General features: G+C 38.3%; 3 protein-coding genes and 3 long non-coding RNA genes across 22 annotated transcripts; 2 read left to right on the top strand and 4 right to left on the bottom strand.

Annotated features, from left to right (window-relative positions):
• The first annotated feature begins 4,579 nt into the window (after positions 1 to 4,579).
• Positions 4,580 to 17,051, top strand: LOC141363927 (uncharacterized). The gene is made up of 4 exons (XR_012369615.1): positions 4,580 to 4,924; positions 5,013 to 5,052; positions 5,154 to 5,218; positions 15,958 to 17,051. It is a non-coding gene; the product is annotated as an uncharacterized lncRNA (long non-coding RNA).
• Positions 17,052 to 41,636: 24,585 nt separating this feature from the next.
• LOC129413486 (uncharacterized) lies at positions 41,637 to 46,339 on the bottom strand. The gene is made up of 2 exons (XM_073867597.1): positions 43,561 to 46,339; positions 41,637 to 42,338 (listed from the first exon to the last, which is right to left on the bottom strand). The coding sequence occupies exons 1-2, from the start codon at positions 46,049 to 46,051 to the stop codon at positions 41,992 to 41,994; spliced, it is 2,838 nt and encodes a 945-aa protein (XP_073723698.1). The 5' UTR covers positions 46,052 to 46,339; the 3' UTR covers positions 41,637 to 41,991.
• Positions 46,340 to 54,167: 7,828 nt separating this feature from the next.
• LOC129445951 (uncharacterized) lies at positions 54,168 to 67,080 on the bottom strand. The gene is made up of 11 exons (XM_073867596.1): positions 66,744 to 67,080; positions 65,106 to 65,140; positions 61,866 to 62,052; positions 61,516 to 61,621; positions 61,164 to 61,294; positions 60,648 to 60,743; positions 60,415 to 60,513; positions 60,186 to 60,266; positions 59,844 to 60,064; positions 58,896 to 59,055; positions 54,168 to 54,385 (listed from the first exon to the last, which is right to left on the bottom strand). Exons 1-11 carry the CDS (start codon positions 66,760 to 66,762, stop codon positions 54,237 to 54,239), a joined length of 1,284 nt encoding a protein of 427 aa, XP_073723697.1. The 5' UTR covers positions 66,763 to 67,080; the 3' UTR covers positions 54,168 to 54,236.
• Positions 67,081 to 71,657: 4,577 nt separating this feature from the next.
• On the bottom strand, positions 71,658 to 79,758 carry LOC129425584 (uncharacterized). Of its 7 annotated transcripts, none has more exons than XR_012369600.1 (7): positions 79,621 to 79,758; positions 79,284 to 79,366; positions 78,150 to 79,179; positions 77,187 to 77,275; positions 75,407 to 76,505; positions 74,287 to 74,404; positions 71,658 to 72,666 (listed from the first exon to the last, which is right to left on the bottom strand). It is a non-coding gene; the product is annotated as an uncharacterized lncRNA (long non-coding RNA). The 7 variants fall into 7 exon arrangements; XR_012369599.1 differs by having other exon boundaries at positions 75,407 to 76,351; XR_012369598.1 differs by having other exon boundaries at positions 75,407 to 77,275; positions 78,150 to 78,215; positions 79,101 to 79,179.
• LOC129425582 (uncharacterized) lies at positions 73,202 to 80,856 on the top strand. 11 transcript variants are annotated; one of them, XR_012369610.1, is made up of 11 exons: positions 73,202 to 73,713; positions 73,822 to 73,918; positions 76,003 to 76,073; positions 76,199 to 76,364; positions 78,168 to 78,227; positions 78,324 to 78,368; positions 79,119 to 79,196; positions 79,304 to 79,357; positions 79,594 to 79,762; positions 79,873 to 79,974; positions 80,633 to 80,856. It is a non-coding gene; the product is annotated as an uncharacterized lncRNA (long non-coding RNA). The 11 variants fall into 11 exon arrangements; XR_012369611.1 differs by having other exon boundaries at positions 76,003 to 76,096; XR_012369605.1 differs by having other exon boundaries at positions 73,206 to 73,713; positions 76,003 to 76,364.
• Positions 80,857 to 107,507: 26,651 nt separating this feature from the next.
• On the bottom strand, positions 107,508 to 111,093 carry LOC129413485 (uncharacterized). The gene has a single exon (XM_055167181.2). The coding sequence runs from the start codon at positions 111,021 to 111,023 to the stop codon at positions 108,186 to 108,188; it is 2,838 nt and encodes a 945-aa protein (XP_055023156.2). The 5' UTR covers positions 111,024 to 111,093; the 3' UTR covers positions 107,508 to 108,185.
• Between the last annotated feature and the right edge of the window lie 33,086 nt (positions 111,094 to 144,179).

Raw genomic sequence — 144,179 nt, 5'->3', positions numbered from 1 at the left:
GGTATATGTGGGAAACACTACTGCTAACCTTTCATTAAGTGAGTCATTCTACGAAACGGGTGCCATTTCCACTTTGCAATTTTCCAAATTTTCATTAAGAACAAACTTTATTTTTTTTACTTACAACTTTAAATTTTGTTAATCCTCCCAAAAAACATATTTTCCCAGCTCAGGTACAAAATTGTTAATAATATTATCAGTTTTATTCTGGCACAGAAGTCTTTCTTTTACCACCCCGTCACGGACAATATGTATGCCATCTGTGTAGTAAAACAAGAAATATATTTATAAAATCTAATGTTTTCCTAATAGTAAAATGTCCCTTTCTTGGAAACCATCAATAGAAATTCTATAATTTAATTTAAATAATTATTATTCGTTTTTTAATCTTGAAATATGAATTCGACATTTCAATGGCCTCATTGTTTGTACAAAAACATACGAATACACTTAAAAAATACAAATAAACTTACATTTATTTGATTAGTCCACACAACAAGAACATCATTCAACATTAATTTATTTAAAATGTATTTTCTATTACATAAGTTTTTAACAAAATGACCCCGTGACGGGGTGGTAACTGATGTCACAGATAGGTTCACTGTGACAAGGTGGTATGGACAAAGTGTGTATCTATATGTGGTATGCTTGTTTTAATCTTTATAAAACTGGGGTAGGGGAAACATTAACATTGGAAACTTTGGTCATGCTGTGAAAAACTAAAATAAGAGCATCATTACAGTGAGTGAGTGAGTGAGTGAGTGAGTGAGTGACACAGTGAGTGAGTGAGTGACACAGTGAGTGAGTGAGTGACACAGTGAGTGAGTGACTGAGTTGGTGAGTGAGTGAGTGAGTGAGTGACACAGTGAGTGAATGAGTGAGTGAATGAGTGGCACAGTGAGTGAGTGAGTGAGTAAGTGAGTGGCACAGTGAGTGAGTGAGTGAGTGAGTGAGTGAGTGAGTGACACAGTGAGTGAGTGAGTGACACAGTGAGTGAGTGAGTGACACAGTGAGTGAGTGACTGAGTGGGTGAGTGAGTGAGTGAGTGAGTGAGTGAGTGAGTGAGTGAGTGAGTGAGTGACACAGTGAGTGAATGAGTGAGTGAATGAGTGAGTGACACAGTGAGTGAGTGACACAGTGAGTGAGTGACACAGTGAGTGAGTGATTGAGTGAGTGAGTGAGTGACACAGTGAGTGAGTGAGTGAGTGAGTGACTGAGTGAGTGAGTGAGTGAGTGGCACAGTGAGTGAGTGAGTGAGTAAATGCATAGTGATTGAGTGACATAGTGATTGAGTGACATAGTGAGTGAATTAATAAACAAACCATGTTAAGTTAACAGAAACAATTTATTAGTCTATATCAGAACCACCCCGTCACATCCCTTACCACCACGTCACAATAAAACTTGTGACGGGGTGGTATGTGACGGGATGGTAAATATCATCCCAAAATGGCCGCAGATCTCCCATGTGGTCAAGTTCCTCACCTAGCATACATGCATTCTATCTGAAATATAATTTTATTTGCATTAATAATGTAAAAAAATATATCGAAATTAGTTTTCCCTCTCTATCTTGCGTGACGGGGTGGTTGCTTTGAGCTTGACGGAGCCTGTCTAACACAAAAAATCAACAAATAAAGAATGTAGAGGAATGTCAGTACTTGCCACCAAGAACAAAAACAGGCAACAAGGCTCCAATGATGTCACTTCTGCTTTGTGATGTCATTTAAAGCAACAGTACATTATTTATAGATAAAACAAGTTAGTGTGACGGGGTGGTAAGTCAAATTGAGGGACGCACACAAATCATCAAATATTTACAAAAAATAATGTTTATTTTGAATAAAATGTATCTTATGTGAAAAGGGACACAAATATAATCATGAAAACAATATATTTTTTTTAAAAATACCTAACTTATTTGGTGATATTTTGGATGCAAATGTCATGTTGGTCAACACGGACATGTGAAAATGGCTATGTACTAATGCAAAATGATTAAAAATAGTATGTTATTCTTTAAGAATAGTGTTTTTATCATATATCATGTTAACAAGAACCCTTGAATGAATAACTTTAAGCTTTGTAAGAACATTTTGGGACATTTTTGTGCCTTATGCATCTCATCAAATGTTGCGGACCCAAATGGCACCCGTTTCATAGAATGACTCAAGTCATGACTTATGATGAATATGATCAGCCATCTTCTCTGTTATAACATCCGTGACTGTTGATGTTAACCCGAAAAAGAAATTACACGCAGGAACGTGGAGTTAAAATACTTTTTAATGTTATGTGAGAGAGGCGTGCTGGCGCTGCACGTAAAACAGAGAGGGGAGGGGCGCGCGCTGTTGAGGCGCTGACCGCAACGAGAGATAGAGAGAGAGAGAGAGGAGGCATGATGAGCGCTCGCTGCAATGAATTAAGATGTTTTAAATGGTAAAAAAAGTGTAAATGGGAATCATGAAAAATCTACGTGGCGGCCAGTGTTGATTCTGTCACTGATAAATATATGGGAAAGATATGGGAAACACTGCAACCATGACAGTTTCATCGAAATTGCGAGTGCATCGCGAGGGCCGGATTGAAGCACTATGCTGGCCGGATCCAGCCCCCGGGCCATATATTGCCCATGTATGTTCTAAGTCATGCATAAAAGCGAAACCAAAATGAATTGAGAACCATTTTTGTATTAGATTAGGCATAAGGAGGACGGTAACGTTACACATCTCAGACGTAAAATAAAGATCATTTCAGATGTCCAACTAGCAGAGCATTGTATTTGCTAGACGATTTGCTTAATGTTCTTATTTCTATGAAAACCTTTTACTCATTTAGACAGGTTCACATTTGCCTGCGTCTCTGTTCATTCAACTATGGGCTGGACCAAGGGTCAAACAAAAATTGTGTGTTGCGTTAATAAAATTAGTGGTGTTAAAATTAATTTGCATTAAATTTGACAGCCCTAATATATATGTATATATATATATATACTCCCTGACAAAAGTCTTGTCGCTTGTGTACAAACCCAGATAGCAAGGTGACATTGATTAAATGTTGAAATTCCATCAGAATCATCATTATGGTCAAGGTTGAAATTTCAATGTTAAATAATATTGAATCAATGTTGCTAATGTATTGCTTTCTCAATGTTGAAAATCCAAACATTGAATCAATGTTTATAATACATTTATTTTTCAATGTTGAAAAGCCAAACATAGACTCAATGTTGATTTTTGGTCAGCTTCATCTGCACACTTTAACACAAATCAAATTGGGTGAATTTCTGTATAATTAAGTGAAAATATTTACGATCCTATAAAGTCCTGTTCATTTTATGACCTAAAGACCTTTCCCCCCCAGGACCACCATCAGACAAGTTTTTTGCTTTTATACAGCAAGTAAAAATAATCTGGTCAGATCATCTCTAAATATGTGAGTGTTCAAGAAGATTTCAAATGTATGATCATTTTGGGGAATCAACAGCTATTTTAAATACGTTTAACAAAAATGACCTAAATGCCTTAGACAGAAATGCCTTAGTTTACCATCGTCAGAAAACTGCCAACTAAGTGTATATTAACAAACAACAACATATTATTAATAATCACAAATCAATGACATTATAATTTTTATTTTATTTTATTATTTAATTTTATTTTTGCAGGAATTGGTAAAGTTATGAAATAAATAACCTAACATTAGTTTTGTTGCTCTTATATCTCTTATAGTGTTTGTCTAGCAAATTTGCATATAATTATGTAAAGTGTTATAGAAAAAAAGCGTGTGAAATTTAAATTAACTTTAATTTTCATTTATTGCTCAGTTAATATTTAATAGCCCAAAGAACACAGTATATAATAAAAAAATCCCCCCACTGACTATTAAATGCGCTACACCCAGTCCAGTAGGTGGCAGTAATGACCCTTCAGTTGCCAACCGCCACTCAGTTTAGAAGCGCAGAAGATTAGAACGTTAAGTTTGGGCGCGAAAGGACAACGACAGTGCCAGCGGGGTTTTAGAGGTAAGTTTAAAATATTTATTAAGTTTTGCATAAGTTTCTTGCTGTCTTGTTTGTTACAGCTTAGTTAGTAATTACTGTTAGGGGAGGTTTGCAAGTTTATGTCGTAGTAATGGTGTGGTAGCAGGACCTTGCGGTTTACAATGGTTTGTTAAAGAGTAACTAAACCCTTAACCAACTTTTTTTAGTTAATGATCTGTAAGAATGATGCTTTATTAGTGCTGTGGATTGATTTTAGCCAGTTTTTTGACATTTGGATATTAAGTGTTTCAATACTACAATATATGGTGTAAACGTCTGAGTGCTGCCCTCTTCAGGTTGAACGGTGGCTACTGCAGTTGAATTTTCCTATTGGATGTTGGGTCCAAAAAGTAACTCTTGACGTAAGCAGGTTCAAGCTCCCCACGCCCTTGTTACGATCTCACCACACACTTGGTACGAGCTTAGTTCGTCCCCTCTATCTCCGTTGGGATCTGCCCACTTTTCTTGCATTTTTCAAATATTGCCAGTGGGTGGAGTCAGGCTCTGACCAGGGGTTTAGTTACGCTTTAATGCTTAATTTTTCGTGGGTGTTTTTGTAAATATGTCTTAATTTAATGTAATTGCACAGAACTGTTCAGTTTATTTATATTATTATGGCTAACCTTATAAAGCCTGTTGTTGTTTTAGGAACAGTAATAATACGAATTGTTTATTTAGCCTACTTAAAGAAGAGTATATATTTTAAAAGTTCTAATGTATTTTGACATTCCTTATAGCTTGACGTGGCTGAAGTCAATACTTCACCAAAATTACAACCAATGTTTGGCTCAAAACTTGCCTAATGGGAGTGTTTTTCCCTTTCATTATTTCTCATTTTGTAGACCCATTAGAGTGATTTCCTGCGTTCTCTCCCACATGGTAAGAGTGCCTTTCTGCCAGTTGATACATGATGTGACAGGTGTTGTTAATTATTACTTAGTTTATCTTTGTAATTTTTTTATTAAAGGTCAGCGAATGGATTATCCAGTCACAGTACATAATGAAAGGTAAATGGCAATTAATTAAGTAATGTACAAAATGTATAAACTAAAGTGTATTCGCTAGCTACTAATCTCTATCATATTACCTCTATCACTCTTTCTAAAAGACTTGCCGAAGTTAGAAGAAGCTGAGTGAATCTTCAGAGTGATTCTTCAGAGAGAAGATGTTATGGTAATGTAAATCTTAAGTTTTTATGTTGTGTATATATATATATATATATATATATATATATATATATATATATATTATATAACTAGCCCCCCCCCCACCCATTCGGAACGCGTTTTAACTCATACGATGGCCCGGCCGTGTCATGCCAAGGTTAACATGGCTTCCAGTAGCTACAAAGCAAAAGCAATGAAACAAAATGAACAATTTGCACTGTCCTTTGCCTGTGATCCATCAAAGCACACAGATTTATGTTTAACATGGAAAAAGTCTGATTCCGCTTAAAATCACATACAAAAAGCAACCATATACGTAGCTTAGACACTCCTTTTTCATCGACGTGAGGAAAAATATCCCAGGGGCTGTTAAACTTGGTATTAAGATGTGTTCTCGTCGATCAGATCACAAGTGGACGAGAGAGACACATTACGTTTACACTTGGTGTTTAAATCTGTTTCTCTTTGTCCATTTTCGACTGCTTTAATTTTTTATTTGTATTTAGCCTTCATACAAAATTAAATGTAAACTCACTGTCAAATAATCAGACTTTAGGGCTCACCTTTAATATTAATAAGGTTCAGTCAGTGATAAATGCTGTAATGCAGGGCTCTAAAACTAATGGATCATTTTAATAACAAATTCTTCAATCACAGTATTAACTTTCATAGTGCCATAATTTTTATCAATTCACTATTATAGTAAAATCTGAAAAAGTGTAAGTGACCTGAAAACTTTTGAATGGTAGTAGGCTATTTAATGATACATAAGATAGTTGGACAGAAACATTTATATCAAAGCTCTATTTGTGATTGCATAGCAAGCTACATAATATATTGGACACTAGCATACTACTTCATATAGACTGTTTCAGCAGTAACAACATAAACAAGCGGCTGTCGCGATCCGCACGTAACTTCCGGTAAACTCTGCTAAGAATAAATAACAACAAAGTTCTTTAAACGTAGTTTATTTATATAACAAGCACAAAAAACAACACATAGATTACCTAAGAAACAAAAACATTTGTTATTTTCGACGAGGCATTTGTTCAAGAGATCAGTTTAGCAACAAGTCAGACCATCAAAAAAAGGAAACCGGAAGTAAGGTTCGGATCCAGACGTGTATCACGTGCGTCCGATGAAACCGTCTATACATATACTCATAACGAGAAGAATAGCTGCCTACATACTTTTATCTATTGCACGTTTCTTTCCCCCTTTTTAACACGTGAACCTGATTTTTCTCATTCGTAGTTCAGTTTTTGTTGCATTACATCTCCTGTTCTCCCTCCCTGGTGTCACCATTGGAAGCTGTGACTTGACACGAACTAAAGCCGCACCTCCTTCTCATATTCTGAGTGATAGCTCTTCTCTGGGCGAACAGCAGATTCATTGATCTCATAATAACAATGATATGATTTTACGCAAGGCACAGATGAGAGTTCAAATTCTATCAGGCATTGTTTTCCGGAATGCACGGCTCATGGTTGCTTAGCTGCAAAAGACGCCACATGCTCTAAAGAAAGAAGCGCATTGACCGGCATTTAATAAGTGTTTTTACACCCCATTAAGACAGCCAGCGACCAGCAGTAAATCTCATTCATTTCAATGGAAATCTGACGACTTCCGCCGACACGAGCGAAAGTAACCGTTGGCGACTGTTTGGGCGTGTCCAGCGTAGTGAGAAAGTTAAGAAAATTTAAACTTTATGCAAATGTTGAGAGAATTTTGGGAGCGACTACCAATGAGAATGAAGCAGCGAAGTTCACATCATCCTTCTTTTGTCAGTTACTGGAGTGGATAGTACTCATTTGTTTATGACTACCAGATTTAAACATGCCTCATTGAAAGAGACGAGCGACACGCAGCGATAACGTCGCTGGCTGTCTGAACGTGGGAAGTGACATGGGAACGGCAACGGGATGCAGTAATGTATATCGAAATATCGGAAATGTGTTTAGAAGCCATATCATTGAAAAAAATTATACAGCGACATATATCGATATTTAATTACAGTGTTTCCTCTAGGATTTTTTTCAGCTGTGGCGGCAGGGGGCGCCCATGATGATTATAAATGTACATTTTTTTTTTTAAAGTAGAATATAGGCTACAGTAAACTAACATGTATTTTTTATCTTTTTCATGCTTTAATTTACTTTTCCTTATATTTATAGCATATTGCTTTTATATTTTTGATCTAAAATGTATTTTCTTAAAAAACGTTACATAGCTACGTACTTAGTTCGGTTATTTCATTGTAGTTTTAATGTAGTGTGCATTGCAAGTTGTGCTCGTGTTTAGCGTAACAGATCTGTTGCAAACTCACGCACAGTCCTGTTTGATAATCCGCACCGCTGTGATTGACCGAACATCCATCAGCAGCAATTTTATTTCACACCCGGACCATTTGACATAAAGACCCCGAGCAGGTCACACCGCAAATCGCGCAGTTGAATAGAAACCTTTAACGGTCTTCAGACAGATCTTAAACACAAAGCACGGGGCCATTTAAAAATGAGTCAAATTTTGGTCTTGGATGTTAGACCCGCATTTACTCTTGTCTATTGAGTCCCGACCTGCATCTACAACGCAAATGACGCGCGAAAAGCCTATTATTACCCGTTACATCCAATATTATGCGGTTCACCCGCGGGTACCCCGACCTTTCGTCTGAAAACAGATATCACCGTCTGCCTCAAGTTTCTATTACCAACGCTCTTTTCTTCCACGGGAATAATGTAAGTTTCCTTACAAACAGATTCGACTATTAATGTCTTGCAGTCGCATATAAGTAGTATTTAGTATTTAGCCTTTTGTTTTTGGACAAATATCTTATCATTTAATGTGAAACTTTGTGAGTGTGGATCTAAAGCACAGAAGATTGATTGACAGCTGAGCGGTCAGCAGCGCGTTACTGCGCTTATAGTCTATATTCTCAATAACCAATGGCCAGATAAGTTGATAATATGAGTACAGTGATTCCAAATGAATGTCCAAAAAACTCGTAATATGTTAAATCAAAAGTTTAATAATGTCTTTTCTCGCAGCCCTGCACTGCGTCCGTGTATATGCGCCGGTGAACATCAAATGCGTGATGACCTTGCACCTTAAATTACCCTAAATTTATAGTCATAAAGATAAAAGTAAAACAATATTCGAAACTTCAAATTATGTATTTTTATTTGTGTAAACTCACAATAAGGAGAAAACTTTGTGCTTATTTAAAATCATTAAAAACATGACGTGCTTTCTGCTGCTTTGGTCAGCGCGTCACAAAAAAAACAGAAACTCAAATACTTTTTTATTCGTTTTGTCAATTTAATTATTATTTAAGTGTAACATATTTCGTATAGGCTTATTTATTTTATTATTATTATTTCTCAAAACAGAGACGCAGCCTAATCATCATCTGTTGATTTAAATCTATTTGTTCATTAAACTAAACCCATGGAAGAAATTATGATACTTTAGGAGATTTATTTATAAATGAGTGAACAACGCGAATCCAGAAAGGAATTTATTTCTAAGACAGCCAGTCTGGCAGGGCGGACATTTCTGTAGCTTTTTTGCGAGCTGCGGCCGTGGGTTTTGTCTAGAAGGGATACAGCAAATGCCGAAAAGTTAAGGATTAGATTGAGGTAGGATTATTAGGATGAAAACAGCGGCTCTGGCTAAATGAGATACAAATACATCCTACAATCGTGTGAAATTTTGTGTTTAGAGTTTGGTTTGGTTGAAGGATTAGGATAAAACAGTGGCCATCCAGCGAGATTTCGTTTGCTGTATCCCTTCTATCCACAACTGCAGGCGTGGCGGGGATGTTTTAGGCATGGCGGGCCGCCACGGTAGAATGTATATAGCGGAAACACTGAATTACCCTTCATTCAGACAGCCAGCGACGTTATCGCTGTGTGTCGCCCGTCTCTTTCAATGAGGCGTGTTTAAATCTGGTCGTCATAAACAAATGAGTAGCATCCACTCAAGTAACTGACGAGAGAAGGATGACGTGAACTCCACTGCTTCGTTCTCATTGGTAGCCTCTCTCGAAATTCACTCAACATTTGCATAAAGTTAAACTTTTATTAACTTTCTCGCATCGCTGAACATGCCGATACGGTCGCCAACGGTCGCTTTCGCTCGTGCCGCCGGAAGTCGCCAGGTTTCCATTGAAATGAATGAGATTGCGTCGCTCTGCTACTGCTGGTTGCTGGCTGTCTGAATGGGGCGTTATTGTCCAGCCCTATATCACTACCTCTATCTCGCATAATAGTTTTTGTACAAACACCCGTGGCAGTCGACACACTCTGCTGAGCCTGATTTAAGTTGCAGAAATGCCGTGAATGCGGACGGTATGACAAAATCCATCCCACACAATTTGTCATTTTATTTCATGGTAGCGGTATATATGTTTAAGATTTATGTTTACATTGTTTTTGGAATATACAAATTTGCCCCTCACTAATTAGCTTTAAATTAAATGCCCATCACAGTTTTTCAAATGTATTAAGTTCAAGGTAGTGTTAACGTAAAATGCACTAAAGATAACAAAAAATTAAGGGTTGATAGACAGAATCTTGTTTTAAAATCAGTTATTTATTTTCTAGGCTATTGAAGATATAGTATGCATTGTATTTTATATTTATGCATACATAACATTAGAAATAGGCATACAAACAAGTATGAATATGCACAAACCTGACAGGAAAATACATGTAGGCTATATGAGATCTTTAAATATGGAGATTATAAATATGACAGGTGCTATGAGGTAATGATCATGGAGTCTGTTTCAAAGTGGTCTTGTCGCTTTTTACTTTCTTTGTTCAGTCTCTTTTTTTGTCATTCTGATAAAAGTTGTTGTCCTGTTAGCAAATGGATCATCAAACTACATCGCTCAAGCGGCGTTCGCTGCTCAACATACAGTACAATGTTTCCTAAGTTAAATGTTATTTACCATTGTGCAGAATAGTAGATGGTTAGTGCTTCCTGCTCTGCTCCTGTTCGGACGCTCTGCTCTGCTCCTGTTCGGACGCTTTTGCTTACTGCTCTGCGCTTTGCTCTATCGCTTTTTATATTTTATCTTATAATTTTAACTTCAGCAAATCAGCATAGTGCTCAAACAACAAAGCTTGACATCAACGATAATTTACAAACTTTCGGGACTGGAGGATTACAAAAAAGTGGAATTTTTCATCCGTCTAGCCTCCCACCGCCATCAGCTTACATTCCAGAAGGAAAAACACAGCTGCCTTCATTCAAAAGGATAAGAAAAAGAAATGCCTCATCAACAATCTACTTGCTGCACAAACTGCCACAGACTTTTACAAAGGATTGCTATTCTTGAAACAAAGTTACTTACAGGACTACCAAACCAGACGGAACACACAGAGCTTCGTCATCATGGACGCCCTCAGCATACAGCCGGTGAGTCCCATAAATCTAATGATCAACACACTAATCAATGGTACAAACAGGGAGCAAGACCCAAAATCACTCGAGAAATCAGACTGTCACGAGCATCACATTTTGCCGCAATTGCTTTCTCCACCCCAGATACAGCTAGGACAAGGATTGCAAACACTGACTTTCTACCACCACCTATACATCTTGAGAACAGATTTGAAGTATTAATGAATATGAGTGAGGAATCCCCAAATGTGATAAATGAGACTGAACACCGATCAAATCAGCCAGCAGCTAACACTGATGCTAACTGCCGCTCAAGATCAAGCAGACAGCGGCACTCAGCGCAGAGCGCATCCGAGCCCAGAACTCTGATACTGGGGGACTCAATTATCAGAAACTTGATCAATAGGGACTCAACTACGTGCTGCCTTCCACAAGCAACCGTTTCTGATGTAAACAGGGAACTTCAGAACATTCTGATGAAACATAAGACTGTAAATCGAGTTGTCATTCATGTGGGGAAGAATGATATTCACAAAGAGCAATCTGAACTCCTTAAGAGGGATTTCAACAAACTTTTTGAAACACTCAGAACAGTGAAAGTTCAGCCGTTCATCAGTGGACCACTTCCAGCAAGAGGAACAAATAGGTTTTCACGTTTGCTTGGACTTAATACATGGCTACAAAAAAACTGCAACATAAAAGGACTGAACTTTATAAACAACTTCAATCTTTTCTGGAGTCAGAGACAACTATTTAAACAGGATGGCATCCACCCAAACAGACTGGGTGCAAGAGTGCTAAAGGACAATATCTACTTCTCCCTTCATCATCCTTCAGCAGTGTGTGCCAATCCACTCAACCTGAATGGCACACACACACCTGGACAGAGTATGAATGACCACAGGACTTCTCTCCAGCACCTGAATGGACATGATGTTGACATATCCCACAAGAACAGAGATAACACCACGCAGCCACAACAACCACTGCTCATGGACACAATCTCAGCTGAGCCCTGCCCACAGAGCTCACCACAGTCAGACTGTGTCAGATTAGAACGGCTCCAAGATTCAGCACCCAAGGACGACTTTCTGGAAAACAGCCAGGGAAACCAGGACAACATATCACAGCCTCCGGTCACATCAGAACAACAGGACTCCTCACTAGATATGTCATTCCTCTCTCCAGCATCCCCGCTTTTGACCTTCTCTGGAAAAATGGAGGAACTGGTTTATGCTGGAACTAAACTATCCCACTCTATTGCTGCAAGCCCCCAGATTTCAACCAGAAAACAGCAAGCCCCAAAGCCAGTGGGCCCAGTTCCCCCTCCTCGTCCTGTGAGAGCTCTTCGGTCTCTGACACAACGCCAAGGCACACACCCTCCTCCATCTACTGTAGGTGAACCAAAAACAACTGATAACGGCTCTCAGTGATGTGTGTCGGGTTCCTGCTAAGAAAATACTAATACTTTTATCAAATGTTTACAAAAGCAGGAACTCAGTGTGCCTATATCTTTCTCTATTTCTGTTTAAGTACATGATAGAAAGTGTAAGGCTAGATCAAATCGTGTGGCAAATCAATCTAATCTGCTGCCTGTGACTTGTCAAACTAAGATCTCTGTTAGGGAAAAAATTGTACTGTTAAGTTAGCACTTTTAAATATCTGTTCACTTAGAAACAAATCACTTCTAGTCAGCGACTTAATAGCCACGAACAACCTGGATTTTATGTTTCTAAATGAAACATGGCTAGAAGAAAGCTACAGTGCAACAGTCCTTAATGAAACAGCCCTTCCTAACTTTACTTATATGAGTTTTTGCAGAACTGATAGGAGAGGGGGAGGTCTAGCTGCTCTTTTTAAAGATGTCTATCAATGTAAGCAAGTGTCATTTGGGAATTACCCGTCTTTTGAACATCTAGGTATTGTGTTGAAAGGTACCCCACGCATTCTACTGATCATTATTTACAGGCCCCCAAAATACTCTCCAGCATTTGTTGAGGACTTTACAGAACTGTTATCAATGATTTCCTCAGAGTTTGACTGTTTTGCTATTGCTGGAGATTTTAACATTCACATAGATAAGCCAGAAAGCATTATGACAAAAGATGTCACAGCTGTTTTAAATACTTTTGATCTGACTCAACATGTACATGGACCCACACACAATCGTGGACACACTCTAGATTTAATTATCAGTAAGGGTGTAAACATTTCATCAATTGTTATTAAGGATGTAGCACTGTCTGATCATTTCTGTATTTTCTTTGATATAATAATCTCTCCTACTATTGAAACTAAATCTGTGTCTGTCAAAAAGAGATGCTTAAATGAGAACACCAGTGTGCTATTTATGAAGGCTATATCTTTAACACCAAGCATATCTGCAGTCTCTGTTGATTTTCTCCTTGATTCCTTTAATTTGAAAGTTAAGAGTGCAATCGATGATATTGCTCCTGTAAAAGTCAGGAAGAAGAATGGCAGGCAAAAATCACCTTGGAGAAACTCAACAGAGGTGCAGAATATGAAGAGACAATGCAGAAAAGCTGAGCGCATGTGGCGGAAGACAAAACTTGTAGTACATTATAAAATCTATAAAGACAGCCTTCGTGCTTTCAGTGTGGAACTAGGCAAAGCTAGACAGACTTTCTTTTCAAATATTATAAACAAAAACATAAATAACACACGCACTCTTTTTGCTACTATAGAGAGACTAACAACCCCCCCAAGTCACATTCCAAGTGAAATGCTCTCAGACAGCAAATGTAGTGAGTTTGCTAACTTCTTCTCTGAGAAAATCAATAATATAAGAAAGGTGATCAGCACATCCTTGAGCTGCGCCGGGGTTAGACAAATCAGACCACAACATCAGAAAGTAGTTACGATGTCTGATTTCGAAGCAGTTGATGGTAACATTTTGGAAGAAATAGTACAGCATCTTAAAACATCAACCTGCGCCCTTGACACACTCCCAACATCTTTTTTTAAAAGTGTCTTTAACTGTTTAAAAGCAGATCTCCTAAAAGTGGTAAATTCATCACTTAACTCTGGCACTTTTCCAAAGTCCCTTAAAACTGCAGTTGTTAAGCCCCTCCTGAAAAAGAGCAACCTAGATAACACTGTATTGAGCAACTACAGACCTCTCTCAAATCTTCCTTTCATAGGCAAGATCATTGGAAAAGTTGTTTTCAATCAGCTGAACAAATTCTTAATTTCTAATGGTTACTTTGACATTTTTCAATCTGGTTTCAGACCACACCACAGTACAGAGACAGCGCTCATAAAGATAATAAATGATATTCGCCTCAATACAGACACAGGCAAACTATCAGTGCTGGTGCTACTCGACCTCAGTGCTGCTTTTGACACTGTCGATCACAACATACTTCTTGACAGGCTGGAAAACTGGGTCGGGCTTTCTGGGGTGGTCCTGAAATGGTTCAAGTCATACTTAGAAGGGAGAGGTTATTATGTAAGTATAGGTGGCCATAAATCTGAGTGGACATCCATGACATGCGGAGTCCCGCAAGGCTCAATTCTTGCGCCACTCCTGTTCAACCTGTATATGCTCCCACTAAGCCAAATAATGAGAGATAACAAAATTGCCTATCACAGTTATGCAGACGACACCCAGATATACTTAGCTCTATCCCCTAATGACTATAGCCCCATTGACTCCCTGTGCAAATGCATTGATGAAGTTAAAAGTTGGATGTGCCAAAACTTTCTTCAGTTAAACAAAGAGAAAACTGAAGTCATTGCGTTTGGAAACAAAGATGAAGTTCTCAAGGTGAATGCATACCTTGACGCTAGGGGTCAAACAACTAAAAATCAAGTCAGGAATCTTGGTGTGATTCTGGAGTCTGACCTCAGTTTCAGTAGTCATGTCAAAGCAATAACTAAATCAGCATACTATCATCTCAAAAATATTGCAAGAATTAGATGCTTCGTTTCCAGACAAGACTTAGAGAAACTTGTGCATGCTTTCATCACGAGCAGGGTGGATTATTGTAATGGCCTCCTCACTGGCCTTCCCAAAAAGACCATAAGACAGCTCCAGCTCATTCAGAATGCTGCTGCCAGGATTCTGAGCAGAACCAGAAAATATGAACACATCACACCAGTCCTCAGGTCGCTACACTGGCTACCAGTTACATTTAGGATTGATTTTAAAGTATTATTAATGGTATATAAATCACTCAGTGGACTAGGACCTCAATACATTGCTAATATGCTCATTGAATACAAACCTATCAGATCACTTAGATCATTAGGATCACATCAGCTGGAAATACCAAGGGTTTACTCAAAGCAAGGAGAGTCAGCTTTTAGCTATTATGCCAGTCGCAGCTGGAACCAGCTTCCAGAAGAGATCAGATGTGCTCCAACAGTAGCCACATTCAAATCCAGACTCAAAACACATCTGTTTAGCTATGCATTTACTGAATGAGCACTATGCTGCGTCCGAACTGATTGCACTCACTATTTTAATTATGTTCTATTTCTCTTGTTTTTATTCATATTTTTAATTGTTTTATACTTTTATTCCTGTTTTATTCTTTTTCACACATTTAAACAGTTTTTATTTAAATCACATTTATTTTTTATTTTAATTGATGTTTTAAATTCATGTATATTTGATTTTTGTTTTCTCATTTCTATGTAAAGCACTTTGAATGACCTTTGTGTATGAAATGTGCTATACAAATAAACTTGCCTTGCCTTGCCTAGATCGGATTAACTCTTTAACATTAACTCATTTATGTGACCAAATGAATCTGATCAGAGAACTGACCAGGTGTAAAAAGGACATTTAATGACTGCTGTAATGTAAAAAAATGTTTTAAATAATGTAAACTAAATATAGTAAAAAGGACATTTTGAAAATTTTAATTGTGCAATCATGTTGAGAAAATTGGCAAAATAATTAGAAAAATATGTTTTTTTAAATTGTCAGCTTTGGACAAGAATTTTACTTTTGGTGCATCTCCAATGCTTAGTATATCTTTAATAGCCTACAAAAAATAACTGATTAAAAAACAAGATTCTGTCTATTAAGACTTATCTTATATTTATTTTTTGCATTTTCCCTTTAACACTAACTTTAACTTATATTTTTAAAACTGTGGTGAGCATTTAGTTTAAATCTAATTAGTAAGTGGCAAATTTGTATATTCCAAAAACAATATAAACATAAAGCTGAAACACTCATATACTGTGATATATCTCATTTTGAACCACACTCTTCCATACACAATACTATGTTGTCTAGGAAATATTTTCCCCATGTAGCCACAGTATGCAGTTCTAACTTCCTGCTTGTTTTTAATTCTTTAGATGTCTCACAAGAACCAATGAAATTTGGGAGACCTCAGAGTATGTCCTTGCTGTGACTGTGCAAAAACAGCTATGTTATGCCCGTGAATGGATTGGTGTATAAAAGGGCCTGCAGTGTTCAACAGTGTCTCTGTTTAATGTGAAGTAAATCCATCACATTTGCATCAGAGGAGGAGCTTCAGTTACTGAATAGTCCTAAACAATGAACTGTGGTAATGTTTCAATTTCTAAATGTTTCAAGAAGTACAGTTGTGTCTTTGAGTTTTGTATGGTACCTGTATCTGGTCATTAAAAATTGAATTGAATTGAAATTGAATTGCTTTTCCAAATTCATTTTGCTGATGTATGTTTATGATGTTGTCTTAATTTTCCAGAGTCCTCTAGTGGCAATAATATTTATAATTTTAATTTGTACTTTTGTATTTTATGGCAAAAAAATTTGAATCATACAATTGTATTTTACGATATATATATATACGTTTATTTGCTCGTTGTATTTAATTTCTTGAGTGTGATGTATCCTGTGTAAACTGTGTGGGTGTATTGCAAGTTAGTGACTTTTTGGTTTAAAGTATGTTAATTGTAGCCCTACATGGTCTCTGATTTAAAAACTAGTCAAAACAGACTTGATTTAGTAACATTGAACCTGCAGTAGATAAAGCTTGTTTTTTTATATTGCTTCAATGTTGCTATATTGTAAATTAAACTATTGAAATTATGTTCAATAAACATTGATTTTATATCCATCTTGATTGATTTTCCATCATTGAAATAACATTATTCTAGGCTGCAAACCTGATGAAAAATCAATGAAAAATGTCAACGTTGTTTTAATGATAATTTGGTTAATGGCATCAACATCAATTCTATGTTGATTCACTGTTGGTCTGCTACCTTAAGTGATTGAATTTATGTTGAATTAAGATTGGTTTTGTAACCATTTAGATTGATTTTGCATCATTGAAATAACATTATTCCAGGGTGCAAACCTGATGAAAAATCAATGTAAAATTTCAATGTTGATTCAATGATAATTTGGTTGATGGATTAACATCATTTCAATGTTGATTCACTGTTTGTCTGCTATCTGGGAATTGACCTGAAGTGCCGCAAAAATATATGTTTAATCAAGATTTGTTTTTAAGAAATGGCTCATTTTAATCCCAACAGCTTTTGTAATAATGTTTCAGTGCAAAACGAAACTGTCAAAAAGTATTATAATATTCACAGCTTGGTAAATCCCATTGAGTCAATTTTTGCAAAGGCATAAGTCTTGTCGCCTTGTCATATGAGCTTCATCTGTGACTAATAATGGATCAATTAGGTCTCATGTGTGTATAAAAAGAATCCCAGTAGAACAAGGAACCACCATTTTTGTTGTGCCCAAAAATGTTAATACTCTTGCAAATTGGTAAGTGTTGCCTATAAATATAATGATGCAATAATTAGGTATGTAGTTATTACAATAAGAGGTCAACAATACTGTTGTACAAATATATGCATAGTGCCAAAATGTCACGTTATTTACAATTCGTTTTTTAATCAAACATTTATTTTTGTAAATGAACTGCAGTTTGCAATAACAATCAGAGACATGACAGTAAAATCAGAAGTCAGAAAGAAAAGTCACAATGACTGCAGTGCAACTGAATGGTTGTGCAAATCAATATTTAGAAATTAGACATTTTCAAATGTATTTCTTAAATGTATAAACACTTTAAATACATAAGTAAAATGGTATTGTCATGATTTCGGTCTTACCAGTTTGCTGTGTGTCTTTTTTCCTTTGTTGTCTTGTATGTTTGTCTCACAGATCCACGTGCGCGTCTTTCACAGGTGTTCCCGTTTGCTGTGATTTCCTCACTGACATCGTCATCATCACCTTAAGCTTGTTTGATCCCCAATCGGCAGTAGTATATAACTGTCTCATTCCCCTCAGTCTTTGCGAGTCCGTCATTGAATGTACTAGAGGTGCTTCTGATGCATTTCGCTGTCCTGTCCTGTCCTGTCCTGTCCTGTCCTGTCCTGTCCTGTCCGTTCCCAGTTTAGTTCACAGATATTAGTCTGTGTTATCTGCTGTCTCGTCCTTGCAGAGTTCCAGCCGTCATACTGCTTCAGTCTTCTCAGTCCTGCAAACGGTCTGCTCATGAACTAAAGATTGTCTTCGCTGTGGAAAGATTGGAATACTACGAGTCTCAAGTCAGTTCATCATCTGGTGCACACAGCTGAGTTGACTCTTGTTTACTGGATTACTACCACTGTAACCAGAGCCTTATCATTGCTCACCACTAACTGTGTTTCCCCTCTCTATCACAGCTCTGGACTGTTGCTGTGGGCGAGCTGTCCCTTTTGGGTTGTGCCGTGGTTCGGTTCGCCATGTAATTCCACGGAGGTTTAATTAGCGTTGCCACCCGTCCTGGTTTTCCCGGGATTGTTCTCTTTTTTTGAGTCACAGTCCCGGAAAATGTATATTCTTTCCCGGGACACGAATTGTCCCGGTTTTTTGTGAAAATGAACTTTTAAAGCAGAATTTCCTGGTTTCAAATTAAAGTGTTTCTTTCCGCTGTTTCTGTGTTCATCCAATCCTTTGTCCGTAACCGGGAAAAATAGAACAGGTAACACAGTGGATTGGCCAGGCGTTTACTTTTATTTGATTGGAGGCTCAGCTTATCGCCTAGCAACTACCTATGCTGTCGGTTGGTCGCATGCGTCGCATCCACAGATTCCACACACACATCCTGGATGAAATTGTTTGAGTTAAGTTGCTAGTCAGCTTTTAAAACGATCAGTGGGGTTGGTCAAAGCTAAACTTCAAGTAAGATTAAACTTTAAATGATCATGCTTGGAGTTTAAAGCATTCTTTGAGGGACAGCCGAGACTTCTGCAGGCAGCAAAAAGGGATGAGGAATACACATGGAAAAAGAGGTGAGAAATGTCCGTTTTAGGTTGCCCAAATTTACTAAGTTAACAAAAACAAAAAGTTGTCTATAATCTATTATAATACATGTAATCATGTTTTAATTGCTAAAGAATATATCCTATATTTCTACAAATAATTATATTTTATAATAGAATATAATTATGCAGTATATGTTTACACAATGTTTATACGAAAGTATATTTAATGTATGTATTTAATGTAGAAAGGAGTGCATCTACATCAGGGAGTACATCTACCTTAGGGAAAGCATCTATGTCAGGACAAATATAGGTAAGAGACCCAGACAGCAGACGACTCTGGGCCGGATCCGCACCGGATCAGCGCCAGAGCTGTTGACTTCGGCACAGATCCGGCCCAGAGTCGTCTGCTGTCTGGGGAGGGAATAGAGTCCTACAACTGTTAACATAGTATATTTGCAAATATTATTGATCCCCCCTCCAAAAAAAACAAAACAAATAAATTTAATCTGAGTGTCCCGGTTTTTGACAAATCAAAGGTGGCAACCCTAGGTTTAATCCCCCCCCCCCCTTTGGTGACAGAGACTTTTTGTGTGAGCTTAATAAACATCACTCTGCTCTGGAATCCTGTGTCTGTGTTCCTTACAGGTATATAATAAACATTAATTTGTGTGAACAACAACTGGCAGAGCTGTAGAGCAAATAAGTCACAATGATAGAAGTCTAAGTGAACTGTAGTGCAAATAAACATATCCATGAAATGTACATGTTCAACTGTATTTCTTAAATGTATAAACATTTAAAAAATAACTAAATAAAATGGTATATAATAAACATCTATAGGTGTGACCAAAAACTGGCAGAGCACACCTTGTGCTCCTCCTTCTCTCTTCTGTGCTTCGCTTTCAATGTTTTTCCTTTAGCATCTTTTCATAAGAGGTACTTCTCCAGAGGTATGCTCGGACTGTTTTCTTTTGTTTAGATTGGACCTTGTGATGGCTGGTGCTGGAGGATCCTGAAGACATGCTTGCTGGGGCCTCCTCACTTTTGCTTACATCATCTTTGGCAGAAATATTGCTGTGAATACTGTAAAGATAAATTTAGTTTTCATCAGAAACAATCTTTCACACTGAGGGCCATGCCACGATATCCATGAGGTCAATATTTAATAACCAAATATTTTTCTTTGAACATGAAGCAGTGTAATTGTCCACGTTTGTGTACAACAGGTTCCAGTTACACACAATAAAGTGCTATGGTGCAAACAACAAAACATGTGATATCAGACGGTGTACAGGGAACATGCCATGGTATGAAGTTAATCACTGTTCAATGTCAGTGCATTACATATCATAATGTAATGCACCCATAATCATTTTTTATTACTTATATATATATATATATATATTAGGGGTGTAATGGTACGTGTATTCGAACCGGACCGTTTCGGTTCATATTAAGTGGCGGAAGTCTCCTCGTTCAGCGCAAGTCTTCTGTCAAACATATAACATAATTCGGCCCGCAGAAAGATTTTTATTTACTTAGTTGTATATCCGTTTGATTATTGATGTAAACGTTTACGTGTCGTATCTAAAAGCGCTTGTTAAACGTGTGTCAACGCGCTGCTTTGTTCTTTCAAAAGTGCGTGAGAGGTTGCGCGCCTTTCGTTGCTACGCATTCATGAGACGCGCTTTCTGTGACAGGAGAATAAGGAATGCGTGATCCGACTTTTCATCTGCACCTCACATCAATCATATCATTGTCACAATGCGATCAGCTGGTCGGGACACGGAAGAGCTGTAACCCGGGCTTACTCAGCTGTTACTCAGCTGCGGAGGGGTTCGTTAGTAAAGTCACAGGCAGCTTACATTGACAACACAAGCAAAGAATAGGAGGAACGTGCAAAAGATCAAAGATGGCTATGTATGCAACTCACTAATCTCAAAATGAGTGTATAATAAGTATATCATCATGTTGCTTGCTATGCAGTTACACATAGAGCAGTAATATTATTTTTATACAGAGATGGTACATAGCCAATTCAATACTGTGAGTTAAACAATCCAAAATAAATCAAAACAGAACATTTTTGGTGGCAAAAATGTAGGCTAATTGTTGATAAATGTATTCAGGAATTGAATTTGTTAGTTCAAGGTTTTAGTAGAAAAAGTTTAAGAGAAGGTTAAGAAAAGAGTTACCTGCTGTTATAAAATAATGTAAAAAAGAACTTTGCAGTAGTATTTTATTTATTATTTTTTCATTTTATATATATTTTATATGTTATATTTTAATAAAAGTGTTTAAAAAAGTGTAAACAAATTGTAAAAAAAAGTTTATAGTAATAAACAACCTGTAGTTTAATGTTTGCATTTTCTGTACCGAAAATGAACCGAACCGTGGCTTCAAAACCGGGGTTTGCACCGAACCGTGATTTTTGCGTACCATTACACCCCTAATATATATATATATATATATATATATATATATATATATATATATATATATATATATATATATAATATATATTGCACAGTTATAATGTAGATTTGCACTACTGGTTCGTTCAATACACTACTAGGCTGTCTATTTCATACTCCCTGTTCATTTGCACTGCTGGACTACTTGCATCGTTTGCACCCCTGTACTATGTACTGAATATTAGAATAACTATTCACTGCACAATAACTTAAGCCATTGCACTTTTAACTGACTAGTTAGAATCCAAATTCATTCATGCACTGCTTAAATATTAATTTCACTACTGTTCTGTATACTATATTATGTACATATCCATTTGTAAATTTCTGTATATTATGTTCATAGCACCCATAAGTTTTTACATCGTATTACATAATCCTGCACCTATGCAAATACTGATATCCTGCACTTTTTATACTGCTTTTGCACTTCCGGTTAGACCTAAACTGCACTTCGTTGCCTTGTACTTGTGTAATGACAAATAAAGTTTAATCTAATCTAATCTTGTAGCCCACGCTATGTATTGTAATGTTCTAATATAACTTATATCACGTTACCTTCGAAATTCAGTCTATGTTGTGAGAAACTCCGACACCTTCATAAACCTCCACAGCCTCGATGCATCTTCTTTGTGTGTTTACCTGTTCAATGGCTCCGCAAGACCATTTTGTGCTTGAGCGCCACCAAGTCGTGTTTTACTGGAACTTCAGCAGCGCCAGGCACGTGAACAAAAGCGCCAATCTCATTGGTCGGGCAACTTTTAACGCGCCGCGTCAAACCAAAAAAACGTGTGAAAATGACGCTTTTGCACCTCGCGCTTTACGTGTGGGTGTGCGCACTCACATTGGCGCTCGTTCTTGAGTCACGAGACGTTAAACGTCGACGATAAACGCGCACGAAAAACGTCGCGGAGTGTCTTTAGTTGCATTTCAGTTTTATCACAACCAACCCGATTCACGACTGCATAAAAATACTTTCTTGGCATATTGCATTACAAAATTAGTGTGTAACCGACCGCATTTCTAGTTTATGTTAATTAGCTTATACAGGCTACGTTAATTAAAACAGCTTATAAGGGCTGACTTTGCGTTAGAATCATAACAAACAGGGAACGTAAATCCCCTTGTGTTTTTTTAAACTGGGGTGAACAGTGGAAAGAAAACTGCATTGGATTGCTCCAGCGTCAGATTGTGTAAACTGCATTTATAGTAAGGAAGTGCACATATGCAGATATCATAGCAAATAGCAGTTAATACACACACCTTGTTCTCTTCTGAAGTTCACGCGCACTGTGAGACCGTGGATTGAAGACGGCGCTAAAACGCAGAGTAAAGACAGGGCGGAGCTAAGAGGGCTCAGCTTAAGGAGGTTGCGTGTGCGGCACAGTCCTTGGCTGGGACCCTGAAAAGTTCATGGGCCCTTAGAATCGTCCTAACTTCCCCCCCTTACGGCGCCCCTGACCATACTTCACTGTTGGGATGATGTTTCGATGATGGTAACACACCCGTCGCTATGGGCGGGCCTTAGGGGGCCGGGCCCGCCCTCAAGGACGCTTGTGCCCCCCCCAGTATTTAAAAAAATACTGTCATTTTAAATTATTAATGTTGGTAATTTTGTGTTGCATTAATGTTGTATTCTTTATAATTAAAACATTAAAAATATAAAAAACAATGGTGTGATTTTGTTTGATTGATGGGAATCTAGCTACACTGCAACAGCCTATCACGAGGCTACACACGACACGTACGTGACGTAGCCTACGTCAGTGTAGCCGCTCAACAGTTACCGCACTTTTTTTTAAACTGGATGAGTTTTTGCTTAGCTATACTGCTTTAAGATGGATATTATCCGCAAATGGTTAAAAGCCCAACAACAGTCTCCAAAAGACGCGCAGCAGTCAGACAGAAAGAAACTCCGGTGGCCTTGCCACCGGAGTCGGACCTCGGGTTTTCGGATCTAAGTGGACCCGTGAAGAACTCTACCGTGGAGCCCGACCCCGGGCCTAACATACTACTACATTCAGAAGATATGGACTTGATCACTGCAGTGATTCAGCTTGCTTCTGAAAAGGACCTCACTCACAAGTTTAATTCCGAGTGGACACTTTATTAATGAGGAGCTTCTGCTCGGAGAAACGCCGCCTGCCGCTGTACTGACAGGAGGGAAGGGAGAGACGACAGCGCTGCCTCCATAGTACCGTAGGTTCAAAGTCTGCGTGCGTGCGTGTGTGTGAATGTGTGTGTGTGTGTGTGTGTGTGTGTGCACGTGTCTCATGGCAATGCATATCCCTCTGTTGACTGCTTTAAAATGCAATGTTTGAGAGATGTCTCTGGTGTTACATGTAATATGTTGTATAGATTTATGGATATTCATAAAATTGTTTCTATATGTATGTGGTGTGTAGGCTATAGGCTATCTGGTCATATTGCTGATGGTTGTTTAACGTGGTGATTACGTGCTGCGCGAATAGAGTATATATTATTATAAGTATACGTACTGTAGGCTAATAATAAGTGTGCCCTCCCATGCATTTCATATGCCCCCCTTAAGACTGAGGTCTGGCGACGGGTCTGGATGGTAAGCTGTGCCCTTTTTGAGCCATAGTATTTTTCCCTAAAAATTCAACTTTTGTTTCATCAGTCCATAAAATATTTTCCCAGTAGCTCTGGGGTTTGCCAAGGTGCTCTTTTGCAAACTTCAGGCTCACAGCAATGTTTTTCGGGAGAGCAGCGGCATCCTCTGTGGTTTTCTGCCATAGACATCATGCCTGTATGGTAGACTCATGAACACAGTGCCGGTCCTAGATGCTGGGGGGCCCTAAGCAAAGCTTTGTGAGTGGCCCTCTGTCAGTGCATTCAGACCCTGATAGCACACAAACATCTCTAAGACGTCTATTTGATGTCTGCATTTACATCTCCAAGATGTCTTATTTAGATTGTTTTCTCATCTGCAATACGTCTGTGAGACGTCTCCTAAAAGATGTCATATAGACATATTGAAGATGTCTGCAAGACGTTTTTGATTTAGAATGTATGTAAAGCAGCTCTTTACCTTTATAAGATGTTTTTACACACCAGATGTATTCCAGATCTCCAGATCTTTACCAGACATCTCACAGACGTACCTGTGCTATCTGGGTAAAACCCAATCAATCTTGCTGTTAGTTAGTTGTTAACTAACCACATAGTGTATTATCTTAAAGCTGTATATTATTCCCATATGCACATTACTTTGACTGATAAACTTGCTGATTATAACATGAAACATGTATTTGCTGTAAAGTTGTTTTGATTTAAAATGTGTTGTGAGAAGCACTAAAAAATTAACCTGATCTAAATGAATGTAATGAATCAAATTAAATTAAATATAAATACATACTGTTAATACACAGGGGTTAAATTGGGATTTGTTATGTGGGGGGGGCTCTATGGGGGGGTACTTCGAAGGGTAACATGTTTAATACTGATGACAGAAAAGCCACTGGTGTGTTTCAATGACATTTTGGACCTCTGATAGGATTTGATAAGTTTCAGCTTTAAAGCTGTGTCAGAGGTTGACCCCAAATATTTTAAAAAGAGTGTCTGATTTTAAATATTGCAAATCTATGAGTTTGACACCCTATATCCATTTGTTACACATGTCATTATGCACAATTGATCAAACTTTAAAGGAAGTTAAAAGAATCAACCTCCTTAAATAATTCTAGACATAAGATGCCCAAAAAGTCTCAATTAACAAGAAAAAGTACAACACACAGTACCGTATCAGCAACATGTCTTATAAATTAGCCATAGAGATTCCCTATGCTGGTCAGCAGCTACAATCATATAGTTAGGTTTGATTTTGTAATCAAAATACATTATTTTATTATCTATACAATGAGTTATATCCAGTGTTATCCAGTTAACATACTGTAATTAAGCAAGTGACATATACTTTAATCCTTTACAAATTTCAAGTCTTCTAATAAGTTTTCTCGACGTGCGCACCATTCTTACCTCTCTCTCATGTCAAATTATCATGTCTCATGTCTCTCTCTCTCTCTCTCTCTCTCTCGCTTATGTCAAATTATCCTGCGCAAGAGCGCGTTCTTGAAGTTCAAAGGGAAAAGCGCGTGTTTTCGCGGCAAAGGCTAGGACACGTGTGGATGTGTCTTTGCATTGACTTTGTATGTAATCTGCTCGCGCAAATCCTTTATCTTGTTCCCTTGCTTCACGTTTTTTCCCCTTTATTCTGCCCCAGACGGATATCTTTGTTTTAAATCAATGGTGGGCATATAATATTCGCATTGTTACCAAATCACTCCTCTGCATCATGCACGCGGCCGTTTCTAAATTTGAAGGCTGCAACCTCCGGATGTCGCATATGCGCGCTGCATACGTCATCAAGCCTGATTTATTTAAGTTAAATAAGCATTTCATTTGCAAGTCATAAGCATAATATAACAATTAACCATTAACTAAGAATAATAGTCAACATTATAATTGTTAATATTCTGAAATACGTTTTTATGACGCATATGCAGCCTACAAATGTGACCTCTGAAGGCTGCAGCCTTTGGATTGAGAAACTGCCTGCATGTTGTCCGAGTACATATCAGTGATTTAAGAAATCATTAAGTATCTTTAAAAACCCGCATAAATTCGGAAGTTTGCAAATTATTAAAATTATAGCGTCTTGTTTTCATTAAACATAATAAAAAAATTTCTTTGGTATAATGGTTTTAAATAATTCTGAGATCAAGGGGGCCCCCTAGTGGTGCGGGGCCCTATGCAAATTGCGTAATTTGCGTATAGGAAAGACCGGCACTGCATGAACAGAAATGTGTGCCATTTCGAATAATGTCTTCAAGCCTTTAGCTGTTACTCGTGGGTTCTTTTCTTTACTTTATTGAGTATTCTGCATGGTGTCTTAGGAGTTATCTTGACTGTGCGCCCACTTCTAGGGTTCTAAGGGTAGCTACAGTATTTAACTGTCTCCATTTATAGACAATTTGTCTAAGTGTAGTAGACTGATGAAGGTCTTAACATTTTGAGATTGTTTTGTATCCCTTTTCAGCCTCATGGAGTGCAACATCTCTTGATCAGACATCTTTATAAGAGCATGATTCAGAAGAGCTGATGCTTCTTAAGGACAGCAATCTTAAAATGTGTGAGTGTCTTAATATCAATCAAAGTTGCACTAAACCACACATTTAAACTCATTTTAAACTCATTTTACTAATTGGACTCCAGTTTGCCAGCTTCTGACAATAAAAGCTTTTAATAAAGTAATTAGTCCATGGGCTTACTTACATTTTCCTCAAGCACTATGAATGTTTAATGGGTGTTTCCAAAAAAGACACAAGAAACTGGAATTATGCACAAAAAGCTTATGCACATCGTCTTTGTTTATTTGTTGTGACCTAGATGAGGATCAGATAACATTTTATGGCAAATCACAGTAGAAAACCAGTTCATTCCTAGGGGTTCACATACTTTTTCTTGCCACTGTATATATATATATATATATATATATATATATATATATATATATATATATATATATATATATATATATATATATATATATATATATACTAGGGCCGGGACTTTAACGCGTTAATTAAGATTAATTAATTACACCAAAAATAACATTTTAATCACACTTATTTTTGCACGGCGGAACATTTCTCATTGGATGAGTTTCGGCGGACCGATTATACTGGAGCACCAACTAGCGTTCATGACTTCAGACAACAACAAACCACAGTGAACATGAACGAAGAAGCTGATGAGATCGCTTTGGTTGGCCCTGTGGATGGAATTTTTTTTTTATAAAAAACGAACAGATGGAAGCGTCGATAAGAGCATGGTTGTGTGTAAGCTATGCAACAAGGATTTCAGATATCACCGCAGCACCTCGAGCCTCAAGTATCATCTCAATCCAAAACATATAGCAGCTAGCGTGGACGTTAGCCCGACTCTGAGTACAACGACTTGGTTGAACAAAAATAAACAATATTTTGTTGGTTAAGCTTATGTATTCAGTCATTATTCATGGTATACTAAAAATACATGTGAAAAAATAACTTCTCAATGTTCTCACTTCAAATATTTATATGTGATTAAAATGTGATTAATTTCGATGAATTAATTACAAAGCCTCTAATTATATATATATATATATATATATTAGGGCTGTCAAAATTAACGCGTTAATAACGCGTTAACGCAAATTCATTTTAACGCCACTAATTTTATTAACGGAGATTAACGCAACGCGCAATTTCTGTTTGACCCTTGGTCCAGCCCATAGTTGAATGAACAGAGACACAGACAAATGTGACTCTCTCTAAATGAGTAAAAGGTTTTCATAGAAATAAGAACATTAAGCAAATCGTCTACCAAATCCAATGCTCTAAATGCTCGTTGGACATCTGATATGATCTTTATTTATACGTCTGAGAGGTGTAACGTTACCGTCCTCCTAATGCTTAATCTAATACAAAAATGCGTCTCAATTCATTTTGGTTTCGCTTTTATGCATGACTTAGAAAATAGACTGCAGAACTTGCTTGATGTTAAAAGAGTCATTAAGAGAGATAAAGTTCGGTACCTGATTATTGTTAAAGAGTTATTAAGAGCGACAAGACTCAAAAGCGATCCCCTCACGCTGACTGACTGATATCTGAAGCGCGTGCACACAGACGCGCGAGTGCGCGACCCAGATATATAGACATCTACACAAAATTACAGTTTTAAATATCTGTTTTGATAAGAATTCACGCAGGTAGGCTCTATAATCTGTTATGTTTTAAGTAAATGTTTGGTTAACTGTTGGGTAAAACTATCTGATGTGTAACATTATATTAGATCACTTAGATTTTAAGCAGTCTGTCTCAATGTCAATCAAACAAAAGGAAAAAAGTTGAACATACATTGATGATGTTTTTGCTTTGTGTGTGCTAAATCTATTAGTTTTACCAGTGATTTTAAGGTATTGATGTGGTAATATAATGTATGGATGTGGACATTTTTGTGGTAATTTGACTCTTTCAACTTCAAACACGTGTAGTTCTGTCATATTTTGTTATATTTCAACAAATCATGCATTGTTCTATGTTTTAATAGAGAATGTCAAAATATGAACAGCTATTTTTTTTTAAATTTGCTAATTCCGACTCAACTTGCCAGCACAGGTCACAAATGATGCAGCAGCAAACAAAAATGGAGAAAGAAAAATCTTCTGAAAGGAAAATTCATATACAAAACAATGGCTGGTGATTCTGTTAAAATGTAAACAGGCTGTTGTTAACATACATTTGCATAAAGCATCTATATATGTATATATGATTAGAATATTAAAAACCTGAAAAGTGTTAAATTAGGGTAAATTTAGAATGGATAAAAATGTGCGATTAATTTGCGATTAATCGCAGTTAACTCATGAAATCATGCGATTAATCTAGATTAATTTTTTTAATCTATTGACAGCCCTAATATATATATATATATATATATATATATATACATACATACATTTTATAATTCATAACTCAATCTATTTCATTTTACTAAAAAAATAAATACATGGAAATTGTTTTTATTGTGTACTGAAGATTAAAGGTATCAGAGTAGTGTATTCATACAGTCGAGAGACCCCCAGTGTGACGACAAGATATATGAGAGAGGAGGCAAATGCAGGATGAAAGGTTTAACAGTTTATTGAGACAATAAAACAGATGATACGATTGGCAGTCCAGAGACAGAAAAGGCTACGGCGACAATTCCTGGTGCTCGTTGGTGAATCTGAGTGCCGGAGATAACCGGGTACACAAACAGGCAGAAATCCACATGAAGACGAGACTACAGGAACACACAAAGACAGAGCGACTGGTACTGACTCGTAGGAAATCATCTGGCAGTGAGAGGAGAGAATGGATGAGTATATATGCCGGCTGGTTAACTACCGCCAGCTGGAGCGAAGCAATCACGCACACCTGCACTCTCTCAGATCATTAGTGATCAGACACGCACACACTAATGCTGCAGTCACACAGACAAACACAACACAGAAAGTCACGATAGACTTATCCTACCGTGACACCCAGTTAAAGAACCCGTCGCTCCACCCTAAAGTGCTTATATTTGAGACATCTAAGTAGGGCAGGGGGGCGCTAATTATTAGGGATGAGCTAGTAGAGCATTACCTGTATCTGTATCTGTTAACCATATGAATTATCTGTACTCGGAGTGGGTGTGGACTAACCCGGAAGTAGGTGGGGTTTGTCTTGAAATGGGCGGGGCTTTAACCAGTATGTTATTTTAAGCATGCAATTAATATATGGGTTCATCAGAAATTGTTATATTTCTGTATCACTGATCATAAGAGGGAGAGAGAGAGAGAGTTTGTTTGTGTGTGTAGCTTAATTTGTAATATTATTTATTATTTATACCACTACTACCTTTATATTTTATGAAATTCAGCAAAAAGCGTCAGACACTCAGTGCGTAAAGTAAAAAAACTGGTTAGAGCCAGCTGATTGTTAAAACGAAAAAACTCAGATGACTGGCAGAGAGAGGGAGAGTGTGTGTAGCTTAATTAATTTGTAATATTTATAACACTAACTTTAACTTACTACCTTTATTTTTTATTAAATACAGCAAAAAAGTGTCAGACACTCAGTGTGTGAAGTAAAAAAAACTGGTTAAAGCCAGCTGACTTAAAAAAAAACTGAAGAGAGAGAGAGAGAGAGAGAGAGAGAGAGAGAGTGTGTAGCTTAATAATTATTTTGTAATATTTATAACAGTAGCTTAATACCTTTATTTTTGTATGAAATACAGCAAAAACGTGTCTGGTTACTGGTTAGAGACAGCTGAAGGTTTAAAAAAGAAAAAAATTATCCGACAGTCGCATTCACGTCTGAACGAACCCACGTTTACCAGAACTCTGCTGGTTAGTACGTATTAACGTTACAACCCGAAGTAAAAAGCTGAAGAAACCCTAACGTTAATGGAAAAGAACCGTGAACCTGAGTGACTGAGGGAGAGAGACAGAGAGCTTTTCTGTGTGTGAATGAGCAGAGCGGGACACAGCAACACAATAAATCTGTATGTGTGTAGGGGAGGGTCGCTGTTACCACTAGCCTATCACAGAACGCTGACACAATCAGCTACCCAATGATGATTTTCATTTAATCCGAGCACAGATATTGACTCGTATTACTCGTATAATACTCGTACTCGGCAGAAGTGCTTTATCCGTACCGGATTCTCGTTTCAGCCAAGTATCTGGCTCATCTCTACTAATTATGTTACATGAAAAAAAACTAAACAAATGTTTTCTTGTCTACTTCCTGTTGGAAATTTAATGCGGGTCAGGTTAGGTACAAAATTAAATTAGTGTTTCAGTCAGATATCGGGTCAGGAGTGCTGTTAATAAAGGGGGTGCGGGTATATTAGACATGACCCGTGCAGGACTCTGCAATAGATGACAATTAATAAAGCAATAAACCCCAAAAAACTCCGCTTCGCGTCGTGCCTAACAACGCCCCTTAGCTGTTATAAAATGCACTGGTAACCCACTGCTTTGCGGGGTTTATTGCGTTTATAAAACGGTTACATCATATGCATAGCAGGGTTTCACAAAATAAAACACAAATAAGTTGTAATTATATTAGTACAAATATTACTCTTCCGCTAAGTTGCCACCCAGTTTTAGTTTAATGCCTTACAGAAAAATTATCTTCTTTAACCTCTCGACGCGCACTAGTTCGTGCACGGAAAAACGTCAGTTTTTTTAATGCTGCTAACACTATATATATAGCCTACTGTGTACATACAAACAATAATAATAACATTGCTATACATCGTTTAAAAGGTCTAAGGGTTTAGCATCAGTGTATGGTGTCCGTTTTGAGATACAATTGCTCTAGCATCATAAATGTAGTATTTTGTTACAGAAGTCCAGATGACAACATGCATAAAATAAGTTGACTCCTTACCTTTGTGCTGGTATAAGGAACGCGAATCGAATCCAGTCTGTTTCAGATGTGTGAATAACCCATAAAAACTCTCCAACAAACTACATCCAATGACCGTTTTTGTCCACAAATGCGTATAATCCGTGAAATATTGATATATTGTCCATTGTTTACATCAGATTTCACATGCACGTCTTGTAATAGATTATAATATACAATCTGATGACTATTTACATCGTAACACCTGTATATGAGATTACACTTGCGTTCAAAACCAGCGCTCAAACTTGTTTGTACAAGTAGGCGGGAGTATAATACATAATATCCAAACAGCGCTGTCAAATATCGTGACGTCATCTGACTCACGCGTTCCTCCAATGACTTCATGGAAAATATTGATAGACAGAACGTGTAGCCAATTAGATAATGAATACAACGATCTTTGTGTGAAGCTTTATTTCCTGGTGTGGATACGGCATTTTATACGCTTATATAAGGATAAACAATAAAAAGAACGAACGTGTATTCATGTAAACAAAAGACTTTTATTTTGTGGCTGACTGGCACTTAGAAAAGGCACTAGTCTTACAAAAACTCTTGCAAGAACCTCATTTTTGGGTCTATTGACTTCAAACGTGAAACATAACTTCTTTAGACTTGTGGCTTTGGCATCATTGCATTTCTAGGTTTCACACATATATTTATCATTAAGATTTTTAGTGTTAAAAAAGATGTTATGCAAAAAATTTTTTATAACAATGTACTTCAGCCTCTCTAACTTTTTTAATTTTTATCTTAAAAGTATTTTGAAACATGGAAAACGAAGCTCAGTGTCTTCTATCTAATGATACCACAGTTATGCTTATACTCTAAATGGTTTAGTAAAAACAGCCCTTTTAGTGAAAGTAGGTATTTTCATGGTTTGGGGCCAGAATGGGGGTGCTTTTCAAGAGGTTAAATAAACATAAAATATAAAATGAAAGAACAGTCCATCCGCTTTCCAACAACAACAACAAAAAAACGTTTCATCCTACCTTCATTTCTTCTCTTATCAGTTATCACCTCTCAAATTTTCAGCTAAAAGTGGAGATAAATCCATTTTTGTGAAGAACTTTTGTAAGATATCAGATCGCTAAATCCACCACACCGCTGTTGTGTCGAGTGAATGCATCAGTGTTTAAGTTGGGTAAGATTGCCATCTAGTGGATAATAGTGGAAATATCAATAAGACAAAAATATCTATGACATTTATCTGGATATCGCCATAGTTGTGCAAAGGTAGAAAAATTAAAAAATGATTAAAGACTGGTGTTTATTTTCATAAATCAGTACGCAGCAATAGTGGTACAGTGATACTTGTGATGCGGTCTAAACCGTGGGTTTACCGGGGTATTTTAGAACGCGTTTCAACCAATCAGAATGAAGAACCAGAACGAGACGTTTTATAATATAGAACTTTTATGAACAATCTCTAGTGAATGACTAGTGAACATGACTAGTGAAATACAATACAAAATATAAACATGGCACTTGCAACTATCAGGAAAGCTGGATGTCAGGGTGTGGTGGTGGATGGAACCCAAACGCTCGTAACTTAAAAGACGTTTATTAACAACATAAATATTCTTGAGGGGGCAAACAATGACAATAACTCAAATTATGAACATGACATGACAGACAGATCACACGCAATCACCAGCCAGTCCAGCAGCCTATCTATATCTGGCAAGTCACCCCCCAGCTCACTCTCAGCGCGTTGGCATTGCTGGGTCGGTTGAGCTGAGGTTTGCTTCTTTGCCAGCTGTCTCTGGTGTTCTCCAATTCTCCTCCGTCATCCCCAAGACCAAGAGGTCGCCTCGGATCGTCGATTCAGCGGACTTGCCTCAGGTCTCTCCTCCCTCCCTCCTCTTTGTCGGTCCCTTCCCTCTATCAGCTCCACCAGGCTCCCTCACCTCCCTGGCTCCCCCCTGGTCCCTCGTCATCCCGGCCTCTCCTTTGGTCCTCCACCGTCTGTGTATAAATGAGAGAGTGAATGGGTGAATGTAAGGCAAATTGTAAAGTGCTTGGGATGGCCATTGGCCTATGAAAGCGCTATATAAATGCAGTCCATTTACCATTTGGACTCCGTTCACTCTAGTACCATACCTCCCTCTGTCTCGCCAGCTCACTTGGGTTTCTCTAGCCTCTGGACATCGCTTAGGGATCCCCCGATGAAAAAACGTTCATGAATCCTGAGGTGATAGTAAACTCCCGCGACAGGTAGTGTTGCAGTGAGAGGCCGGAGTTCAGCTGTGTGGAGGAGGGAAGGATTTCTGTCTGGGGAAGAAGAACACTGACACCTGGTGGTCGCGCCTGGAACATTCCGACTTCATTTAACTAAATTTTTAAATTGGTGTTCTCTTTACAAACCGACTGCAAATTTTAACATTATACATATACAACCCCAAATCAGAAAAAGTTGGGACACTGTAGAAATTGTGAGTAAAAAAGTAATGGAATAATTTACAAACCTCATAAACTTATATTTTATTCAAAGTAGAATATAGATAACTTATCAAATGTTGAAAGTGAGATATTTTAAAATGTCATGCCAAATATTGGCTCATTTTGGATTTCATGAGAGCTACACATTCCAAAAAAAGTTGGGACAGGTAGCAATAAGAGGCTAGAAAATGTAAATATATAGATATAAGTGTCACACGGTGACGATAACATGGGGCGGAACCAAAAATCTAGAAGATTGGTTCCGCCCGGAGATGGTTTCCACCCGGAGGGATAAGTGAAAACACCGGAACTTCTGGGAAAACGCCACGAGTGAAATGAAGCTGTTCAAACACAGGTGTGGCAAATAAACGCGGCAATCTGGGATTGGAGGATGTGAGGAATCAAAGGAGGATAAAGAGGACATGAAAACGGAAGGTTAGGGTTGTGTAGTTGGGCTATGTATTTCGGTGGTGCTGTTGGTACGTTGAACTCGAGCAGTGAGGTGGATATCGAGCTGTTGTGGCGTGAAAACGGAGAGCGGAATGAAACGGTGGCTGGCAACGAAGGAAGAGGATAATAAACTTTGGGCTGAGTATACTGGAAAATTTTGCTATCTTGAAAGTATTGACATGCATGTTCATAGATGTGTCTGTGTAACAGTCGGATGATAACGATTGGATTACGTGCAGTGTAAAAGGAAACCAGCCAGCGTGGAAACATTGGAAACGAAGGGAAGAAGTGATCATTCACCGTGAGTACAAAGAGTATAAAGCGGGATTTGATTATTAAGAGTGCAATATCTAACGTGTGTGTGAGCCCTCAGTGAACCAAAATAGCAGCCCCATCACAGAGCAGAGTGGGGGGTGAGCCAGGAACATAGCAATACCAGGAGGAAAGATCATCGCAACAGCTGCATTCAACCATTGGTTTTTCACCATTGCAACGCCCCGCAAATTCTCCGGCCGGCTCCATGAAGACCTTGGCCTGACCTTATTGTTCACTTAAAGTGTGTCGTGGGTCTTGACTTTGCTGAGTGAGTGTGTACACTTGATGTATTGCAGTGGAGTGCCGTATATTTGTTGTCAGGAGCCATTATAGGTTGGAGTTGGCCGTGAATGAAGAAGGCGCCGTGCGGCGGGTGAAGTGCCCTTCAATTATATGCTGTTCAGCGACACAGTGGGGAGATAGGTGTGACGTCAAAGGCCCCAGGTTCAGAAATCGTTGTGACTCTGTGGAGACGGTGGTACAGTGTACAAGGAATCCAGACCATACGTGAGTAGGACTCCAAAGTGTTGGTTCATATATGAGGAAGGTTGCATTGTTGTTAAAGCCCAGTGTGGAGTAACTTGCCTGTTGCGGAGCCTCTTCAAAGGTGCGCCCCTGTCCAGATCTCCGAAGCTATACGTATGGGGAGGAGAGGGCAGCGTTCGGCTCGACAGTGACAGCACTGAATTCCCCGGTCGTAACCAAGGCCTTGGAGGGAAGTCCACGCGAAAACATCTTACCACGAAAGGTCTGTGAGTAGTCCCAACCACTGTGTACATGTTAGTCCATCACAAGCCACCACAGCCACGAACCTTCTAAAGGAAGAGACCACGAGTCAGTTACCTGAGAGATACCTACCGTAACCACTGCTATCAGCTACCTGTGTGAGAGAGAGAAAAGTTACAGTTAACAGTGAAGTGTTGATTCTGTGTTACAGCTACCTGAGAAATACCTACCGTAACCACTGCTACCAGCCACCTGTAAGAGAGAGAGAACAGTTAACAGTGAAGTGTTGATTCTGAGTTACAGCCACGAACCTTCTAAAGGAGGAGACCACGAGTCAGTTACCTGAGAAATACCTACCGTATCCACTGCTGCCAGCCACCTGTAAGAGAGAAGGGTTACAGTTAATTATAAAGTGACAATTCTGTGTCGCAGATGTGAACCTGTCAACCGAGGACACTACGAGCCCAGTCACCTGAGGAGTACTGACCGTAGTTGCAGCCTTTCCCCCTTGAACTCTGCCTCCAGGAGAAGCGGAGGGCGCCACGGGTTTAAGAAGGAAACACAAGGAGTCCCGTCCCCTCCCCTCCAAGGAAGCTCCACCTGAAGGCCAAAAGAAACCCTTATTTTAAGATTTCCCTTCCCCGAAATCTATTTTAAATAATTTAATAAAGTCTATTTTAATTTACTTGTACTTTGTGTGTCTGGTCATTGGGGTGGCTTTGGGACCTCCTCGAGATGGAAACTAGGTAGGGGCGTGACTCAATAGCATCTGGGTCCGCTCCGACCTGTGACATAAGGAACAGCTGAAGGACCAATTTGCAACTTCTTAGGTCAATTGGCAACAGGATTGGGTATAAAAAATCCTGTCAGAGTGGCAGTGTCTCTCAGAGATCAAGATGGGCAGAGAATCACCAATTCCCCCAATGCTGCGGCGAAAAATAGTTTTCTGAGTTTCTCAGAGAAAAATTGCAAAGAGTTTGAAGTTAGAATCATCTACAGTGCATAATATCATCCAAAGATTCAGAGAATCTGGAACAATCTCTGTGCGTAAGGGTCAAGGCTGGAAAACCATACTGGATGCCCGTGATCTTCGGGCTCTTAGACGGGACTGCATCACATACAGGAATGCTACTGTAATGGAAATCATAACATGGGCTCTGGAATACTTCCAGAAAACATTGTCAGTGAACACAATCCACCGTGTCATTCGCCGTTGCCAGCTAAAACTCTATAGGTCAAACAAGAAGCCATATCTAAATATGATCCAGAAGCACAGGTGTTTTCCCTGGGCAAGGCTCATTTAAAATGGACTGTGGCAAAGTGAAAAACTGTTCTGTGGTCCAACGAATCAAAATTTGAAGTCCTTTTTGGAAAACTAGGACGCCATTTCATCCGGACTAAAGAGGACAATGACATCCCAAGTTGTTACTAGCGCTCAGTTCAGAAGCCTGCATCTCTGATGGTTTGGGTTGCATGAGTGCGTGTGGCATGGGCAGCTTACACATCTGGAAAGGCACCATCAATGCTGAAAGGTTTATCCAAGTTCTAGATACATATGATCCCATTAAGACGTCGTCTCTTTCAGGGAAGACCTTGCATTTTCCAACATGACAATGCCAGACCACATACTGCATCAACTACAACATCATGGCTGCGTAGAAGAAGGATCTGAGTACTGAAATGGGCAGCCTGCAGTCCAGATCTTTCACCCATAGAAAACATTTGGTGCATCATAAAGAGGAAGATGTGACAAAGAAGACCTAAAACATTTGAGCAACTAGAAGCCTTTTTGTAGACAAGAATGGGACAACATTCCTATTCCTAAACATTGGTCCTCCTCCAGCAGTTCCTTATATGTACATTTAACTTTTCTGGCCTCTTATTGCTACCTGTCCCAACTTTTTTTGAATGTGTAGCTCTCATGAAATCCAAAATGAGCCAATATTTGGCATTATATTTCAAAATGTATCACTTTAAACATTTTATATGTTATTTATATTCTATTGTGAATAAAATATAAGTTTATGAGATTTGTAAATTATTCCATTACTTTTTTACTCACAATTTCTACAGTGTCCCAACTTTCTCTGATTTGGGGTTGTATATTCTCACCTGAACTTATCTTAAAAATACATTTTGTGAACCAAAGAAAGTAATATTGACACAAAATTACCCAATGTAAGGTTTTGTTATGTGTTTTCTTGTGTTCTGGTTGTGTTTTTTACTTTTATTTCGACACCCTGCTCTGTTCTAGCTTTTATTTTGATAATCATCTTGCCATGTCTCACTTCCCACTTCCTGTCTTTTTTGGATTTAACCACTTCCTGTAAACCAGTTCATGGTAGTGATGGGCAGTCCGGCTCTTTCCATAGATTCGGCTCTTTCAGCTCAAGCTCCGGCTCTACATTTTATTGATGGCAGTCCGGCTCTTTTCATAGATTCGGCTCTTCTGGCTCGGCTCCCTTAGAAGAGGCGGCTCTTACGGTCCCACCGTGCCTGCGTCTGAAGATTCGGCTCTGCTCGTTTGCTACAAAGAATCAGCTCTTAGAGCCGGCTCGTTCGCGTACGACCCATCACTAGTTCATGGCTGATTATTACAATTGTATGTCCAGCCTGTTAGTTTATCTGTTTCCTGTTTACCTGTGCCCTGTTTCTGTATCTGTTTCTGTTTTTGACCTGTGCCTGTATTTTGGATTTTGCCTGTTTTGCTGCCTGCCCTGGACATTTGCCTGTATTTGGATTACGATTGTGGATTTGCCCTTATTGGATATGTTTGCTGGCCCTTTTTGGAATTTTACTACAAATAAACCTTTTGCACATGGATTCATTTCTCCTTCGCTTTCTTTAAAGCACACCCGTTACAGAATAATCAGCCTAACCGGAATACAGCGGAGGTTTGTAATTTCCCACCAGCATTATGAATCCTGTGTTTGCTCTGCTTGGACTGCACCAAAACAATCGACCCATCGAGGAATATGTTAAAGACTTCCTGGATTTAAGCTTTCAGGTACATTTTGATGATGACATGCTGAAGAACATTTCTTATAATGCTCTGGATGAACATTTGCTTCTGGTCCCTGGAACGTTATATTGATTTTGCTTTGTTGTTGTGTGGCTCTCCCTTCACTGTTGGTTTTGTGGATAGCACACAAGAGACTATCCCTAAAATGGCCGCCACCATGCCTTTCCCTAAAATGGCCGCCACCATGCCTGTCTCTGCACCTAAAATTCCTGTCATATCACCTACACCAGTTTTTGAGAGGGGTACCACCATTCCTGCACCTGTGATTCAAAGAGCCATCGTCACCACCACACCTGCACTACTGAGGGCTGTTGTTAACCCTGTACCTGGCATTAAGATAGCCTTCATACCTGCACCTGAGCCAAGACACAAGATGGCCGTCACGCCTGAACCGACTGCTACTGAGGTATGTCTCATTAAAACTGTACTTCCTGAATTTGCCATGGCCCTGTGGTGTGTGTGGTCTGCCTTCTGTTCTCTTGTTCCCTGTGTTCCTCAAGACCCTGAATCCCCTGGCTTACCTGAACCGCCTGAATCCCCTGGCTTGCCTGAACCGCCTGAATCCCCTGGCTTGCCTGAACCGCTTGAATCCCCTGGCTTGCCTGAACCGCCTGAATCCCCTGGCTTACCTGAACCGCCTGAATCGTCTAGCTTACCTGAACCACCCGAATCCCCTGGCTTACCTGAACTGCCTGAATCCCCTGGCTTACCTGATTCGCCGGGTTCACATGAGTCGCCTGATTCGCCGGGTTCACCTGATTCGCCGGGTTCACCTGAGTTGCCTGATTCGCCGGGTTCACTTGAGTCGCCTGATTCGCCGGGTTCGCCTGAGTCGCCTGATTCGCCGGGTTCACTTGAGTCGCCGGGTTCACCTGAGTCGCCGGGTTCACCTGAGTCGCCTGATTCGCCAGGTTCACCTGAGTCGCCGGGTTCACCTGAGTCACCTGATTCGCCGGGTTCACCTGAGTCGCCTGATTCGCCGTCAGGTCAGCGGAAGCTTCTTAAAGTTTTTTTTGGGGGGTAGTACCCAGACACAGGAAGAAGGCAGAGGACACCGAGGTGGAGGCCGAGGTGTACTCTGATCCATGCCTGCCTCACGATCCTGGTCTATTTCTGCACCATGACCAAGTTCCACATCTGCCTCATGACCCAGTTCCCTGTTTACCCCTTGATCCTGTTCCACGTCTGGCCCATGATCCTGTTCCACGTCTGACCCATGATCCTGTTCCAAGCCTGCCCCATGACCCAGGTCCAAGCCTGCCCCATGACCCAGGTCCAAGCCTGTCCCACGACCCTGGACCACGCTTGCCCCATGACCCTGGACCACGCTTGCCCCACGACCCTGGACCATCCTGGCCACCCGACCCAGGACCTCCTATGGACCTCCTGTCCAAAGTTTGTATTTAAAATAGGGAGGTAGTATAATAGATAATCCAAAAACAGCACAGTCGAAAACGTAAAGTCCTTTAGGGATATAACCAATCGCTTACTGGTTCCTCCATCAGCCAATGACTTCATGGAAAATATTGATAGACAAAAAATGTAGCCAATTATATAACGAATTCAACGATCTCTGTGTAACTTATGTAGGTTTGGACTCATGATGCGCTGCACGAACTGACAGAGAGATGACGTCAAAGTACTTTGACATCATCCGACTGCGGCGCTGCATAAAGTCAGTGACGTGCCTGACTGTTATTTGTTTCACCCCAGCTTTTTATTTTTCTTTTGTTTTGTGCGCCTGAGCTTTGTTTACAGTCGGGGGAGACGGACGCTATAGTTTTGAAAAAAAACATAGCAAACATGTCCGAGGAACAGGGCAGCTGCGTCACTACAGTCACGTGACTTCACGCTCGAGCCGGAAGAGAAGACAATGCTGAATAAAAACTGTATTTTCGATGCTTCAACACATTCTTACTGACCCACTGATGTCACATGGACTACTTTGATGATGTTTTTATTACCTTTCTGGACATGGAAAGTGTACATAGATTTTCAATGAAGGGGACGGAAATCTCTCGGAATAAATCTAACGTTAAAACATCTTACATGTTGTTGTTGTTGTTGTTGTGTATATATGTTTGTACTAGCTGCGTGTACTGTATGACAGTTTGTGAAAACAATTTCCTGTTTACAGGACAATAAACTATCTATCTATCTTTAAACTGTGTTCCGAAGATGAACGGAGGTCTTCCGAGTTTAGAACGACATAAGGGTAAGTCATTAATTACATTATTTTCAGTTTTGGGCGAACTATCCATATTTAGTAGTCACGCTGTTCCCTTTGGGGGCAGGGACAAAAACACAAGCCGCTTATACAGTATGTAAATATACACAGACAATGACGCCCCCAACTGCACGCTAGAATCTCCGGAAAAACAAGCCGATTTCAACTGCAAAATGTACGCTTTTAAACATACAAAAACTGCTATCTCAACCATGGAGAGGCTTCTTCGTGATCTCAACTATCAGATTCTGCAATAAAACGAAAATCACAAATTTTGAAAAAAATACTTTGTTTCTCATTTTCTCGAAACTTGTGCTGCCGACTTGTGTCACTGGTTTCCGTGACGGGTCACATATATACTCACCTAAAGTATTATTAGGAACACCTGTTCAATTTCTCATTAATCCAATTATCTAATCAACCAATCATATGGCAGTTGCTTCAATGCGTGTGACCCGTCATCATGAAATGAAATTTTCATACCGTCCCATCCCTAATCTCTTGCCATTAGAATATCTTTACTAATGCTGTTTCAGTAAAGATTGTCAATGTATAATGACAGATCAGCTCTAATGCAGTGATCACAGACATCAGATTCATCTGTGCAGAGTAGCAGGGCAAAGCACAATGCACGCACACAACATTACTCTGCAAATAAACAATTTTATATTTTATTCCGAGATGGCGATAGAGAAGTCAGAGTTACAGACTGCAGCTTTAATTGTTGTATTGTTTTTCTATATTTTTGTGTTCATATTGGTATTTGTAAATTTGTTTACAGAATCATATCTGCACACTTAATAAAGAAGTATTTGGATCAAAATTTAGGGAGTGAGACATCATTGGTCTTACCAGCAATCTTTTCTCATTGTGAAAATGAAAACAAAGTAATGTAATGAGGGGCTTCAGAACTTTCATATCAAAATCATGCCCAGTTTTTATCTTTGTAAAAAAACAATAAATGAAGAGCATTGCAAACAAGAAATGAACTAACACATTTTAATGAAAAATTATACAAAGCTCTGTGACTTACAGTGGCTTGTTATTTGCATTACAGTATACTGTTTTTTTTTTCAAACTGTGCAAACCTATAACATACAAACCACCCTATGACATCCATAGCAACACACACAAACATTTTAAATTTGAATCCTTGCAACCAAATTAAAAGCCATTGTTGTACAGGATGCATGAATTATGTTTAAATGGAACACAGGTTAAAATTTGTAGTTTTAATGGGTTTCAACAGGGACATTTTTGTCCTACCGCATCCAATTGTGTTTTGTGTAACTACTTTAAAATAAAAACATTTCTGAAAACAAAAATTCAGATAAATGTACACACCTTGAGCAAGATTTATGCAGTTTGCATTAACACAGCCAAAATAAAAAAATGTAAAAGAACAAAAATGTCCATGTGAGCGTATGAGGTTTAAATGTGTCTATCAATGCGTACAGTGTACAGTAATGTCTAGCTAGTTTTATCAGAGCTCAATTTACACCATAACCTGTCCCAAAATTCCTCGTGCTTCTCAGTGTCCATTGGCCAGTCCAGATAGGTCCTAGTTTTTATCTGCCGGGCCAACCTGTGATGGTAGGATAGCAAGCGAGAGGGGATTTTTTCTAAGAAGACCAGAATAAGAATGTCCCTCTGTTCTACCTGGAGCCGGTAGGTGCCCAGCTGCATCTCCAAAGTACACCAGGTGCTACGGAGGAAGTTACGGCTGACAAGACAAAGAGTTCGTCGGCTTGCATAGATGCTGTCTGTAATGTTTTCCACAATGTCTTGCCCCAACTGAAAGTCCCGACCGTGTAAACCAGTGGTCTCAAACTCCCGGCCCGCGGGCCATTTGCGGCCCGCCCTCTCCCTCTCTGCGGCCCGCGGCACCTTTCAACAATATAACATAATCTGGCCCGCAGAAAGATTTTTATTCACTTCGTTCCAAATTCATTTCATTTTTAATTTAAACGTTCGTTCGCATGTCGCGTCTGACAACGCGTGTTAAAACGAGTCAAGGCGTTTCTTACTTTCTAAAGTGCTCGGGAGCGGAAGTTGTGCTCCGTGGTGTGGCGTCACGCGTTGCTACGCAGCCATGAGCCGCGCGCGCTCCGTGATTGCGAGGATAACGGAATGCGTGATCGGACTTTAATTCCTCTTCTGAACCTCGCGTCAATCATATCATTGTCACCATGCAATCAGTTAATCTGGTCGGGACTTTGTTGTGTTTGTCCAGAGAAGATTTGTTACTTCCGGGTGAATATCAGCTGTTACTCAGAGAAGAGCTGCTCACATCAACAAGTCACAGCTTCCAATGGAGACACCGCATGTATGAGGCAGAGCCATAGATGTAATGCAACACATAAACTACAGGTAAGAAAAATTGCCATCAAAGTGCCCAGATTAAAAGAGGAAAGATGAGGAGAAACATACAGAGGATAAAAGTATGTATACTGCTATATATAATGAAGTATAATAGATTATTATGTAACGTTAGCTTGCTATGCAATTACACCTAGCAGTATTATAATTTTTTTCAGGTTAACTAGCTTATGTAACATTGACTACCCATTCAGAAGTTTTAGGATCACTTTCACTTATTCATGTTTTTCCACATATACCTGTAATAGCAAATTCATTAAAACTGTGGAATAACAAAGATGGAACATAATAAATCAATACTATGACTGTAAACAATCCAAAATAAATCAAAACACAAACACTTACTGATGGTATTTTTTTTATAATAGTTTATAAATGTATACAGAAATTTTGTTTGTTAGTTTAGTGCAATGTTTTAATAGGCCTTAGTTATTAAAGGGAAGGTTAAGAAACGATTTACTTATATAAAATAATGTATACTTAAAAGATAAAAAACATTGTTTTTATTTTTTATTATACATTAAATAATAGAATTTTAACAGTCAATTTACAGAAATATTGTACTTTTTTAACCTTAAAATAGCTCTGCGGCCCTCCGATTAAATGTCAATCTCAGAAATGGCCCCAAGCCAATTTGAGTTTGAGACCCCTGGTGTAAACAGAGACGTAAGAATGGAGGGCCACGCTGCTCCAAGTTTGGAAGAAGTTTTTTCATGACCCAGTGCTCATCCTTACTGCTGTAGGAAATAAAAACATTGTAGCGGTATTGCCGTTTGGTATCCATACGCAACGCCTCTTTGAACCATCCGCTGGCAATGTAATAGAACGGCATTATGTATTTCCCTATTAACTGATATGACAACGCTACAATCATAAACAAATATAAAAAAGCAGAAGTTGAGGCGAAGAGCACAAATTCAATATCAAATGAACAGTTCTCATGTGTGTAATGAACAAAGTTCAGACTGTCAACTCCATTATTAGTTAAACACTGAAGTTCCTCCATGGTGGGCATATCCACAAGAACCTGTACCTGCCTGTTATTCACCCATGAGATCATCCAAGCATTATCACAACTGCAGTGCAATCGCAACCCCACAAGATGGAGATATTTTAAACTAGTAAGACATTCAACAAAGGTTTGAAAAATGTTTACATCATTCCATGGACTAAACACCAGAGATGTCAGCGCCTTTAGGTCCTTTGTCAGACTTTCATCCAAAAAGAAAATTCTGCAGTTTGCCAAGATCAGTGTTCGTAATTTTGTCAAGTTGTGAAACATTATTGGCACATTCGGCTGCTTTGAGAAATCAATGTTTTCCAGCTTTAGGGTTTTTAAATGAACAAGCTGATTTATTACTGCCAAGTCACCAATTCTGTCAGAAAACATTGATGTGAATTCCAGACTAACAACTGATTTAACATATTTCCCAATAAACTCCTTTCCACAGATGACATATTCTGCACTTATTTGAAGTGTGACTACAGATGTCAAGAGTGGACTGTCACAATCCTTAACTGTCACATATTGACCTTTGATTTGCAGATCAAGACTCTGATTCAGTGTAATATTACCAATGATCAACTGCATTGGTCTCAAGCCTGAACTAATAGACACATGACTGAGATTATACGGGACGCTTCCGAATATATCAGATAAATGCAGCTTGACCTGTGACATGTTAGGTGAAAACTTTAAATCTCCCAGAAGAAGTGTATGCAGGTTAATAAGATTTCCAAATGAATTTGATTTAATTTGAAGGATAGGGTTTTCTTGAAGATTTAGGACCATCAGTTCATATAGACCACTGAATGTGTCTTGATAAATGTAAGATAACTTGTTATTAAAGAGGTTTAACTCTTTCAATTTGTCTAATCCACTGAACGCAAAATCTTCTATGCTGGAAATATTACTTGAAGTTAATTCAAAATGCTCAAGATTTGTGAAACACATGAACTGGTGTGAAATTATCTTACTTATGTTATTTGCGTTTAGACACATAATATACAGCTGTTCAACTAACTGTGGATTGGACAAACAAAGACAATTAAAATCATTTGAACTGAGCATATGTTCACTTACATCAAATTTTGAGAGATTGCTGAAAAACTGAAAGATCGAATTTACATGTAAAGGTACAATTTTAAAAGATCTGTCCAGTTTGAGAGTAATGTCTACAATCTCCTTACAGTCTTCAGAGATATTTGTAGACATAACTGGCAAGTTAATAGTCTGGTAAAAAACATATATAGATTTAATAGAATATAACTTTGCTGCGTAACACAACTCATCAATGTTAAGTACATCCACAGAAATATGCAAGCTATTTATTGTATTTACTCCAGTCATAGAAAGATCTCTGAGAAAATTTGATCTGAAACCACATTGCAGTTCAGATAAATTTCCAAAAACCTTCAAAGCCCCTTCATCTATATGCTCTATTGATCCTAATCTCAAATAGATGTATTTAATATTGTGTACAGTAGATATGTAACTGTAAGAGGTGTTGTAAAGGGAACAGTTCAGGAACCAAAGGCTATTTAAATCTTGCTCATGAAGATAAAACACTTTTAGTGATTTTAAACTTCCCAGTCGACACAGAATCTCAGACAGATCTTTTAAACACACATTGACTATGCTTAATATCTCTAACTGAGGAATTGTATCAAAAACATTTGGTGCCATTGATGACATATTATATTGTGTAAGAGACAATGTTTTAATTGAAGGAAGACCACAGAAATCAACAGCTGCTTCACAACAGCCTTCTCCAAATTTAGAAGACAAATGCAATGACTTTAAATTTAACAATCCAGTAAAAGCTTCTGGTGAGATCTTGGAAAAAAATCCATCAATTTGAAGGTATTCCAGAGAAGAGAAGCGTGAAAATGAGCCTGAATCCAAGACACCAACATACTTCAGATTACGATCCATTTCAATGCAGAGGTTCAGTAAATCTGATGGAAGTCTTCGGAGATCCTCTTTAATATCAGTGACCTGAGTGCAGAATGCAGTGTTTGGTTTTCCAGTACATGATCTGTCAACAGGAAATTCTTCCACATCATCGTAAAAGATACATTTCCCAGCAATCCAAGAAAATACACATGAAGTCTTTAGAAACAATAAGAAGAATGTGAACAGATAAATCATCTTCCTGGGTGATTTTAATCCAGCTCAAGTTTAATCTTCTGTGGTGATTCTGTTGACTCGTCTCATCGTCGCTTTTTTATATTTTAATTCACTTTGTTTAAGTAACTTCCTTTATTTGTGACAAGGCAGCATAGATGTTATTTTTCTCAGTTGTCTTATTTGTCTTGAACAAAATGTTAACCCTCTGCGGCCTGACGGGGTGTTGGCCCCTGGAGAATTATTGTCCTGCCCTGCTGTAAAAAAGTTGGCTCAACATAAAAATTTAAGTCTTTTGGTCCCATTGTCCTCAGGAATGAGGACGAGACAGGGAAAGAGAAACAAAATCCTATTAGTGTAGGGGCCGTTCACATGTAATGCAAGTGTCATACAGTAGTGGTTTAACCCTCTGGGGACTAAGGGGTTTTTAGGGCCCGGGGGAAGTTTTGACATTCACTGACATTTGTGCTTTTTTCAGTTGCTTAAAACATATAAATGGCAAAATTCTCATAACACTGCGTTCAGCACAAACAGGGCTACAATATTATATGATCAACATGTATGTACATGTTTGTATTTTTGAGAGAAAAATGTTTATGCATGGTTTTTGAAAAAGCTAAATTTTTAAGTCACTGATGCAAGTCCACAAAACTCATTCAAATCATGTTTTCCCAAGACTTTTCAAAACAGTCTCTAGTAGTCTATTTTTTTTTTCTTCAAAATGATGTGAAAATCATCTGGCCTGCTCATTCACATAAAGCAATATATTGATTTACAATATCTAAGACACTTTTTCCTGGGAAAGGCTGTATGCATGGAGGTGGGATAGCTCCTGAATAATCATTGATTGACAGCTGAGGAACAAAAGAGTTGCATAATGAGCCACATAATGAGCCTTGTGGGGATGTTAAACAGGAATGTAACTTTCTCTGTAGTAAAACCATGATAAGGTTTACTTGGGAATTTATAACAAAAAATTATATATAATGTGTGTATATATAGAAATATTTTCTATTCATTTCACAAGTATACCTTTAAAAACCATAGTAATCATACCCTTACAAAATTAACCATGGTTTTATTGTGGTAAAAGTGTAGTAACCATGGTTTTTGGTGTATTAATTACTATCAGCAAAACCATGGTTTTACTACACTAACCATGGTTTAACTATGGTTTTTGAAAACCATGGTTGTCAAAACCATGGTTATTTTGTGGTTACCATGGTTTTACTACAGTAACCATGGTTTTTTGGTTTTAACTGTGGTAAAACCATGGTTAATTTTTGTAAGGGATAGTAAAAGTACTGTTTTGGCCATCGTAAAAATGAACACAGGGTTTGTGTTTGGTTGGCCAGCGAGAGTTTTACTTTTTTGCAGTAAACAGCTCAAAATAAAAACTGCCTATCGTTGTCTGGACTCTTATTTGTGTTTTTGTAATCATTATAGTAGAAACAAAACAAGGGACAAGTGTGTAAAAACGTATCAATGTTTGTTTACATCCGCCGCCATTACCTCACGTGTTGATCATGAAAGCTATGTGCACACGCAAGTGATCCTGTGTTTAATAAACTTGCTGTGCGGAGATACAGTCTTGTTCAAAATAATAGCAGTACAATGTGACTAACCAGAATAATCAAGGTTTTTAGTATATTTTTTATTGCTACGTGGCAAACAAGTTACCAGTAGGTTCAGTAGAAAGTAGGTTCAGGTTCTCAGAAAACAAACAAGACCCAGCATTCATGATATGCACGCTCTTAAGGCTGTGCAATTGCAATAGTGCAATAGTTGAAAGGGGTGTGTTCAAAAAAATAGCAGTGTCTACCTTTGACTGTACAAACTCAAAACTATTTTGTACAAACTTTTTTTTCTGGGATTTAGCAATCCTGTGAATCACTAAACTAATATTTAGTTGTATGACCACAGTTTTTTAAAACTGCTTGACATCTGTGTGGCATGGAGTCAACCAACTTGTGGCACCTCTCAGCTGTTATTCCACTCCATGATTCTTTAACAACATTCCACAATTCATTCACATTTCTTGGTTTTGCTTCAGAAACAGCATTTTTGATATCACCCCACAAGTTCTCAATTGGATTAAGGTCTGGAGATTGGGCTGGCCACTCCATAACATTAATTTTGTTGGTTTGGAACCAAGACTTTGCCCGTTTACTAGTGTGTTTTGGGTCATTGTCTTGTTGAAACAACCATTTCAAGGGCATGTCCTCTTCAGCATAGGGCAACATGACCTCTTCAAGTATTTTAACATATGCAAACTGATCCATGATCCCTGGTATGCGATAAATAGGCCCAACACCATAGTAGGAGAAACATGCCCATATCATGCTCCATGCTTCACTGTCTTCACTGTGTACTGTGGCTTGAATCCAGAGTTTGGGGGTTGTCTCACAAACTGCCTGTGGCCCTTGGACCCAAAAAGAAAAATTTTACTCTCATCAGTCCACAAAATGTTCCTCCATTTCTCTTTAGGCCAGTTGATGTGTTCTTTGGCAAATTGTAACCTCTTCTGCACATGCCTTTTTTTAACAGAGGGACTTTGCGGGGGATTCTTGAAAATAGATTAGCTTCACACAGACGTCTTCTAACTGTCACAGTACTTACAGGTAACTCCAGACTGTCTTTGATCATCCTGGAGGTGATCATTGGCTGAGCCTTTGCCATTCTGGTTATTCTTCTATCCATTTTGATGGTTGTCTTCCGTTTTCTTCCACGTCTCTCTGGTTTTGCTCTCCATTTTAAGGCATTGGAGATCATTTTAGCTGAACAGCCTATCATTTTTTGCACCTCTTTATAGGTTTTCCCCTCTCCAATCAACTTTTTAATCAAGGTAAGCTGTTCTTCTGAACAACGTCTTGAACTGCCCATTTTCCTCAGCTTTCAAATGCATGTTCAACAAGTGTTGGCTTCATCCTTAAATAGGGGCCACCTGATTCACACCTGTTTCTTCACAAAATTGATGACCTCAGTTATTGAATGCCACACTGCTATTTTTTTTAACACACCCCTTTTAACTAATTCAACTACTTGCCCAATTGCACAGCCTTAAGAGCGTGCATATCATGAATGCTGGGTCTCATTTGTTTTCTGAGAATCTACTGAACCTACTGGTAACTTGTTTGCCACGTAGCAATAAAAAAATATACTAAAAACCTTGATTATTCTGGTAAGTCACATTGTACTGCTATTATTTTGAACAAGACTGTATGTGCTTAGACGCAACTAAATAAGGATTGTACTGTTTGCAATCGCGTATTTTATAAGAACACCAAAAACCGCGTCGAGTTACCTGACTCGTGTGTTTGTTTACGTGTGTTCCCCTTCGCGTGAAATGTTTGACAGAAGAAAAAAGAAAACACTTGCGTCGGGAGATACTGACACACATACGCAAGTAAATAATGAATTTGATGTCATGTTTGGTGCATTCGGATAAAACAACAAGGAGTGAAGAGTAGGGATGCACCGAAATGAAAATTCTTGGCCGAAACCAAAAACCGAAAAAGAGGAAACCAAGGCCGAAAGCCGAAACACCGAAAGAAATTATGCCAATTATTAGTACTACCATTGCACTTATGGTATTTTTGCGTGTAATAGAAATGGAGTCAACACACACAATTTGAGAAGAAAATTAAGCCAAACAGCATATGGCATAAACAAACCCAACTTCAGTTATTTAGGCCAGTGGTTTTCAAACTGGGGGCCGCGAGATGGTGCCAGGGGGGCCCTAGTTTTATGACATTTTATGAAATACATTAATTTATCATGAATTCTGTGTAATTAAATAAAAAAAATAAGGCTACTAACCAAAAGCACTACTTTTTTGTATAATTTAGTTTTTTTTATTAAAATTTTGAGTTTTAGAACAGTTTTTTGTCACAAATTTTCTTTGGGGGGCCGCGAAGGAATGTACCTTACACAAGGGGGCCGCACGCTGAAAAAGTTTGGGAACCACTGATTTAGGCTATCTCCCTCACGTCTGGAAAAACTGATGAATAGGCTACTAGTGACACATCAGGTTGTTAAAAGTTAAACTGTTTGTTTAATTAATCCTTTGGTGCTTGTTTGCCATGCAGTATACAATTAAAAAACTGAGATGTGCTAGTTGTGGTTTTGTTTAACATTAATGTTACATAATGCTGATAAAAATGATGGCATTTTAATGCACGTTAAAACCCTGAATGGGTCGAAGGCTCAGTCAAATGTGAATATCTTCGTTATTTAGTCTGACATGTTTTTGTTTAGATAGAAAGTCATATTTAGCCTACCTTCTCCGCTGAAACCAGTTTTTCTCATTAATGCCAGCTGCAGAAAAAACTCTGCTCTGTTGTTATCCAGTGAGAACAACAAACGGATCTAACAAATATATCTGAATTTAATATTATGTTACAAATAACCCAAGCTGGCTTGATACATTATTGCTGAGGGTGCAAAGTTACGAGCTTAATTTAACAACACTTCACAAAACGGAGCTATTGTTTGCTGTTACGGCATTTGCAGTTTTTGGGTTCGTTATAACCATATCCACAGATAAAATTAATGTTCTCCGTTTCGCTTTCCATGTGTGTCTCGTGTCGTATTAACGACAAAATAAACAAGGCTATATAAGGAAGCGAACAAATCTCTCATGATGCACACGGCTGCGGCGGCGGAGAAGCACGTTTAACACCCGGCAATAAACTCTAAACACTTAAATGAGTCTGCAATCTGAATTACCAAAACAATCAGAAATACAAACATATTAATTTTCATGTATATTTTAAGTCTGTAAAAGACCGTAGAGGTGAAGTGAAAAAGGATTAAATGAGCAGTAGCCGTAATGCTGCGGTGGCGGATTAAAAACATTTGAATATCATTTTTTTCCCCATTCTAATTATTATTGCAGATTGATTGTTTGACCATTCGTGCACATCCCTAATTTTAAAAGCAATCATGTTAAATGTCTGTTATTCTGGATGTTAATCTGAACGAATGTTTAGTCGGAGCTTGTGAAAACAGTACACAAATGCCCAGAGAAAAGGCATTGCGGAGGTTGCGGAGGTCCTGGTCAGAAATTCGGCGGACGCGGGTTTGAGAGAAATCTAGTCCACACCGCAGATATGTTACTTCAGACAAGCACGTGCAGGTCGCGGTTTCTGTTTGCGTCATCACATTATTTCGGCCGTATTTTTTCGGTGATAAAAGTCTTTCGGCCGAAAACCGAAAATCCACTTTTGGACCATTTTCGGCCGAAAATTTTCGGTGGCCGAATATTCGGTGCATCCCTAGTGGAGAGACTGGATTGTGAATTGCGTATCCATTGACTGCATGCATATGGATGTTTCTGCTCGTTCACTTCAATGGCGCGGGGATGTGGCGATCTCATCTCATTACAGATAATCAGGTAACAAGAGATAGACGGTACTTCTCCTCCTTCTCATACAGTTTACAACAAATGACAATATATGTTTTCGATCTCACTTACATCATTTAAAAGCTGACATTCCAAGCATTATGTAGACATTTATCTTTTGTGTCTATGACAAGTATTTGTTAAGTTACAGTTTATTTTTCTGAAGCGTTTGAGAAAGGACTTCACTGAGGGAGAGAGAACAAAACGCGCATCATGTTTATTTTCTTAATTTTGCTAAAAGCACAACATTCTGTTTTTATTGGGAGTGGGCAGAAAAAACTAGACACTTTAACGTTTTAAATGATGTACAAATCATATCTGTATGTCCAAAATCAGCAGATTTATCTAAGTCTCTTTGCGGAGTGAATGAAAAATAAAGAGCTTGCGGTGCCCGCGCTGCAGTCGACCCCAGAGTGTTAATATCCGCTCGGTTCCAGACAGGCTAACTATAGCGGCATAAATGTATTACCCAGACGTATTATGTGAATGCTTTGTTAAAGAAAAATGTCTTTAGTTTACACTTTAATTAATCGACATTGTCAGATTCTCAAACGTTTTTTGACAAATCATTCAAGAGCATAGGGGCAAAGTAGAAAAAGGATCTACCACCTTTAGACACTTTTGATATTCTAGGGATAGTTAAGAGACCTGTGCCCGGTTGCATGAAACTCCTTAAGTGAGGGTTTCCCTGAGGGAGAAAAAATCCCTGAGGTAAGAGATTTATTTAAGAGCGTTGCAACAAAGGTCTTAACTGTCACCCTTACCTAAGTGTTTATACTAAGCATTTTACGGTAGTCTCTGCCAAAACACTGCAGCGGAGAATAGGTTGCTATAGTTACAAAATCTCACAGCGTAAACAAATCAGCGCATGCAGCTCAACAGACGGCGGATTTGTGTACAATGAACAGACTGTAAAGAGCCGCATGTATAAAACCTCAAAGTAATTCAAACTAAAAGCACTTTAGATTGACTGACAATCAAACCGCTATTATCGTAATAAATGCATAACTTTTCTTTAGGGATTATTTCGATCGTTTGAAATGCGCGTTTGTACTTCATTTTCTTAAATAACCATAAAATCAGCCATCGGGTGTGACGTTAAACGACCTGTTATAGTCCCTTAAGTTTTTAAGGGAAAACGGGACTTAAGGACTTTGAAGCAACGCATAGCAGAACTTAAGGTAATCTGCCCAAGTATCAGTGCTTCGCCTTCTGAGAATATAGTTCCCAGTATGTATACTGTTAAAAGATGGCTGCTCTCATATCACCTTGTTATTTGTACACGGTGTGACTATACAAATCACAACACATAAATAGAAAAATGTTCGCGTTATTTTGTCACTTATAGGCAGAGGTGTAAAGTACTTAAGTAAATGTACTTCGTTACTGTACTTAAGTATTTTTTGGGCTACTTTGTACTTGTACTGAGTATCAAAAATATAAGCAACTTTTACTCTCTACTCAATTACATTTTTGATTGGGTATTTTTACTCTTTACTCCACTACATTTGAAATAACACTTACCTTTACTCGCTACATTGTTAATTCGTCAACAAATAAAAACGAGACGAAAGTGTCAGAGGGTTATGATGGATAGAATCTGTGGTCGCGAGGTTAGACGCACACACACAACTGAGGGACTTCATGTGGCGCTATGCAGGGCAATGTTATGAAATCAAAGTACTGCGAGAGCGAATCAAATGCATATTGAGAAGTCTGGTCTCGCGGTACTTTGATGTCAAACGCTGAATGGCTTGCATTGAGCCAACGTAGCGGGACATCTGCGTGCTGCGTATGTCATAAACTGTAGACCCAGATAGCAAAACCACACTGGGGTGGATCTGGCCCACACCTACCATGCGATCCGCCCCGGATCCATCTCACGGAGATGGTCCAGCGTCCAAATGCACAGCGGGCCAAAAGTGGTCAGGATTTGATTCATGGCTTTGCACCAGAGTTGGGTCAGCGCTGGCCCACTCTTGCACCAAAACAGTAAAACAACACTGGGGTGGAGCTGGCCCACGCAAACCATTCCATCCGCATTAGATCCGTTTAACGGACACGTTCCAGCGTACAAACGCACATCGGTCAAGAACTGGTCAGGATCAGTTTCACGGAACTGAACTGGAAATGGAACAGCCCTGGCCCAGTCCCGCATACAGATGCGGCATTGGATCCGCGTACCAGATCTATGCCTTATTTTCGGCATTTATAGCCTAGATGTTCAGTCTATCATGTGTTTAGGCTACCTTATATTTAATTACCCTACAGCAGTAGTTCTCAACTCCAGTCCTCAGAACCCACTGCTCTGCACATTTTGGATGTCTCCCTTATTTAACACACCTGATTCAGATCATCAGCTTGTTAGGATAGATTCCATGAACTGAACTGAGTGTGTTATGAGAGACATCCAAAATGTGCAGAGCAGTGGGTCCCGAGGACTGGAGTTGAGAACAACTGCCCTACAGTCAGAAGCAATAAACATAGGCCTCCATCCACATAAAGTACACATTTCAGAATGTATATAGGCTAATAATCATAGCACTTGCCGCTTAATGTAGGTTTTTAGGCCTAGTTTAAGAAAATTACCCAGAGGCTATCATAGCCTAATACCCCATCGAAATCAAGGAAAATGTTTACATTTAAAAATTCTTTATTTAAAACATGAACATAACATGAACACAAAACAATTCATCTAGCTGGCTTCTTGTGCGCTGGCACTTGCTACGGCCCCCCTCCATTGAAAACATGAACATAGGCTAAAACCCATTCAAAACATGAACATAAAAAAAATTAATTAAAAAATTAATAGCTGGCTTCTTGTTCTTCACGCTGGCGCTGGCGCTTGCTACGGCCCCCCTCCCGGTCGTGCGCCAGTGCAAACCAGCGTATGGCGCACTGGTGGATTTCTGTGTCTGTTACCTGGGCCGTTACTGGACACTTGCGTACTGCTCCTATGAAAAAAGAAAATATGTTAGTGTGCTACTGTAGGGCATCCTATGACCACAAGGATCGTCAGACAAGCTGTTGCTCATCCCAAATTGTCTAAAACGAAAAGGACACCGTGTATTTTCTTTGTTTTTATTATTGAGCACATATCTTTGTGTATGGAATGCGCTACATAAATCCAGACATCTTATGACATTGATACAGTGTTGATTTTCCTTCCAAACCATCAATAGCAACCTAGTGATAATATGGGCAATTCAATATCATTAGCCTATATGCCGTGGATATCTGGTGTTACATGGCAACTGGCATCCACATTAAAGGATTAGTCCATTTTCTTAAAAGAAAAATCCAGATAATTTACTCACCACCATGTCATCCAAAATGTTGATGTCTTTCTTTGTTCAGTCGAGAAGAAAGTATGTTTTTTGAGGAAAACATTGAAGGATTTTTCTCATTTTAATGGACTTTAATAGAGCCCAACATTTAATACTTAGCTCAACACTTAACAGTTTTTTTCAACAGAGTTTCAAAGTACTATAAACAATCCCAAACTAGAACATAAGGGTCTTATCTAGCAAAACGATTGTCATTTTTGACAAGAAAAATAACAAATATACACTTTTAAAGCACAACTTCTCGTCATGTAGATCCGGTCGTGATGGGCCAGCTGACCCCACGCAATACGTCATGACGTCAAGAGGTCACAGAGGACGAACGCGAAACTCCGCCCCAGTGTTTACAAGTGTGTTGAAAGAGGACCGTTCCGACGTTGTTGTATGTCAACTGATACTAATTAATGTCTTTGTGTCAGTTTATTGGTTACAATGGTCCGCAAATGTGCGTTTTATATATGTAACACGTGACCTCCCTACGTCACTACGCATTTACGAAAAGTTGTGCTTTAAAAGTGTATATTTGCTATTTTTCTTGTCAAAAATGACAATCGCTTCGCCAGACAAGACCCTTATGCCTCGTTTGGGATTGTTTATAGTCCTTTAAAACTCAGTTGAAAAAAACTGTTAAGTGTTGAGTTATACATTAAATGTCATTAAAGTCCATTAAAATGAGAAAATCCTGCAATGTTTTTCTCAAAAAAACATAATTTCTTCTCGACTGAACAAAGAAAGACATCAACTTATTGGATGACATGGTGGTGAGTAAATTATCTGGATTTTTCTTTTAAGAAAATTGACTAATCCTTTAACCACTGATCTATAATAGATCAGTGATGTTAAAGGAACACGCCCACATTTTGGGAATTTAGCTTATTCACAGTATCCCCAGAGTTAGATAAGTCCACACATACCTTTCTCATCTCCGTGCATGCTGTAACTCTGTCTGACCCAGCCCCCGCTAGCTTAGCTTAGCTTAGTACAAAGACTGGAAGTGACAAAATAACGCGAACATTTTCCTATTTATGTGTTGTGATTTGTATAGTCACACCGTGTACAAATAACAAGGTGATATGAGAGACAGCCATCTTTTAACAGTATACATACTGCAAACTTTACTCTCAGAAGGCAAAGCACTGCTACTTGGGCGGAGTGATTTGCACAACTCTGACCGAACTCTCTGCTCCTCACCAGGGGGCTCATAGATATATACACTAGATGTCGTTTTAGGGCTCTGAGCATGCGTCAAAACCGCCGCCATCTTAGAACAGGGGTCTTGTCATAGGAAGTATCTAGGTAAATCTGCTATCTCCGCCTGTACAGGCGGAGTGTACTAAAATAAATAAATAATTCATGGACGATGCCGGACGTTTGTGCTGCGTATGGATGTTAGGGCTACTAGCACTATGCATTACAGTTAGAAAAAGTAAATTTTCATAAAATCAAAACTTAAATTTTTTCCTGGACTAAATGCTAAATACATGTCTGACTGTTGAAACGAACCAAAAGAAAACCAAGAAAATCGCGTTCACGAAGATTTATGGTGATTTTATTTCTGTTACACCATTGCCTACAATGATGCTGATGCGGGGGTTCCCCTGTTTCAAGATGGCGACTCTGTTCGGGCCAATGAACTGCTGTAGCCAAGGCGACATCTAGTGTACATATCTATGCAGGGGGCTTCTCGGGTGCTGTGAGAAAATCACTCCGCCCAAGTAGCAGTGCTTCGCCTTCTAAGAATTTAGTTTGCAGTACGTATACGGTTAAAAGATCGCTGTGTCTCATATGACCTTGTTATTTTTACACGGTTTGACTATACAAATCACAACACATAAATAGGAAAATGTTTGTGTTATTTTGTCACTTAATGGGAGCAGTTTGCTAGCTGGAGCCATTCACTTCCAGTCTTTGTGCTAAGCTAAGCTAGTGGGGGCTGCGTCAGACAAAGTTACAGCACGCACGGAGATGAGAAAGGTATTTATGGACTTATCTAACCCTGGGAATACTGTGAATAAGCTCAATTCCCAAAATGTGGGCGTGTTCCTTTAACTGGCTGCATTGGTGACGTTTCACGAGTGATGACGTTTCTTCGACAGATGTGGTCACTTGCAAATTTGTCACTTTCTGATGGAAACTGAAGAGACAAACAAATAGAAATATACATGACATATTTAAATGTCAAAATTGTCTGTAGTACACTACATGCACTGGGTCATATATAAACCACCAAACCTGCAACTGTATTCACGCAACGCGCCAGACAGATTGAGTGCACGAACCGAGACGGGAGAGGTATGATTCAACTCGTGAAAGTTAGGGTAAGAACATTAATACTGGCATTGGGTGGCGTGTTCCTTTAAAGCTGTTAACGTCATTATTTTGATACATGATCGCAACAAAATAACTATTTTTAAAACACTAAGAAGGCTCGACACAACTTGAAACTTTGAGCGAAGTATCATCAGTGTCTCTACACATTAACTCCCTGTCTGAAAAATCCAGCATCAAACCAGCATGGGAATTATGCTGGTCTATGCTGGTTTAGCTGGTGGTCACCAGCATACCAGCACCAAAACACAACATATGCTGTGTCTTGCTGGTATGATCAGCATTGGATCCCTGTGCCAATGCTGGTTTGGTGCTGGTTTAGCTGGTGTTAATTAGCAAACCAGCACCAAAACACAACATATGCTGGTCTTGGTGGTATGCTGTTTTTTCAGCAGGGCTCGAGCATTGAGAACATTGTTCGTTTACACATAGTTAACTAAAAAGAAAGGTTCTGGACAGGAGTTCATGTGTAGAGACACTGATGATAATTCCCTCAAAGTGTCTAAGTTGTGTCGAGCGTTTTTGTCTTTAAAAAATAACGATTTGACGTGATCTACAAATAGAATAGTGCCTGTCACCAAATGTTGACTGTTTGTCAGAGTGAATGGAGGGGCGTGGCTTAGCCATAGGTCAATTGCATAATGTAATGCCTTCTTTCAATAGACCTTTTGCGAGTCGACGTCAGTTACGTCACGCACGCAATGTGGTGGCAGAAAAACAGTGGAAATGAATGAGACACGAGTGAAACGAACAATATAACTCACTAGAAAATGTCTTGTTGTGCTGTTCAGTGTCAGAATAGGAATGCCAAAATAGATGACCTTCATTTTTATAGTATACCGTCGTCGAAGACACCATTTGAAGATAAACGTAGGTGTTTATGGTTACAATAAGCCCTCAACCGGACAGACTGGAGTGATGAAATCATTTGGAAATCTTAATTAGAGTAGAAAATAATTAGAGAAGATATCCGGTGTTCTGTCGAAGTCTGATCCCTCTATGTGTCTCTTGTAGCGTTTTTATCACGTTGCGTTTAGAATTTATTTAGAAAGATTAAAGATTTTAATGAGTTCATAATATCAATAATATTACCATTTATTGAAGTTTTCATATTTTTTCGTTTTCTATTACTTCTTTTTACCTTCTATCTTAGCCTATGTCTTCTTCCTGTTTGTTCTAAATTATGGTGTTTACTAATAAATATATAAACATAGAACACACACACACACACACACACACACACACACACACACACACACACACACAATGTAAAGTGTTAATAATATATAAACAGGCCTATACAAATTAATTTGCATGCAAACATAATAGGTGTAGAACAAACACATAGGCTCAAAATAAGGAATACATTGAAAACAGGAAAATGATGAAATATTTAATAAATGATATACAGAATACATGCACACATATCAGTAGCCAAGCCATTTAAACTTTTAATTTATTTAAAAAATAAACGTAACTTGGTGAAAACATTATTAAGAAACATTACACTTAAGAGAAATATAGAGGAAACAGACTTCTACAGAACACCGGCTCTATAAAAATCACAGTTTAACGCTAAAACACTTCACACCCCTATTGCGGAGCTGTCACTTTCTGCAACCAGTTGGGCTCCGCCCACAAAAAAAGTAATCTCCGTTTGCAAACACGCAAAAGGTCTATTGCACATTTCAGATTGACTTCCTATTTGATTTTCGCTACATATGCTTCCATACATAACGGCCAATACATGTGGTGGTGTAACAAATGTACTTTATGATGGAAAATTACTTACTGGTAAGGATTGTTTTGGAGGCCATCTTCTGGAACCCGAATTTTCCATGGACACCCTTCCAGTTCACCTTTTTGGCCACGGCACAGCTAAACATTTTGGCTAAAATGTTCCATGTGACCCTCTTAACGTCTACACCACCAACGGAGGAGAGGGAGATCACCTACATGGAGATGGTGGAGGAAAATGTAGGTAAGTGTCATATTTTTTAAAGGAACACACACACATTTTGGGATTTTAGCTTATTCACCGTATCCCCCAGAGTTAGATAAGTCCATACTCCATACATACCTCTTTAATCCTGGGCATGCATTAACTCTGTCTGATGCAGCCACCCCTAGCTTAGCTTAGCACAAAGACTGGAAGTAAATGGCTCCAGCTAGCAGACTGCTCCCAATAAGGGACAAAATAACGCGAAAATTTTCATATGAGACACAGCTATCTTTTAACAGTGAACATACAGAGAACTATATTCTCAGAAGGCGAAGCACTGCTACTTGGGCGGAGTGATTAGCACAACTCTGACCGAACTCTCTGCTCCTCAGGGGGTGGGGGGGTACTGCTGTGAGCAAATCACTCCGCCCAAGTAGCAGTGCTTCGCCTTCTGAGAATATAGTTCCCTGTATTTATACTGTTAAAAGATAGCTGTGTCTCATATGACCTTGTTATTTGTACACAGTGTGACTATACAAATCACAACATATAAATAGGAACATTTTCGTGTTATTTTGTCACTTATTGAGGGCAGTCTGCTAGCTGGAGCCATTTACTTCCAGTCTTTGTGCTAAGCTAGGCTAGCGGTGGCTGCGTCAGACAGAGTTAATGCATGCCCGGGATTAAAGAGGTATGTATGGACTATGGACTTATCTAACTCTGGGGGATACGGTGAATAAGCTAAAATCCCAAAATGTGGGCATGTTCCTTTAAATGTAGTCAAAAATAGGTATTTACCATAGCATGTTTTTTCCGGTCGTTTGCCGGATCCCGGAGCCATTCCTCCAGACGTTGAAGTTCTCCCTCGCTGTCTATGGGGAACTGGAACTCTTCCGGCATTTCGTGGTTGGGGTGTCCTTCCGTGGTAAGTCTATTTAAGACTATGTTGACGGTGGTGGCAAGTTGTGTTACTTGCTGCTTTATATTTTCAAGTAAAAGCAGGCCATGTAACTGTGCCTCTGTAAAATATTATGTACAAAGAAGCCCAAATGTGGATAATATAATTTTTCCAAACAGTTGTGTTCATAATGACCCTATTGTCTTTGCATTGTGTCCTTTTACAGTGTACATTAGTCTTACCTGTGCATCTAATGGGGCCAGTACCATTGCTCACCCTAACAGAGGGCCTGAAGAAGAAGCCCTGTTCCCTACGTTCACCATCTAATGGAGCAAAGGTAAATAAAGACATTTAGAATCTTCCACAAGGTGCAACCAAGGTCAGTTCAGCATTGAATTGTGAAGGGGTTTTAGTTTTGCCCAAATGGTGTTGCCATTAAAGGTTCCCATAGAGGTTTTGTAGTCAATTCACCAGAAAATGAAGGTAGTTCAGGAAAGAAGTCACAGGGGGACCCTTGGTTAATTGCTTGTGAGAATGAGTGCTCAGTTGGACTCATTAAAGACCCATTGCCTAATTTTAGTGACAAAGACAAGAAATGGAAACAGCTTTTTTAATGTAAGAGCAGTTACATTAAAAGAGTACAGTGACTTGCATAACTAATGGACCTCCGTAAAGGTGACAATATGAAAGACTGATCTACCTACCCATGCTTGGGCCTGACGCTGATATTCCGGCCTGTGCTGACTCCTTTCTCACGCTCCAGCTAATGTCAGTGAGTGTATGTTCCTGATAGTTGTCACCTTATGGAAGATATGTAAAATATATTCACAACATAGAGTAAATATGATTTGGTTTTCGGCCTTAGCTACTGCACGGCTCCTTCCTGTGCAGTAGCTAAGGCGTACTTTACTCGGTTCCTGCTGGACCTGCCGAAATTGACGTAAACAGTATGCTGAAACATTGTCTTAAAAAGACAAAGGATTTAAACTACATACACAACTATGAAGGTAAGTTGTGTTACCCTTAACTTCATCATATTTGTTTGCCCTAAGTACACCTTGAATAGTGCTGTCGTTATTGTTAAATAGTTAACTGCAGTGACTGTCACTAACCGTAATTGAAACCCTGTTCATCTGCCCATATTGAATAAAAGCTATGGGATTTAACAAGGGCTTTTTGAAACATGTACAAAATAGACATAAAAAAGAAAATACACTTACAGTTGGGGAGTGGTGGTAAAGGGGGTACAGCAGGTAATGCCAGATGTGGGGGATATTTTTCCTTCACAGTTCCTTTGGACATGGTTTCCTTTGACACCACTATGGGGTCAGAATCGCTGTCATATCTAGAACTGACAGAAGAGAAATTACAGTGCATCTCAAAAAAGTTCAAAATGTATTCAAGATTCACTCCTCCTTAACTCATTAGCTGTGTTCAGACCGGGCCAGGCCAGGCCATGGTCATTTCCGGGCAAGTTGGTGCCAGTGGCCTCCTAATAATACAATGCTGCTGGTAAATAGTGTGTGTGTGCGTGTGTGTGTGACTCGTATACTCCATTTCTCCATTGCATACTTTTCTTTGCGTCGTCGTTTTGGATCCTCCTCAGACTCAGACTGTAGGCATTCAGTACCATCTTTGAGATATTCTTTTAATTTTAGGGTGGCGGCAGTGTACTCGTCTAATTAGATGAGAGAAAACAGAAATATACATGGCATGGCACAAAACATATTTATGGCTAAATGTTCTTTACACTAATTGACCAAAAGATAAAGTATGTATTTTTTGGACATTTTATATCCTTATATCACTTGAGAGACTAGCATTTCCCATTGGACAGTTGTACGTCAATACGTTTTTCAACCCCTGTCCATTCCACAAATGATTGACAAAATCTCCAAAAATGGCCAAAAAAACCAACCAACCTTTCTGAAATAGGACCCGGACATTAAATAGCTTCCATCCAGGGCCTGGCTCCTCGCATCTAATGCCAGCCTTGCGATTTTTTTCGTCAGACAGGTAGCCAGGCCAATAGCACTTCCCCTCCTTAAGCCATTTACTAGGCACAACATTTACGGCGTTTTCTTCCGTAAAAAGAACTCCACAGTATTTCTAATAAAAATGTAACAAATAAAATACAATTTGAACAGCAGTGCTCAATTGTTTTACAGGTTAGATTGTTGACACACATCTGACTTTCAGAATTTTAAGTAGCACTTTATATGTCCGCTACTCCATGGAGCTGTGGGGTGAAAAAGAATTTGTTGCGGTGGAGAGGGATTTTGTGTGGAGAACTGCAAGTTCTTCTCACAAAATCCAAAATCCATCTCCACCACCTCACATTTGTTTTCACCTCTCTCTCTCTCTCTCTCTCTCTCTCTCTCTCTCTCTCTCAGCCAGGTGAAAAAGCTGATGCAGCCAGAGGAGAGCCAGGGCTTGGATGCAGAGGCCCTTAGAGAGGACGCTGTGGACAACAAACCTACTCCTAATTCTAACCCCCCCCCCCAACACACACACACACACACACACACACACACACACACACACACACACACACACACATTCTGGTTTCCATGTTTTTTGGGGACATTCCATAGACGTAATGTATTTTATACCATACAAACTGTATATTCTATTCCCCTTACCTACCCCAGTCCCTAACCCCAACCATCACAGAAACCCTTCTACTACTTCACATTTTCAATAAACATCATTCTGTTTGATTTATAAGCATGTTTCCTCATGGGGACATCAAAATGTCCCCACAAGGTCACAAAAAACACTGGTATTCCTATAGTGATAATTACCAGGTACACACACACACACACACACACACACACACACACACACACACACACACACGTACCTTGCAAACTGATTGTAGTAACTGGAAACAGGAAAAACATATTCAAACTTGATTTTGACTTTGATTTGAACTTCATTAGTTTTTAGGTTTTAATCTTTGGTGTGGAATAAGGAAAAACATATTCAAACTTGATTTTGACTTTGATTTGAACTTCATTAGTTTTTAGGTTTTAATCCTTGGTGTGGAATAAGGGGATAAACACAGTTGTTCCTCTGTAAGGCAGAGCCAGGCATTTCTGACTTATATTTACAATTTTTGTAAATCTAATTTCGGAATCAATCACTGATGAAGTAACAATGTGTAAGAATCTAGAATTCATAGGGTAGGTGAAGAATGGATTAGTGGCCTTGTATTGGTTGTAGGCAATGTAAATATCATCCTGGCACTGAATGATGTTTCGAATGCTGCACACATTGCCACAAATGAGAAATGTATTGTCACTGGACTTTGTGCTAATAGTGAATTTGTCCATTTTGATTTCATCATATTGATGACAGACCATCATTCCAGCTGGCACAGGGCCACGACAATGCTCCTTTCTAAACTGTGGTACATTTTTTGGTTCCTGGTGGCATGAAGAGTCTTCTGAGATTCTTCTAATTATCTGAGCCAAAGGATCAGAAGGTTTGCGCACAAATCTTTTCAGTTTGCCTAGGAAATTTTCAAAGGGAAATGCAGAGATGTTGTCTAGACTGCCAAAGTTTTTTGCATCTTGTGCTAAATGGGTCAATCCATGAACATTGTAAACAACTTGATCTCTTCCATAGATATCACTGAAATGACCAACGAATGAATGGAGGAGGCTGTTGGCATAGTCACTGTGTGTTGAACAAAGGCTTGGAGATACCAGGATGGACACTGCAGTGGATAGCAGGAGGAAGTTGGCATAAATGGCATCACTCAGAACATCTCGCAACACCACTTGACCAGTATATAACAGAAACTGACGGTATTCCGTCGCCTTCCACCTATCAACTTCTTTTAGTGACCTTGGTTTTCTGGCAAATTCTTTAGGAATGTATGAACTCATGTTAACTAGTTCATCAGAGATTTTGTTTACATCTCTGGATGGTAGGCGTGCAGTCAATGGGCCTTTTAGCCATAGATGAATGAGCCGTCTCACCACACCCAGGCACACCAAGTGCATGTAATCAAGAGGAACTTGAGAGACCATCCCAACATCTAAACCCATAAAGGGGTGGGGACCCAGGTGATGGTCTTCATCTAGCTGGTCAGAAAATGACGCATCAGTTCTCAGGGTGTTATTCTGTAGGGGATAAGTCATTCGATTGTTGACGTACACACCATTGTGAGTACATTTGTCACAGCCATGATATCCATTAAAAGCCTTTGTGTTTTTGACAAATGATCTAGCTGGTGTGTCACAGATAATTGAATGTAGCCTCATTCTAAACCTTTTTCCCTCAAAGTTAAACCCTTCCTGGAGATGGGACAGTTCACAGACAAAATCTGTTAGTAGTTCTGTGGACATGGGTTTCGACTTGCCTGAAAACAGCCCTATCACAACTGGCTCCTTCATCGGAAAACTAACTAGAAGACCCAGAATCGGCCATAATTGTATGCTGGAACTCTTGAATAAAGGCAGTCCGTCAATATTGATTTGAAGCTGTAAACAGCAACCATCAACCAAGTTGTCCTTCCACTGAGAGAGGCTCTTTCCTAAGGCTTCAACAATGCCAAAGTAATGATACAAACCATTACTTATTGTTTTAACAGTGTACACTGTTTTTGTCCTTAAAAGGGTTCTGGCATCCCTTGGTAGATCAGAATGGTAAACCGTTAAGATGACCAAGAGAGCAGTGAGGGCTACATGGGAAATTCCATACATTAATGCCCAATTTGAAAGGCGATTGGAAAGGTTTTCAGATTCCTCGCAATCAGAAAGGCGATCAGTAAGGTTTTCAGTTTCCTCACAATCAGACATATCTCCCAGACTAACATTGTCATCAGAACTTCCCTCTGAGACAGAAGCTAAAGCAGCTATGGGATCTAAGACAACTGTTTCATCTGCTGGTTCTACATGTTCAGGAAACTCTGCAAGATCTTTGGGAGGGACAGTGACTACACATAGACCCTCACCAACTCCCCCTAACTTTCTGCTTAGGTCCACCCTTGCTCTCCTCCTCAATGTCGAATTGGAAACAAGTGTCTTGCGTCTATTCATTGTTCAAAAATAAATTCTTTACCTGTGATGTTTATGTATTTGGAAGATTTTGAAAATTAAAGGTTGGAATTTGAGAAGCTGAGATAATGGCAATGTTAATTCTATGTATTATACCTTCATCTCACAAGTTGACCACATGTGTGCAGCATCTGGAAAAGAAATGGAAAAAATTATTTTATTTACAATGAAAAAAGTAACAGTGAACAATGCAACATTTGGCACATGATAAAATCACAGTGTTTTCACGGTTATTTATTTATTCATTTGTTCATTTTTATTCACATGCATTTACTACATATCTCGAAAGGTCAGTTCAACTAATTCTTTTTCTTTCTCTTTTCAACTGGACCAATTCATCAGTTAGCTTTTCTATTTAATTTTCTCACAATAAATGTAAATTCAATTATATGTACAGGCTGTAATTAAATTAAAAGAAATTAAAAGGTAGCCTAGCTTTAGGGCTGTGCAAAAAATCGACTGCAATTATCATGCACGTGTCATCAGTAAAGCCGGTTCGGTGATTAGTATTAGGAGTTATTTTTTGGACCCAACATCCAATAGGAAAATTCAACTGCAATAGCCACCGTTCAACCTGATGAGGGCAGCACTCAGACGTTTTTACACCATATATTGTAGTATTTAAACACTTTATGTCCAAATGTCAAAAAACTTACAAAAATCAATGAACAGCACTAATAAATGCATCATTCTTACAGACCATTAACTATAAAAAGTTGGTTTAGGATAGTTACTCTTTAAAGCAGAAGATTGTAAAGCAGACTCTGTGCTCAAAGTGATATGCTTTTTTTTATTGGTTGTTGCATTAAATCTTACCCAGATACAACAGTGCTATTTTCTGATTGGCTATTGTGTAGCCTCTTTTTTTATTGGCTGATAGGTTGCAGGGAGACGGGCTTGATAGAGAGAGCGGTGCGGCCAAATACCTTTTGGGCGCTGCAGCATATTAAATATATGATAAATGGTTTTTCTGCGTGAGAAATACACTGGCTGGAGTGCATGACAAAAGACTGAAAGGCCGGCTATTATCAGACCCCCCCTCGCGGCCTCGAAACACTACCGGCCCACCGGGAAAAGTCCAGACTCTCCCGATTGCCACAACGCTACTATTCACAACGCGTCTCAGATGAACATTTGGAAACACAAACAAAACACCACACGCAGTAAAAGACAGAATATAATGCATGCACATTGCGCCGTGAAAGCTTTAGCCAGAAACTTAACTTTATGCTTATATTAGGACAGTGGCCGTTTCTCAAACAGAAAGCTGTAGCCTCCGCAGGTCGCATATCCAGGATGCATACGTCATCAAGCAAGCCTTATTTCAGTTAACTAAGCATTACATTCGCAGATCATAAGCATATTACAACAATTTACGATTAACTAAATACAATAGTGTAAAATTGTATAATTGTTAATATTCTGTAATAAGACAGTCTTTATGACGTATGCAGTTTACAAATGCGACCTCCTAGGATGCAGCCTTTTGTTTGAGAAACGGCCAGCACCTCCACGAGAAAGGCATTTTATTAAATGTTATTTTGAAGTATTAAAAACAACGTTGTTTTAGGATTTTTTTAGAACGAAATGGTTGGTAATTCACGATAAGTTAGCTGATAGCGGGATGGGGCGAACTAAAACTTAAAGCGGAAACTTGCATCCCATAACACTATATTCACCATAATCACACCATTGCCAACGAAATATAGTATTTTAAAAAAACAATATACGTACCCATGTTAGCATCCATCATGTGCGCCAGTGCCGGTTTTTTCCCCACGATGTTCGCAATTTTTTTCTTCCCAGGACGGCAAAACAGCTTGGACCATTGCACCTGGATAGTGGACAGTTGCTAAATTGCTTTTTTAGTTATGGGATGAATCTTCCATTTTAAGACAAGCCTATACTTTGTTAGTGAATTAATCATTTTTGTGTAGGCTATACGTGCAAGTGTTCCATTGTAAGATTTAACAAATCAGGGTTTAATAACGAAATATGGCAATGGGCACCCCCACAAAAGTTTTACTTGCTCCATTCCAACGGTTTCTGGCTATAATCCGTGGTACGGATGAGGGACAGATCAGCATCACGTCTCTCAAACGGACGGACCTCACTCACTTGGCGCGTTCGGCTCTGTTCAGTAAACCAAGTTTTGAGGTGGTCTGGGTCCATATTACAGATGTGGGCCACATCAAAGAACTGTCTTTGTGGAAGCTTTGGTTCTGATGTGGTAAGTAGATCTGGGCCAAATCTGCTGACTGTAGAAAAACAGCATTGAAAAGTCTAACTATACTGAGCCAATAGTCGCCGCAAGAACCGACAGCCAGATGACGTCAAAGTTCCGCGAGAGCTATATAAAAGCAGAGTCCTCGTATGATTTCGCGAATCGCTCTCGCGGTACTTTGACGTCATCCGGTTGTCCATTCTTACGGCGCCGGATGAAGTCGAACAAGCCCGGCGGCGGGCAGGGGCGTGTCTACGTGTTTATGTATTTTGTTAATATCAAATATTCAATCATCACAAACTTTGCATTATTTGAAAGCTTAAACACTCAAGATTCATGTTCTGAACATGTTTTTGCAATCAATACACTGGAGTGAATAGGGTTAAATGAAATGGAGACGGACCGCATATAAGAAGGCATGTTGGTACTCACATATCTTGCCATATGGTTCTGATAATTTCTGGCAATTACCAAAAACTTAAGCGTACATTGCAACGTAAGGGTCCACTCTTCAAAAAGCATCCCACGTTTTAATCCAAAACAACGAATAATAGTGAAAAATCCCGCAATATCCTTTGTTTACATCCGCTAGTATCATGGGTATATTCTATCAAATATCGATGTTTATCAGTGAAAATCCATCTCTTCCGGTTTCTTAGACTGTTCCGATGAATATCCCGCCCTATTTGTCTGTTTTGTCCAATCAGATAAGGTTTAACAACTTTTGGAAAGCCAGGTGTCATTCAGCGCACCACAGGCTTTTGACTGGATTACGCCAAAACGAAGCCAGCCAATGCATAGCCAGCAAAGATTTGATTGGCAGTGTAGTAACCAATCATGAAACGATTACATGGATTCACCTTACGTCAGTAAAAGGTACTTCAACGGAGATCTGCGTAGTTCAAGATGACGCATGCCCAAAGGTAGGCAGCAGCAACATAGCGCACTGTTGCTGCTAATAACATTAGCTCGCCAAGTCGCTGAGAAGCGATTCATCCGTTTTCTTCAGGGGTTAGATTATAAACATTTCCATTGTGGATCGTAGACTGCAGATGATCTTTTTTTGTGTTCGGAGTGTTTTTGGAGAAGGTGATTGATTGCACGATCGAGGTGCAAAATGACCGGACCGGAAGATGCTCACGGAGAGATGCCGGTACACTGCGCTCCGACACAAGTTTGTTGGTAAGTTTGTCTTATGTACATTATGTAGTTACAGTTTTTGTTTCATGTTAGCCTTTTTTGATTATAAAAATAACAGTGAGATGACTAAGACACGAGTTTTTCATGGGTTCATTTTTCTATGTACATGTTAAAAATGCATCATATTTATGGCTGTATGAATCTGAAACATAGAATATACAAACTAAAAACAAGAAAATCAGATATGTGGGGAAAAATGAGTATTACGTGCAATGCTGAGCACTATAACCATAAGTTATTTGGCAAACATCAGGCATTTGTATTATAAATATAATTCATGTAATGTGTGTGTGTGTGTGTGTGTGTGTGTGTGTGTTTACATATATATGTATATATACATATATAATATGCTCATGTATATTACATAATAGTTTCTAATACAAATAGTTAATGTTTCTAACTTTTGACTCAAATTAAAATCCTCTTTTGCTTTGTGTTTTCTCCTTGATGTAAAATAGGCCTTCAGCTGACAAAGATGAGGACTGGAATCTGGAGTCCATTCATGAGAGACAAGTATTTTTTTATAATGTGCAAATGTTTTTTTTTCTGAAATACTTTTTTCTATGTGCTTTGGTGGGCAGAGGAGTTCTGAATTGATATACATAATTTAGTATGTAATCCTAACTCATTCTCTATTGATAATCATGTCATTTTGTTATCATGTGTCTATTTGGACTTTCCACATTTTTTGAAATAAAAGCTCACAGAAACTACATTTTTTGGAGTATCATTCTCAAATTTGAATCACAACATGGTCAGACATTCAGTTTACCTATATGGTGTCCCCTTCAAACAAGTCCTTGAAGAATTATACCATAATACTTTTTTCTACAGCAGCCAGTTGATGTCTCTGTTCAATACCACCTGGGCCTGCTGTGAAAAAAATGCTCCTTCTTCCCATATCCGTATCACAGGTTTGGGCCAAATGAGTGTTTTGTATTTTAAACGCATCTCCTGACTTCCGGTTGAGTTGCGGAAAACGGACCTGGGACAAATATGTAATCCGGTGAAAAAAACAGCATTGCTAGCAGAGCTGAAATCTTATCAGGTGCTGATCTGGCCCACAGTCAGATACCGTATGTCCGCTACAGACGGATCTAAAGGCTTTCATGCGGATCCGTCCCAAAGGAAATTGTTATCTGGGGAGAAAAGTTCGCGTCTGGTCTGAGAGAAGAGATAAAGAGTAAACATATGGATGCATATCACATTTGATTCTGTCAAGGGGCCCTTTGTTAAACTTGTGATGCTACAACCAAAACAAAAGTGATGAGCGATCGCAGGAGGGCCATCCCGCAACTCAAAGGCAAGCACAAATGTTTTATACTGTTGTTTATTAGCTACATTACTTGATATAACTTACTATATAAGCCAAAATAAACCAGCGATGTCCTGTACTGATTGCCTGAGTAACTTAAGTACGTTATAAGATTGATAATAAGTGTACAATTTCAATGTCCTCACATTACATCAAGTATGCTGTAATGTATTTACTGTAAAGAGGGATGCATGACTGAAGAAATGTAGTGCACTTAATGTGAGACAGTGGTGTTACGTCTACTAAATGTGTTTTCAATTAATGTTTCAAATGAACAACTTCACGTTTTTAATATGCATTATCATATTTCTGTTACTGTATATTAACTCTAACAACCTACTGGACTCTAATACTGGAATTTTTGAAATATTAAGATTATAACTTTTTTAGGATTGGCTTATATAAGAATGTTTATATCACAAAGTTATGCTATATATTTGTCAGCATGGCACATTCAAGTACACAATGACACGTGGATTAAAATTAAATGGGTTTAAATTAAATTAAATGTAGATTTCATAAAATCTCATGGCATTTAGTTGAATAAAATTAGACTAAAACTAAACCAATTCAGATGACAAAAATATGACTAAAGCTTAATTAAATTTTAGTCAAAAGACTATGACAATGTTTAATCTGTGTTTGTTCTGCCAGGTAAAATTTTGTTTGATTTGTTTTCTATATTAGGAAGTAAAACATCATAAATAAACTTTCTTGGTTTTCACTGACCTACAATGTCTCTTTGTGTTGAGAACTAGTGCATCTTTGAGCCAATATTCAGTACGAGTAAAAATACTTAAGTAGGCTACTTTTAAATTGGGTTACTTTAATACTTTTACTCAAGTCGTATTTAAATTGGTGACTTGTAACTTGTAGTGGAGTAATTTTTACAGTAATGTACAGTATCTGTACTTTTACTCAAGTATGGCTTTCAGCTACTCTTTACACCTTTGCTTATAGGGAGCAGTTTGCCAGCTGAAGCCATTCACTTCCAGACTTTGTGCTAAGCTAAGCTAGCGGGGGCTGAGAGACAGAGTTACAGCACGCACGGAGATGAGAAAGGTATGTATGGACTTAACTCTGGGGGATACGGTGCTAATAAGCTAAATTCCCAAAATCTGGGCGTGTTCCTTTAAACAGTCTGATTTATGTTGTTCTGTTGGAGCATACCCAGATAGCACACGTACGTCTCAGATACGTCTTGTAAAGATCTTTACATCTGCTGACGATCGTCTTTAAATAATGCGTCTTCCATATCTCTACAAGACGTATTTAAGATCTTAAAAAAATTCTAAATCCTACCTGCCTGCAGTGCATCTCCGTGTGGTCTTGAATCCGATCAAACGCAGACGAATCAGCAAAGACCTCCAACTCATTTCATTTTTTAAATAAATGTCTTGTTTAATTGTTTTAAAAATATAGTTAACGGGTTTTTAAGGGTTGGCATTAATTTTGAAGCAAAAATATAATTAAATATAAAAGCCCATATCACGTATAACAAAAAAACAATATAGACATTTTGCGTTTAGTCCAAAACGTTAAAAAGGCACTTAGATAAAGCACCATGCACAAGAAAAGGTGATCTCATACTCTTTCTGACTACAAAATATTAACAAATACAAAACACACAGGAACATCATTGCCAACAGCCACTGCCCCTCTGACTGTTGTATCAGTCTGAAATGAAAAAAGTTATACATTTAAATAAATAAAACAATTGCCAACAAGCTGATTATCTTAAGGTGACCCTGCTTTAATGCTTTCTGCAATTCCTGCTTAGTATAATTACTGGGTGTGACTCATATTAAGTGTGTTTGTCAACAGTTATATATCTAAGGTTGAAACTTTTAACTTTAATGTTTATATATAGATGAAGAAACCTCATAAAAAATTGAAAACACAATACACATTCATTTGACCAGGTTTAATCCAGCATCACAGCATGAATTATATTGACTAGATTGTTTACCAAATTTGAATAAAATGTTTAACCAAAAATACTGCAAAGCTATTGATCACATTCTCATTACATTACTTCACAAGACCCAAAGCTGATCAGGACACTTTAAGAGCATTGTAACGTAGAAACTGCTGAAAGAACCATGTAATACTGTGAATATAATGACAAACTGCTCCATAACACTTAGATGTGACTTTAATTACAATACAACATACTCTTACTCATACTCAGGGTTTTTAAGCTGTGGGTGAAGACCCACTTGTGGGTCGCACCGTAAGATAGCGAGTGTTGCATTGTAGTGATGGTTTGTCCAATTAATTATTAGCAATGGTTTTGATATACTATAAGATTACACATGTCTAAAGCCCATAATACACGGCACGATTTTTGGCTGTCCCAGATGAAAGATTACCAATCGTGAAACAATCGTGGAGATTTCTGTGATCGTGGCTCTTAATTGGTGGTCCTATCTCATACAGTGTGAGAGGTTTAAAGACCTCTTTTCCCAGTCCTGGGACCAAAGACACCTACGATAGTTTTATGACAGTGTAAGAAGTTCAGCATGATCAACGCACATCAACAACGTGTTTGCTTCTACGACCTGCATACCTGTATTTGTTTACCACTAGCGCATGCTGATGACGGATGTCGCAGCCTCAGATGCAATAGGTGTCTTCATCGACAGTCTACTGCTAAAGTTTAAACAATTCTTGTCACACAGTGTGATAAGGTCTATTGGAATGCAAAAAATCCTGCTGTGTATCCTGGGCTTAATATGTTGTGAAATTAAAAGTTTGGAAACCCCTGCTTAACACAAAGTCTCATTTAAAGTTTATAAGAACTTTTGCAATAGATCGACACTAAACGAAACTGATGGCAGATAAGGTGTTGGGATGACAATGGGCCAGAGTTGAATCTGTGCATCTTAGCAGATCACAGGCAGGTTTCTCCTGAAGTGCTGCAAAAAGAAAAGAAAGGAAAAATATGTTAGAACATATTTAAGGAAATTTAAATAATTCTCAAAATCAATATTGGACTATAAACAATAAATTATTACCAATACAATAACATGCACACAGACCTGTCAACCACCTAAATAATAGATACTATGCGGTAGGTTACCGGTTTTAAGGTATACCGAGGTTTTAAACAGTCAAGGTTACAAAACCACTAAAATGGTCTGTGATACCGTCTCCAAGGTATGAACTGTATTTATACAAAATTCATTAAATCATTAAGTCATGTGATTGATTTGATGTTTACATGTTATATACATTTTGAAAATATTATATATAATATAATTTAAAGGCTTTATTTTTACCTGGCATTTAAAAATAACAAATTTTAGTGTAGCAATGGCAATACAGCAAAACTGTAAAACCGTGGTATTTTTGCTAAAGGTAATCATACCGCCAGAATCTTATACCGGCCCATGCCTACTAAGCGGTTGTACCAAGTGTTAGAAACATCAAGATTCTCAAATTTTTAGGGCTAGCGCAATACCACAGTTTTGCCTATTCTTCATGTTCTCTAGGGCAGTTATTTTGCACCAGTGACAGAAACAGTGACCAAATAATTCATTACCTTATCTACATGTGAAGGAAGATTTTTGGCCTGCACTTTCACAGCTGATATTATAAAAATCAGCTTATGACATTAACATGTTTCAAGCGTTTTAATTTACTTTTATTTGTGAAGTTTATCTATCACATGTGGAGACATACGCACATACGAAACGGCAAAAAGACGCTAAAATCTGGGTTAAGAGCAAAAAACTACCTGCGCCAATCAGTTTTTGCCATTTATGGGCTTTACCCTATAAAAGAAAACCGTTTTATGCATTTAAATGACCTTACACGTTATCAGTTTATTAAGCGTTTAGACTATGTAGACACAATGTGCACTAAGATAAAAAAATTGGTTAACACGACCACTCGTGGTGGCTTCACTCAGAGGTTGGAGAAGACAACCGGTGGACTAAACATCAAGCCTCTGCACGATTCAGGTAAGTGGAATAAAATACATTGTAAATAAACATTATTAAAACAGATTGTAAAGTCATTCATTCAAAACTTGCTATGACCTAAGCCTAAATGACTTAATTTATTTTTAGAATTAAGACAACCTTAGCAGGAGAGCCCCAGCAGTAACTTTCTCTCAAGCAGATGAACAATAAGTTGCTTTGTATGAACACCACCCTAACAATCAAGGTAAAAGAGCATTAAACATTAAAGGTATTGCAGAGAATTTAGGTTTTCCGGGTGGATCATCAAGACTATTGGTCCTCCTTGTTGTCAATCTGGAGTGTTGCGCAAAAAAAAGCGGAGACGGCGTTTCTTTTCTAATATTCGATAAAATACTCCTCTAAACATTTTATTGTTACATTTATATATAATGCTTATTATAGCTAGTGAGAAAGATAATCTAATTGATCTACCATGCATATCCTTCAAATAACTTAACATAACAACTGAACATGTCATTTAATATGTACATCATTAATAATAATTGTAAATAATATTTAATATTTGTGAAGTTATATAATTGTGAATTCATATTTGCAATGTTTATACATTACCTGTTTTTAGGTAAACAGATTATCCATCAGTGGATGTCATGCAAAAAAAATAGCCTCAAGGTCGGCTCTGTAAATACTGTAATCTGCATGTTTCCAAGCACACGTTTACCAGGACACACTAATATTAAACAGAAAAAAACATAAATCAGTGTTAAACACAAACAAATTTTAGGTAAATTAAATAAGGTTTTAATTTTCAATCAATATAAAAGAAATAAACGCAATAAAAAACAATGTCAGTGACGTAATAAATATGTGTAAATTTACACGCATCATGTATTAAGCATTATAAAAAACCCAGCAATATTATTAAACTTTGGTTATTTGTTATTATCCCTGCATTCAAATTGCAGGTTGGAGCAGGAAGTTAACCCTTCTGTCGCGCAAGCGCGAGCTGGTCGCGAGCATAGACAGAGGTCGCGAGGCCATTCCTACGTCATGTGAGCGCCATTTTCATCATTTTACCGTTATTTCCTCAGGCACACTTCAACATTTTCTTCGCATTTAACATCATTATTAGCATGTAAATAATATAATTCGTAAACATAACGTTTATTTTCATTTATAATATGTTTTTTTTTGTAATTGTTGGCTTTAAGTTAATTTGTCAGTTTGTTCGTGTTGGTAAGTAACTTAACGTTATTAACGTTACGTCAGCCTTTTGTCATGTATGTGTTGTTAGAAACTGATAAAAATACGAATTAATTCACAGATATAAATAACTTTATAGCTAATACAACTGATAAAATATTAACTCAATTATCAAACCACTTCGCTATAAAACTTTAAGGCTTCTTGTGATTACAGGTCGTTTACATAACGTTAACTTACTCCAAGCAAGTCGGGCGGAAAGATTGATACATTTTATAACTCAAGTAACTTTAAGTTAAACAGGGGCTGGTCTAGGTTAATTTATCTAATGTTTACCCCACAACCGCTGAGAAAAGCGGTTAACGTTACATGTTCAACGTGCCTTGCCTTTAGGATTTGCAGCTCGATTTTGGCTTGCATTGATAAACGTTACAAACAAACAAACAAACCAAAAAAATAATGATCATATACGACAATCAATCTGTAGATCCACTAACGTTACATGCATAACATAAAGTTGGTTACTTACCTCTAACGTTACTGATTAAACTCCTTCGTCAGCGTTGTAACTTCACATGTTGGTTTTGTTAAATCACAAGAGGCCAAAGATCGAGGTGAAAAAGAGAAATAAATCGTTCTGCGACGAGACACGTAAGCCACAGGCTACTCCAGCCCAAAGATTAGTGCAGCCCTTGTGTCCGGGCGCTTCACGTGGCTTAGCGTTAACCAGTATGACGTCACAGTACCGCGTGATTACACTGTTTCGTGGGCTTTTGAATCACTCTCGCGGTACTTCGATGTCTGCGCATGTCTGCATGAAGTCAACCATCCATGCTTGTAACTGGGGTAGCGTTTGTGCGCTCAGTGATTTAGGGTGTAACAAAACAAGATTATTACATTAATTTAATATTATCAATTAGTATTGTAATAAACCTTTTTAAATGTTTGTTAATGATTAAGTGTCATTAACAAACTCTGAATTAAAACATCAATATATATGCTACGTAAATTTTCCTTAAATCATCAAAACATCCAAATTCAATGAAAAAAACAACAACAATGTATTTAAGATGAGACACATTCAGCATTTATAATTTTTTCTCTTTTTTTTTACTTTATTCAAAGTTTTCTACAGTAGTCTGTTAACAGTAGACCAAAGGTATGATGATCAATTTTAAATGCAATATGGTTGAAAGGTCAGTAAACAAACAACAAAAAGGTAATTTCTTAATAGAATGTCTGTACATTTTTTGCTTTTGTTACATATTTCATACATCAAAATCCTTAAACGTTAATAATTATGTATTCCAACTTGTTGCAGCTTGACAAAAATGTAGCTTGAAGGAGAAGGGACAGCTGAGAAACAAAGTCCTGGTACGCAGACGACAATACTATAACACTGACAAGAGTATAATGATGATGGAGACGGAGACACAAGCTAGAGAAAGGGTGGACCAAACACCAGGCCAGAATTCTGCATGAGTCAGGTAAGCATAATGAGTTACACCAGTGGTTCTCAACTCTGTTCATGGAGTCCCACTGCTCTATGTATTCTGTATGTCTCTTTGATCTGACAGACTGAGGCTGCGTCCAAATATCACTTTGTGCATCCCATCGTGCATCATGTTCTGGATGTAAAGCATGAGACTTTTAATTGTATGTTAACATTTCTACATTTCTGCATTATTGTTATGTATTTTGTGAAACATCTGCAACTGCAACATTGTGTCGTTTATTTAGGGACTACTGAATAAATAATACACTTTAATAAAGCTACATACTCAAAACCAAGAGCTTTTTTACAGGAGCAAAGAATTCTGCATCTAAAAGTTTGATATAAGCAAATGTTCATTTCAGAGTGTTCATTTTATTTACAGAAAAACTTAAAAATGGTAAATATAAATTTAAAGTAGTTAATAAAACACAAATACGTTTTGGTGCAAATTGCTGGCACTATCTGGATTTAAATTTTTACGCATGCTAAGTGTGTCCCATCGGATGTTAATTCTACATGCACGCTTGGGATCTTCACGCCCACTAAAATACTTAGGCCAAATACAAAAAAACGTCATAGTAGTCTAGTGCAAAGACAACAAGTGTGAACATTTGGACACAGCCTCAGTTCAGTTCATGAAGATCTCTACTAATGAGCTGATGATTTGAATAAGGTGTGTTAAATAAGGAAGACATACAAAATGTGAATAGCAGAGGACCTCGAGGAACAATGTTTAGGAACAGTTACACTGTATAAAACATTAACTAAACAGACAAATTATTTGTCATAGCTTCAATAAACAAAAGAATGTCACCTGCATTTTAGTTTCCAGCATTTTTCCACAATGAAGCCAAACTGGAAGAAAATAAACTTCTGCTTTGCATCTGACATCAATTCAGAAACCTGCAAAAATAATCACAAGAGAATGAAGAATGTTTTAAATATACATAGAAATAAGCTCTAAAGAGCGGCATGGTTTACAGTAAAATTATGGGGTACTCACACTATGCATACTGTATCATACCAAAGTATGTTTTACCTCCAAAGTTTGGTGTGACTAGTGTGAGCGCTCCGTACCTTACTACACTTGGTCTCTGCGACAGTCCAGTTTAGTTCATGGTAGGGGGGCAATATTTTGAAACATAAATATTTTCAAATTATTTGCGACCCTTACAAAGACACTAATTTCCCACAGCCAGCAACAGCACAATGTTTGTCTGACATCACAATCTTACTGTTTTTACAACTTTATGATTGTCAACAACTACTACTTTAGACTGAACACCAGTGGGCGGAGCCAACGATATAATGATGTGCTGTGTCTTTCTGTGGGGGAGGTCAAATGAAAATTAATCTAGCTAGTGACATCACTACTCCAGCCATTTTACATTCGTAAAACAAGAATGCAGTCTGCAATTCACTTATGTTGCCATGATAGCAAAAACTTTTATCGATTTACATATACAAGTGTTTAAGTGTCAGAATTAAAACATGCCTAAATTGGCAGTGGCCCTGTCGATACAAAACTCAAGTGCAAATCATGACCCTAATATAAACTGTAGTTTTGGCAATTATTGTAACAGTTATCAGATATGAATCGTGTCTTATGTAAATATAAAAAGAGCAGGGAAAAAAAATGAATATAGTAAAAAAAATCTGATCTGTGCATTAAGATTTGCAATGTAAATGCAGTCTTATTGTGAGAAGAAAACTTGGTTATTGCTGGAATCATGAATGGTCTGAATAGGATTTGAGTTTGTTTACTTGTGAAACTTACCTGCACCACCATTTACAGATCCAGTGGGTGCAGATCATCATACAGATGGTTCAAGTGTGGATCCACCTAATATTCAAGGTAAAAGAGCATTTGTTCACAGCATTATCTAAGAAAACATATCACTAGATATTACATATTAGATGTTAATGTCTGACTCTGATCCATACGAAACAGGTTTTCTGTCCTGGGACACTCGGCTAACCATCAAGAAAGAACACAGTAGGTTAACAAGAATCTGACCTCACGTTTTGATCAAAATTATGGCAGTACATTACACATTTAAGGACTGTTATTCCTCTGTCTGATTTAAAAATACCCAAAAGTTCTTAAAAAGAAGCAGCCCTGGTTATTTTGGCTTGTTAAACATAAACTATATAGACATAACTATTGCGACGCCTCCCTCCAACAAACAGGTTTAAATACTTTACTTATTTCCATGAGCACAAATCTCAATGCTACAGCATATGATATTCTAGAAAAACCGTTTGATGCTAAATTTATAGCAAAGGGTTTTGGCAGGGCCCTTTTCAATACCAACTTAAGAATGACCCTACAAACAAAGTAAGGTTCAAACAGAAAATGAGTGATTCAGTCTGGTGTGGAAGAACTTTGACTGGTCTGAATAAAGCCCAGACCTTAACTTAACTTTAAGGTTTTTAGCCCAAAACTCATCACCTAAACCTATCAATGACTTGTACAAGAAGCTGTAGTCATTTCGGAACAGAAAAAGGCACTTACAAAACTGTTGCAACAAAAATGAAAAAACAAAACTCTTTGTAGTGGTATTATATGGTATAGCATTTATATTTGTTTTGATTGGAAACACTGGAATAAATAAACATGTTTATTAGAATGAGGCCTCCCAATACTTTTGTCTAGTGTATTTGCCACAGACAGGGTAACGCAAGCCTTAGAGTGTGCTTCTTTGTAAATGTGACAAATGAAAATGACCTGATCCATCATTTCCAGCTCCAGTGGGCATCCTTTATCCATCCAGACCCTCATACAGATGGTTGGAGTTTTGATTCTCCTAAAGTACCATGCAAGGTAAAAGAGCATTTGTTGACATAATTAGGAAGAAAACATAAACGCATTGTTCATGGCATTTAAATATATAACACTGTTTAATACTACCTTTTCTGTTCAATCCATAGAGCACTCATTTTCCCTCTTGAGACCATGGTGTGACCTGCAAGGTCGAATGGAGAGTAAGTTGCCTAAAAAAAATAAAAATAAATGTATTTAAAATCGTCATTAGCTAAACATCAACATGTCTGAGGCAGATGCAGGTCTGATAATCTGTCCAACATTCAAAACCTCACAGTAAATCTACAGTCTTGAGTACTGTTTTAAATCAATGTATACATATGCTCATTATGAATTTTAATAAAAAATACTAAATGTATATAAAAAGCCTCAATTCAATTATTTTTTGATATTGCAGCTGTAAACGAGACAATCTTGGAGTCACCTGCATTCACTGGTCCAGTTAGCCCAATTACAGATGGAGAGTATAGAAGAGGATGATGTCTTTTCTCCAACATCTTTCTAGACTGATAAAAGATCTAGACAGGCTTGAACAAAAGTTAACAGAGGGGCTTATATAGAGAATGGTAAGAACCATTTTATCCATCAAACTTTTTACCAATTATTGTAAACATAAACAATATTATAGGGCTTAATTTGTTTTAAACATTACTTCAATGTACTGTATCTGTTTAAGGTGAGCAGCTACACATAAAAGAAGAACATGGAGAATCTGCCCAGAGGTGTTAACCAGCAATGCAGCTATACAACTAAATTGATGCAGGCGGAAACAATGTGTGTATGTTATGTCCAAATGTTGTTATGTTCAAATGTTTCACAATTTACTTAAACAGGTGGACCTTTCATTATTGCATTAGTCAAGTACAACTGAGTAGGTTAAGTTTACATATCAACGTCAATAAATATATATAAATAAATATCAGTCTTGACAGCAAACATAATAATGTTAAATAAAATAATAATTACAGCTTTTTAAGAAATTTACACGGGCTCAAACTATAAGTGAAATTAACTATCAAAAACCTAAAATAACCACAGACACGTGAATAAAATATCTAACGTGAACTAGCTAGTTACTGTACATACATTGCTTATTATCAACGAAATTTCTAGTTAACTGATCCCACACTCAGCATTATTAAAATGTATTATTACTACATACCTTAAACAAATGTTCCCTTAAATCGCCAGACACAGGACAGGTTTCTTTCTTGCCCTTCTTCTTTTGCATTGCGACGTCGATATAAGTGCATGGTGAAGCACGAATGTAACGCAAAGACGCTCATATTAATAATATACACGATACTGACGATTAATACGGATGATTTTATCTTTGTTTGACATTCTAATCAGAGTTATATTGAGGAAACAAAGAAAACATATGACATAGTTTGTAAAATTAATTTTTCCTTATTTTTTGTAATGGTTTCTTTTAGAATGCAGCTGCTGCAGAAGAAGAATCCGTCCGTCTACCACTGAAGGAGACGCGGAAATTCCTTCCAAGATGTTCTTTGCCCGAGGAAGCATTTGATTAATTTAAAGATATTGTGTTTCTTTGTATGTTATAGAAAAACGTTGCTTTTTTTGCATACACTCGTGTAAATATGCATGTTATGAATGTTTTTCTTTTGTCTAATTTAAATAAATTTTACGCAATCAACTGCCTGTTTTATTGAAAATACTGTTTTAATTGTTGTTAATGATATATTGTAATAATATGTGTGTATAACTGTGTAGAAGATGTAGTTTAGAGCAATTTATTTTTAATGATCTTTAATCGTCTTTTAAAGCTCTCAGAAACATCTTAGAAAGAGCTCGATTAAAGCTCTTATAAAGATCTTTTAAAGATCTAAGAAACATCTTGGAAATATCTTAGATACATCTGCTAACATCATTCTAAATATCAAGCGTCTTGAAAAGATCTTAAAAGCGTCTTCAAAACGGCTGGGCTCATACGTCTCAGATACGTAATTCATATGGGCAAACGACCTTTATAATACGTTTTCCAGACGGAATGGAAATCTGAGTGATTACCTCGCAGATACGTATCTGAGACGTACGTGTGCTATCTGGGTATAGTGTTGGTTTCAGTGAATATGATCAAAAATATCTTGCCGACCGCAGCTTTAAATATTTCCAGAAATTTAAAATGTCTCATAAAAATAAATAAAATATAATATCTGCCATTATAAATAGAGTAGACAACTTGGTGAATATTTTTTGGGCTTTAATTTACTAATGCGAATGAACAATCCCTTTCATAGCATCCTTTACTTTAAGTGAACTTAACATCATACTATATATACTATATATACTATATAATATATATATATATATATATATATATATATATATATATATATATATATATATATATATATATATTGCACTTAAAGTACAATACAATGTTCCTGTGTATTAATTTTTATACTTGACATATACCTTTTAATTGTACTTTCAATTTGAAGCTAAATCTTTCGTATGCTACACTCTAAAAAAAGAATCCGTAAAAAAACGGATAATGTCCTGGCAGAAAATTACCGGCACTTTCTCCGTTATGTTTACAGACACTTCCGCTTATTCAAAAACTGAACATTCTGTAGATTTATAGAACACTGTCCGTAAATTTACAGAACATTTTCCGTAACCTTTAGGGACACTTCAATCTGCCTATGAAACGCAACAATGGTGACAATCAACAACAAAGCTTCATGCCGCAATGCATGCTGGGTACCAGGATTGTGGAAAACTTCTTAACATTTACTCTCACCATTGTTGAGATTTGTATCCAAAGTATTGATGACTCTGAAGCAAAAACCACAGATGACACATTTTCAGCCATCTTATTCAATACATTGTGTTTTTAAGATCAGCATACAGTCTCACACTTATACATTTCAGTTCATTATTCTTATTTTATCATTTCATATTTAAATGTTAGGCAGCATAACATAAAATCAACAAAGCTTATATGACAACATAGACAATTCTCCTTCCTCAAGCAACGGACGAGTTGTAATTGCTGCAAGCAACGGCACTGTTGCGGTGCTAGAAGAGCAGAGTCGGTTCTGTAGGGTCAAGGGACAAAAGCCTAACTAAAGGGAACATTAATCTCAATAGTGGTGACTTCAAATTAATCTAACAAACACAAACTGGAGATTTAATGTGATAAATGTTGTGGTAAATATCCATTTGACTTACACGTCACGTCAGAAAGAAGATTTGTCTACTAAATCACATGTGTCAATGCTGGAATAGTTTAACACTTGTATCTTGTTCTGACAGCATTTGTTTAGAAGTTAAACATCATCCATGTTAGAAAGAACTCTGCAAGCAAGTTGTAATTTTAGGTTTCAAACAGAGATGGTGATAGAGAGGCAAAAGTGAAAGATTGCAGCAGGGGTTATTGTACCCATAATGCAACATGTTATTAAAAAAACGGATAAATGCCTGTAAAACATAAATACGGAAAATTCCTTCATATTTACACAGTACTTTGTCAGTTTTTTTACGGATTTTTTTTAGAGTGTATCAGTGAGCTAATCAAACAAAAATAATAAATAAAAAAATTATAAATATATTATTTATATATTATATACTCACTTTAAACATTTGATATGTTATCTATATTTTATTGTGAATAAAATATAAGTTTATGAGATTTGTAAATTATTCCATTCCTTTTTAATCACAATTTCTACAGTGTCTCAACTTTTTCTGATTTGAGGTTGTATATATATCTATATATATGGCTGAATCCCCTGAATATTAACTTTCATTCTGGACTCCATTTCCCATTGTCCCGCATACCTGGACTGCTTACTCTCCCACCTGAAACTCATTTGACAGCCTATATACACTCTCTGGAAACATTCAGTCAGTGCAAAGTCTTGATTTGTACCGGCTGTCATTGCTGAGCGGTTTGCCTGCCTGCATATCTATCTGTATTTATTGATCTTTATCTGTTTTACCCGGTTTATGAGTATGTTTGTTGACTGACCTGACCCTTTTGCCTGTTTCATGAGTAGGAGATTTAAAATGCCCTACATTGCTGTGTTTGCTGTTGTTTGACCTTGCCTGTTGGAATATGAGTGTGTTTAATAAAAACCTGCAGATGGATCCTCGTTGTATACTGCTTGTGTAACAAAGCACTTTGACACTAAGTAACCTACTAGTTTATTAAGAGTACACGAACAGAACACTTGCATGTACACTTTCAGTATATGACTAGTAAACTACTAGTTAACTAAAAGTATATTAAAAGAACACTTGGGAGTATACCTGCAGCACACAATAAGTAACCTACTAGTTTACTAAGACTACACTAACGGAACACTTGCATGTACACTTTCAGAATATTACTAGTAAACTACTAGTTAACTAAAAGTATATTAAAAGAACATTTGGAAGTATACCTGCAGCACAAAATTAGTAACCTACTAGTTTACTAAGAGTAATCTAACAGAACATTTGCATGTACACTTGAAGTATAAGTCTAGAAAACTAGTAGTATACTCATCAGTTCACTTGCAGTACAAATGAAGAACTAATTGTGCACTAGTTGTACACTTAAAGTTGACTACTCTTACACTTATAGTACACTTAGAAGTATACTTTTATATACTAAAAGTGGGCCAATTTAGTCCCAAGCGGTATTCAAGCAGTACACTTACAAGTTTACTACTAGAACATAAATGTTAGTACACTTACAACATAAAGTATACTTAAAACTATACTCCAACATTACTTAAGTATACTTAATAAAATGAACTTGAAGTGTACTTCTTTTTCGTAAGGGCTTCTAAGGGAGCCGAGCCAGAAGAGCTGAATCTATGAAAAGAGCCGGATTGCCCATCACTACTAACAATGAATCACATCTTCTGAGTACACACAAAATCAATATCTCTACTATATTTCTAAGTTTAATGGTAAGTTATAATGCATTATTTTCATGACAATACACACATGAAAAGTCCTTGTGAAACCTGCTAAGCACACCTGCTGTCTCGTTTGCAAGAATCTGATAAAGCAATACCAGAACAGAGCTGCAAGCCTACACATGAGCCAACCATGGGTGTTCTAACCGGTTTGAGGAGATAAAGTGAGAGGAAACCGGCTTGGTACAATCACTGTAGAACAGGGGTCAGCAACCTTTTTGACATGATGTGCAATTTAATTTTTTCCTACCAATAACTGTGCCATACCAACATTAATTTTACATTTAATTGTACCACAATGTAATTTTTAAGATGTAGACTGTTAATATACATAACAGCCAAAACATTTTTCATAGGTTATTGACTTTATATATTAATAACACAAATTATTTTGCATAAAACATTTGTATTCCTTAAAACAAAAATCAGAGTATGAAACACAAATAGTTATGAAATCACATTCTGCTGCTTTATTATATGTTATAGAATACCAAAATTGTCCAGGCTAATGAAAATAAAACAAAATAACAGAAACATATAAATATCAGTTAGTGTGCACCCTGGTCTTGTTTTCTTTTGCTGTGTCCATTATCTTGGTAGTGTAGAGGTCACTTTAAGTTGCACGCATGCTTCGGAGTGATCAACGCTCAAGTGATTGCGAGAGGGGCAGAGGACATTGTTTATGTGTGAGAATATTTGCTCACAGAGGTATGTCGACCCGAAGACCGTCAGCAAACCAAAGCAACCCTTTGAGACAGCAGATTTTTCTGGCAATGATGTCCAGCAAGTTAAAATGCTTCACGAAGTTCTGCAAATTTTGTCATCCAGAGTGCTGAAGTCTCAAGCTCAATTAGCTGCATTTCCATGTCCTGTGTATCCATCCACCTGATCAGAAATTTGTCGAATTTGTGTCCATCGAAGCTCTCAGGATTAATCAAAATCGGTCCATATTTTCGAAAGTCCCCAAATCGTGATTTGAAGTCTAATTCGAGTTCGGAAATGTATTTGGAAATGTCACCTGTTTTAATGCTGCGCTGTGCAGATAGCTCCAGTACATTTTGGAAATATTGGAATTTTGAGGTAGAAATATTCCTTAAAAGGGACAGTAAGTAGGACTTTAAAGAGTAACTAAACCCTAATCCAACTTTTTTTAGTTACTGATCTGTAAGAATGATGGTTTATTAGTGCTGTTCATTGATTTTAGTAAGTTTTTTGACATTTGGATATAAAGTGTTTCAATACTACAATATATGGTGTAAAAACGTCTGAGTGCTGACCTCTTCAGGTTGAACTGTGGCTACTGCAGTTGAATTTTCCTATTGGAGGTTGGGTCCAAAAAATGACTCGTGACGTAAGCAGGTTCAAGCTTACCACGCCCTTGTTATGATCTCACCACATACTTAGTTCGTCCCCTCTATCTGTGTTGGGATCTGCCCACTTTTCTTGCATTTTTCAAATATTGCCAGTGGGTGGAGTCAGGCTCTGACCAGGGGTTTAGTTACGCTTTAAGTGTTATTAATCAAAATCAATGTCTTTATTCATGAATATGTCCTCATTGGTGTCAAATGACCTCTGCAGTGATCTGACTTTTCTTTGTAAGCTTAGAATTTCTCCTCTTTACTTACATTGAACGCGTAAGTCCAAGGAGGCTTCCATATCGTTCCGCCGTATTGATAAACTATAATAGCAGAGAGAGACAAAAAGCACTAGCCTATCAAACGCGTTTTCATTCAGAACACGTGAACCAGCTGCAACGGACAAGGAGATCAGTGATTACATAACGGATACCGTAGTTGCAACACGCATTTGGAAAGGCGAGGGAGGCGCTAGAAAGCACTGTTCATTTGAATGCAAAACACAATTTCACCACTAGATGGGGTAAATCCTACTTATTGCCCCTTTAAGAAAATTGCTACTGTAGCGAAGCGGTGCGCTTCCAAAACACTGTACACACTCCACTGCGGCCGGCCTAAACCCAAAAGGGGTAATAGAGCGGTCGAGTGGACAGCGAATGCGTCTATCAAAAGGTTAAAGATGTAATTAACAAGACCCCAAAGGGCCAAATTGCGACTACGCCACCCCTGACTGTCAGGGAAACAATCCAAAGGACACAGGCTTGTTACCAGGAGGGGAGCAAGAAACGAAGGCACCAGAATAATAGCAAAATATATATACTTTTACTTATATTTAAAATCTTTAGCACAACACATTTGGTAAAAGGTCGCTCTTAAAATAACACAACATTAACACACCCACTGGAAATGGATTGCTACTCAAATGGGAAGGGAGATAACCCCTTGCTGCACACACATACAATTTGTAACCCCAAATTTATGCACACGGCACACAGGTGAATATTATCAGGTAAGCACAGCACACAGTGCAAGAAACCCATACAAAGAAAATAATAAAAAGTTACCTCCCTCCAAAAAGAATGACCCACCCCAAACAGATAACCCAAAAACAAAAAAATAACAATAAAACAGAAAACACACAACCTTTTATTAAAGAAAATACACTCTTAAACGACAGACATTAAATAAATGAAAACAAGAATAACAAAAACGAAACATTAACCAAAACAACTCAAAATCAAAAAGAAGTCCCATTACCATGGGGATGAACCCAATGCTCAAATCGAAAGAACATGCATCTGCGTTCTCATAAAGAGACCATACGTTAACTACTGCTCTTGAACACAGTCCCCACTAATAAGGGTTTTACGAGGCCAACACCCTGCTTCAGTACACTCGTAGCAGTGTTAGTTTGTAGCAGAAAATAAATAACTACACAGAAGTTCCTGTTCACATGGTTATTCAGCCCACCATCATATACGAATATACAATGGTGGTTCACAATAGACAAGAGCTATACGAGAGGTACAGTACGGTTCAGATCGTAAATAAACTCAGGAGGCACACAGTTGGAATAAAGATGGCTATACAAGAGGTACGGTTCGAACAGTAGTTAAAATGACCTAATACGGGTCATATAACAGTAACGATCACCAGTAGTAAGGGAATAAATCAAAAGCAAAGAAAATAAATCAAAAACAAAGAAATAAATCAAAAACAAAAATACATAACACACATAAAGCCCATTATTATGCGACTCAGTGTAATACACAAAATCAGGGAGAATTCACATCGACAGTATTACCCTAGCTGATACAAACACAGGCAGATAAAATGGAACCCAATACCTCGAGCCGAAGTCACGGTGGCCCAAATGGCTTTCCCCTGAGGCGGGTAACGGTAACTTTGTCCGTAAGCGAGCAGCACGTAAAGTCTTCCTGAATAAACACAAACACACACACTGACCAGGAGTCGTCCCCAGCAGCTAACCTGCTGTAGGCAAAGCAGCAATTAGATCGCCGTTGGCAACACAGTAAACAGCTCGCCGTCGGCAAACAAATTGGCAAGTTGTGGTGAGCAAAACATTCGTAAAATTTCCCCACAGGCAAAACAGCAGCGCCGTCACACACTCGGGCCAAAACCCTCTCTGTTTCCAGACGGTAATCGTAAAGGCCAGATCAACCTGTCGACCATATAGCAGCGTATTAATAAAATAAATAAGAAACTGGCACATAACGCGACCAAAACAATACGTACCGAAAGTTTGTGGAAATGACCACTAACAAGAACGTCCTCGCAGTGGCTTGTTCACAGTTCAAACGAACGCCAAACCACGCTAAAATGGTGCAGCACGTAAATTTCAGTAAACCAGCTCATATGAAACAACAAATAAAACGCACATACCTGAGGTAGCAGACAGCCCACGCCAACAACCAAGTAGCCAAATGGTCCTATTGTTAAACAGAGTAATATGAGCAAGCGCACCCATAAAGTTACCAAAAGATCGAGACCCATTGCGAGCGCACATACCTAGAAAGAAAACCATGAATCACGAGAGGGCGGAGCCAAAGATTGTTTTGTACCTTGGAGCCAAAGATTTAGCTCGTTTAGATGGCCTGTGATATCAGTGAGAAACATAAGTTTCAAAACCCACATCTCATCTTCGAGTTTATTGTAGACTTGGCTTTTTTCAGCAAGGAAGGCTTTAACACTGTCAAAGCAGACAACAAACCTCTCCAAAACTTTATCACAACCAGAGGCAGCTATGTAACCCGAGAGTTGCCTTTGAGGCTCACGACTGGCGGGTTGCGATTCTGGGGCCCGTGAGAAAGGCACCTTAACCCTAATGGCTCCCCGGGCGCTGCAAGGATAGTTGCCCACTGCTCCGAGTGTTTGTGTGTTCGTGACTTGCAGGGCGTGTGTTCACTATTCACTGGATGAATTAAATGCAGATGTCACCTTCCAACTATGGGTTACTAGGGCTGTCACTTTTCGTTCGAAAATCGATTGCACAATCGATCGGACCAACCAAAAAACGTTTCGAAAACGAAAATAGGCAATCGATTTTAACCAAATATGTACACTATTAATTTTAAAAGAATTAAACAGTTAAAAATATACAGTAACAAAACTCACAAACAAGCAGAAAAAGAAAATAAAGAATTACGAAAGTGCAGTAGGTGTGCGAAAGCTAGACAGAAAATACCCAGCAATTTTACGCACCTATAGTTTCACGCTTTCAATCGCTGCATCTAGTGTTTTGCAAAGAAAATGGAGGACAACGTCAATAAACCTGTGCAACACGAGACAGCGTCAAAATTGTGACCTTACAGGAGATGATGAGTTATGACAAGGAGCCACCCTTGCGAGCTGACAGCAACCCGCTTTTGTGATGGAAGATTGGCAGTACGAAATACGCAGCTGGCAACGAAGTACCCGAGTTTCCCTGGGACATCAGTGCGGTCGGAGTGCGTCTTCTCAACAGATGGACATAGTGAATGAAAAGCGCTCTGCTCTTGACCCCTAAAATGTTGATCGACTTGTTTTTTTCTGACCAATAATTTGTAATGGCCCTAGTCTTTTTGCGCTTTTCATTATGCCTGCCTAGTGCCGCCTAAGTGTCGGTTACGTTTAATAAAAAAAACACACAGCATGTTCTCAACTTCAAGTAAGTCTATTTAAAGTTTCATTTTTGAACAGTTGTTTGAAATGGATCGAATCATTATTTAAAATACATTTTGAATTGCCTAAATCATAAAAGCAGCCGATTGAACCTGCAGTAATGTTTTTCATTTATGGCAGCAGTCCACTCTTTTAGAGAATGTTGCACTACTGCTGCTGTTTTTTATTCTGCACGAAACTTAATGACAATGAATAAGAAATATTGCTGACTTGTGCGTTTCAGGCGCTCTCTTTACATTTGTCTGTTATTTGGCGTTAAATGGAAACGTCTTTTTTAGACATGGAAAATCGATTTTACAATCGATTCAATGAACACTTATATATTAAAAATCGAAAATGATTTTTTCACAAAAGTGACAGCCCTATGGGTTACCATACATTGGCAAATATTTCATTTCAACTTAGCCATCTTACCGCAGAGTATCTCTGTATGTGCAGTCAATTTCCTTAAGAAGGCACTGAAATTGTCGGTACGTGAGGGAAAATTGCTTAACTATGAAATTAACAATGTTCACAACTGTAGCCCTAACTCCATTAAGATCTGAATTTGACATTTTTACACAAAGTTCCACAAAATGCTCAAACAATACCTTGGCAATGTCTTCACCTTTTGTTGTGTCAGTGATTTTAGGCAACAGAGTTCCTCTCTTACATTCGAATCACAATATTTTCCCACGACTGCCAAATGTGGTATGTCATTAATGTCCACACTCATCCAGTGCAACATTAAATACCAGTGCATCCTTCAATCCAGCTGTGTGTTGCTCATTGACATTTTCTGCTATTTCTTCTGTGTCGCTGAACAGTTCTGGCTGACATGCAGAGGTGTCAAGTAACGAAGTACAAATACTTCGTTACCTTACTTAAGTAGATATTTTGGGTATCTATACTTTACTGGAGTAATACTTTTTTTTCAGATGACTTTTTACTTCTACTCCTTACATTTTCACGCAATTATCTGTACTTTCTACTCCTTACATTTTAAAAATCGCCTCGTTACTTCTTTTAATTTTGGCTTGTTTTCTTTTTTTAACATTCCGGCTTGTCATCGTTAAAAAAACCTATCTTGATAAATTGCATCATCCAGATGAATGCGATTGTGGATTGTGGTTGGATGAGAAGTATAAACATACACCATTCCGACACCCTATTGGTTTGTATGCAATCCCCTCCCCCCAGCTGACTGCAGATGATCAAAAGTTTGTTCGATAGCGCTGCAAAGATAAACATAAAAGAACCGCGAGAGCGATTAGAAAGCATGCGGAGCAGTTTGCTCTCGCAATGCTTTGATATCATCCACCATCCGTTTGTACAGTAACAGAACGCGGCATTCTGCCTTCAAATGGAAAAGTATTAATTAAAACTTGCGCATCACTTTCAGGTCAGTTCACATTCACAAGCCTGTGTAAATGCTGACACCAATCCATCTGTGTGATTTAAATAGTATAACAATACCAATTTATATCATGTAACTTCAGTTGTTCAACTTAAATGACATTGTGCTGCGTTGCGTTTTGAAGCATGGCAAAGATATCTATGCTAAAGATAACTACCCTAAATTTTATTTGCATTAACAAAACCTACTTAGCTGAATGCTTGAGTGTTAAATCAATCAAACAAATAATCATACAAACTTTTGCTTTTGTTAATAGACATCAGTTGTTTCCTTAAACCTGTTTCTACAAGAAAGACATTTTAGTAATTCTCCAAAATTGCTTGGATTTATACTGACTAAAGTAAAGTGTACTAAAGTCCATTAGCTACACAATTACAGATGCAGAAATATAGGCTATAATATAGAGCCCGACCGATTTATCGTTTCGCCGATTTTATCGGCTGATATGAGCATGTCGCAGATATATCTGTATCGGCGTATAAGCCGCAGATATCCGCCGATATGAACGTTTGTTACAGAACACATTAAATGCATTTGAAAGATGTAAGTACTTGTTTGTCCAGCAGAGTGCGCCCTACTGGTTGCTAATGGTGACCCAGGTCACTCACTGTAGTGACACTATCCAATCCCCCACCCCCTTCACTTCAGTCAGTCTCTCAGTTCAGGTGGCATGGAAGCAGTCACGCAGTGTCTTCTTCACAACATTTTTAAACCTGGTATTAAGACGCGCTTTGGTCGATTGGATTATAAATGGACAAGAGAGACGCATTCCCGTTTACATTTGGTGTTTTTAATCCATCTCTTTGTCGACTTGCGAGTTAAAACGCAAGCGGGAGAAATGACGCGAGACGGAGAAATTACACGTTTAAACTACGCGCAGCTGGGCACTTATATAACACTATATGAGATTACTGCTGCTTGTGTTGTTAGTTAACATGCTAATTTCAGAGCAATTGATTCAATAAGCCACACAATCGCTGACATGTGACCTTTACGCACCATAACATAATACAGCCTATATTAAACTAAACTTGATTATGATGATTATGTATTAAAGCAACACTTTGTAGTTTTTTTACCTTTAAATAATGTCTCTAAAATTATTGCAGTGATAGAACAACTTTTAACTGGACAAATTTTACTGTTGCTGCTACAAGCACACTCTGAAAGTGGCGGTGGAGGGTAGGAAACACACCCCCGCCCCTCCCCCTGCCTGCAGAAGAGTGTCTGATACCAGGCACTGTTGCGCTTTTCAACCACATGGGGGAGCTGTAAGTCATTTTTACATGGAAACTACATAGTGTTGCTTTAAGTGTCATGTGAATATGTAATGAGAGCCATCATGGCTCCCTCTGCTGGCCTGCAGAGGTTTTTCTCACACATCACCCTCAGGACTGCACTACCCATCATCCCATGCACTAGTCGGAACTTCACCACACCTGTTTCCATTGGCTTTTTTCACGGACGTTCGAAAGCACATCCAGTTCAAGAATTGTTGTGCAGAGTGATTGCTGGCAAAATGAGGTCAGGTGCGTTAGCTTTCACAACCTCTTTACAGAATTTACCAACATTTACATCAGCGGATGTTTTTCGTCTTGTTGACCATCATGCAATTTCTCCGCACTCAAAACTAAACAAAGGATATACGTTCTTTCAAGAAAATTACATCTTTAATTACGAAGGTAAGTGATAAAGCATAAATTAGCATGATATAGCTAACACGACAGCGTAAATGTTATTGTTTTGCTTAAGTTATCTTTATTAAATTGTAGGCTCAAGAGTTGTTTAAAACAGATAAGAGTAACTAGTCAAATGAGGTAGCGTACCATATTAAATGATAATGTTTAATGTGATATTTCTAATAATATGTTCACTTTTGTCATGCAACGTTCAGTGTCGAGTGTGAAAAACATTGAAATTATCGTGAGGTGTAGGTGTTTTAGGTCGATGAGGAAGCACGAGGAGCCACATTCACTGCAGGTTATCTTAGAAAATGAAAAACCTGTTTAGAAAACAAATCTCTTACACTTGAAGTGAAGACATTTCCTAACACGACCCTTGTTTGCATATTGAGAATAAAAACTTTTACAGTGTAAGGGATAGTTTTAAATAGTTTTTTCATTCTGCGGTTGCAGATTTCTATATTGATTTTTCTTTACCTTTTATTAAAACTGTTGTTTGATGGTTCTCATCAAGGTTCTGTCTGTAGTATAGATGGGTTGCTCAACGACGTCATTAACTGGTTGCGCGCGCAACCGAGAGGCAGAAAGAAGAGACGTGCTTGTAGACTAGTAGCGGTGTCTGTAAGTCAAAATGCCAAAGAGTTGTTGCGTGGATAATAGTACCAACAGAGCCAGTGCTGGGTGCCTGATGTTAACATACCAGTAGATGCGACTATTACGTTACTAGCCAAACATTATAATTCATACATGTATCACAGTAACACTGCAAAAATAAAGAGAGAAAAACAGATCCAACTAAAATCAAGTTTTATCTATATACAAACAATAAAGAACGCTTCAATAATAAAGGTTGTTGCAGTAGCGGACCAGCTCACCAATCTGGCTTTCTGCCTCCTGCATGCGTGCGCACCCTGTAATGTTTGTAAACCAGCAACCCGTCTATAGGTTAGTACACAAATATGTACTGATATTGGCTTTTGTCTTTTACTTTAGATCCGTTTTAAATCTGACACGGTGCCTGTTGAGCTCACAAGCTAGTCTTGCACATGCACTGTAGGCAAAGCACTGTGCAATCATCTTGTAGCTATGTTTTTCCAAACGGCCCACTTCGGCATGATGCAGATGAAGACTGTACCACCAACAATGGCATCCACAAGCACGCTGCAAACATAGCATAGACCAAGGACACAGGTGAAATAACCACAAATCAAGTTACACACTATTGCAAAGTAATGTAGATAATTGGAAATATGCAGTTTCTACTGTTGTTTTTAGGGGATTGCTGCAGAGACTACAGATCAGATGGTTGTGAAAAAAACAAAGATCTTTTCCAGAACAGTATGCAAATCTACTCTCTACAGAGCATACAGATTGAGTAAAGTTCCTGTTGAGGTTTATGGAGCGAGTCTCTACTAATTCATGCAAAACTCACTATGCACACATGCATAGCCAAATTTGCATGCATATTAAGAAAAAACAATTGACATGCTCAAAATAAAAATATATATAAAATGTAAAAACACAAAACAGTTTACAGAATACAAGTTACGAATGTTTAAAAATGCACTAGTTTATCATTAGTGCGTGAATCGCTAGGATTTGTGTGTACATGCCAAACTTGTACTCATAACCCAAAACAAGGTGAAACACCCAGATTCTCCTTTGGTCCCAAATCTCCCTATTGATGGTGCTACAATCCAAGGACTAGCACTACATCCCAAGCTGCCACCAGTTCTCCCATTGGAGAGCCATTTGGGAGACATCTGGCCAGGCACTTGTAAAGAAATCTGGCCTTGACAAGGAACCTGAGGTACTGGAATGTTACTCTGATTAATTTTAATGTCTCACCTTGTGGTTTTGTGGCACACCCGGATGTTCCATACCTTGGTGCCAGTCCTGATGCCAAGGTTTATGACACTAATGCAGATCCCTGTTTTGGTCTTGCGTTGTTGAAATGCCCTGATGTTTATACCGTTTCTGAGGCTAGGCATATTGAGATTGTAAATGGACAGGCAACCCTTAAAAAATCCCAGAAATATTACTGGCAGGTTCAAGGTCAACTGGCTATAACTGGACTCAGTTGGTATGACTTTATAACTTACACTAAAGAGGACATAACAGTCGAAAGAGTGTGGAGGGACAGTGTCATGATCACTCAAATGAGAGAGAACCTGGACCTTTACTATTTTTGTACATACATGGATGAATATCTTAAGGGTGGGCTCTAATTGACTCAATTTGTCTCATGCAATATGTAAATATATAACATTTTGGTATTTTTGCAAACAGTACAATCCTTATTTACTTGCGTCTAAGTGTATATCTCAGCACAGCAAGTTTATGTATGTATGTATGTATGTATATGTATATACAGTGTGAAAAGGGAAAAACATCCAGTATGCGGCAGTCCTGTGGGCGGTAATGCTTTGTTGATGCTAGAGGTCAGAGGAGAATGGGCTGACTGATTCAAGCTGATAGAAACTGAAACAACTTTGACTGAAACAACCACTCGTTACAACCAAGGTATGCAGCAAAGCATTGGGGAAGCCACAACACGCACAACCTTGAGGCGGATGGGCTACAATAGCAGAAGACCCCAACAGGTACCACTCATCTCCACTACAAATAGGAAATAGAGGTTTCAATTTGCACAAGCTCACCAAAATTAGACAGTTAAAGACTGGAAAAATGTTGTCTGGTCTGATGAGTTTCGATTTCTGTTGAGACATTCAGATGGTAGAGTCAAAATTTGCCGTTAACCGAATGAAAACATGGATCCATCATGCCTTGTTTCCACTGTGTAGGCTGCTGGTGGTGGTGTAATGCTGTGAGGGATGTTTTCTTGGCACACTTTAGGTTCCTTAGTGACAATTGGGCATGGTTTAAATGCCACGGCCTACCTGAGCATTGTTTCTGACCATGTCCATCCCTTTATGACCACCTCTGATGGCTTCTTCAAGCAGGATAATGTACCATGTCACAAAGCTTGAATTATTTCAAATTGGTTTCTTGAACATGACAATGAGTTCACTGTGCTAAAATGGCCCCCACAGTCACCAGATCTCAACCCAATAGAGCATCTTTGGGATGTGGTGGAACGGGAGCTTCGTGCACTAGATCATCCCACAAATCTCCATCAACTGCAAGATGCTATCCTATCAATATGGGCCAACATTTCTAAAGAATGCTTTCAGCACCTTGTTGAATCAATGCCACTTAGAATTAAGGCAGTTCTGAAGGTGAAAGGGGGTCAAACACAGTAGTATATATATATATATATATATATATATATATATATATATACAGTAAAAAAAAAATATATATATATATATATCCTGTTTTGAAAAGTCTTGGGAAAACATGTTTAGAATTTATTTTGTGGACTTATATCAGTGACTTTAAAATAGCTTTTTCAAAAACCACGCATAAGCATTTTTCTCTTAGAAATACAAACATGTACATACATTGTAGCCCAGTTTGTGCTGAACACAGTGTTATGAGACTTTTGCCATGTTTTTAAGCAACTGAAAAAAGCACAAATGTCAGTGCATGTCAAAACTTCCCTAGGGCCCTAAAAACCCCTTAGACCCCAGAGGGTTAAAAGACACCTGCCGACTTAACCTCTAGCTGAGAACTTGTTTTTGGTCTTGTTTTTATTGTGATGGTTAGCATGACTGTTTCTTTGATTTATGTTTTTTTTACTGTACAGCACTTTGTATCAGCTACATGTTATGTGAAAAGTGCTTTATAAAAAAAGTAAAACAAAAAGCTGTTCTCTATGAACTGAGATGTCTTAATGAGGAAGTTGATCTTTTCATCCAGAACTGAAAACGATCTTTATAGAGACATGGGGCCTCTTTTCTTCTACCCAGTTCTGATAAACACATTCAGAAATAGATTAAGGGTTGAGATCATCAGAAAATTAGGTTTCAGTAGTTACTTCAATATACTGTAGGTTTTTATCTGGTCACACATTACAACTTTTACCACAGGGCTCTATGGTTACATTGTTTAGGAGCACAATTAAAAATTGGTGGTACAACACTATTAAATTTCATATAAAGCACATACAATACTAAACATATTACACGTCAGGTAAATGTCAAAAAATGTCATTAAATATTATTAATTAATATTTTTCACACTTCTTCAGACTTTAAACCAGAAACAGAGCTGACCATAACTATGAAATATTTGTTTATTTTTAGCATTTAGCATTTTTAAATTTTTTAATACAAGTTTGTTTACATAATGCCAGATTATGCATGTTTTTCTTGTACAAATGAAAACAAAGTAGTGAGTGGCATCTAAACTTAAATATTAAAATACATTTTTATCTCGGTACAAAAACAACAAATGAAGAACAATGCAAACGAATGGAGGAAACTTCAAATCTTCAAAGCTCTGTGACTTTTAGTGGTTGTCAGGGCCGGCTCTAGGCATGGGCAGGAGTGGTCTTGACCCCCCAATCAGAAATCAGTCATTCATCATTCATATTTTAATGTACCACAATTTATACATTGGTTAAAAACAATCTGAGGCAGGCTATCTTAAGGGTTTAGGGAAGGGCTGTCCTAACCAATCAAGAGCAGGAAATGTCAGTATTTTTCTGTTTTTATTGGCTGAAAGCAACTTCACTCACTCACAACGAGACAGCCTTTTTCTGTAGAAAACCTGTGCCTGTCGCACCACAACCCTTACAAACAGGGCTGGACTGGTAATCTGGCATACCGGGCAAATGCCCGGTAGGCCGACGTCCTTGGGGGCCGGTGAATATAATATGATATATATATTTTTTTAATTGGCCAACGACCGGCCTCATAAAGCATGGACAGTGGCCCATTGGTTCATTTTCCATACTGACACTGGGCTGGCCCAATCATCTCTTAACAAGCTCCACCCTCCCCTTCTGTTTCTTGTGTCAGATGGAAACAGAGCGATGATCTAAATCGAAGGATTGTTGGCATCAAGGCCGCAGTGAGGTTTCAGGCTGGCTCCGCGAGACAGCCGCGGATACCTGAGGTGGAGGATCGTTGCATTGGGACAGCGGCGGGTTCCCAGGTGATTTCGCGAGAGGGCCGCAAACGCTTGGCGGAGGATTGTTTATACCCAGATTACGACGACGTTCCAGCTAACTCAGTGAGGAGGCTGTGCAGTGAATTAGTGAAAAATTCACGGTTGGAAAGGTGCTGAAAATAATCTGTACACTTTTACAACATGCCTAGGAATACGAATAATAGCAGCGAGGACAACATCTCCCTGGCACAGGTACGAGGGCTGCTTGATCAAGAGAAAGCGCATTATAAAGAATTAATGTTGCAACAAGAACACAGTTACAAAACTTTTACACAAATGATTATGACTTCTATGAATCAGAGAGTAGATGAACTAATGAAGGAGGTTCAAGATTTGAAGATAAGTCTCCAGTTCACTCAGAAGGAGGTTGATGAATTAAAAGTTAACTGTAGAGAATGCTCAACTGAATGTAAATCTAATACAAATGACATACATAACTTGGCTGAATCTCTTTTGATATTAGATTCTAAAGCCAATTATTTGGAAGGTCAGTGTAAGCAGAATAATATAGTGGTGGAAGGAATTCCTGAGTCCCAGAATGAGAAATGGTGTGAATCGGAAGAGAAAGTAAAACAAATGATTCAAGAGAAACTACAGCTTGATCAAACTAAAATTACCTTGGAGAAAGCACATAGAATAGGAAGGATGAAAAATGGGAATTCTAATAGACCTAGACCCATTGTGGTTAAATTTCTTAAGTATAAAGATAAAGAGGCAGTGCTGGAGAGGGCAAAACACCTAAAAGGCACTAATATATACTTGAATGAAGATTTCCCGGAAAATGTGCGTTTAAGAAGGAAAGAGCTTATGCCAGAATTGAGAGCTGCAAGAGAGAGGGGAGAGATAGCTTATCTTCGTTATGATAAGTTAATCACACATCCTTCAGCCAAAGTTAAACATCCTTAAACTTGATTGTAGAAATTAGATGAAGTTAAGATTTATTTTTTTATTTTATTTTTTTTACAATTATATAAATCATGTCAGTATCAATCAAGTTACCAAGGAAAGGATTAAAATTGGCTCATATTAATATTTGCAGTCTTAGGAATAAACTTGTTGAAATATCTGATGTCTTAACTACAAATAAAATTCATGTTTTAGCAGTAACAGAAACACATCTTGATCAAACATTTTCAGATGATGTAGTACATATAAATGGTTATAATATTTACAGGAAAGATAGAAATAAATATGGTGGAGGGGTGGCCATATACATTCAAAGTCATATTCCTGTAAAGATAAGACAAGATTTAATGCCTACAGATGTAGAGGTTTTGTGGCTACAAGTACAGTTACCATTTGTTAAAGCATTATTTGTTGGATGTTGCTATAGACCACCATGTGCAAATAGTTGTTACTTAAGTGAATTGTGTGATATGATTGATGATGTATGTGATACTGGAAATGAAATATTTTTAATGGGCGATTTAAATATTAATTGGATGTCTCAGGTTTGTCCCTTAAAGACTACAGTGATGAATACGATTAATGAATGCAATTTAACACAAGTTATTGATCTACCAACAAGAGTCTATGTAAATAGTCTTGATCAGAGAACATCTACTTGTATAGATCATATTTATACCAATGCTATGGAAATGTGCTCTAAGGGTGTATCTGTTCCTATTGGATGTAGTGATCATAATATAATAGCGATTACTAGAAAAACAAAGGTACCTAAAGGAAGACCAAAAGTAATCTATAAGAGATCATATAAGAAATTTTGTCAGGAACTATTTTGTAGAGATGTAAATAATATATGTTGGGCTGATGTTTATAACGAAGATCATCCTGATGATGCACTAGCAGCTTTTGAAAGATTATTTTATTCATTGGTGGATAAACATGCTCCTATGAAAAAACATACAGTGAAGAATACCAGGGCACTATGGATTGATGATGAATTGAAGAATATTATGGTAGAAAGAGATGTGGCAAAGGGTATAGCAAACAGGACGAAGAATAAGCAGGATTGGGAAGTTTATTGCAAATTACGTAATCAAGTAACTAAAATTAACAGGAAAAAGAAAAGGACATTTTATAAAGTAAAAATATGTGAAAATAAATATGATGGAAAAAAATTGTGGAATATTCTTAATGAAATAATGGGTAGGAGATCAGGTCAAATTCCTTTTTTTATTGAGACTGGTGATTCATTTTTAACTAAATCAGATGAAATTGCAGATTATTTTAATGAATTTTTTATAGATAAAGTACATAAACTTAGAAAAGAAATGTTAACTGATAATATTCCATCAAGTGAAAGGCAAATTGAAAAAATAACAAGTGATAAGCCAGCCCTATGCTTTGAAATGAATAAAATAAATGTACAACAAGTGGAACAAAAATTAGCATTGATAAACATAGATAAACCATCAGGAGTGGATAACATAGATGGTCGTCTATAATTAGCAGCTAGCTGGTTGGCGGAACCAGTTTGCCACATTTTTAATATAAGTATTAATAAAGGAATTTTTCCTTCAGCTTGGAAAGAAGCGAAGGTTATTCCTTTACAGAAAAATGCAGCACTGAGTTTTAGTGGGGCTAATAGTCGACCAATAAGTTTACTGCCAGTTCTTAGTAAAGTGTTTGAAACAATGGTCTGTGAACAGATTCAATTATTTTTTAAGGAGAATAATTTATTCTCTGATTTTCAACATTCATATAGAGTAGGACATTCAACAGGAACAGCATTAACACAGATCACAGATTATTGTTTAGTATCGATTGATGATAATAATTTAATAGGAACAGTATTGTTGGATTTTAGCTCTGCATTTGATGTATTGGATCATAACTTACTGTTAGAAAAATTGAAATATTATAAATTTACTTCTCAAACTGTGCATTGGTTTAAAAGTTATCTGACTAATAGGAGGCAATGTGTATTTTATAATGGAAGTTATTCGGAAGTGAAAGAGTTACAATGTGGTGTTCCTCAAGGAAGCTGTTTAGGACCATTATTATTTTCTATTTTTACCAATGATCTCCCTTTTGTTTTAAAGCATGCAAAGGCAGTTATGTATGCAGATGATACAACATTATATTTATCAGCTACATCAATTGATAAATTAGCGGAAGATTTAAATGAGGAGTTACAATTAGTGGTAAAGTGGGTAAGGAATAATAAGATGGTTTTAAATTTGACAAAAACTAAAAGTATTGTGTTTGGGTCGACTTCTAAACTTAAACATAAACCAAAATTAAATTTGTCTGTAAAGTGTGTGCCTATAGAACAGGTAGATGAAGTTAGACTTCTTGGAGTGACTCTGGACAGTAGGCTTAAGTGGTCGAAACACATAGAAAATATGGTAATAGCTATGGGAAGAGGCCTATCAGTAATTAAGAGATGTGCAAAATTTTTACCTCAGTATTGCATTTCTCTAGTTGTGCAAACAATGGTTCTTACTCATTTAGACTACTGCCCAGTGGTATGGTCAAGTGCGTCAAGCAAAGATTTAGGAAAATTACAGTTAGTACAGAATAGAGCGGCACGATTAATTTTGAACTGTAAAAGAAGGGTTAATATCATGAGAATGCACAAAGATTTAGGTTGGTTAATGGTGAATGATAGGGTAATTTTTTCTTTGCTATGTTTTATAAGAAACATTTCAGTATCGAGAGACCCAAACGTATTGTACTCTAAACTCTTGTATAGTAATGTTAGTCATAATTTTAACACCAGGCATGCATTAAAGGGATATTTCCTGCTTCCTGTTTCAAAAACTAATGCCAAGCAACGGACTGTAATGTATAGAGGAATGAAAATATGGAACGAATTGCCATCGGATATTACATGTGTTTTATCATGTAAAATGAGGTTTAAAAAAACTTTAAAGAATTATTTAATGGTACAGTATTCAATAAATTGCTGATTGTGATGTTTTGGATGAATATAAGGTTTGTATATTTAATTGTATTGTTTTTTATTTTAGTTTTTTGTTTTGTTTTTTTATTTTTGTCATGTATTAATGTAATGTAATGTAATTTTGTTTTTTACTTGTTGGACCCCAGGAAGAATAGCCACTACCTTGGTAATGGCTAATGGGGATCCAAATAAATAAATAAAAATCTGACACACACAAGAAACAGAGAGCGAGTATCATACAGACGTACCATACATCTCGCACTATTTTTGTCTGACCAGCCCATAACACTTGTTCATCGCGCAACGCAGCCCGTTGCTTTCTTTATTTGTTTTAATGTAATTCATTAATGGCGCTAAAAGGTGCGGTGGCAATGTACTTCATTTTCCAAAAAAGTTAGCGTAAGATGTTTTTTTTCCGGACAGACCCGCCCCGGAGACACCTAATCAGCAGCCCATTGGTTCTTTTTGATTTGACATTTGGCTAGCCCAATAACAACTTTTAGGGCATTTTATGAAGCATGCAGCGTCAGTGTGCGTCTGTCAAAATAAGAGACGACTGAGAAACGAGTTGACATGCGGTAAGCAGAACTGCTTTTAAAACACTGTTGTTAGATATCCTCTTAATAAAACACAGTCAAAACAACAAATGATAGATCAATGACTGTTTGCAACATGACAGTGATTACACTGCAATAAAATACAGTGTGGGCAGAATTATTACATCAAACTTTTGATCACAGTTTTTATCAAACATATTTTACTAATTCCAAACCAAATAAATTTTAATAACTACCATTAATTTTGTAAATAAAGCATTTATAAGTAAAACATTATTGTTAATGATGGCTGACTGGAGAAAAAAGCACCTTATATTCAAGTGTGCAGAATTATTAGGCACATTTTCTTTTACATTTAAAATGAGCCAAAAATGTTTAACACACACTGGACATTCATTATTTATGTCCATAAGAAAGATGCCATGCATGGAAATTGCAAAATTAAGGTATGACCGTTATCCAATAAATCCTGATTCGGGCAGCAAGGGCATAAAATAGGATGAAAGGAAAATATATATACAAAATTATTGTTGGTTATTAAAATTACTTTGGTTTGAAATTGGTAAAAGGTGTTCAGAAAAAAAGTGATCCAAATTTTCTGCACACACTGTAATGGGGCTTGTGGCTTGTCATTGTAACATTTATCTTGTCTCAGTGTTATCATAAGGTGCACAACATTGTGCACTCACTGGCTTATACTATTAAAACCTGCAAAGCCTTTTACAGCGCTTACATTTTTGTAATGTCACGTGTCAGCTCTTATACTTTTCTACTTAATCATTATATGGAGCTATAGTCAAGGTTGCACAAAGATTTGTGATCCTATGTAGTGGGCCGGTCTGGGCCAAAATGCCAGGGCCAATTTTTTGTCCCAGTCCAGCCCTGCTTACAAAAATGAACCATGGTTTTACTACAGTTAAAACCAAAAAAACATGGTTACTGTAGTAAAACCATGGAAACCACAAAATAACCATGGTTTTGACAACCATGGTTTTCAAAAACTATAGTTAAACCATGGTAAGTGTAGTAAAACCATGGTTTTGCTAATAGTAATCAATGCACCAAAAAACTATGGTTACTACACTTTTACCACAATAACACCATGGTTAGTTTTATAATAACATGCCATGCCAATGAGTTTATCATAAACAACAGCATGCAGATGCAAATAAGAGATTGGTTGTAATGCAAAGTCAGACTTATTCGTATATAGCAAAAGTAAGTCATTAGCTGTTTCAGTGCTTTATTATGTTTATTTGCAGTTTGATTAATCACTATTCATTAATGCATAAAACAGCAACGTAAAGGCAGAGTAGGCAGGTTCAAGTCTACAAAGTGTCTAAAACACTTTTTTCCAAATTTGTTTAATTTTATCTTTATATACCAATACATAAGTAAAACACCTAACTTTATCATTATGAATATAAACAAATAGGATGGCTTTTAGTACTCACTATTAAGCTAGCATACTGTATCTATACTGGTAACGTTTAAAATATATTTAGTTTGATTCGGTAACAAACAAGCTAGTTATATTTATAAGACAAAGCTAAAAACAGGTTGCATTGATGCACGTTTTTCATTACCATCTATGGAGCGTTTTTTCGGACAATATTAAAAAGGAATTGCAAATGGTATTTGCAATTGCGTTTCCTACTTGTGGGTGTAAAAACTGTGACTTAATTCAAACGCAAATGCAAACTGTTTCCATTTCCGTTTACGCGAACGTACAATGCCAAATTTCAAATGTAAAATCAAAGTCCATTTGCAATTGAATTTCCTATGTCTTTCGAGTTATGACCCTGCCATATTTCAATCTCAATTGCAATTTATCATTTGCTATTTCACTTCCTCTAGCGTCGCGTACGGATCTTGACAAAACTCAAATCAAATCGCAATCCCCTTTGCATTTGCGTTTCCAATGCCTGTACTTAAACTTGTCAATCACAGTGTTGGGGGTGGGGTTATATTATAGGGCGTGTTTGTATTTGGAAGCAGTCGACCACGCTTCACTGCGCTTAAACGGCCACAAGGGGGAACACAAGAAAAGCTAAAATGATAACGCAGAAAAAATTGTATACATTAAATTATATATTACCTCAGTTATTTTGCAGCAATTATTAACCAAATAAGTTTAAGCACTGTTTATTAACTTGCATTAACTTGCTAGTAAAATCACATCACTGCATCAATGTAAGTGACGGCTGGCCTTGCACAGTAGTAGCTGTGAGTCTGCTTTAATTTCATCATTACACATGGCATTTTTAAGGAGCTTCAGTCCACATAGCTCTTTGCGTTGGGACATTTATTTTCCATCAGTCCGAAGGGTGGGCTCTCAGTCGGGTGCTCTTCCAGCAACACAGGAACAGCCACTGAAATATCAACTGGTGAGCAGTCGTCAAAGACAATCTACACATTAAAACAAAATATGTAATTTTCACATTCAGAATCAGGACACAATTTCAATACTTCACAGAAAATGGGTATGCTGATCAGGTACGTGTGGGCCAGTTATGGAAAAGGCTAAAACATGTCAGGTTATCAATTGCATAACACTGTACACAATACTGTAATCTAAGGACACCCAAATAAATCACCTGTCTCAATTTACACTTTCATTATTGTTTTATAAAAACAGTGAACGCAAATATCAGTACTGGAAAACCACTAGCCAATGAACCTTAAAGATAACTGACTGTACATGGTTTATAATAACCATACAGTAAATAACAGCAGCTGTCAGAACCAAGTTCTGTGGTTTCCATGAAAGCTATGTGCATGTTTAGGTAATTTATTCGTCATTTTGCATCACAGGGTTGCAAAACTGAAAACAAATAAATAATCTAGTCATGTCATACTAGGGCTGGGTAAAAATATCGATTCATCAATGCATTGCAATTATTTGTTTCTCAATTCAATATCGATTCATCAAATCCTATGAATCGATTCAGCCCCCCGGCAAGTGGCCCCGCTGTGGGCAACACTCTAGTGAGAGCGTTCAGCGTTGTACAAGACGCGCTTTATCAAAACAGAAAGATCAAAGATGGCAAACAGCAGCACTTCTTTCAAGCCTTCACCATCAACGTGATCAAACATTAGTAATACTACACACATTATTTAAAAATATACTCAGGTACTTAATTGCTTGTGTATTTACTGAATCGATATCGAAGCAAGTAAATCAATATTGAATTGAATCGAATTGAATCGAAGCCTCAAGAATCGAAATTGAATCGAATTGTGAAATTCCTAACAATACCCAGCCCTATGTCATACTACACACAAATAGCTGCTAACGTTAACATTCGATTTGCAAATGTTACAAATACATACAACCTGTTGCAAAACACCAGCCAGATATGCTTATTTGAATCTTAGGTTACAGATTAACGTTATCTTCCCTTAGGTAAATCAAAACTACAGAACATAAACCTGATTGAGGCTTTGAACTGATGAACACTTCTTATTTTTTTTACTCCCTACTCAGAGGTTCTCGCCCTTTCTGAAGCAGGTAGCCCTGACGCTCACCCTCCCTTATGAATCTTTGTTTGAAACTGTGAGGGTTTGGACATCATTCATGTTATGCATACACTTAATCGTAAATCATCAAAACACATTGCACTGGATCAAATAGCCTGTCAAGTTGTCAAAGTCAGTCAGTAACGTTTACAAACTGTTAGAGCTGGCTAGCTAGGCAGTTAGCTAATGCTATTACTTACCTTCATAGTTGTCGATGTAACTTAATATATACATCTTATAAACCTTTAGCAAATACCATTTGCAATTCCTTTTTAAGATTGTCCGCAAAAACACTCCATAACCATCAGTTACACTGTGATGAAGGTGAATTTCGTGGAAGATTCATAACATAAGCGGTGTTTTGCATGTACGTATAATGCTCTCTCGACATTTGTCATTAAAAGTCTTAAAATCACTTTTAAAAGAAACCATGATCAAGCTTATAAAATACAATCTGTATAAAGTTGACAGTAAAATTAACGTACATTTCTTCACAGTATTTACTGCAGTTGTTAATATTTAAAGTTGTCGGGGGATTTTGTGTTTATTTTTTCAGTTAATCTTCTACACCCCTGCTCCACTTTTAATATATTTATTCAAAGTGAATCTATTTATGCCTTACTAGCATGTTTTTCGTGCACCTAAATATATGATAGGCTATGATTTATACCAGTGGTTCTCAACTCCAGTCCTCGGGACCCACTGCTCTGCACATTTTGTATGTCTCTCATATCTGACACACTGGCTGTTTCTCAATTCCAAGAACGCAAAGAACGGACTTGCGTCCTCGTGGAGATCGAACTTGCCAGGCGACCTCGGAAAAACGAACTCAGAAGGTCGCGAGAACACAGAACGCACTTATGAGAATTGAGATGTGTGTGATCTTCCTGTTGGTCACCTGACCTCCGCCATTGTTTTGGCGCAATGACTTATGGGGCGTGAAGCGATTTCAGCGCGCAAGTCTGCACTCGATGCATCCTCGATATCAAGAACACATCCGGGTATTTTCATCCGTCCTCTGTCCTTGCGTTCTTGAGAATTGGAATGAACTTCAACTGTTAATGATGATGTAGAGCAAGGACACGAGAACACAAGATCGCTGAAGAACGCATATTGAGAAACAGCCACTCATTTCAGTTCATGGAATCTATCCTAACGAGCTGATGATCTGAATCAGGTGTGTTAAATAAGGGAGACATGCACAATATGCAGAGCAGTGGGTCCCGAGGACTGGAGTTGAGAACCACTGATTTATACTGATATACCTGGTATATAGCAGCTAATAAATGTTGTCTATGGTGGTCAGACTGCATTTGAAATTTAATCTGCATCTAATTTAGCTAAACCAAGTAAATTTGCTCGAATTAAAGTCATTTTAGGATGCCAAAGTCAAGCTTAATCATATAAAATTAATTTTACCATCAACAAAATTGTGGCCAGTGAAAATGCTGAGTGGCTAGTAACTTTGGAAAACAACAAGCCACTTTGGCTGGTGAGTAAAAAAGTTAATGGCAAGCCCTGTTTATAACGTGCATTTAAAAAAGCAACAATCATTAAATAAAAATCATTCAAATATTCTTTATTATCATGAAAATAACTGAAACAATTTGAAGAACTGCGATATAAATATTCCTGTAGACATTTCTTGGAATAGCGTTTGTAATGCTACTTCTTCTGTGGCACAAAGGGCGTTTCTGCATGAGAGCGCCCCCTGGCTTTTGGATGTGCCGGGATTTCACCGTAATTCATTAAAATTAATTCATTGAGAGAACGCGCATTTGCACGATTAATCGTTACACCCCTAGACTTCAGTGGAACACACGCTACACTTACATTGTTTAGGAGCACAGTTACAAATTGTCCAGTGCAGTTGCGCTACAAAACTCTAAACAATTCCATATAAACCACATACAATACTACACTCTTAGAAAGGATTTACACATCTTTGTGCGTTAAGCTTTTAACACATTATGTGTCATTTTTGTTTCAAAATATAACACAAGTTGTGTTAAAAGTAACACAAAATGTGTTGTTTCAATAATAACACAGAGATGGGTGGATTCTGGGACAACATGTTGTTATTAACACATTCGTTCTAAGAGTGTATATAAACATATAACATGGCGTGTCTATGTAGTTAATTTTTGGGCATTCATTTAAAAAAACTCACACTTATGTTCAAAACTCACAAAAATGTCCATGCTCTAAAACAGTCATAAAAATATAAGATTCATATTTTACCCACTTTCATAGATTTTATTGTTTATCCAGAATCAGTTCTGATAATAGTGAACTAGCAAACATTTATTCGTTTTCAGATTATTAATCCTTTAAATGCAAGTTTGTATAAATGACCCTACTACTGTATTTTTAATATATGTTCCCTATGCTAATTTGTCTTGGATATGTTAATGATTACCAACAACATTAATTCTGATACATTATTATTTTATTAGATAATGCCCATGTAAAAAACGGTCATAAAATATTATTACTAATTATTCATATTTACATAGTGGCTTCTGAATTTATATATTAAAATAAAATTTTAACTCTGTTCAAAACCAATAACAAATGAAGAACAATGCAAACAAGAACACATTTTACACATTAAATAAAGCATTTTTATACAGAATGCATGATTTATGTTTGAATGGCACACAGATTAAAATTTGCAAATTAAAATAATGGGATTCAATGGGGACATTTTTGTCCTTTAGCACCTAAGTGTGTTTCGCATTTAAAATAAAAACATTTATGAAAGCAAAAATATAGATAAATATACACGCATTCAACAAAATGTATGCAGTTTGCATTAACACACCCAAAATTACAAAAAAAATGAAAAGGACAAAAATGCCCATGCGAGTGCATGACAGCTAAATGTGTTCATCAATGCGTATTGTGTACAGTAAAGTCTAGCTACTTTCATCGGAGCTCAATTTACACCATAACCTGTCCCAGAATTCCTCCTGCTTCTCAGTGTCCATTGGCCAGTCCAGATAGGTCCTAGTTTTTACCTGCCGGGCCAACCTGTGATGGTAGGATAGCAAGCGAGAGGGGATTTTTTCTAAGAAGACCAGGATAAGAATGTCCCTCTGTTCTACCTGGAGCCGGTAGGTGCCCAGCTGCATCTCCAAAGTACACCAGTTGCTACGGAGGAAGTTACGGCTGACAAGACAAAGAGTTCGGCGGCTTGCATATATGCTGTCTGTGATGTTTTCCACAATGTCTTGCCCCAACTGAAAGTCCCGACCATGTAAACAAAGACGCAAGAACGGAGGGCCACGCTGCTCCAAGTTTGGAAGAAGTTTTTCCATGACCCAGCACTCATCCTTACTGCTGTAGGAAATAAAAACATCGTAGCGGTACTGGCGTTTGGCATCCATACGCAACGCCTCTCTGAACCATCCGCTGGCAATGTAATAGAGAGGCATTATGTATTTCCCTACAAACTGATATGACAACGCTACAAACATAAACAAATATAAAAAAGCAGAAGTTGAGGCGAAGAGCACAAATTCAATATCAAATGAACAGTTCTCCTGTATGTAATGAACAAAGTTTAGATTGTCAACTCCATTATTAGTTAAACACTGAAGTCCCTCCATGGTGGGGATATCCACAAAAACCTGAACCTGCCTGTTGTTCACCCATGAGATTAGCCAAGAATTATCACAACTGCAGTATAATCGCAACTCCTCGAGTCTGAGATATTTTAAACTAGTAAGCTGTTCAACAAAGGTTTGAAGGATTTTTACATCATTACGGGGTTTAAAAAACATAGATGTTAGCACCTTTAGGTCCTTTGTCAAACTTCCATCCAAAAAGAAAATTCTGCAGTTTACCAAGATCAGGGTTCGTAATTTTGTCAAGTTGTGAAACATTATTGGCACATTTGGCTGCTTAGACAAATCAATGTTTACCAGCTTTAGGTTTTTTAAACGAACAAGCTGATTTATTACTGCTAAGTTACCAATATTGTCTGAAAACGTTGATGCAAATTCCATACTAACAACTGATTTAACGTATTTCCCAATAAACTCCTTTCCACAGACGACATATTCTGCAATTATTTGAAGTGTGACTACAGATGTCAAGAGTGGACTGTCACAATCCTCAACTGTCACATATTGACCTTTGATTTGAAGGTCAAGACTCTGATTCAGTGTAATATTACCAATGATCAACTGCATTGGTCTCAAGCCTGAACTAATAAACACATGACTCAGATTATACGGGACGCTTCCAAATATATCAGATAAATGCAGCTTGACCTGTGCCATGTTAGGTGGAAACTTCAAATCTCCCAGAAGAAGTGTGTGAAGGTTAATAAGATGTCCAAACGAATTTGAGTTAATTTGAATGATAGGGTTTTCTGTAATATTTAGGACCATCAGTTCATATAGACCACTAAATGTGTCCTGATAAATGTAAGATAACTTGTTCCTAAAGAGGTTTAAATCTTTAAGTTTGTCTAATCCACTGAAAGCAAAATCTTCTATGCTGGAAATATTACTTGAAATTAATTCCAAACGCTCAAGATTTGTGAAACACATGAACTGGTGAGAAATTATCTTATTTATGTAAGTTGCGTGTATACGTAAAAAAGACAGCTGTTCGACTAACTGTGGATTGGACAAACAAAGAGATTTAAAATCATTTGAACTGAGCACTTGTTGACTTACACGGATTGTTAAGAGATTGCTGAAAAACTGAAAGATCAATTTTATATCTAAAGATAAAAGTTGATAAAGATATTTATCTAGGTGGAGAAAAATGTCTACAATCTCCTTACAGTCTTCAGAGATATTTGTAGACATAGCTGGAAATTTAATAGTCTGGTAATAAACATCTATAGATTTAATAGAATATAACTTTGCTGCGTAACACAACTCATCAATGTTAAGTACATGCACAGAAAAATGCAAGCTATAGATTTTATTTACTCCAGTCATAGAAAGATCTTTGAGAAAATCTGATCTGAAACCAGAAGCCAGATAAGATAAATTTCCAAAAACGCTCAAAGCCCCTTCATCTATCTGCTTTAATGATCCCAAAATCAAATAGACGTCTTTAATATTGTGTACAGTAGATATGTAACTGTTAGAGATGTTGTAAATGGAGCAGTTTGGGAACTGAAGACTATTTAAATTTTCATCGAGATAAAAGGTTTTTAGTGATTTTAAATTTCCCAGTCGACATAGAATCTCAGACAGATCTTTTAAACACACATTGACTATGCCTAAAATCTCTAACTGAGGTATTGTATCAAAAACATTTGGTGCCATTAATGACAAACTATACCTTGAAAGAAACAATGTTTTAAGTGAAGGAAGACCACTGAAATCAACAGCTGCTTCACAACAGCCTTCTCCAAATTTAGAAGACAAATGCAATAACTTTAAATGTAACAATCCAGTAAAAGCTTCTGGCGAGATCTTGGAAAAACATCCGAAAATGTCAAGGTATTCCAGAGAAGAGAATCGTGAAAATGAATCTGGAGCCAAGACACCAATATACTTTATATCACCATCCATATCAATGCAGAGGTTCTGTAAATTTGCTGGAAGTTTTCGGAGATCCTCTTTAATATCAGTGACCTCAGTGCAGGATGCAGTGTTTGGTTTTCCATTACATGATCTGTCAACAGGAAATTCTTCCAAATCATCATGAAAGATACATTTCCCTACACGCCAAGAAAATACACATGAAGTCCTTAGAAACAATAGGAAGAAAGTGAACGGATAAATCATATTCAATTCCTGGGTGATTTTTATCCAGCTCAAGTTTAATCTTCTGTTGTGATTCTCTTGTCTCGTCTCAGTGTCACTTCTTTGTCTCTGAATGTGGATGTAAGTATATTTATATTTACTTTATTTAAGAAACTTCCTTTATTTGTGACAAGACAGCATAGATGTGAGATTTTTTTCTCAGTTGCCTTATTTGTCTTCATGGCCATAGCTACCATTGAGGAAACCGATGTCATGTCCTCGTTCGTTTTTTTTTATGTGAAAATAGTTGACGAGACAATTATCCTTGCATCTACGGACCGTCACGTGACACGTACTTGCAGATACCGCTGCCATCTCAAAACCAAACTATTCGGCTATAGCGGAGTGTTTCCTAAACCAATTAAAGAACACAATGCAGTGTCCCGCTGGCACATCTCACATAAACTTCAATACCCACAAATCCATTGTTCAAAATAAAGTTGACTGCCATGTAAATTTTTGCCTGTGATTTTCCTTCAAATGACCGAAAATGCAGCAAACTAAATTATCGTTTGAAAGCCAGCAGAAGATGAGCAGACAAAGAGAAGGAGGGAAGGTGAGAAAGTTAATGGTTATGCAGCAAATAGCCAACAATGAGATGCAATACCGCTACCAATGAGATTCAAACCTACTCTACTGTTCAAAAGTTTAGGGTGACTTGAATAAAATGTTAACTATGATCCTAAAAATAATTTTATCTGAAAGTGTACGGTTAAATGCTTGAAATTACTTTTGTAGACAAAAATATACCTGTGCCAAACAGATTCATTTTTGTTATGATGTTTTATTAACAAAGTTTGGGAGGAGCACGTTCAGATAATTAAACACAGGTGAAAGCACTCAGCAATTATACACAGGTGGAAACACTCAGCAATCAACCATGAGATGGTACATAGAGTCAGCAGTCTTACCTCGATCTATTGACAGTTTGCAGCATAAGTAGACTCCTTGGATCAACTACCATGTCTCAATCTAGCTCTTCATCAGAGGAAGACGTAAACATCCCCAGGGATGCATTTTCTGATGTTGCCAGTCCCACTACCGTTCCTGCTATGCTGGACGTCAAACCTGAACCCAAGGCTTCTTCTCGTGGCCCCACATTGGCCGATCATCCCAGTGTTCTCCAAGACGCCGAGGCCAGCCTTTGCCGCCCCTGACAAGCCCTCGGCCACCCCGACTATCCCACCCATCGGGAAGTGGACCTTGTGGTAACTCGTGTATATACAGGCTTCAAGAAAAATTAATAAAGCTGAGTTGTATGATCTGTATGTCTCCTTACAGGCTACTTCCAAGAAGACCCACAGACAGAGCAAAGCCTGCAGGGCCCAAAATTCACCTGTCCAGCCACCTCCGTCGTCTGCCCGTTCAGAACACTGCTCGCTTCGCCAATCGAGTCACAGCAACAGGGCTCCAGTGAGTCTAGGCCACGTCCCAGGTCCTTTTCCACCTCTCAACAAGACCCAGCCCTCCGCCATTGCCTTTGCAGCACCGCAAATGGCCGGGCCTAGCAACCCCCCCATCAGCAGCTCAGTTTTATAACCCTCATAACCCTTTTCTTTTTCAGTGGCCTCCAGCCTACGTTTGCAGCTCAAGCCCACACTTGATCCTTTTGTCCTTCACACCTTCCAACCAACTTTCATTTTCAAACCTCTACAGGTCACCCAAGCACGATGCCTCCGCCGACATTTGCACCCCCGGATTATTCCCCTTACCAGCTCTTCATCTCAAACTAAACAGCACTCTCTCTTCACAGCAACACAGATGCCCGTGCCATCCAATGCCCTTGTCATGGAACCACCACCAGTGTCCCAAACCATCCGAGCATAGATTCTCACAGAAATTCAGGACACTGGCTCCAGAGGCGGACAAATCCCCAACTCCAGTACCTCACTATTCGCAACTGATATTTCCATAACCCACCTTATAAAACCCCTCCTCGACGCATCGCTCGACGCCATCCTCCAAGCAGTGTCTCCCAGGACCCTCCAATCTTACATGACCACTTGGAGAAACTTTAGAGCATTCCACGTTTCCTATAACATGCTGTTCCCCGATTTCTCTCTCCTTTCTATCGCCTCATTTATTTCCTAATTTCCTTAATACCATTAAAGGCCTCCAAGTAGGATCCATTAAAGGTTATCTGAGTGGCATTCAGTTTTTCCATAAACTAATATACGGCGCTCCCTCGCAGGAGATAATTCTCAAACCTCCCTCCTGCTTAAAGGTATTCAAAGATCCTAGCCCACCCGACCCAACACCAGACAACTGATAACACTAGACATCCTCAACAAATACATTTGTACCCTCTGCACAGACTACCAACATCTCAATACCGCGCGAACACTCGACGGCATGTTCATCCTAGCCTTTTTCGGCTTTCTTAGATGCTCAGAACTTGCTATCACTTCTAAATTCAACCCCAAAAAAAAACAACCCTACCATCTCAGATTTATTAGTACTAGATGGAGAAACAATCTCCGTTTTGATTGAGCAAAGTAAAACTGACCAAACCAAAAAAGGCCATTTTATCTATATTTTTAACCTTCCGTCGCCAATCCATCCATACCAGTCAGTTCGAGCATATCTTCAATGGAGAAGCTCCCAAGCCAAATCTCCCGCGGAACCCCTGTTCATAGACGAATCAAACAAACCCGTGCCGCGTTTTTGGTTCCAGACCTCAAATCTGTCCTCCAGCAGTCAGGTGTCCCAGCAGAGCGCTTTTTAAGCCACTCATTCCGCATAGGGGCCGCAACTACAACAGCCCAAAAAGGCCTTTCCCAACAGCAGATCCAAGTTCTCGGGAGATGGTCCTGAGACGCTTTCCAAAGCTACATTAGGACCAACCGTTTCTGTCAGGGTTGAGACAGGAGACAAGAGAACCCAAGCGCAGGCGATGTCGGGGAGTGAACATAGCACATTCATTTACACTGAAACATGAAAACAAAAGCCCACGAGGGGGCAAAACTACATAAAACATGATCTGTACAATACACTGACACAACATTATTAACAAGACTAAGATGAAACACTAAACTGAATTAACAAAGAAGACTGCATGACATACATGAATGATCACAATAAACCAGCACAAGACACGAGACAAGAGGAGATTAAATAGGGGAACTAAACGAGGGCAACACAGGTGAGAGGGATAACCAATAATGAATAATTAACAAGAGAACAAGAAGGGCGGGGACTTGGAACGAGACACCAGAGGCACATGACCCAATATGCAAGGCCATGAGCCTCCACATGAAACAAGAGACTGTCAGAACCCTGCCACCACGATAAAACATAAATATAAAACAAGACCTTTATGGCAGAGTCCTAACAGTTTCCACATCAAAAAAGCCCACCAAACCCTCATCGACTAAAACCCTCTGGGCCACTCAGCAGGGTTAATGAGCATTGGTCTCCCAGATGACAGCGAGAAATCTCCTGGGCAAACACTAATTTTTCTTTGGGCAGCGTGAAAGAGTGGAGAGTCTCCACGCAGCATGAAAGAGTGGAGAGTCTCCACGCAGCGTGAAAGAGTGAAGAGTCTCCATGCAGTCGTGAGGGAGTGGAGAGTCTCCACGCAGCATGAAAGAGTGGAGAGTCTCCACGCAGCGTGAAAAGTGGGCAGCATGAAAGAGTGGAGAGTCTCCACGCAACGTGAAAGAGTGAAGAGTCTCCACGCAGCGTGAAAAAGTGGCCAGCGTGATGGTGAAGGAGTGGCGAGTCTACACGCAGTCGTGAAGGAGTGGCGAGTCTCCACGCAGTCGTGAAGGAGTGGCGAGTCTACACGCAGTCGTGAAGAGTCTCCACGCAGTCGTGAAGGAGTGGAGAGTCTCCACGCAGTCGTGAAAGGGTGGAAAGTTTCCACACAGCCAGGAAGTATGTTCATTGTCATTGTCTCTCCCACGTTTCACCTTTCCTATTTTCTCTTTCAGGCGATCTCCCAGTATGATGCTCCCCAGAGCGCTCTCAGGGGTCTCCTGGTCAAGTAACCAGGCCTCACCTCGAAGGCCAGCCCGCCAAGCTCTGTACTTATAAATTACTCTATAAATTATATGTAAGTGTGAACTCGTGAAATTAGCCCTCTGGGGTCTAAGGGTTTTTTAGGGCCCCAGGGAAGTTTTGACATTCACTGACATTTGTGCTTTTTTCAGTTCCTTAAAAACATAAATGGCAAAATTCTCATAACACTGCGTTCAGCACAAACTGGTGTACAATATTATATGATCAACATGTATGTACATGTTTGTATTTTTGAGAGAAAAATGTTTATGCGTGGTTTTTGAAAAAGCTAAATTTTTAAGTCACTGATACAAGTCCACAAAACTCATTCTAAACATGTTTTCCCAAGACTTTCCAAAACAGGATCTAGTAGTCTAGTTTTTTCTTCAAAATGATGTGAAAATCATTCGGCCTACTCATTCACATAAAGCAATATATTGATTTACAATTTCTAAGACACTTTTTCCTGGGAAAGGCTGTATGCGTGGAGGTGGAATAGCTCCTGAATAATCAGTGATTGACAGCTGAGGACAAAAGAGTTGCATAATGAGCCACATAATGAGCCTTGTGGGGATGTTCAACAGGAATGTAACTTTCTCTGTAGTAAAACCATGATAAGGTTTACTTGGGGAATTTTTAACAAAAAATTATATATTGTTATGAGAATGTATATTGGTTGTGTTGTTTCTTGTTTTTGTTGCGCTCTTTTTCTCTCTCTCTCCCTTTCTTACATTCGCAGATTGGGACTGACAGGCGAGTTGCCGCCCCGTCATCAAGTTTAGCTCCACCCCGCGACTGTGATTGGTGATTGCTAATATGTTTCTTTTCAAAAGAGACGGGCTACGGTGAAATGGCAGCTTTCCACGATTACGGGCCGGTCGTGGTGCTCAGAGCTCCGTCAGCCACCAGACCGAATATTTTGATAACAATTGTAATGGAATATAATTTGTAAACTATGTCTTGGTAGGGGTGACCTGCCCTGTATTTATTTTTCCCTAACTATATCTTTATATTTTGGGTAGCGTAGGAAGGTAAGATGTCTTGTAATTTCCTTTGTCCCATCTGCAAGGTTAGTTAGTTTCCCGTTTTCCTTTTTAGTATCGTTTTGTTTGTTATTTTGGGCATATTGTTCACCCTTAAGTTGTATTCGTTACTAAACAGTGACTGACACTGCTTGACCTTTTTATATAATAAATTAACCCATATATCTATAATTTTTGGTGTTTTTCTTGTATTTTCGTCTGACGGCTGGGGGAGCCATAACTTCTATTTATTTGTTGCAACTTTCCCCTAGAGGTTGTAACAGAATGGGGGCTCGTCCAACGGTTTTTTTTAGCACTTTCATTTTTGTTAGTTTACCTTACTGGTGAGTAGCCCATTTTTGTGTGTGTTCTCAAAATTGGCAGTTTTTATTTTATATGAGGGGAGAGTGTGTACGATTTGACTATGGAGTTTAATATGGAGGTTTTTAAACAATCACCTACGTTGCAGACGCTGCAGAAATGCCACAAATCTGATTTAGTTATGATTGCTGAATATTATGACATCGCTATTCCTAAACCATCCACTAAACAAGTTCTTAGAGATCTGTTGCAGGATAATCTTTTGAGTGCTGGGGTGTTAAAAGCCAAGGATTCAATTGAACCGCTGGGTGGGGATACGGCCTCGTTTGGGGAGGACACACTGGCAGCAGCGGAGGCTTACGACAGGGTGCCGCCCGTAGACGGAGGTTTGAATCCCCATCCGTTTATAGGTCTGAGTACAGAAGACCTGAGGCTGGCGATACGGCTTAAAGAGCTTGACCTGGAAGCCAAGCGGCAGGAGCACGATACTCAGTTGTTGCGGTATAGGCAGTTTGAGCTGCAGGCACAAGGAATGCGTCCGGTTGGGGTGAGTCCATTGCCTGGTACGGGCACTGTTACTCCTGTAACTGCAGATTTTGATATTAGTAAACAAATTCGTTTGGTTCCTACCTTCAGAGAAGCTGAGGTTGATTTGTATTTTAATGCTTTCGAACGTATTGCCGCTGCCTTCCATTGACCTAGGGATGTTTGGTCACTCTTGTTGCAATGCAAGTTAGTTGGTAAGGCGCAAGAAGTTTGTGCATCTTTATCTGTTGGAGAAAGCCTCGATTACGATGTATTAAAAGCTACTATTTTAAGGGCTTATGAATTAGTGCCCGAGGCTTATCGTCAGAAATTTCGTACACATGTGACTTTTGTGGAGTTTGCCCGTGAAAAGGCGGCTCTTTTTGATAAATGGTGCTACTCCAGTAAGGTTAATGATTTCGCAAAGCTTCGGGAGCTTTTGCTCATTTAGGATTTTAAAAATTCGTTACCTGACAAAATTGTAGTCTATCTAAGCAAACAAAAAGTGACTTCGCTTGGCCGCGGTTTGTGCGGACGAGTTTATTTTGACGCATAAAAGCACTTTCGTTTCGACTGCTCGTCGAGAAAATGTTACATCTAACTCAGAGAGAAGTATGAGAAGTTCTAAAATTGTTACAGAATCAAATGAAAAACGTGAGTGTTATTACTGCCGTAAAACTGGTCACCTTATTGCTGCCTGTCCGGTGTTGGAAAAAAAGAATGCGCCTTCTAAAGGGAAAAATACTAAAGGTGTTGCTTTTGCTCGTACTGCTAGCTCGGTGTCTAATTTACCTGATCAGGTAATTGATTCTGTGTATGACATATTTGTTTCAAAGGGCTTAGTTTCTCTCCCGGGTGAGGAAGGGAAACGGGTTCCTATTCGAGTTCTTCGTGACACTGGGGCTGCCCAATCGTTTATTGTCGACAGTGTGTTGCCGTTTTCAAATGATTCATATTCTGGGTCAGATGTGTTAATTCAAGGTATTGAGCTGGGCATACTTAAAGTTCCTTTGCATAATGTGTATGTTCAATCCGAGTTAGTTGAGGGCTGTGTTAAAGTGGCTGTTCGCCCTCAGCTACCTGTTAAAGGGGTTGACTCGTAAATTCAATTAAGTCCTTGATTTGTCCGATAGTTTTCTCTACTCTCCAGTTAACACGGAAGATGTGAATGTCTGCCCTAAAGATCTGTGCGATCCTATGTGCCCTCGTCCTGAGTCGCTGTCCACTCTTGGTGGTGTTGAGCTGGACTTGTCAACTTTCGCTGATAGAGAGACGGTTATTAGTAAACAGCGGGATGACACTTCACTTGCTGCATGCAGAGTTTCTGCGGTGAGCAAAGAAAAGTCGTCCGAAAATTTTTTAACGTTTTTCTGGGATGATGGGTTGCTTATGAGGAAGTGGTCTCCCACCACTTCTATACCTGAACTTTATTCAGTGTTTCAGATAGTTGTGCCGACTAAATATCGTTTACAAGTGTTAAATCTGGCTCACGATCATAGTTTGTCTGGGCATTTGGGTATCACGAAGACTTACCATCGCATACTCCGTCACTTTTTTGGCCTGGATTAAAATCTGACGTAGTGGAGTATTGCCGAACTTGTCATATTTGCCAGCTCGCGGGAAAACCAAATCAGAAAATAATCCCTGCACCTCTTCGACCTATCCCTGCTGTGGGAGAGCCTTTGAGCACATTATTTTAGACTGTGTAGGACCCTTGCCTCGAACTAAATCTGGACATCAATATATGTTAACTATGATGTGTGCAGCTACTCGCTTTCCAGAGGCGGTGCCATTACATTCACTGAAAGCAAAGGTTGTTTTGCACGCTCTTATTAAGTTCTTTTCTACTTTTGGCCTCCTGAATCTCAAGGTGCTTTAGAGCGGTTTCACCAGACTCTTAAGTCAATGGTGCGCACGTACTGTGCTGGCTCAGAGAAAGAGTGGGATGATGGTCTACCTTTACTGCTTTTTGCTGTGCGTGAAACCCCACAGGAATCTTTAGGTTTCAGCCCCGCTGATTTGGTGTTTGGCCATACTGTGCGTGGCCCATTGAAGTTGCTTAAAGAGAAGTGGATGACAGGGGAGTCCACTGTTACGAATGTGCTAGATTATGTGAGCAATTTCCGCGAAAGGTTGCATCGATGTTGCGATTTGGCTCGTGCTGCACTTTCGTCTACGCAGGCGAAGATGAAAGCTCGTTTTGATTTAAAGGCTGCTCCTCGCTCTTTTCAAGTGGGTGACAAGGTTTTAGCTTTATTACCTGTTGTGGGATCTGCTTTGCAGGCAAAATTTTCTGGTCCCTATGAAATCGATGCCAAACTCAGTGATACTGATTATGTGATTCGCATGCCTGAAAGACAGCGAAAGAAATGTGTGTGTCATCTCAACATGTTAAAACGTTATCTCTCTCGAGACTCTGGTAGCGAGACAAAAATCTCTATTGCCTCGGTTTCTCATGTTGCTGCATCGCATTCTTATTGTCCTTGCGAAGACAATTTAAACGTGCGAAGTGTCTCTGCTTCTGGTGTCCGTTTACATAATTCAGAGACTTTGCAAGACCTGAGAGTGCATTTATCTTATTTGTCTGACCTTTACCGAGAAGATATTTTTCAATTAATATATTCTCATCTCGAATTGTTTTCCGACATTCCTTCACGTACAAATGTGGTATCTCATGATATTGACGTTGGAGATCACCCACCTATTAAACAAGCATGCTTACCGTGTTAACCCGACTAAGCGAGTTATAATGCAAAATTAAGTGAAGTATCTCCTTGATAATGGGTTGGCTGTTCCGAGTTCCAGTGGCTGGAGTTCTCCTTGCCTCCTTGTCCCTAAGGGTGATGGCTCAGTTCGCTTCTGCACCGATTATAGAAAGGTTAATGCGGTGACAAAGCCCGATTCGTTCCCCCTCCCGCGCATGGAGGACTGCGTGGATAAGGTTGGTTCGGCTGTTTATGTTAGCAAACTTGATCTGCTAAAGGGTTATTGACAGGTGCCTTTAACATCTCGTGCTGCCGAAATTTCGGCCTTTGTTACTCCGGATAACCTCCTGGAATATTCCGTGATGGCATTCGGGCTAAGAAACGCGCCTGCGATGTTTCAGCGTCTGATGAACACCGTTTTAGCCGGCATTTCAAATTGCGAGGCGTATCTTGATGATATCGTGATATATTCTTTGACTTGGTCAGACCATTTAAAAACACTGTATACTGTATTCAATCGTTTAAATAATGCCAACCTCACATTGAACCTAGGGACGGGACGATTACCGGTTTCACGATTAACCATGATAAAATGTCCTGACGGTTAGTATTACCGTTTAAAATTTAATTATCATTACAACCGTGTTTGATTACCGTGATTTTGAAAACTCGCGGTAAATCCTGTCCAGCCAGAATCAGCTTGATGCAGGCACTCGCATGCAACATTAGTTTTTGTGCGAGAAGGCGTGGCGGATGCAGTAACAGGTGTACTGTGTTTTAATGCGTTGCTTATGTGTGCATTTGATGTTCTTATTTAAGGTACTGTTCATTAAAACAGGTTCATACATCTCAGGGCTCCATGTTAATGTTCATTTAATGCAGGGGTGTCCAATACAACCAGTCGATCGCAAATGCAATGCCGGTAGATCGCCTATAAGTTAATAACTGTATGCTGCTCCACGCCTCCACGAGCTTCGGAAAGCAAAGCGCCAAATTTGCATTATGGTCTTTTTGAGTTGTTGCGCATTTCTTCTCAAGTGTGTTTTTATAAATCTTATGCCTGCCCGCTGCAGCGGAGTCGTCTAACTTCCGCAATTTGGATGCACATACATGCTGGAGTTGATCCACACGTACGGTGTATGTGCGCGCGATCGATCGACCAACCGAACAAGAGAGAGATGCTTCTGATAGTGTTGTCAGTTTATTTGATCAAAACCGCATCTCCGATATTCCGCTATAAGGACTCAGCATGTACTCAAGGATTTTTTTTAACTCCTCAAAAAGAATGGAGTAATGATGGCAGCCCTAAATTCAACGTAGAGATAGTCCTCCGAACACACATTTAAAGTGTTATAAAAAAATGTAACAGTGTTTTGTTAAAAATGTTTTTTAGCATGTGGGTCTTGTCAGCTTTATCATTTTAAAAGTAGATTGCCACACAAAAAAGGCTGGATACCCCTGATTTAATGTTTATGCTGTAAAAGTGCATATAGCTGCTAATTGTATTTGTTGTTTGCTGATTTTCAAAAATAAAACTTGTTAAAATGTTTTCAGTGTGTGTATCAGTTCTTTTTGAACATTTCCATCTCAATTTAAGAAAACCATGATAATATTGATAACCGTGATAACTTTGGTCGCTATAATCATGATATGAAATTTTCTAACCGTCCCATCCCTAATTGAACCTCGCAAAGTGCGAATTTGGGAAGGCTACCGTGACGTACTTGGGAAAGCAGGTGGGTCAAGGGCAGGTTCGTCCTGTCCTTGCCAAAATCCAGGCCATAGTGGAATATCCTGTGCCTCAAACAAAAAGAGAATTGAGACTTTCCTTGGCATGGTAGGTTACTACCGTGGGTTCTGTAAGAATTTCTCAGATGTTGTGTTGCCTTTGACCAATTTACTTTCTAACTCCATGGAGTTTGTGTGGTGTGAGGCGTGTAGCGCAGCTTTTGAGTCTGTTAAGTCACTTCTGTGTAGCACACCTGTATTATCTGCCCCTGACTTTTATGTGCCCTTCAAATTGGATGTAGATGCCAGTGCGACTGGGGCCGGTGCTGTACTTCTGCAAGAGGATGCCCATGCGATCGATCACCCAGTTTGCCATTTCTCAAAGAAATTTTTGAAACATCAACTCAATTATAGTACAATCGAAAAGGAGGCATTGGCACTATTGTTGGCCTTGCAAAATTTTGAGGTATATGTCGGCTCCAGTTCAATACCCATCGTCGTCTACACCGATCATAATCCTTTGTTGTTCTTGACAAGAATGCGTAATTCCAACCAACGCATTATGCGATGGGCTTTGATAATTCAAGAATTTAATTTGGAGATTAGGTATAAAAAGGGTACCGACAATGTGATGGCCGATGCTTTGTCGCGCTCTGTGTAAATCTAAAGAGATCAACAGTATGTTGATTTTTGGTGGTGGGGGTGTTACGAGAATGTATATTGGTTGTGTTGTTTCTTGTTTTTGTTGCGCTATTTTTCTCTCTCTCTCCCTTTCTTACATTCGCAGATTGGGACTGACAGGCAAGTTGCCGCCCCGTCATCAAGTTTAGCTCCACCCCGCGACTGTGATTGGTGATTGCTAATATGTTTCTTTTCAAAAGAGACGGGCTACGGTGAAATGGCAGCTTTCCACGATTACGGGCCGGTCGTGGTGCTCAGAGCTCCGTCAGCCGCCAGACCGAATATTTTGATAACAATTGTAATGGAATATCATTTGTAAACTATGTCATGGTAGGGGTGACCTGCCCTGTATTTATTTTTCCCTAACTATATCTTTATATTTTGGGTAGCGTAGGAAGGTAAGATGTCTTTCCTTTGTCCCATCTGCAAGGTTAGTTAGTTTCCCGTTTTCCTTTTTAGTATCGTTTTGTTTGTTATTTTGGGCATATTGTTCACCCTTAAGTTGTATTCGTTACTAAACAGTGACCGACACTGCTTGACCTTTTTATATAATAAATTAACCCATATATCTATAATTTTTAGTGTTTTTCTTGTATTTTGGTCTGACGGCTGGGGGAGCCATAACTCCTATTTATTTGTTGCAACTATCCCCTAGAGGTTGTAACAATATAGACGGTTTCATCGGACGCACGTGATACACGTCTGGATCCGAACCTTACTTCCAGTTTCGTTTTTTAATGCTCTGACTAGTTGCTAAACTGATCTCTTAAACAAATGCCTCGTCGAAAATAACAAATGTTTTGGTTTCCTAGGTAATCTATGTGTTTTTTTTTTGCTTGTTATATAAATAAACTATGTTTAAAGAACTTTGTTGTTATTTATTCTTAGCGGAGTTTACCGGAAGTTCATGCGGACCGCGACAGCTGCTTGTTTATGTTGTTACTGCTGAAACGGTCTATATAATGTATATAGAAATATTTTCTATTAATTTCACAAGTATACTTTTAAAAACCATAGTAATCATACCCTTACGAAAATTAACCATGGTTTTATTGTGGTAAAAGTGTAGTAACCATGGTTTTTTGGTGTATTGATTACTATCAGCAAAACCATGGTTTTACTACCCTAACCATGGTTTAACTATGGTTTTTGAAAACCATGGTTGTCAAAACCATGGTTATTTTGTGGTTACCATGGTTTTACTACAGTAACCATGATTTTTGGTTTTAACTGTGGTAAAACCATGGTTAATTTTCGTAAGGGATAGTAAAGGTAGTGTTTTGGCCATCATAAAAATGAACACAGGGTTACTGTTTGGTTGGCCAGCGAGAGTTTTACTTTTGTGCAGTAAACCGCTCAAAATAAGAACTGCCTATCATTGTCAGGACTTTTATTTGTGTTTTTGTAATCATTATAGTAGAAACACAACAATGGACAAGTGTGATAAACTTATCAATGTTTGTTTACAGCCGCCGCCATTACCTCACGTGTTGATCATGAAAGCAGTATGTGTGCACACGCGAGTGATCCTGTGTTTAATAAACTTGCTGTGCGGAGATATGCGCTTAGACGCAACTAAATAAGGATTGTACTGTTTGCAATCGCGTATTTTATAAGAATACCAAAAACCGTGTCGAGTTTCCTGACTGTTGTCATACTTGGTACAGCATATTTACATGTAACCATATTCTTGCCAGTGTAATGGTATAATCCACATTTGACCAAAATTGAGTTTAAATAGACATACATGCATATTTTACAGTAACTGTGATCGATACGCATTCTTCCAAACATTAATTAGAATGGCCAAGTCGCGTTTTGTATTGACAGATGAATATGCTCAGTTCTGTAGGACAGGTGGACAAGTTTTGGTTTTGGAGCTGGACCATAAAACAATAAAAAACACATTCTGTGTCTATTTTTGAGAGACGTGTTGTCTCTCTCCACAGGGGTCACGGATACACAGGAACTGATCTGTATTTCACCCCCTCTCTCTTCTCCTTTAAGGTTTTGGTTACTGGAAATATACTAAACACATGTAACATTGGATATATCATATGTTGTGATGCTACAAAGGTTTCATCTTCATGTTTGGTGTTGTTTTAAAGGTCATGGTGCGATGGTTAAAAAGGTCTAATTTCTATAATGCTAAGAGAAAGTATATCAAAGTTTAAAACTTAAGACATAATCTGTACTCCTGGGATGGGTGTCAACTCATGAGGAGATCTAGATCACAGATGGTTAACAGTCCCATTTGGTGCTCCTTCAGGTCACGAGAACCGACCAACCAAATCCTGTTTTGAGATTTTATTATTCTTTGTCTCATTCTGTGTATATAAGGTGGCTTGGCAAGAGACTCTGGGAAGTATTCTTTAGCAAGAATCTTCCCCACACTTTGGGTGTGTGTATTCAGACATTATGGAAGTATTCTTTAACAAGAATTTTTCTAAACCATTTTGGGTATATTATATTCATGATGGAAGTACTCTGTAGCCAAAGTGTCTATTGCCAGGTATGACTGTAACTTTTGCAACTGTTGATAATTTTAATTAATTGGAATTGAATCAAATTCTGTATGATATTGTTTAATTTATGTTTGAAGCTGAAACCTGCCTGGTATAATAAATTGTTACATTTGATTCATCTGAATTCTTCAGAAACTGTATTGATTTATTTTAATTCTTTCAGAAATTGTTATGACCAGTAGATTAGAAGGAGTCTGGTATTACCGCAAGATTATCGTGTCAGGATATTATCACACTGAGGTTTTGATGGTCGAATGGAGCATGGGGCACATTCATTAAAACTCTCAGATTTATGTTTATCACCTGCCTTAGCAAGTTGCATGAGCGCTAAACTAAAGTAACTATTTTTATGATCGGAGCAAGCATGGAGCGGCCAGACATAAAAATATTAGTTTACCCGGTAACCTCTGACTAAGATCAGACTGACAATTTTGTGTCCGTGAGATATACGCAAACGGCCGGCGTATGCTCTGTGCGATACCGGGTCCCTAATGAACGAATAACTAAGACTATGGGAATTAATAAATAATCAAACATCTAAATTATGATCAACAGATAATTGGAATAATGCACTAAATTCTTAGTATATTAAATTGGAGTCAGATTATAATTTAAACACAGAGATCAAAGAAATTACTTTAATCATGATATGGAATTATTCTTCTAGAAGCGCTGAGGAAGGAACGAACACGAGTCCCCTTCACCCACTCCACTTGTATCTGTCGTTGGGCTTGTGGGTGGTACCTTACAGCTTGGTGATCCCGACGTGATGACGTATACCACGGGACGTGATGACGTAGTACACCCAAACAAGTGACGTGGTACTCCAGGAAGCTTTCCAGCGCGACATTTCAACCATAACAGAGTACTCCATTCATCGCAAAATAGGAGGTTTAAACGTCTACTTTTCTGTGTGCAGCTGTGTTGGTAAGTTGATTTTATTTGCCTATTAGAAATGTTGAAGGTGAGCATAAACGCACCCGTATGTTGTAGAATGGGACGTTAAACTCCCATTGAAAGTCCGGAGAAGTTCGGTTAGGCATGAACATTAGAATAACAACACAGCTGTCAGAGAAATAATAACATTGCGGATAAGGAAATAATATATTTCCTCGCGCTTCGAATCAAACATCATCTCCTGTGTTTACACTCAGTAGGAGTGAATATTACATGGACTAATGACTAAATGTTATCGTGGTACATTACGCAAATTCGTAAATTTGAGTCTAAAAGTGGAAACATCGCCGTGGCGATTATCTATTTGCTTCGTGGAACGATCTCGCAATTATATCGGAAAACCATAAAGTATTAGAATATCCGTGATTAATAAAAATCCAGTCGGGATGACAAAACTCCGTGCCCAAGTCAATGCGTCCATGTATGTAACAAACCTGCGCAAAACAGGCGATATTAACTCTTTTAATGGAAATACACAGCATGACAACAGCAGTGTAGATGAGAATAAATTCCATTTGTTAGCAAATTAAAGATCTTTTGTTGGTTAAAGCACAAAAGATAAATTTAAAAAGGATTAACATCTTCCAAATTTTATTCTGGTTCTCAAATAAGGGTTAACATTGAATTAATACAGTGATAACTATTAAACTCTCTGTATGAGATTTTATGTTGTTCACAGCACATGTGCAACATTGAAAGGAACAAACTCCTTCAGAGCAAGAATTAATTTAATTAAAGGGATGTTGTATGCATTTAAACTACAGTGTAAGTTAAGGTGTTTGCATATGAGAAGTGAATTTCAGGTTTACATGATTGATATGACAAGAGCAAATGTTCGTATTAATCTTTATAGGATCATTTAAATGCAGTAAACTACCGTTTACATACTATACATGATGAGTTAAGGAGATAATTGTAATTATGTTGAATGACGGAGAGATGGAAGTGTAAATGATTGAAGGCAGCATTGTTGGGGTTAGAGGTTCAGTGCATGCAGAGTGGAACTAAATGTTGGATTAAGCAAATAGGGAGATAAGTGTAGATAGAATGGAACCAGGAAGTTTTGTTACAATTCCTTAATTAATGCAGGATTTCTCATTGTGTAAATAAGGTACATTGAGCTAAAGCTTTGACTGATGCACAGCAAAATAATGATGAAACTGCTAAAATGGTCAATAAAACACCTGTGATCTTATCTCACTGAGAAAGTTTCACCACTGAGACCCTCTCAGAAAAGATCTGCTGTTTCTCCTTGTTTCAAGGGAAATATTTTATCTTGGTTGTAACAAATAAAATACATCATTATTTTCTGTGAATCAATCAAAGTGATTTAAGGCAATGATTAACAACATGATATACAGTACAGCGGTGTTAAAAGTTCTAGGCTTAATCCTTTCTTTATGAGATTATGGGAATTGTCAAATAAACAATTTAGTCCAGTTGTCTAGAGATTGTTGAAGCTGAGTCTTTGTTTCTCTATGAGATTGTGGTAATTGTTAAAGAGCAATTTGTTGTCTAATTGTCTAAAGATTGTGAAAGTCATAAAAATAGAGCTTATAGCTGAGTCCTGACATCGCAGCAGGAATATAGAATTCCTGTTTAAGGTGAATCAGTGGGAGCTAGTAAAAGTGTTTTTAGAATTCTGTATGTCTTCAGGCTAAAAGTTTATGACTTTAAAACCTATAACAAAAATTGTGCCTTACGTCCTATTCATTGATTACTTTTCATATCCAAATAGAATAACATCTAAATAAGACTTAATGAGACCTCAGCTAAAAACATGCGAAAATTGTGCCCAATTCCAGAGGGTCACAAAAAACCCCAGCTGAGCAATGAGTTAAGCTCTGTACCCAGTATGTGCTGCGGTGCATTGCATCCTAAAAACAACAAAGAGTTGTTGCTGTTAGTAAACCTGTTAATGCAGCTGCTACTGCAGGGTCAATTCACAGAAATGTGCTCTCAATTTTGCAAAAGTACCATCATTCTAGAAGCCCTTGAGACCAGTTATAACATTTATTTTAATTAATATTATTTTTAATATAATGTAAATTATATTATAATGGCCAGACAGGCCTAATATGGTGAAAAATGATGCATTACATGCATTTCAAACTTACATGATTAAAACCCACAAAAAGGCCCAGGGAATATTTAGATTCAGATTTATTTGGTCCACTATCTCGTGCCAAAACGGGGGTATGTGTATGATTTTGCTTGTGGTTCGTTTTGTTTGTTTTGTTGTTTGTTGTTGTTTGTTTGTTGTTGTTTATTGTTGTTTGTTTGTTGTTGTTTGGTTTTGTTTTTTGCTTTGCAGGAACACTGATAATATCATGGCACAAGATAGCAAACCAAACAACTCTTTTATAAGTTTGAAACATCAATTTAAACTGAATCTGATCAGTCAATGTACTTTTATAGTTGGTTAAAACTGTGGGAAATGTTAAATCATCAGAAATTACAGTCCTACAGGTCACAGAGATTGAAAAGTTTAATAGTGTGTACCATAAACAGACATCACAGCAGTTAAACATGTGAGCTGACGGTACTGAGAACAACTCGGAGTAAAGCCATTTAAGTTTAAGATTAAAAATTTAATCCAAAAATTTCCCCAGCAAAACTGGGACTTCTTATGCTCACAGTTTAAATGCAAGTGCAGTTTATGGTGCTATACACACTCAGACTATACTGAAACAACATAGTCAAATATAACAGAAAATTCCCAACTTAATCTGGCCTCTGAAATTAATTTGCAGAAAGTAATGATACAAATCTTCTTACCAGGAAGAATTTACACCCTAATGCATTGCTGTCATTGATAGCTGTGTGATAGTGACATCATTTTAAACTAAAGATGATGCCATGTTTTAATGCAAATTGCCCAAAATTTTAGAAATTAATGTTTCTTTGTTTGTTATCTTAACTTTTTTCCTTTCAGGTGGATTACTATGACTCCTTAAGAGTCCTGACACTAGAGACGTGTCTGAGCCCAAATACAGGCACAAACCTAAAATGCAGGAGGTGGGTGTGATAATGCTTTGTGGGGTCATACACATCTCACAGTAATAAACTATTATATTCATTATATGACCTCCCGATGTAGCATCGGAACTAAAATTTTGCAACACAGATTACTTTAGGTTAGAATCCACCCACTTCCAGGCATGAACATGTAATGCACATATTTTCACCATTGCAACAACATAACACTGCGACCTGGTATAAGTTTTAAAACTATCCAGGCTTAAAACATCACACATATGTATGATTAATGACTTACAATCCAAACTCTAGAGTTTGTCATACATGCAAACCCATTTAGCATCTCACACATAGGAGAGAAAATTAAAGGTCAACTTATGATTTTAATTTCATGGTAATATAAACTATTGGGTCAATTTTCTATTGAACTACATGAAACATTTCAGTGTGCATGGAACATATGTATGGTTATAGTCACACATCAATTGTTTTGTCTCTGATTGTACAAATACAGGTAAAATACGAACATTAATTGATTACATAAGACTTTCAGATTAAAATAAGTAAGTGAAGAATGAAATGGCTAGCATGGCTGCAGACATGTCTAAACATTTCAAACTTTACAAAATGGTTATATTTGAAGTGCTGGCACTTCTAATGATCAATCACATAAATCAGACACCTTACCATTGAATGTGACTAAACCAACATATATGTACAGAATTATTTGACAACATGCAAAGAATTATTGACAATGGATAAATAAGAAATTCAGAAATTATTTGATTTAAGTTTAAGTTGTCTGGGTATGTTTTAAGTACTTAATTGAATTCTTAGATATACATGGTGAACTTGCATTTCAAGGTTTTGAATAATTCTATTATTATTAAAATTATAAATATATCATATTATATATACTTTAGCATAAATATCTGTATTTTATATACATATAATTTACATTTATTTGTATTATATTTGAATGGTATTGTTATTATATGCTTTAATAATGTATACCACTGGTAAATATGCTAGTTAAAATAACTTTTGCCACTCTCCCTTTAAAATACACAGATTATATCAAAATTCCACTCTATGTTCAATATGCATAGTAGTGAAGAGTTTGGTAATGGGATCACCTTTTGGGACAAATTATTTTGAAAAAGGAAAGGAGACCTTATTTACCATTCGCACCAATATCATGAAACATCTAATAATGTCATGTGTTATTGTAATCATTCACAACTATTTCCTTCCAAGGAAAGTCAAGTTCATCAGTGTTCAGTCATTTCATGGTCATGTGTATTATATTCTAATTCCCTCTCATACAGTGGTGCATTCTCAGTGTGAGGAATTCCTTCACCTACGGAGGTCTGACTTTTCTATCAAAAAAATACCTTCTGCCAATAGGTAACAGAGGACTGTTCAAAAGGTCAGGAAAATATCCAGGGGAGGACCCCATTAGAGACAGATGCTTCTAAATGTTGAGAGGAGACAGGTTCCATGAACAGAGCACATGCGTTTGGCTGACACAATGGACTTTGTACAACAAATTTCAACCAGATCCATTTGGGAGATTATCTTACTACGAGAACCACAGAGATTCTGTCCATCACAGACACCTGTTCAGCACAGTTAAGTTCCTGCTTTGATATCTGCAGGCATTGTTTAACATAACAGGTGTTCATCTTGAAAAGACTGTTACATTTACAAAGGACGTATGGAGACCCAAGAAGTCCACCCAAAATGACCCCTTGGGTACTCTGACAGTTTCCCAATGGTCAGGGCAGGAGATGTAGGACAGGTGGACAAGTTTTGGTTTTGGAGCTGGACCATAAAACAATAAAAAACACATTCTGTGTCTATTTTTGAGAGACGTGTTGTCTCTCTCCACAGGGGTCACGGATACACAGGAACTGATCTGTATTTCACCCCCTCTCTCTTCTCCTTTAAGGTTTTGGTTACTGGAAATATACTAAACACATGTAACATTGAATATATCATATGTTGTGATGCTACAAAGGTTTCATCTTCATGTTTGGTGTTGTTTTAAAGGTCATGGTGCGATGGTTAAAAAGGTCTAATTTCTATAATGCTAAGAGAAAGTATATCAAAGTTTAAAATTTAAGACATAATCTGTACTCCTGTGATGGGTGTCAACTCATGAGGAGATCTAGATCACAGATGGTTAACAGTCCCATTTGGTGCTCCTTCAGGTCACGAGAACCGACCAACCAAATCCTGTTTTGAGATTTTATTATTCTTTGTCTCATTCTGTGTATATAAGGTGGCTTGGCAAGAGACTCTGGGAAGTATTCTTTAGCAAGAATCTTCCCCACACTTTGGGTGTGTGTATTCAGACATTATGGAAGTATTCTTTAACAAGAATTTTTCTAAACCATTTTGGGTATATTATATTCATGATGGAAGTACTCTGTAGCCAAAGTGTCTATTGCCAGGTATGACTGTAACTTTTGCAACTGTTGATCATTTTAATTAATTGGAATTGAATCAAATTCTGTATGATATTGTTTAATTTATGTTTGAAGCTGAAACCTGCCTGGTATAATAAATTGTTACATTTGATTAATCTGAATTCTTCAGAAACTGTATTGATTTATTTTAATTCTTTCAGAAATTGTTATGACCAGTAGATTAGAAGGAGTCTGGTATTACCGCAAGATTATCGTGTCAGGATATTATCACACTGAGGTTTTGATGGTCGAATGGAGCATGGGGCACATTCATTAAAACTCTCAGATTTATGTTTATCACCTGCCTTAGCAAGTTGCATGAGCGCTAAACTAAAGTAACTATTTTTATGATCGGAGCAAGCATGGAGCGGCCAGACATAAAAATATTAGTTTACCCGGTAACCTCTGACTAAGATCAGACTGACAATTTTGTGTCCGTGAGATATACGCAAACGGCCGGCGTATGCTCTGTGCGATACCGGGTCCCTAATGAACGAATAACTAAGACTATGGGAATTAATAAATAATCAAACATCTAAATTATGATCAACAGATAATTGGAATAATGCACTAAATTCTTAGTATATTAAATTAGAGTCAGATTATAATTTAAACACAGAGATCAAAGAAATTAATTTAATCATGATATGGAATTATTCTTCTAGAAGCGCTGAGGAAGGAACGAACACGAGTCCCCTTCACCCACTCCACTTGTATCTGTCGTTGGGCTTGTGGGTGGTACCTTACAGTTCATTAAATAGCCAACGTTTTAGTTAAATACGCTTACTTTATTTAATATTAATCATAAGTGTATTAAATGTCTCTTGCAAACTATGAAGGGACAATGAATCAATACACTGACATGGTAATGCTAGACAGCAGGGGCGTCCGTTTGTGTTGAAAAGTGGTGGGGACAAAAGATCTGATAAAAACATTACTGCAGGATGGGAAAAATATTGAATAATGGCGCATCAAAAATGGGCATAGCGTAGGCCAGTCAACAACAAGAAAATACTCAGCATAAAACCCTCAACAATGTCGACTGCACACATGTAACAGTCCCTGCAACACCAGCTCAACCGAACAGTGCCAGAGCACCATACCGTAGAAAACAGCAGCGCTTTTAGTCAATGATTACAATGAATTTCATTACACATGTACAAGAAAACACACCATAAGCATACAACGCAACATATGTGACACTAGACCACAAAACAAGTCTTAAGCATCGCTTGATTTTTCAGAACATTTTAACCAAATGCTTTCAAAAAGCGGTGGGATGTCCCCAGCGTAAATATCACCAATGCTAGACAGATACTTTGTTTGCACAGTCCTACCGTAATTCAGTCACTCCTAGATGTTCGTTTGGCGTCCGGGGGAAACGTTTACCTCGATGAAGGAAAGTCATTGTCATGTTTATTCGGCTATATCCAGTGCTGAGCTTCGATGAAACTTTACGAGACCGGCGAGATGCTTCACAGGCGGAAGATATGCGACGTGATTGACAGCTTTGACACCAAATGGATAATGAACCTGGACATTCAATCTGTCGAAAAATCTCAAAATCTGCAAAATGGACATACGTGGTTTTCATCAGACAGCAACGATATGTTTTCGATCTCACTTACATCATTTAAAAGCTGACATTCCAAACATTATGTAGACATTTGATTTATCTTTTGTTTCTATGACATGTATTCGTTAAGTTACAGTTTATTTTTCTGACGCGTTTAAGAAAGGACTTCACTGAGGGAAAGAGAACAAAACGCGCATCATGTTTATTTTCTTAATTTTGCGAAAAGCACAACATTCTGTTTTTATTGGTAGTGGACAGAAAAAAACTAGACACTTTAACTTTTTAAATGATGTATAAATCATATCTGTGTCATGATCCTGTCTTCAGATCACAGTTGTCTAGCCATAGTGACAGGATCATGGCAGCCCAATGTTTTGTGTGAGAGCACTGGCTTTGTTTTTTCATTGCCATGTGCTTTCTGTCTCGTCTCCTGACCCCGCCCCCTTGTTTCCTCGTTAGTCATCCCATTATTGTTTGATTCATGTCACCTGTTCCCCTCTTGATTTGCTCCCTATTTAATGCCCTTGTGTTTGCTGTCCTGTGCTCGATCGTCTGTGTTTCATGGAGTGTGTATTGTTCCTGTTTAGTCATATATTAAATCTAGTCAAGTCTTGTTAGTGTTTGCTCTTGTCCAACTCAGTGTTTATAGTTTAGTCTTGCCTTGTTAGTGTTCTTGTATTATCTGTTATTGTTATTTTACCCCCTCGTGGGTTTTTGTTTTCTTGTTTTTGAATTAAAAGTTATCAGTGTATTTTCCCATCTCTGTCTGCGCTTGGGTTCTTTCAGGCATGAAAATCCCTCACCTTTCGTCGAAATTCGCCGTTTTGAAGCCAAAAAAGGTGACCCACGTGAATCATGTAGATTCGATGAGAAAACATTTTTTGGGGGGGAGGGGAGGTATGCGCGCGTTGTTTGAAGATGCCCCTTTGCCGTCATCCAAACATGTATCCCAGACATTGGATTTGTTTGAGTTCATGCTGCGCTGCAAAAACCGACAGGCAGGCAGGTGACATCAAATTATCAAGAGAGTGAATCGAGAAGCCATAAAGAAGGCTGCTTTCGAACGGCTCTCGCGCTACTGTGATGTCATCCGCATTTCTGTGTTCTTAATCTTACAAGCTTGTTGAAGATGCGTAGAGCGACTGCCTTCGGGACGTAAAGTCAACACAAAACGCTGTAAAACTATTATTGTAGAATTCTAAGGCATCAACCAATTAAAACATATCTACACAGACTGACACTGCAAAGTGACCTAAAAGATTTTTTGTTGGAATGGATTGGAACGAATTATGGACGTACTTCTCGCTTGTAAGTCACATGGTCTACTAGTCTACGGCTGTAAGTAGGCTACTTAAATGGAAATATGGGGAAACGGCAAAATATTGCATGAAATGCTGTAATAAGAACATACTGACATACTGTTACTAATACTGTTGATAAGAAAGTTTACCATTTAGTTACAGTAGCATTTAAGCGATTTTAGACCACTAGCGTAGCCAGGATTCACAATGTGGGTGGGCCCAGAGAAAATCAGGTGGGCCTTAACCAAAAAAGCATCTGTTATCAAAATATACAAACACACAACTACACCAGTTTCAATATATCACCGTTTAATAAGAACAAAAGCCTGTATGGGCCCTATTTCAACAATCTAAGCGCAATGTGCAATAAACCAGTAAGAGTCTCATCTCCTTTACAAGCCAGTTGCGCTTGCACCATCCCGATTCCATATTTTGGCAGAATTTGTAAAAAACTAAGCAGAGGAAGAAGACCACCAGTTTAAGATTGATATTAATAAATTGTGTTGTTTTTATTTGTAATTAAATTGTTATTCTTTGGTATTAAAACCTTTAAAAGTCGTTTTCTTTCAGTCATGATCATTCATGTAAAAATAGCAGGCTTTTAATTGCTCTAAATGTATTTGTATTTACAAATATGCAAGAAAAGCTTTAGGCCTACTTTAAAAATACTTTAAATAGTAGCTTAATTTGTTGGTATTTGAAAAGTTTCGTTGCAAAAGAAATCTTGTTTTTTGGTTGTGCATTCCAATTAATATCAATTCAACTGCGGTTGGTTTGTTTTGATTTAAACCTTCATAACTTAAAAAATACAGCTAAGTAGCACTATAAAACAAAATAATAACATGATAACATAATAGTAATTTGACAAAAATGTTAAAAACGGAGTTCTCTCGTTTTGCAACGAAATTCTTCATTTAAACCTTTAAAAGTTGTTTTCTTTCAGTCATGGAAGTAAAAATAGCAGGCTTTTAATTATTGTAAAGGTATGGATAGCCTACATGATCAGTAATCTCAAAGAATAATTTACAAATATGCAAGAAAAGGTTTGTACTTTAAAAATAGTTTATTTGTAACAATAAATAATTTATAAACGCAATTTCAGCACTAGAACTGTGGGTGTTTTGAAATTTAACCATAACATAAAAACGGTTCTCATCTCATCATATCCACAGGTACAAAGTCATCATATATAATAAATCTTTGGGGTAGCATTAAAAAAATTCTACATAAATGCAATATTTGCATTTTTTTAAAGCAAAACATTTAATTACTTACCAGGCTACAGGTGAAGCAGGTTTTTACGCCTTCTAACGTCTCATAATCGGTCCACATTTATGTCCAAGACACTCAATAATAATCTTTAAAACATTTTAACATTTTAATCCTTTGATTTTTCATATTTTAAACGTTTGTGTGCTGCTGCGCATCCATGTGATAAGCAAATGCACGTTGCCGTTTATAGGCGCAAATGCGCGTTGCCGTTTATAGGCGCATATGCGCTCATTAAATAACAAAAGCAATATTTCTCCATTGGCAGGTTTTAGTTGGTCAGTGGCGTAGGCTAGTCTATTTTATTTGCCTCAAAATAGCAAGCACCAACAATGCGCCTGAACGAACCAACACCTCAGGTTCAGAAACATCAACGGTGATGTTAAAGGGGGAACCATCAAGCTGTAATAAAGTCTTCTCACCGAAGGTCTTCGTGACCTTCATTTTAAGACAATGAAGCAGCGCAGCTTTCATTATTCCTTACGTGTCAGCCTTAAACCGGGTGTTAATTTCTATGATGTGGGGTGTAGGAGGGGCCAGGAGGCTGTTCGAAATGCACTATTTATTGCACTACTATTTACAAAATTAACTTATTCCTTATCATAATAGTAAACAAGAGTTTAAAAAAATATTTTTTTATAGGTTAAGTATAGTGATAAATGCAACATAATTTACTCTTTAGGATAACTAACAGGCTTTACTGGATAGGCAGGTGGGTGGGCCTAGCTGACAGGTGGGTGGACCCAGGCCCACCCAGGCCCACCCATAGCTACGCGACTGTTTTAGACTATCTGAGCGACAAAGATGCGAAAGTGAACTGTTTTCAGTGGGCATACGCGCACAAACTCAAAAGCCCACGCCCAACGCGCGTTTCAAAAATCACGCAAAGCAAACGCATATTTTTTGGGCTTGACAGGAGATATACACACAAACTTTATTGTAATACCACAGTCTCTGAAAGTATTCTCATAAAAACAGCCGTTTAATATAAGTGAGAAGTTGATCGTGTGTCAGTGTATAGATCGCTTCTCCGTTGTTAAAGGGACAGTTCGTCTTATAAGAAATGCTTATGTTTGTGTCACTATGTTCATCTAACTACAGAAGACAAAAGGAAAATCACTTTTAAAGCTTTGAAAAGATTAATTATATTTAATTTATAGTATGAAAACAGTGTTATGTTAATTTGAAACTGTTTTCTACCTAATCAATAATGTTAGATCTTACTTTATTTGTAACTTTGTTCTTTTCTATTTTATATGCTTGTAGGGCCAATCCCATTTCTATGTCTTGCCCCTTCCCCTTACCCCTACCCCTTAGTTTTGCACGTTCACGTAAGAGTAAGGGCTATCCCAATTCTCGTTTTGATCAAGGGGTAGGGCTAAGGGCAAGTGGTAGATACCCCTTAAAACCAAGAATTTCCGCGAGCTTACTTGAAACCAAGGGGTACCCAGAATACACTGCGCAACCGGCAAAAATGGCGGCTAGAGCGTCCAGAGAGTCCCATAAATGTAAGTATTTTCGGCTTAATAATTAATTTAAAAATTACTAACGTCTTGTATTGTGCTCTACACAGTCCTGTTCATATATATTTGAATTATGTTCTTAATTTAAATGTTTTAAAATTTCGCGAGTTTGCTACGCTAACGTTACGTTGCTGATTTGCACAACAGTCCCGTATTTGCTGATTTGCACAACATTCCCGTATTTCTCTAACTAGCCATGAATGGACTGCGTGCTTGTCTACAGTTTTAACTAAATTCCATTAACGTTAGCAGCGAATTTTGTTTGATATCAGTGCATAACACTACTTGCTTTGGAGACATCGGTACGTGCTTTACGTATACCGTCCTGTATCACACAGGGACGCCAGAAGAAACTCGGCGGCTGATTCACTGATGACGTAACCGTAAATATTAAGCGGTGTCTCATTTCATAGGGGTATGTTTTCACCCCTAGCGCTTAACACTTGGTTTTGAGGGACAAGGGCTAGGGGTAAGACGAAGTGGTAGGGGAAGGGGTAAGACAGAGAAATGGGATTGGCCCGTAATGTCTTGATTTGTTCTTATTTTATTTTCCCACATCACTTTTTTGCTTATCTGAAAATTATTCAACCCATGACTCAAAAACCATAATGTAATTCATTTAGCCAGTACTATATTGTACAATTAAGTCATTTTAAATTAGATGTAGGCCTTCAGGTCCACCCTATTGCAAGGCCAACTTAAAATTGTATGGCCTTGTGACTGATGGTCTGATGTTGGCAAAATAAAATTATTGCAGATGTAAAATAGTATGAGAATGCTACTTGTTACAGCTTTCCATATTTATCAACCCATTTAATTAAACATGGTTTCCGTTACTAGTCAAATGTTTACATTTGAAATCTAAATTGTCTGTCAGAATTAAATAATTGAAATAATGGTCATGTATGTTATGGTGGGAATTTTGTTTCTGCGCACGTGGAGGGATGTTGAGTTCCTTACTTCTTCTTTGTCCTTGGCCAATCAGATGTCTGAAGAATAAATAAGTTAAGTTACAGCATGTTCCCTAATGAGCCCATAATATTTATTCTGGGGGGGGTCCTCCCACCTCGCGGCCCCATCAGAGGCCACATCGACCCTCGAGAGCCCTTCTCACCTTTTTCACCCCTGACCCGTTTTCATGGCTGTTCTTTGCCAGCAAATCCTGACAGAACGATCGAGCCAAATTGAACCCAGCTCTTGCCATGTCTGACGCTAAGTGGTGGAGCGATCTTATTGCTGAGACGCTTGCTGGCGGCGGGCCGTTTCCGCCCCAGAAGAGGATCCCACTCAGAGACTTTGCTAAAGACATGGAGGGGAATAGGTATTTTATTCCCGAAGGTCTGGCCAATTCTTATTTTATTGCGGCTCTCAATAACCCACCACCACTGCAAGAGCGGACGGAACTTACCCGTCTTCCCTACTGGGAGATGGTGGCCCGTATCGAACAGCGGCAACGGGTTCAGACTGGCAAGTCATTGGGTGGATCTGCTTCCAGGCCATTGCCTCCCATTCCAGAGGACCACGTCATTGGTGTTATTGGCACTGGGGAACCCAGGCTCTGAAGGCTCCGTCCAGCCCGTTAGTCTCCAGGGTAAGAGAGAGCGGAGAAATTCTTGGGAGTCGGCATCAGAGGGGTCTTCCTCGGAACCTGCTGCTCCCACCTCAGTCCTCACCTTACCTGCCTCAGGTTCTGCTCCTCGCCCTCGGAGAAAGAAGCGACAGAAGGGATCGTTGGCATCACAGTCAGCCTCCATACCTTCCCCTTTAGAGCCGTCTGCCCAGCCACCGCAGCCACAGCCGTCTGCCCAGTCAGCGCAGCCTTTGCCACAGCCGTCTGCCCAGTCAGCGCAGCCTTTGCCACAGCCGTCTGCCCAGTCAGCGCAGCCTTTGCCACAGCCGTCTGCCCAGTCAGCGCAGCTTTTGCCACAGCCGCCTGCGCAACCAGCGCAGACTTTGCCACAGCCAGCTGCAACGCCCCCTACCCCACCTCTGTCTGACTATTCCTCTATTCCTCCTTGCCCTGTCCCCACCAAGCCTGTCCGTTTTAAACCCCCTATCAAGCCTGCCCGGACCCCCCGCTCTAGACCTAGTCCCTCCCAGTCTGGACCACCCCCGATGAACTTTCTTGTTCCCCCACCCCCCTCTCTTTAATTATGTTTTTGTTATTCCATCTAAACCCTGTCATTGTAAGTTGTTGTTTACCGTTGTGTTTGTGTATTATGTTTTATTGGTTTTTCTCTGTTTCTCAGTATGTCTTGTCTCGTGTCTAGTGTGTTCCCTTGGGGGACGGAGGGTCCTGTCATGATCCTGTCTTCAGATCACAGTTGTCTAGTCATAGTGACAGGATCATGGCAGCCCAATGTTTTGTGTGAGAGCACTGGCATTAGGTGTGTTCGACATCGGCTGTGGCTGGATGTAACCGATCGGCGAGATTAGCCGCGTGCAGGCGGGGAGGAGCTGGAAACGGAGACGTGAAGTCGGACGCGCTGTGGTTCCCGTAGCTTGCTGCATTTACGTCAGGCATGGCTGATCACGTGCCGTTTGCTTGCTTAATCGCATTAAACATGATTTGTAAGATGTAAACTACATAAAAAGTGAATTATACTGTTTTGAATGTCCGTGTATGAGCATGAGTGGAACTGAAGAGGCTTACATCAGTCTTTTTACAAGAATAAAGAGTTCAACATAAGCATATATTATTTAAATACCAATGTAGTGGGGTCTACGTTTTTTATCCATTTTATTTTAATGAAGATGACACAATATAACATCGCGACTACATGAAAATAGCTTTAACTGTTATAAAAATACAGATTTGTGAGCATTTGTGGAACTGAGGGCGTGAAAATAAACACGAAATACACGTGATTGTTGTCATATGGTGAATCCGACCAATCGTGAAACATCTGTGTCGTCATTACAGCCCGTGCAGCTCCTCTTCGCGAACTGCGCTGGCTAACTCAGGCGGCTGATCTCGAACCGCTCTCGCGGTACTTAAAAGCCTTATGACACAATCACGTGCCTGCAGCGCCAGCTGAAGTGGGACAAAAATACTAACCGGAATGCACTGCTTCAAGTCAGCCGCTGATCGGTCTGCGCAGCGCCGCATGAAGTCGAACACACCTTTTGTTTTTTCATTGCCATGTGCTTTCTGTCTCGTCTCCTGACCCCGCCCCCTTGTTTCCTTCCTCGTTAGTCATCCCATTATTGTTTGATTCATGTCACCTGTTCCCCTCTTGATTTGCTCCCCTATTTAATGCCCTTGTGTTTGCTGTCCTGTGCTCGATCGTCTGTGTTTCATGGAGTGTGTATTGTTCCTGTTTAGTCATATATTAAATCTAGTCAAGTCTTGTTAGTGTTTGCTCTTGTCCAACTCAGTGTTTATAGTTTAGTCTTGCCTTGTTAGTGTTCTTGTATTATCTGTAATTGTTATTTTACTCCCTCGTGGGTTTTTGTTTTCTTGTTTTTGAATTAAAAGTTATCAGTGTATTTTCCCATCTCTGTCTGTGCTTGGGTTCTTTGCCAGCAAATCCTGACAATCTGTATGTCCAAAATCAGCAGAGTTATCTAACTATCTCTTTGCGGAGTGAATGAAAAATAAAGAGCTTGCGTCGCCTGCGCCGCAGTCGACCCCAGAGTGTTAAAAAATAGATGACTTACACTGCTGAATATTGAAGAAAAAGCAGCCAATAAAAGCCCAGGTTATATATGAACACCTATACTCTTTAAATGTGTATGGTTTTGCAATTTCTAGGCAAAGCGTAACTGCACATCAGATGATAAAATGTAACAGAGTTTTGATTTATTTTGGATGCTTTTAGTCACCAACATAATTCTCACAGACACAGTTACATTTGTGCTATGCCGTAGTTGGGAAGAGTTTATTATTGTTCTGTAATATGGAAAAAAATATAAATAAAGAATGAATGAGTGACCACAAACTTTTGACCGGTAGTGTATATCCTACTAGAATGGTGAAATCCAGTGGCTAGCTAATCTGCAATGACAATTAAGCTTAAATATCAGATGGATAATGAATGTTTTTTGAAGTGATGGATAACCTATTATCTTTTAATAAGCTTGGCCTGCAGGTTGTGCTTGTGTGTTAATAAACCTTTTCACTGAACTCTGGCCTGTTGTGAGACATTACATTATTATTATGTTAAATTTCACAGAGGAGACAGGAGAGAGAAGTCAAGCAGTTGAGGAGGAGAAATAGTTAGAATGAGAAGAGAGGGAAATAATAGGTGAAAGGCCCTCCCAAGATTGTCAAGATGTGGCACTCACTGTGTCCAAAGGAATTATATAAATACAGAAGCAACTACTCTGATGAAGAGAGGTAGAGCATCTTTCCATCAGAAGCAATTTTATTTCTCAAGTGTCTTTTTTGGGGGGATGTCCTCAGTATTTGAAAATCCTGGCTATGGCCTTGTTTGTCTTGAACAAAATGTTAACCCTCTGCAGTCTGAGGGGGTTTTGGGGCTCTGAAAAAGTATTGAACTGCCCTGCCACACTGTAAAAAAGTTGGTTCAATTAAAAAATTTAAGTTACCAATTGCCTTACAATTTTGAATTCATTTAACTCAAAAATATTAGTCGACACTACAAATATTACACCCTTTTTTGAGTCAACTTATATTTTAAAGTTATATTTTTCACAATATATTTGTCTTTTTTAGTTGCTTGAAAACATAATAATGGCAAAAGTCTCATTACACTTTAGTCAGCACAAACTGCACTACCATAATATGTGAGCTAGTATTTTTTAACCGATTCATCAGTTCTAAAGCCTTTACGGGTAGAGTGATGAACCTGCGTATTGGAAATTAAAGGGATAGCTCGGCCAAAAATTATATTAAAATCATGATTTACTCACCCCAAAGCCGTCAGAGATGCATATGTCCATCATTTTTTAGACGAACACAGTTTCAGTTATTTTAGAAAATGTTTTAGATCTTTAAGTTAATCAAATGTGAAGTTATTGGGTCTACGTCCTCCAAGTCCAAAAAAATTTGCATCTATCCTTCACAAAATAAATCCAAACAGCTCCACGATGACAAACAAAGGTCTTCTGAAGGTAATCCGTGCCGTTAGAAGCTGTAAGATACGGGATAAGTTTAATAAACTCATTTCGTTTAGTGACTTACACTGTCAGGTTTTACAGTGTATAGTATACTACAATACACTAGTTTACTGTAGTAAGAACAAAGTATATGGCACTTACTACAGTTTATCAGTTTAATACTATGGTATGTGTAGTAAATACTATAATATACTATAACAGGGGTGTCCAGACTTTTTTGTGTGGTGATCTACTTTTAAAATTATAAAGCCAACAAGATCTACCTGCTAAACACTGATCATTTTTTATAACACTTTTAATGCTTGTTAGGACTATACTGCATATATATCTACATTGAATTTAGGGCTGTCACCTACTCTATTCTTTTTTTAGGAGTTAAACAAAATCCTTGAGTACATGTCGAATACTCCTTAAAATAGCAGAGATGCGGTTTTGTGAAACAAACTAGAAAAAGACAACAGTGTCAGAAGCATTTAACTCAGCGCTACGCTGCCTCTCTCTCTCTCTCTCGTTCACGCGCATGCACACACACACCGTGCGCGTGGATCGGCTCCTGCATGAAGGCAAGAATGCGCATCCTGGTGAATTTTGGACGTTAAACGGCTGTGAGCTGCAGCGGCCTGGCATAAGATTTATAAAAACACATTTGAGAAAAAAAGACTTGCATGTTTCACAATTACTCTAAGACAATAATGCAATTTTGCACGTGGAAAACAATCGCATTTTAATGACGAAAGCGCGCCCGGACTCGGATCGATAAAAAGTACAGTGTGAGTGCGTGCACCTGGGGGAGTAGGGAGGGGTGACAATCGCGCTGGGGCATGGTTTGGTTTGGTTTGGATAATGTGAGTGCCCCCTTAGGGGCCAATCACACCAAACGCATTCATGGCAGTTGCAGGCGCCTTTTTTGAATGATGTTCTATGGGCAGGGAGCATTTGCACGCTGTTTATACATGTCGAATGCCTTGCGTTTTTGCCACCAGCCGCAGATGCTTTTGAAGGAGCGCTGAGAGCGGGAAGCAGCCGACGTCATTTGCATCTTTATATTGTCCAATCGAATCCAAACTCGCGAACGGTCTCTGCAGCACTGCGTGAAGTAAAATACGCTTTTTGGGCACATGTGAATGGGTGTTTTTGCTGCTGCTTTATAATCAGTGAGGCACAAAGCAAATCTTGAAACAGCGTGAAACTATATTTGTGCAATCTGCTCATGTCAAATGATCAAATCTGATGTAAATCTTGTGTCATATAAACACACACATCAATCCGATCACATTATTAAGTGTTCATGTAAACGCTATGATAGGATTTATTAATCGGAAGGATTTTAATCCGATGGAGGCAAAATGTGTCCATGTAAACGTAGCTACTGTCATCAGCAAGCTTAGTCACTTTCACGAGAAATGGCATACCAGTGAAATTAAAAGGTCCACAATATCAACGCAAAGAGCTTAAAGACTTTGCAAAAACATTAAGTTTCACACACATTGGCCTTCATGACTGATCCCTATCTCATTTGGGTAGAGTATAGGAACACACCTATTGACAATCTCTTCATGTCTCCAGCCCAGCTCCTCATCAGTCACAGACCGTGATCCATACTGCCAATCACAAACAAGCAGCTCCTACCAGAGATTGTCAGTTTCACAGAGGCATGCTACAATGGAGTAAACAGCAGCATCAGAAAAAGTATTATTATCGCTCAGCTTGTCCACGTCACAACTACACACTGGACAGCTCATTCGCATACAATAGCATGGCCTTTGGAAACTAGCTGTTGTTGTTCACAATGCCAATACTCAAAAATCCCATCATGTTTGCAGTTCAGAGGGTCAAGTGTAGTGCAGAAACTTTCGCCATGTTCTTAGCACAAATGAAGATCCCACGGAAGATGTACACACATCTGCGGCTGTAAGGGTGGAAGAACAGAACACCAATACCTCACCAATGCCTCGGGTACATGCCGAAGTTCCAGCACAGCATTCAAAGGCAATGAGATCCAGCCCATAAAATACCAGACCAGGTTATCCAGTGCGACCAAGAGTAATTCTTGATTTGTAAATTATCTTGGGCCGGTTGCTAAACTAATCTGAACTTAAAATACGCATTATGTTCTATGTAGAATTTACACCTGTTGCACCATCTAGGCACAGCATACGTCAGAGACTAAATCTTACGTCTAGTCAAAGGCAGGCGTAAGTATAAAGTCTTGACTTGTTTCTATGGCAAAATAAAAATATTTAAATTGAGGAGACATTGGTGCATATAATGCACAGGCGAGCAGTGGGCTTTCATGCATGCAGAGTGATAAATAAATCACCAATAAATTCTTATATATCATATAATACTTAATATTTACAAAGACAGACTATAAAACTTATTAAAAGCTTCATTTTATTTTGTTTTTATTTAGAATTGTTAGAATTAATCGCCAAATTAATACCTTTTGTGCAAACGAGAAAAAGGCTTTTGTT

The sequence above is a fragment of the Misgurnus anguillicaudatus genome, chromosome 5 (assembly GCF_027580225.2).
Source record: "Misgurnus anguillicaudatus chromosome 5, ASM2758022v2, whole genome shotgun sequence".
NCBI classification, from domain to species: domain Eukaryota; kingdom Metazoa; phylum Chordata; class Actinopteri; order Cypriniformes; family Cobitidae; genus Misgurnus; species Misgurnus anguillicaudatus.
Note: the sequence above shows the minus strand (reverse complement) of the source record. Positions and strands in the feature narration are given on the sequence as shown.

Excerpts from the sequence above, each read along its gene's own strand:
- LOC129445951 (XM_073867596.1), bottom strand. Across the intron at positions 61,622-61,865 it reads CCGGGTCCTATTTCAGAAAG|ACGAGTACACTGCCGCCACC; the intron begins GTTGGTTGGTTT and ends TCATCTAATTAG. Across the intron at positions 60,744-61,163 it reads TTTACCACCACTCCCCAACT|GTGACAACTATCAGGAACAT; the intron begins GTAAGTGTATTT and ends ATCTTCCATAAG.
- LOC129413486 (XM_073867597.1), bottom strand. The coding sequence starts at position 46,051 with ATGATTTATCTGTTCACATTCTTCTTATTGTTTCTAAAGACTTCATGT. Across the intron at positions 42,339-43,560 it reads CCCTCCATTCTTACGTCTCT|GTTTACACGGTCGGGACTTT; the intron begins GTTTACACCAGG and ends TTGAGACCACTG.
- LOC129413485 (XM_055167181.2), bottom strand. The coding sequence starts at position 111,023 with ATGATTTATCCGTTCACTTTCTTCCTATTGTTTCTAAGGACTTCATGT.